Source organism: Ovis canadensis, chromosome 12, assembly GCF_042477335.2.
Source record: "Ovis canadensis isolate MfBH-ARS-UI-01 breed Bighorn chromosome 12, ARS-UI_OviCan_v2, whole genome shotgun sequence".
Taxonomy (NCBI): Eukaryota; Metazoa; Chordata; class Mammalia; order Artiodactyla; family Bovidae; genus Ovis; species Ovis canadensis.
In genome coordinates, this window is record NC_091256.1 from 49,527,264 (window position 1) to 49,671,442 (window position 144,179).

The 144,179-nt window shown below is 39.7% G+C and overlaps 2 protein-coding genes, 1 long non-coding RNA gene and 1 other non-coding gene across 20 annotated transcripts; 2 read left to right on the forward strand and 2 right to left on the reverse strand.

The window, feature by feature from the left end:
* Positions 1-1,995: 1,995 nt before the first annotated feature.
* PRRC2C (proline rich coiled-coil 2C) lies at positions 1,996-96,871 on the forward strand. Of its 17 annotated transcripts, none has more exons than XM_069545626.1 (36): positions 2,023-2,274; positions 29,848-30,013; positions 30,909-31,086; positions 32,638-32,747; positions 33,832-33,957; positions 35,520-35,740; positions 38,531-38,613; positions 39,283-39,416; positions 39,497-39,584; positions 41,028-41,172; positions 42,681-42,734; positions 45,659-46,292; positions 51,968-52,137; positions 52,570-52,819; positions 54,075-54,285; positions 55,489-57,756; positions 61,319-61,527; positions 65,611-65,765; positions 66,821-67,634; positions 68,043-68,128; positions 69,168-69,356; positions 69,481-69,732; positions 71,360-71,452; positions 74,312-74,413; positions 78,448-78,649; positions 80,807-81,010; positions 85,921-86,033; positions 86,268-86,404; positions 89,233-89,464; positions 89,692-89,814; positions 91,081-91,299; positions 91,623-91,726; positions 92,120-92,246; positions 93,092-93,328; positions 94,870-94,922; positions 95,381-96,871. In XM_069545626.1, exons 2-36 carry the CDS (start codon positions 29,902-29,904, stop codon positions 95,451-95,453), a joined length of 8,508 nt encoding a protein of 2,835 aa, XP_069401727.1. In that variant the 5' UTR covers positions 2,023-2,274; positions 29,848-29,901; the 3' UTR covers positions 95,454-96,871. The 17 variants fall into 17 exon arrangements, with proteins under 17 accessions (XP_069401720.1, XP_069401724.1, XP_069401731.1 ...); XM_069545627.1 differs by having other exon boundaries at positions 89,692-89,799; XM_069545619.1 differs by lacking the exon at positions 94,870-94,922 and having other exon boundaries at positions 1,996-2,274; positions 30,915-31,086.
* On the reverse strand, positions 26,939-27,010 carry TRNAS-AGA (transfer RNA serine (anticodon AGA)). The gene has a single exon. It is a non-coding gene; the product is annotated as a tRNA-Ser (tRNA).
* Positions 96,872-103,827: 6,956 nt separating the features above from the next.
* On the forward strand, positions 103,828-114,471 carry LOC138416037 (uncharacterized). The gene is made up of 2 exons (XR_011247484.1): positions 103,828-103,896; positions 106,518-114,471. It is a non-coding gene; the product is annotated as an uncharacterized lncRNA (long non-coding RNA).
* MYOC (myocilin) lies at positions 113,091-127,771 on the reverse strand. The gene is made up of 3 exons (XM_069544698.1): positions 126,500-127,771; positions 116,823-116,948; positions 113,091-114,470 (listed from the first exon to the last, which is right to left on the reverse strand). Exons 1-3 carry the CDS (start codon positions 127,059-127,061, stop codon positions 113,686-113,688), a joined length of 1,473 nt encoding a protein of 490 aa, XP_069400799.1. The 5' UTR covers positions 127,062-127,771; the 3' UTR covers positions 113,091-113,685.
* Positions 127,772-144,179: the final 16,408 nt, after the last annotated feature.

Here is a 144,179-nt window from a genome sequence, read left to right on the forward strand (position 1 = left end):
CACCAAAAGGGTGTTAGGGGAGATTTGCAAATAATCCAAAACAAAATAAAACTTTAAAGAGTACTATTTGGCTTTGGACATTGTACCAAAATCTAGTGATGGCAGTCAGATTTTTTCCAAGATATTTGAAATAGGGTTGGTAAGACCACTTCCTGAAAGTTAAACTTTAAGATTATACACAATGGACACGAGCAGAAGTAGGCAAAGTCACCTTTAAAATGCAAACTTGGCTGACTTGATTGTGACTTGATTTTTATCGAAGAATATTGCTAAAAGGTTTGGGTAGCCATGGAAACAGAGAAAAAAGCATACAGAGGCACTTGAGGGCTAGTGTCCATCCAAATGCTGTCAGGAGAGAAGAAGCCCAAATCAACAGACTAGCAAGATGTCCCTACTGTACTGGAGATCAATATATAAAGCTGCAACTATTGGAAACTGAGTATTTCTATCTTTGGGATGAAACTGTCCTGTCATGGAGATAGATGAATCAAGAACAGTCTATACACACAACTCAGCTTGTTCTGAATTTGTGCTCATCGAGCAACCTTCTGATAATGTCTTTGGTTTCCCGAATAAGTTTGTCTACATAGAAAATGCATTGGCTTTCCATCGTGAGTATTCAGGTATACAAATTACAGCTCTTGGAAATTAATAACTATTCTGGTTGCACGTGCCAGTCTTGTGACCTTGGTTAAGGTAAGTTCATCTGATTGCTGGAGCTGTTCCATGCTGCTAATGAAAAATATTTTTGTTCTAACAAACTCCAGACAACATTCTAGAGTATTCTGGAAAATTCACCAAAGTAATGCTTCCTGTCTCCTTGAGGGCAGCCAGCAGGCCTTTCCCTGGCTATACCAGCCAAGCACTTCCATTTCGAAAGATCATTGACATCAACGGTGTGGGGACTGAATGCCTGTGATTTACCTCTCTTTATTTCATTTGTTCCAACACTTCTACAGTGACAATTTCATAATCATAATGGTGTAGAAGACAACTAACCTGTTTGAGCTTCATTTAAAACCTAAAAAAATGCCATCTGTTAAAATCTGAAACACAATGCTCTATAGTTGCACATGCATGCACACTACATATACATATACTGTATATATGTACATACACATTTATCACTTGTTTCTCATAACAATTTTATGAGTCATGAATTTTTTTCATTACACATTAAAACTCTTCCTGGGACTTCTGTGGTTCAGAGGTTAAGACTATGCCTTCCAACGTTGGGGTAAGGGTTCAATCCCTGGTGTGGAAACTGCACGCCCGTGGGTGCAGCCAAAAATTTTTAAAAAAAAACAAAAACCATTTTTCTGACTGTAAAATCTGGGTATTATAGAAAGGTGAACATAACATTTTTTAAAAAAAATCTGATGGCTCTAAACACTATTAATGTGTTTGCCATTACAAATAGTTCAAAATACATTTTAAAGTTTTTTTCCTATAAACATGCATATATGTGTGTTTTTAATGTGTGTTTTTATAGCATATTTATGGCATAAGCATATTATGGCTTAAGCATTTCCCTTATCTTTAGACATTACTCAAAATTTAATGGCTTCCAAATATTCCATAATATAAATATATCACAATGCATTTATCTCTATATCTTTATCAACACACAAGTATTGGTGTTATGAGTACTGAGTGTTGTGTTTGCACCTTTCTAGAAAATACCAACATATTGCCAAATATCAAGGTTAAATTTTATGCACAGCTTAATTTTAATTAAACTGTCAAACTGCTGTTTGAACCAAGTCACACAACTATCCAGCACCTACCAAGAGCGCTCACTTGTCTGAAGCATAACAACCTGTAACTGAGGTCTCTCCAAGTTTCTGGAAAGACCTCAGACAAAATCTTTACCCTGCAGCGCGAGCTCTAATCTTAGGAACTCCCCCCGTCCAGCAAGAGGCGCCGTAGCCTTCCGCCGGGGTTGGGCCGCCACGGAGTCCTCACGTGAGCCGGCCGTCTCCGCGCCGTAGGGGCGGTCTTGCGGGGATTCGCCTTACGCACGCCGCCGCATGACGTCGTACGTAGGGGCTGGCTAGCCGCCATCTTGTTTCTTTTTCTCGCTCGCTATCTCCCTCTCGGGCGGCAGCGAAAGTGCTTTGGCGGTTTGTCCACCCTGTAGCTTAGGCTTTCCGGGTCCTGTGGTCCTTCCAGCCGCCCCCTACCCCTGTTTCCCCCTTCCCTTTCCCCGTATCAGAACTCGGCGGAACCCCTCGAAGTGCGCAAACACACTCAGCTTGACACTCACCCTGGCGGGTAAGGAAAGCGAGGGCGTAGGAGCTGCGATCAAAGCGGTCCCCATCGGGGAGGGCTGGCGTGGGGCGGCCCGGGGCATGGGAGCGCAGCCCGACCCTGGTGCCCAGCGTCGGGGGAGCCGCGTGCAGTGGGGCCTTCGGGTCGGGCATCCCCTTTTTTCCTCGTTTACTACCGTCATCTCTGCTCCTGGGGGAGCCTCGGCCTCCTGCTCGGGGAGCGGGAAACCGGAGTCGGATCCGCCCCATGTGGTCTGCAGCGGGAGTTCCGGACCCGTCGGTCTCCTCCCACCCAGGCCTTAGCTCAGGCCCTGCAGGGGGATTACGCGTGTTGCAGGTTGAGGGAAGGGAGTTTTCCTTCCCGCAGGATAGACGGGTGCGCGTTTCCCAGACTGAAGGGCTCATGTAGGCCTTTTAATGCCTGCCTCTTCTTCGCGTTCAGTGGAGGGTGAAATTTGCAATGAGTCGTGTGCGGGAGAGACCGGGTTAAAGATCGGCTCGGTCAGGGGCTCTTGAGGGAATCAGCCTACTTCCGCTAGGGACGTGCTGCCCCCACTCCAGAGGCGGGTTCAGATAGCCTTTTCTCCCCTTAGGCCTCCATCCCCTAACCTGCAGGGTGAATCCCACCCTGCAGCTTCCTGGCTTTGAGAGAGAGCGTTAGTATTGGTTTTACGGTAAAGGCCCCACTTCAGGACTTGAAGAAAAAGGCATGGTGGGTGGGAGCGGGCAATAGGAATCCTGTTAAATTCTTCCTTTCCTCGAGGGGAATGTGTCTAATTCCTTTAAAGGGATGTATATTTGTTTTGACCCGATCTGAGATTCTTCTGAGGTTTCTGACATGCCTGATGTTTGCTGGCTTCTAAGGCTACCCGGATTTCCGCATTGACCGATCTTCAACCTAGGTCCATAGATTCATACCTCGCCAGGGTACTTTGAATTGTACAGTAGGCGGCTGTGCGGTAGGATTTTCATTTGTAATGCCCTCAGAAGAATCAGGATTCTTGATTTGAAGGCTTGATAGCTTACTGCTGCAGATAGAAATGATAGGATGATAACTTAAGCGCCCACCAAGTCCAACTCCAGCATTTGTTAAAAGTAGATTTAACCGCCCCTGTTGGTAATTAAGATGCTGCTCTGACTGGAGCCATTTTTAGGTGTGTGCCATCAGATGCACTGCAGCATCTTTTCTGGCCCCCCTCAGATGCATTGATCTCCTAAAAAGAGGAGGAATAGATTGAATTTGAGTTTCTACCATATAGTCAACTAATAATTCTCTCCTTTTCCGTAGTGGAATTTTCAGAATATAGACTTTTAATTTTACGTTTATATTTTGGTCGAGTGAGTTCTATATATGGTGGTTTTCCCACCTCCACTAGTTGACCTTTACTGAGCACAGAAATATGCTCTTTACAGACATTCTCTTTGTTAATCTTACAACAAGCCTTTGAGGAAGGTACTGTCATCATCCCCATTTTACAGATGAGGAAATGAAATTTGAGAAATTAAAGTGGTTTGACCAAGGTCACAGGGCAGTATTTGATGGTGCTGCATAGATTCAAACCCAGATTGTCTAAACAGAAAGGGGATGCTCTGAGCTATCAGGCTGTCTCCCTGTTCTTTGTAATTTTGTAAACTATAGTAACTAAATTAAGATACAGTATTATTAGCCTATTTTTTGTTTTGCTTGAGTCAGTATAGAAACATTGTTGCATGTTAAGGTTAAAGTGTTGCAAGATGTAGAAAATAGATTACAGCTATTCTGGGGATGGGGTAGAAGCTAATTTTTGTACTTTTTATGATTTAAAGGCCAATTGAGTAAAACTCTATGGTACAACATGAGTTTTAAATTCTGCTATATGGCCTGTATTGATAAAATATTTTCTCATCTGTAAACTGGAGATGATTATAATAACTCCTTCAAAGTCTTGTTATAGGATTATCATAGATAATGTATGGAAAGGGCTTATTGCTGTGCTCATACAAAGACATCAACTAGCAGTGGAAGGAAAATGGCAGGATAATGGTAGAAGAAAACACTCTCAGCAGAAGGTAACCTGTATATTTTCAGAATAGGGTATACCTTCTTTGAGAACTTAATAAATAGTCCCCCCCTTTTTTTAAAGATATTTTTAGACCTAAATATCTTTTTTACAAAACACTTGTGTGTTAGGTTTTGTTTCTTAAAGATTTCTTCATGTTCTGGAGTCAGTACACCTGGTATCAATATATTGGGCATGACTGAAAATACAGAAGTTCTGGTTCATCCCAATTCCTGTCTCTCCTCTACACTTACCCCTCTGTCTTTACTGGTAATATATCTTTGAAGACTAAATTATGTCCTCCAAGACTATATTAAGCCTCCAAGTGGTTTCCTCCCTCTGTCATCCCCCAAACACCACTTTAGTACGTAAGTCACTTGAGTAACTTGTGTTTCAGATTCTATTTATGCCGTATTTGTGTAAGGCAAGGATTGATCACTGATAAAATGTTAACATAAATTGGTATAGAACCCTATTCTTACTATGAAGGAGAGCCAAAAGTTGTGTCTGCTTGAATTATGACTGATATACCTTCAGTAGAGCAAAACTTGTCACTTTATGAACTGGCTAACCCCATGAAAACTTCTCAGTCTGTGTTAACTGTTGTTTAGAAGTCTTGAGAATTGATATGTTAGTTTTGAGTCATAACATTTAAAAATTCTCAGTAATGCCCTTGTTGCATCAGTCAGTACATCTTTTGGGGTAAAAGTGTTCTCTGGGGAGGCTAACTTACAGTAAACTTTTTATTGTGTATCTATCCACCACACCACCCTCCCCCCAGGCTAAATATAGTCTGACCTTTTTGCCAGTTATATTTCTAGTCATTATTTTGCTCTTGATTGACAGAATGCCTATCACATTTTGGGGCCTGTGTGTGAACATATTTGCTGGTAAATCAGAAGAAAGGCTGTTACTGAGTTTCAACAGTTGTCTGGTTGGCAGACACAAACGTTTATGTGGTTAGTCTGTACCTAGAGTTGAACACAAGATAGCAATGAAATTATTTCTGTCAGTGTAATATACTGATCCATATGTGGTAGTGCCAGGTGTTCTACATTAAAGAAGAGTAGGACATCATCAGCATTTGTGGAGCACTTCAAAACATTATTGGGTATTATTTACATAACATTATCTAGTAGTAGTCTGTTTACTTGTCTGTTCTGATACTAGTCTGTTTTCCCTTACTAGACAGTTTCTGTGTTCTTATCACTTTGTACAATAGTTGGCATATGCCTAGAGTTTATTATATGCTAATGAATGAGATTAGGAAACATAAAGATTAGACCCACAACTAAGGTTCAGCTGACAAATAGTGGGGCAAAAGAATACCCCATCATCCCCCCCCCCACCTTTATTTACCTATTGGAATCAAATGCTCTCAGGTAGTTTGTGTTTCTGTACTGTACATTGTGAGATTTACTTGCATCAGATTATCCTTCCTAATTTTTAGATTTATTCAACAAACATTACAGATTCTTTTAATTTTGTAAGGCACAGTGCATCAGAGGAAAATGGCTTTTGGTTCCTACCTCCAAGATGCTCACAGTCTTTAATATTAAAAGTTACTGCGTGATCTTTGGATTCATACTGGAAAATTAAAAATATACAGGCAGACAATGAAAATTTGGGCAGGAAATTCATATATGGAAAACTATCTCTAGTACAGGTCATGTCCAGCTGATGACAGGTAAAGGCGTGATGGCCGGAAGAGACGAACTGTAGTTATTACTATTCGGTGAACACTCACCATGCCAGGTACTGAACCAAGAGCACTTTGAGGTTTCTCTCAGTCCATACAGTAAGCCTACAATGTGGACTACTTTATTAACATGACCCAAGTAGAAAACTGGGATTTAAAGAGATCTAGTAATTTGTTCAAAGTTACTTAGCTAGTAAGTGAGGTTTGAATCATTGACCCAGGGCCTCAGTACTTAACTTGTATACTACATGAATTTCCCAATGGCCATTGTTTCCCAAACTTTGGTCATTTACAGTTTTTGCTTTATCTTCAAACCATCTGTCAACATTTTTCTTTAATTTGGCTCACTGTCTTTTAATCAAATGATTTTGGAAGAAAAATTTACATGATTATTTGGTGTTAGAGTTTTCCCTCAACATTAATTGAAGTAAACATGTAATTTTAAATATCCCTCTATGGACCACTTAAAACCATATAACATACCATCAGTAGTCATTTGTATTCCACCCTTTGGAACAGAACTGCTGTAAGAAATGAATACTGCATAGAATGAGGCAGCAGTTAGAATTAATGAAAGCCAGAAGTGATGAAAGTCTAGGAATAGATTCATCAAACAGGAAATAGTAGCACTGCAGGAGTAGAGATATAAATTAGAACCTTAACTACATACTTGGGTCAGCCATGACCAGGATAAACTGCAAGGTAGAATGGGTTTATTTAGACAGAGAAATGTAATAAGATGTCTAAGACAATCTATGGCAAGAGAAGGAGAACACTGATGAGTAACTTGTCACTACAGAAATCAGAGTGGAAGAGAAAAGTCTGAAAATTAGGTTTTGTTAGAGCCAAATGTAGCCAAGTTCAGAAAAATATGTGAAAACTGGCTCTTGACTTTGGCTTGAGTGATTGGTGGTGGACCCTAAGAGAATGTAGGTCAGGTAATGAGGTTGAAAGGTTAAGCATGGAGGAATTAGTAGTGAGACTTCTTAATTTTTAGGTAGGTTGAATATTCAAATAAGCTCTGGACTAGGAGTTTTAAAACCTAGGGTTAATCCTTTTGTCACTGTGTGCCAAAAGCTGTTAAACTTTTGGGGCAAGTGACTTGGCTTCTTCAAATTGTAGATACACTGTATTCATCTGGAAAATAAAGATAATACCTGTTTTCCCTATCATAGAGGATTGTTACAAAGATCACATTAAATGTGTTTCCTATGCTTTTTGAATGTAATCTTTGATATCACATGAGTCTTCCCTGATTGCTCAGACAGTAAAGAATCCACCTACAAGGTTGGAGACCCAGGTTTGATCCAGGTTGGAAAGATTCCCTGGAGAAGGGAACGGCTACCCACTCCAGTATTCTTGCCTGGAGAATTCCATGGACAGAAGAGCTTGGTGGGCTACAGTCCATGGGATCGCAGAGTCAGACACAACTGAGTGACTAACATGAGTCTTAATGACATTTAAAACAGAAAAACATGAAAAATAGAAATTGGAAGGCTTCCATTGAGGATATTCTCAATGAGACTGGAAGATCACCCCATAGGTGTATATGTAGTTAGAGAATGGGTGTTTACAGAAGTTAAAATTGATTTTCCTTCCTCATTCTTTCCTAATGTATAATCTGAAAGTGCAGGGCTGCTGGCTATGGTTGTACCATTTGTGTACTGCACAGAGATGCCAGGCTAAGGGAGGTAGCAAGGACTGAAATCCATCCATAATCTGCTTGCAGAGTCCTGTGCCCTGGGTAGGCCTCCTAGGGGAAGTTGTGCTTCCTCTTCTCCCTCCCAAGGCATCAACCCCCTCACCAAGAGGAGTACCTGTTTGTTCCCAGAGTTTTGTTTTCCTGTTTGCACAAAGGCCCTGTGAAGGCCAGTGCTCTGAAAGGCTCCTTAAGGAGAGATGTTAAAGATGCGTTTAGAACGTCAAAAACAATTGGGAGACTGGAGAAATGGTCTCTAGGAACAGAAAGCCTAGAACTTACTACCAAGATGGGTTAAATAGTTGCACAACAGCAAGTACAGAATTTCAGTTTATCTAGTATATTTTAAAGATGGGCACTGTCGCGTATTAAATATTTCTAGTAATTTGGGAACAGTATATTAAAATATACATAGATTATCACCTTTCAGAGAGGCAAGAGCATACGAGTAAAACTATACTTACTATTTAATCTTTTAAAAAAAACTAAATATTTTGGCTTTTCTTGACCTGTACTTTTAAGTAACTTAATGTTTGGTTCAAATTTTGTAGATCTTAACTGAAGAATATTACATGAAAAATTGCTTCTGAAATGGGACAGATAGAGGAATTTTGTTTCAAAAGCAGGGAAAGGATGTTATTGAAACAAAGCTTTTGACAGAGATATGGAAGGTTGGTTATACTGCTGTATAAGATTTAGATTAAGAAAAATTGGATTTTTCAGTGTACAGTTCTGTAAGCCTAGTGGGCTGCCATCTATGGGGTCGCACAGAGTCAGACACAACTGAAGCGACTTAGCAGCAGCAGCAGTTACATGTAGCTGCACAATACAGAATGTAGAAAGGTGAAATATCTCCCAGCTGTAGAATCAGAGTCTTCTGACATTTTGGAGACAAATTATCTCTCTTGAAGAAAGAACTGTTGACTATGGATTGAAAAGTCAAGAACAGCTTACATGTGCCGATTGCTTGAAATTCTGACCTCACCATAACCACCACCAACCCCGCCTCCACCCCCCCAATTTTTTTTCTTTGGTTGTGTTTGTCACAAACCTGAAAACAGTATAAAAATGGAAATAGAAAGAGCTGGGTAAGTTAACATGTCTCAAGACAGATCATTTTAATGGTGGAGGAATAGAGCCAGTGCTTGATGGGGAGGGATGCTAACCAATTTTCTAGACTTAAAAATTTAAACTTTAAATTCCAACCCATAAAGACAGCTTTTTAGTCATGAAAAGTTTTGAATGATTAATGATGTTGGATGACTATCTTATGAGAGTGGTTCTCTTTTTCTTCCATAATACCCAATATACTTATTCTTGCAAAAAAACAAAGTTGACTAAGAAATTATTTATGTTACTTTTTATTTATTACATGTGAGTTTGAAAGTGTTAAATTATCATTTATTAAACTCATTATTAAGTACTAGACACCATTTAACAGCTCTGTACACACTTAAGACTCACAACAGGCCAGAAGATGTAGCCCACAGATGGGGAAAGAAAAATTCAGAATTACATTTAATGACAGAAAATGCTTATGCCATAATATGTGTATGCCACAATTATGCTATAAAAATATCACCCAACTACTAAATGTTAGAGCTGAGATTTTAACTGAATCAGTTTTTAAGAGAAGTAATTGTGTAAATAGGAACAATTTTAAAATATTTCAGGTTGTCCAAAGAGTGCCCTGACAATCACCTTCCAGAGGAAGTGATAGGCACACACCTTCACTTTGCTGGTTTATAGTAGTTTATAGTACAGAAGATTTGATAGCTACATTTCTTTTCTGATTATTATTAGGGCTTTCTTGGCCCCAGAGTCTTAATTTTACGTTTCAGTTACTAAGAACAGCCTGAGTGCTTCTACCATTTTGATTAGAATGCCAACAGATATTTATATTACACTTTGTTTTTTAAAATGACAATTTTTAATGCTTTTGCTGTAGTGATATTGTAGTAGAGGCATTCAACATATGGCGATATTCTTAGCTTTACTATTATAGAAGCAGATGATCTTAAGAAATATTGGCTGTCACTCTTTGCTTTATTTTTTTAAATTTATTTTCTATCGAAATGTGGTTGGTTTACAATATTAATTTCAGGTGTACAGCACAGTGACTCAGTTATACATATATATTTTATGTATCTGTTAATCCCAAACTCCTAATTTTTGCCCCACCCCACCCCCAAACCCTTTTCTCATTGGGAATCCTGTTTGTTTTCTTTGTGAATCTACTTCTGTTGGGTAAGTCAGTTCATTTGTTATTTCCGTAGATTACACATATATGCAGTATCATATCCTTGTCTTTCTTGTCAGAGTTACTTAATATGATAATCTCTAGGCCCATCCATGTTGCTGCAAATAACGTTATGTCATTCTGACTTTAGAATTACTGGTTATGAGCCTCCCTGGTTGGCTCAGTGGTAAAGAATCTGTCCGCAGTTCAGGAGATGTGAGTTCTATCCCTGGGTCAGGAAGATCCCCTGGAGATGAAAATGGCAACCCACTCCAGTTTCTTGCCTGAGAAATCCTATGAACAGAAAGAGCCTGGTGGGCTACAGTTCATGGGGTCACAAAAGAGTTGGATACAATTTAGCGACTAAACAACAACAAAGTGATTATAACAATTAAAAATGAAAGTGACCATAGAACTTGACCAGTGCAGCTTCTCATTCAAAGCAGAAGTTACCTTTTAAAATATTTTTGATAAAGGCTTATGTTGCTTCTGCTTGAATGTATTTGGTGCCCAGGAAGATGCTGTAATTGACCTTTAACATTCATATTTTAAGATCTAAGTTTCCAAATCCCTGAACACCATAATAGTATTCAGACCTCTTCACTTTCTCTCAGCTTCCGTCATCTGCACCAGGATTTGGCTTTCCTTTCAGAGCTCTTCTTCCTCTCCCCGCCCGCGCCCCCCCCCCCCCACAGAAACAGTTATGTATCTCTTCACAAGAGTTACTGTTTCTCTAAAAACCAAAACAAGCCATGGGCATGGAACAACAGGAGAGAGAGAGAATATCTTAGGTTTATTTCCTAGAAGCACCCTTCTCTCACATACCTCATGGTATTGGACGCACATTTTGTGCCTCAGCAAAAATACGTATCACTTCATTTCACAGCTCTTTGGGTTGCTTGGCTAATGGTGAAAGTAGAGAATGAGTTTAAGATATAACTTGTTCCACCTGTGGATAAACTGAACAGAAAATTTTTCTTTTGTATCCAGTTTAGTTTGTTTTTATTGGTTATCTTAATGAAGACAAAAATTGAGCATAATACTCTATAAACAGTGTGATAAGCATAAGATTCAGTAGAACTGTCAAAGTTCCAGAGTTGTACATTAGATTTCTGTTAAAGTAGCAGTGTTTATAAAACAGTAGTATCACACTGCTCGCTGTTCACTAACTGTCCTTTTTGATATGAACAGACTAAATCTGTATTCTATATTTATGAAAGTCAGTTCTTGAAGTATGACTATATAGCTATTTATTAGATCCAGTTTAGTTCTACTCAACATTTGAAGATCTTTTTAAAATCTTGAGAGTCATTTTAATGCATTGTTACTTTTTCAGATGTATGTGTCGTATGTGGTGTCTACTTTCCAGGTCTTTATTGAGGTTTTTGACAAATAAGAAAGGACAGGGTCCAATATATTCATATTTCTGGTCCCATTAATTCATATTGACTGTTCAAATGTAAAATAATTTTCAGCCTCAAATATTCTGTGATTCTCATTTGTCTTGTATTTAAGGAGTACATAAAGATGAGTACTTTGATTAGTGTGTTTAAAGTCAAGCAACGAGGAGGGATTAATCAAAAGTAAGGTTTTTAGAAAGATAATATTTACAACATTGTAAATCAACTATATTCCAATGAAAGTTAATTTTAAAAAGAAAGGTAGAATTTTGTGATGGCTAGTTGACCTGGAACTCAAGAGTGGTGAATGTCTTGACTTCTTTACTTTAAATGGAAGATCAAGTTAAAATTTGAGTGATGAATGCTGTTTTCTGAAGTTATATATCAATCTTCTCTATCTTTGTTAGCTCCAGCTACCATGAGAAAAATACCATAAGCAAGGTGGCTTAAACAACAGAAATGTGTTTACCACAGTTCCGGAGGCTGGAGGTCCAAGACCAGGATGCCAGCATACCTAGGTTCTGGTGAAGTCTCCCTGGCTTGCACATGGCTGAATGCCTTCTAGCTGAGTCCTCACATGACTGAGAGAGAGCTCTAATAGTTCTTCCTCTTAGAAGAGTTCAGCTCAATCACTCAGTCATGTCTGACTCATTTTGACCCCATGGACTGCAGCATGCCAGGCTTCCCTGTCTGTCACCCACTCCTGGAGCTTGCTGAAAGTCATGTCCATCGAGTTGATGATGCCATCCAATCATCTCATCCTCTCTCATCCCTTTCTCCTCCTGCCTTCAATTTTTCCCAGCATCAGGGTCTTTTCCAGTGAATCAGTTCTTTGCATCAGGTGGCCAGAGTATTGGAGCTTCAGCTTCAATCCTTCCAATAAATATTCAGGGTTGATTTCCTTTAGGATTGACTGGTTTGATCTCCTTGCAGTCCAAGGACTCTCAAGAGTCTCCTCCAATACCAGAGCTCAAAAACATGAATTCTTCAGTGTTCAGCCTTGTTTGTGGTCCAACTCTCACATCCATACATGACTACTGGAAAAACCATAGCTTTGACTAGACAGACCTTTGTTGGTAAAGTAACATCTCTTTATTTATGTTGTGTAGGTTTGTCATAGCTTTTCTTCCAAGAAGCAAGCATCACTTAATTTCATGGCTGCAGTGATTTTTGGAGCCCAAGAAAATAAAGTCTATCACTCTTTCCTTTGTTTCCCCATCTATAGGCCATGAAGTGATGGGACTCAATGTCAGATCTTCGTTTTTTGAATGTTGAGTTTTAAGCCAGCTTTTTCACTCTCCTCTTTCACTTTCATCAAGAGGCTCTTTAGTTCCTCTTTGCTTTCTGTCATAAGGATGGTGTCATCTGCATCCCTGAGGTTATTGATATTTCTCCAGGCAATCTTGATTCCAGCTTGTACTTCATCCAGCCCGGCATTTCGCATGATGTACTCTGCATATAAGTTAAATAAGCAGGGTGACAATATACAGCCTTGATGTACTCCTTTCCCAGTTGGAAACCAGTCCATTGTTCCATGTCTGGTTCTGTCACTTCTCGACCTGCATACAGATTTCTCAGGAGGCAGGTAAGGTGGTCTGGGATTCCCTTCTCTTTAAGAATTTTCCAGTTTCTTGAGATCCACACAGTCAAAGGCTTTAGGGTAGTAGATGTTCTTCTGGAGTTCTTTTACTTTTTGTATGTTCCAACAGATGTTGGCAATTTGCTCTCTGGTTCCTCTATCTTTTCTAAATCCAGCTTGAACATCTGGAAGTTCTTGGTTCACATACTGTTGAAGCCTGGCTTGGAGAATTTTGAGCATTACTTTCTTAGCATGTGAGATGAGTGCAGTTGTGGGGTAGTTTGAACATTTGGCATTGCCTTTCTTTGGGATTGGAATGAAAACTGCCCTTTCCAGTCCTGTGGCCACTGCTGAGTTTTCCAAATTTGCTGGCATATTGAGTACAGCACTTACAGCACCATATTTCAGGATTTGAAATAGCTCTGCTGAAATTCCATCACCTTTACTAGTTTTGTTCGTAGTGATGCTTCCTAAGGTCCGCTTGACTTCACATTCCAGGATGTCTGGCTCAGGTGAGTGATCACACCTTTGTGATTATCTGGGTCATGAAGATCTTTCTTGTACAATTCTTCTGTGTATTCTTGCCACCTCTTAGTATCTTTTGCTTCTGTTAGGTCCATACCATTTCTGTCCTTAATTGTGCCCATCTTTGCATGAAATGTTCCCTTGGTATCTAATTTTCTTGAAGAGATCTCTAGTCTTTCCCATTCTACGTTTGTCCCATTCTAACCCACATATATGTATGTTCCCATTCTATAGTACTTACAAGAGTACTAATCCCATATGAGGCCCACTCTCATCACCTCAGTTAACCCTAGTTAACTCCCAAAGGTACCAGCTCCAAATACCTTATGTTAATTGGTGTTTAGGGCTTCACCATGTGAATTTTGGGGAGACAATTCAATTAGTCACCTCTCCTTTTACAGTCTATAGTGCATTGATTCTTATGCTTTTTGCGTTAATATACTTCAAAATGATGTTTCTGCAACAGTTGAAATACATTTGTTGATTGAGATATCACTGTCTTGTTGCTTTAACTTTTTATCCTTTATATTCAACTCTATTATAATACAGTGTTTTGATAATAAAAACTTGAATCTTTTAAAATCTCTTAACCTCAAATGATATTTATTATTACATGTTTGATGTTTATTTCTTCTGTAATGAAAATTGAGTTCTGATTTTCATATGGTGAGTTTCCCTTGGTTACTGGCTTTGACATCAAGTCATCACTTCCTACATTATGAGTTTTATTAAAGTTGTTTCTTTATTGATAAGTTTTGGTGACTTAGGCTTTGAGCTCTTATATCCAACCTGATATTTTTACATTCTCCATCTCTATAGCTCAGATTTAAGTAACAGCTTGGCTTCAAGAGACATTACCAAGTTAGAATGTATAGAACTTGGATCCCTCTTTATGTTGGAAATGGGAGACATAAATATCAAAGATTACTCAGGGTTTTAAACCAGAGGTTATCGGAAAAGGTTATGGTAAAATCAGGGAGAACATATTTTGGAAAGCAGATAAACATTTTTTGAAAACTTCTTTTAGGGGAGGGAGAATAATCTTAATCTCCCAAAAATGTTGTAAAAATAGTTCCAAGAGGGACTTGCCTGGCTAAGACTCCATATTCCCAATTCAGGAGATCTGGGTTTGATTCCTGGTCAGAGAACTGGATCCTCCATGCCTCAGTTAGGAGTCTACATGCGACCTAAAGATCCTCAGTGCCACAGTGAAAATCTCAAAGGTCCCACATGCTGCAGCTAGGACCTGGCGCAGTAAAATAAATATTTTTAAAAAACAGTACAAAGGATTTCCATATCTGTTCACCCCTAGTCCCTGTTAATGGTTTATTACTGGATCTGTTTTACCGTTTTCTGTGTTGCGCATGTGTATGCACTCAGTGCATATTACGTGTACTTAACTTCTAATGTCTTGATCTAAACCCTGTCATTACCTGTAAACTTAAATTCAAATGACAAGCTCCTATGCCTCCACTTTTCTCACGCAAATAGTACACTTTCTCCTGGGCTTTTGTTGTTGTTAAACGATCAAAGCAATCAGTAATAAACTTGATTCAGCAAGCATTAAATAATCACTATTGTTAAAGAGTTTTTAATTCAGTCTTGTTGAAATTTCCAGTCCCTTCTACCCTCCTTGTTTTTTCCCAACTTCTCTTCATTCTTGTGAAGTTTAGACTTTCTTGAAATGTTACTCTAATCATTCTGGCAGTATCCTTACCTCCCTTTTCTTTACACTTACCTGACACAACTCTAATTTCACATTCAGTCCAGCTGCTTACAAAGCCTCCCATTACTCCCCACTCCTAGACGTGCTGCTGAACGTTGTTGCTCAGTCGTGTCCAACTCATTGTGACCCTGTGGACTGCAGCAGCATGCCAGGCTTCCCTAGTCTTCACCATCTCCCAGAGTATGCTCAAACTCATGTCCATTGAGTTGGTGATGCCATCCAACTATCTCATTCTCTGTCGCGTCCCCTTCTCCTGCCTTCAATCTTTCCCAGTATCAGGGTCTTTTACAGCGAGTCAGCATCAGCTGGCCAAAGTATTGGAGCTTCAGCTTTAGAATCAGTCCTTCCAGTGAATATTCAAGGTTGATTTCCTTTAGGATTGACTAGTTTGATCTCCTTGTAGTCCAGGAGTCTCTCAGGACTCTTCACCGCCATTCCAAGGCATCAGTTCTTCAGCGCTCAGTCTTTTTTATTGTCCAGCTCTCACATCCATACGTGACTATTGAAAAAAACATACTTTGACTGTATGGTCCTTTATTGGCAAAGTAATGTCTCTGCTTTTAAATATGCTGTCTAGGTTTGTCATTGCTTTTCTTCCAAGGAGCAAGAGTCTTTAATTTCATGGCTGCAGTCAGTCCACAGTGATTTTGGAGCCCAAGAAAATACAGTCTCTCACTGTTTCCATTGTTTCTCCATCTGTTTGCCATGAAGTGATGCCATGATTGCAGTTTTTTGAATTTTGAGTTTTAAGCCAGGTTTTTTCATTGCTGCTAAGTCACTTCAGTCATGTCCGACTCTGTGCGACCCCATAGGTGGCAGCCCACCAGGCTCCCCCATCCCTGGGATTCTCTAAGCAAGAATACTGGAGTGGGTTGCCATTTTCTTCTCCATTTTTTCATTGTTAACAGTCTTCAAACCACAGTCTTGGGAATACTTGTGTCCCTGGTTTCCAGCTGCTTCTGCGTTTCAATGCCTCATTTTAATTGTTGATTTTCTTTCCTCCCAGTTCTTTGAACATCTTTTCCAGCCTTCTCAAACCTATACTCAGTTGGTGGAGATCAGCATGTCTCTTTCATTTGTTCCTAGTACTAATGGTAGATAATATAGTACACAAGTAAATGTTTTTGTGCTTGAGTGGGGAAATCAAACATTTTTAGTTTGTAATTCTGTCAATAAATTTAAGTGAGGATATTTTGTTTTATACACAATTAAAAAGCTTGATGGAAGGGTTTGGTTGGGAATTATACTTACTGAAGTAGTGAACAGTAGATAGATGGCCAAAGAGGAAAACACATAGAGAAGAGAAAGCTGACAAAACCAACTCTCCTGTATAGAGATAGGAAAAAAAATGATACAGGTGTCAGTTACAGGAACCAGTGAAAGTGGTTTACACATAAGGTCTTTATATTTGTATGTGATACATGACTATTATTAGTATATATTCTGCTTTTATTTGTTCAATAAAACATTTGTTAAATGCGTCCAGTGCGCTTCTCTGGAAATGTTTGCAGTTTCTTTTTAATGTTAAGCAAGTTAAATGAGTGGGACGTTGTGCTGTGTTTCCTAGAGAAACTAAACAATCACCATAAGAACAACGAGAGAAGAGAGGTAAACAGGTCTTGGATACCTAGACGCTCATGGAGGCCAGAAAGATTATAATTCCGTCCTTTAATTGAATTTTGCAGGTTGGTGATTTACAAAAGTATGGTGTTTGCCCCCCTAATATACTAGATTTTAAATATTACTTAATATTTTTGGTATGGAATACTTACAAATACTTTTGTAATTACAAATCAGTCACCTGAAGAAATTTTAGAAATGGTACCTAATCTCTTGATGTGTGGATATCCCTTAAGATTTTTTTCCCACAAATATTCAGCCTGCAATACCTATTCTTTCATGAAAACCATATTCGTGTTACTATTGTTTCATTCTTTTCATTTCAAAAGGTTGATCATTATATTATGGTAAACTGCTGCCTTTCAAATTTCCCTTAAGACCTTTTGAAAACAGACTGTTTGCTTTGAAAGCACTGACCTCCTTTTTTTTCCCGCTCTCCTCCATTTCTTCCTTTCATTTTAACTTTTTTTGGTTTTTGCTCAAAAAAGGTAACATATTCACTGTTCAAAATTTAGAAAATGTAGGTGCATGTTTTGCTACATCTAATTTCAGTGGGAAAAACAACTAGTTTCTTACCAGCTTTGCTCAGAGTCATAGAACTTTGAATTTAGATGTTCACTTTTTCTTTTGTTAAACAGAGAAAGAGGATATATTATTCACACAGCTTTGTTTTTGCAGACTGACCCTCAAATCATGATGATTTAGACTTTTAAGTACATAGTAGACAGGATAGTAACATTATATATATATAAATTTTTAAAATCAGTTTTATGTCCAGAAAATGCAAATATTTGTGGTTTATTATGTATAAGCCATATAAGATATGTATATATTTAATATAAATATGTATGTATATTTCTATTTTGGCCTCACTGTGCAGCTTATGGGAATCTTAGTTCCCTGACCAGGGATTGAACCCTGGCCACCACGGAACTAAAAACTATTCCTTATAGTATACAAATGATAAAAAGCTTTCAAAGGGATACAAAAGGGATACAAGTAGAGGATATAGTTCTTTGGTTTCTCATAACTGTCCATGTGTTTTTTTGAAATCTGAAGATAGCAAGTTTGAAGAGAGCATTCCTCTTGAGCAGACAGCTTCAAAAGTTTTTTTTTTCTTTAATTAGTAATTTATGTAAATTGTACCTTTTTGTTACTTAAGATGTGGATCTGCTGAATGCAGCCATGCATTTACTCAGAAATTGAGATTTTTTTTAAAATTATTATTTTCTCCTCGATTGGAGAAGGAAATGGCAACCCACTCCAGTATTTTTGCCTGGAGAATCCCCATGGACAGAGGAGCCTGGTGGGCTACAGTCCATAGGGTCGCAAAGAGTTGGACATGACTGAGCGACTTCATTTTCTTTCTTTCTTTTTTCTCCTCCATTGGCTCTTCATGGCATTTAGAACAAACACATGGGCGATATTCTTTATCTTAGCCTAAAATATTCTGCAAAATTTGACCTCTGTCTACCTGACTTCCTCTCCTGCCTTGTTTTCAAGATCAGAATTGCTTTGTTTTTCTGGTGGTGGTTCTCAACCATAGCTATCCTTTAGAGCCAAAGCCTTTGACTGTGTGGATCACAATAAACTGTGGAAAATTCTGAAAGAGATGGGAATACCAGACCACCTGACCTGCCTCTGGAGAAACCTATATGCAGGTCAGGAAGCAACAGTTAGAACTGGACATGAAACAACAGAGTGGTTTCAAATAGGAAAAGGAGTATGTCAAGGCTGTATATTGTCACCCTGCTTATGTAACTTCTATGCAGAGTACATCATGAGAAACGGTGGGCTGGAAGAAGCACAAGCTGGAATCAAGATTGCCGGGAGAAATATCAATAACCTCAGATATGCAGATGACACCACCCTTATGGCAGAAAGTGAAGAGGAACTAAAAAGCCTCTTGATGAAAGTGAAAGAGGAGAGGGAAAAAGTTGGCTTAAAGCTCAACATTCAGAAAACTTAAGATCATGGCATCTGGTCCCATCACTTCATGGGAAATAGGTGGGGAAACACTGTCAGGCTTTATTTTTTGGGGCTCCAAAATCACTGCAGATGGTGATTGCAGCCATGAAATTAAAAGACGCTTACTCGTTGGAAGGAAAGTTATGACCAACCTAGATAGCATATTCAAAAGCAGAGATAATACTTTGCCAACAAAGGTCCGTCCTGTCAAGTCTACGGTTTTTCCAGTGGTCATGAATGGATGTGAGAGTTGGACTGTGAAGAAGGCTGAGCGCCGAAGAATTGATGCTTTTGAACTGTGGTGTTTTGAACTTTTGGGAGTCCCTTGGACTGCAAGGAGATTCAACCAGTTCATTCTAAAGGAGAACCATCCTGGGTGTTCTTTGGAAAGAATGAAGCTAAAGCTGAAACTCCAGTACTTTGGCCACCTCATGCGAAGAATTGACTCATTGGAAAAGACTCTGATGCTGGGAGGGATTGGGGGCAGGAGGAGAAAGGGACGACAGAGGATGAGATGGCTGGATGGCATCACCGACTCGATGGACGTGAGTTTGAGTGAACTCTGGGAGTTGATAATGGACAGGGAAGCCTGGCGTGCTGGGATTCATGGGGGTCACAAAGAGTCAGACAAGACTGAGCGACTGAACTGAACTGAGAGACACTTGGGGAGCTTTTTGAAGAATGCCATTGTCAGACCTAGCCCCAGAAATCCTGATTTAACTGGTCTAGCACTGAGACCTGGACATATATTACCTTTCAAAATCTTCCCGAATAAGTCTGTGCAACCTACATTGAGAACCACAGATGGATTTTCTTAACTCATATCCCCTTGTGCATAGAGGTCTTTCAAACCTTCATCATCCTGTCTAAAGTCTCTTTCCTCTCTGCTGTCTCTTTACCCAGTTTTTTCACTTCCATGTTTTCATGTGCTTATTTATTACAAGTTCCATGAACACAGGGGCATCATGAGGAGTTGCTAATGGACGGGGAAACTTGGCATACTGCAGTCTGTGGGGTTGCAAATAGTTGGACACAACTGAGCAACTGAGCATTTAAAACATTTGGCAGTTTATTAGTTCTCAGCACATTTGTTATATAAGTGTTGAATGGATATTGTCACTGCAGCAATAGGGAGGTATTTCAGAAGACTTGTTTCTGTGTAACCTGTAGAGGGTTGCTTTGCTAAATTATATTTCAAGACTATACTAATTACTACATTAGGCTTTAAGAGAACGTAGGTTTCATTATTTTAGGTTTTAGTATCCAAGGGCAAGAGCACACAAGAGAGAAGATATGTTGTCCCTTGGATTCAGTGTTGTTGATGTGGGTTAGGTTCCCATGCCAGTGCTCAGAAGGAAGAGGCATTTCTCATTACCACACTTGCAAGCACCTTTTACGATATAGGGAGAAATAATGACAGTAGTGTTGTACCTAATGAACACAAAGTATTTTCATACATGTATTTGGATACTACTACTTTCTGAGTTTTATTTGTTGTGTAAACTACAAGGCAGATCAGAAGTCAAATGAACTCACCAGCTTCTTTTGCTTTCTTCCCCTGTGCATGCATGGTAAGTCGCTTCAGTCGTGTCCACCTCTCCACCAGAGTCCTTTGTCTATGATTTCTCCAGGCAGGAATACTGGAGTGGATTGCCATGTCCTCCTCCATGGGATCTTCCCAACCCAGGGATTGAACTCTCATCTCTTAGGCAGGTTCTTTACCATTAACATCACCTGGGAAGCTTCTTTCTTCCCCCATCTTCTCTAAATCTAGGCTTTCCACCTTACTTAATGTCTAGTTTTTCACGCTCATCTTTTTCCTTCTTGTTAGTGTTAACATAAAATTTGACTCCTTGATTCCTTGTCCTTCACTCCTCTTTCCTACACTCCTGTGTCCAGTCTCCATTTTTCAGCCATGGCCTACCTCTTGTCCTAGGTTGTGACAGTCTGGTATCCTCATATTCCACATATGAGCCCCTGCAATCCATTCTCCACGTTCTTGCCAGAATGATACATATATTTTTGGCCATGCCAAGAGGCTTGTGGGGATCTCAGTTCCCCCACCAGGGATTGAACCTGGGCCACAGCAGTGACAGTGCCGAATCCTAACCCCAGGACCACCAGGGAACTCCCAGAATATCTTTAAAACAAAAAGCCTCTACTCAGAGTTCATTTGCTTCAAAGATAAAATTTTAAATCCTAATGGTCATCCAGCCAATCCTCCCTTTCTTAATAGCTTCCACTTCACCACTTTTTTGTTTTTGAACATGATTAGCATATCAGTGTGGGAGGACCTTTGCATTTGTGTTTTCTTAAGCCTTGAAGCTGCCTGCTTCTCTGTTAGATTCAAGTCAGAAGCTCTCTCTCTAGAGAGGCTGATAATGATCCACTCATCTAAAGTACTTTCAGTTCAGTTCAGTTCAGTCACTCAGTCGACTCTTTGCGACCCCATGAATTGCAGCACGCCAGGCCTCCCTGTCCGTCACCTGCCCTTTTGTACTTTCTCCTGTTGTCCTGTTTGGTTTTATTTACAGTATTTGTCATCATGTGAAATGACTTTGATTACCTGTTATTTGAGTTATCAAACTGAAAAGATCTGTGAGAGCAGATTCTTAGCTCTTATATCTCCAGTTCAGTAATGTTTCAAAATATGGATCACTTAATGACTGACCTTACCACATACCATATCATAGTGAATATCCTTATGTGTATGTATTTTACACGTTAGACTTCAGTTTAGAACGCAGCAGCACAGCTTAAAACATTCTTAGTTCCCAAGCCTTGCAAAACAGGCCACAGACTGGATTTAGCCATAGGCCCTAGTTTGCCAAAGCCTGCATTTAGTTCACTGTAAATAGCATGTGAATTGTCTCTGTTTAATGTCAGAATTCTCTTGTGAAATCACCTGGGCCAGACACTGTTTGAGGATGGGCAGTTTTTGAACAAAGTTGTTTTTTTTTTTTTTCTCCTTTATTGTTTTTGCCTGTTTATCTTCAGCCAAATCTGGTAATTTCTATTTTCCTAGAAAATACTTATTTCAGAGCATTCTCTTCGTGTGTGTATTTTATTGTATTTATCTCATTCTTCTTAGTGTTTAACTTAAAATTAGAGTGATTCAGCTAATTTCTATATTATTTTTTCCAAAAGAGTCAGCTCTTGAATTTATCAGTTATTATTATTCTGTTTTTTAATTTGATTTTTCTTTTCTGCTCTTTTTGAGGTAACTTAAAATGATTTGTCTGGTAACGAAAGTACTTAAGAGCATTCCTTTCAGTTATATGATGTTTGACAAGAGATGTGTTTATTTTTCATTTCCAGTTGATTTTCTTGTATGTTTCTAGTTTTGTCCTTTGGTTAACTTTATAGCCACAAGAATCTTAAACTGCTTTCTTACCAATTCCAGGAACAAAAACAGTTTGTTGATTTCTTGTTTATTATGTTCTGACATTTTCTTTTGCTCCAGTATTAGCCCTATTTTTACATTGTTCTTCATTATTCCTTATCAGGCCTACCGATTCCAATTTCATATCTTGCCTCCCTGCTGTCCCCATCTTCTTCACTTGTACAAATTAAAAACTCTATTTTATGTCTCCTATACTTGTAATACTCTGCTTCTGACATTTCTGTTTGCCTTGTGGGGTGGGGGGAGGTTCCCCACACCAAGCAATTAGATTCTCCAGCCGTTTTCCAGGTGTCTTAAAATCTAACACATTTCTGACCTAGGTACCTGGAGATGGCATCACATCCCAAAGATTAGTATAGGCTCAGTCGCACAAGACTGTCCCTTATCCCAACACTTCAGATGCCCGTCGAAAGTCCAGATTGTTACCCATGCTTCTGACTGGCAGGCTGGCTATAAATCGGGTTTGATTAATTTGCTAGAGCAGTTCACAGAGTCCAGGAAAACAATTTACTTATTAGATCACCAGTTTATTACAAAGTATTAAAGACTCTTTGTGACCCCATGGACTGTAGCCCACCAGGCTCCTCTGTCTATGGAATGCTCCAGGCAAGAATACTGGAGTGGGTTGCCATGCCCTCCTCTAGCAGATCTCCCCAACCCAGGAATCAAACCCAGGTCTCCTACTTGCAGGTGGATTCTTTACTGTCCAAGGCACCAGGGAAGCCCTCTCTTTCTTAATTTGCCCTGGTAGATTTGCATGGTAATACTCTTGTTTGCTTTCAATCTAGAGGGCCTTGATCTTTTTAAAAATATTTTTATTGACAAGTAATAAACTGTACATACTTAAAGTGAAGTATTTGATATTTTGCATATACACATCATGAAACTTACCACAGTCAAGATAAGGAACATATCAATAAAAATTCCTTCTGTTCCTACCCATTTCCTGTACCATAGATATGTTTGCATTTTGTAGAGTCGACTACAATGTAAAAATTGAGAATTACATTTTATTTGGTGAACAAAACTGAAGACTTAAGTCTGGAAGTTAGCTTCTCAGGTGGCTCTTAGAAATCAAAGAGGTAAGGGAGGAACCAGGATAAATAGAAATTTTACAAAGAAACCCAGGTAGTTGGAACATCGAAAAATTACTTTTAATTAAAGGAAACCAGACATCTCAAGTTAATGAACTTAATGTTTTTCTATGTATGATTCAAGGGTCTGGGCCCATTGAAATCATTCCTTTTATATGCACCTTAACTCTCTTGGGCCAGTGTCCTCCTCTTCTTCATCCTGAATCCCCTCAGGGTGCACAGTTGGCGTTGGCAGCTGTAGCTGCTGGCTTGATGGCAGTAACATCCTTTGTTTACTGATAATGGAAGGCAATATTTTTCATCCAGAGTTGAATTCTGTATATAGTGCATATGTTGGAAATCTAGCTTCTCTCTGCATAATCACTTTGAGATTTATCCATGTAGTTACATTTACCAGTAATACATTCTTTTTTACTGCTTGAATATTCATTTCTTTTATGTATATACAACAATATGGTTTTCCAGTCACCTGTTGGTAAACAGTTGGGTTGTTTTCAGTGTTTGCCTGTTACAAATAAAACTATGAACCAGAGTCCAAGTCTGAGTCTTCATATGGACATATGGACAATCACATATGGAATTGTGATTGTGTGGTTGTTGGATGTTTTTTCTTCTCTAAGGACCTCCAAACTGTTTTCCCAAATGGTTATAACATTTTACACCCCCGTGAGCAGACTTTGCGAGTTCCATTTCTTCCACATCCTTATCAACAGTTGCTTTAATCTGTAGTTTTTGCCAATACAGTAGAAGTATAGAGGTATCTTACTGTGGTTTAAATTTGAATTTCCCAGATACTGAAATGCTGAGCATCTTTCCATGTGTTTATTTGCCACTTATGTATCTCTGGTGTCAAATCCTGTGCCCTTTAAAAAACAACTGGATTAGGTCTGAGAGTTCTGTACATGTTCTAGATAAAAGTCTTTCGTCAGATACATGATTTGCGGATGTTTTTTTCCCAGAGAGTAGCTTGCATTTTCATTCTCAACAGTGAGAACTTTCGAAAGGCAAAAGTCCAATTCAGAAATTCCTCCTTTTATGGATTGTGTTCCCCACCCACCATGTGGCTTGTTCCCAGACCATGGATGGAATGCATGCCCTCAGCAGTGAAAGTTTAGAGTCCTAACTACTGGACTGCCAGGGAATTCCCTATAGATTGTGCTTTTAGAGTACTAAGCAGTCTTTATATAATGTAATCCAGAGTCGCAAAGATTTTCTCCTATGTTTTTTCTAAAAGTTTTATAGTTTCAGGTTTTACATTTTGTCTGTGTCTGTAGTTCTTTTCTTTTTTAATAGTTATTCACATATGATACTGTGTAAGTTTAAGGTGAATGGTGATTATGGCTGTAGCATTAGCTAAACCCTCCACAAATCACATGCATAATTATCATTACTTTGAGTGTGGTGACAGCATTTAACATCTTAGCAGCTTTGCGATACATATACAGTATTGTTGACTGTAATCATAACGCTGTACATTAGCTCTCCAGAACTTAACCCATCTTTTTTTTTTTTTTTAAATTTTATTTGATTTTTTGCTACTCTGGGTCTTTGTTGCTGCCCATGGACTTTCTCTAGTTACGGTGAGCAGGTTCTTATTGTGATGCTTTCTCTTGTTGCGGAGCACAGGCTCTAGGGCACGAGGGCTTCAGTAGTTATGGCACGTGGTGCCCTATGGCATGTGGAATCTTCCTGGACCAGGGATCAAGCTCATGTCCCCTGCATTGACAGTTCGATTCTTGACCACTGGACCACCTGGGAAGTTCACAATTCTATATATAAGTGACATCATATAGTATATGTCTTTTTCTTTCTGACTTCACTTAGTATGACAGTCTCCAGGTCCACCCACCCATGTTTCTGCAAGTGGCATTGTTTCATTGCTTTTTATGCCTGAGTAGTGTTTCATTGTGTATATGTATATCTTATCCATTCATCTGTTGGTGGACATTTAGGTTGCTGCCGTTTCTTGGCTATTGTAAATAGGGCTGGTATGAAGTAGCGGGGGTTGGGGAGCATGTGTGTTTTCACACTAGACTTTTCTTGGCATATATGCCTAGGAATGGGATTGCTAAAAGTGCCCACACGTAACTGGCAAACCATGATGGTGCAGTTGGCTTTTCTCATGAATCCAGCATTGTTTATGGCTACAAATTCTTTGTCTTTAGAAATGCATACTCTCTTATAGAAATGGATACATTGTGATAGTTTCATCTTTGAATTATCTTTTGATAATTATCATTTGTACTAGCTTCAGTCATGCGTATTAATGATTTACTTTTTGGGAGAGTTAGTTGGTACTGTAAAGCTTTCTTGGGTTTTATATTAGAGAGACTCATATGCATATGAAAGAATAAATTCTCTGTTCTGTTGGCCCGAGAATTTGACTCTGTCCATCTTTCTTACCTCAGAATACATCCAGTATGTATTTGGTTTATCTGTTTGGTGAAAGAGCATGCACTGAAGGGAGTACCATAGAGGCAGTAGTTGGTTAATAGTGGAAGAAGAAACTCTGTACAGAAGTTTGATCTTTAAAAAAAGAACTACTTAGTATATTTTCTGGAATTTTTCTTTTTCTTTGTATTTGGAAATTCCTTATAATTTATAAGACATTTTTTATTTCATTTTACTTTTAAGTAGGAAAATTAAAGTTCATTTTGTGATTTTTTTTTTTTTCCCCAAGCTCTAAATGTTTTGTGATGACTGAATTGAATTAGATATTCTATTACCCTATGGTTAAATTGTGTTAATGTTACTTTGTTTTCCTTGTGTAAACATATGGACAGGCTGAACTGCCCTAACTTGTTAGTTTTGTTTATTTATAAAATTGAGCATTTCAATACATTTGCTTAGTGGTATTATTTCTCTAGTGAATTGTCTGTTAACATAGCATTAATAATTAAAATTGGGTTTCTTCAAGTTTTTTCTTCAGTTTGTGAGCTCTTGTATAACATTTGCATTTTGTCAAATGTTGAGATATTTTTCCTGTTGACTCAGCTTTGTGGGGGTTTAATTATGCTGGGTCTTCTATGTAGTACATGGGCAGTGAGTGGACTTAATTGTCCTTTGGCACGTGGGATCTTAGTTCTGCGACCAGAGATTGAACACTTGTCCCTTTCATTGGAAGGTGGATTCTTAACTACTGGACCATTAGGGAAGCCCCCCAACTTAATTTTTATTTATTTATTTATTTTTAATTGGAGGATAATTGCTTTACAATATTGTGGTTTCTGCCATGTGTTAACATGAATCAGCATATGAATCAACATACGAATAGGTATATGTTCCCTCCCTCTTAAACCTCTCCTCCACCTCCCACCCCACCCTATCCAACCCCTCTAGGTTGTCACAGAGCACCCATTTTGAGCTCCCTGCGAATTTGTGGTAATTGTACGTTTCAGTACTACTCTCTCAATTCATATCCTCTCCTCCCCGCCTCTCCAGTTCCTCACATGCTTTGTAAACATTTGGTTGGTCTGCATCTGAAACGCTTAATGTGAAGTAGATGCCTGTGTTCCAGGTAAAGTTGAAACACTGTTCAAAACGAAGTGAAGTGAAATCGCTCAGTCGTGTCCGACTCTTTGTGACCCCATAGACTGTAGCCTACCAGGCTCCTCTGTCCATGGGATTTTCCAGGCAATAGAACTGGAGTGGATTGCCATTTCCTTCTCCAGGGGATCTTCCCAGCCCAGGGCTCGAACCTGGGTCTCCTGCATTCTAGACAGACGCTTTACCGTCTGAGCCACCAGGGAAGTCAAAACAAAGGAGAAATGTAAACAGGCAGTGGGATTCTTTAGGAACACAGAATTCTGTGCTGGAGATACAAATTTGACATACACAGTTGGTAGTTGAAGCCTTAGAAGTGGGTGGGATTTCCTGCAGACAAATTTAGAAGGAGAAAGAAAGTGGTGAGAGGATGGGTAACACAGAAGGAAGGATTGGTCTTTGATGGAATGTAAGGAAAGGTACACTTCCTTTATTGCAGTGATTCTGAAGACTGCTTAAATGTTTAGAATTGCCTGAGGAGCATTTTCAAAATAAGAATGGATAATCAGACCCCACCTCACAACTCTAGAAACTGGTATGTTTTAAAATCCCCAAGTGATTTTAATTTGCAGCAAGGATTAAGGACCACTGCTTAGCATATATATGAAGATGAAAGTCGCTCAGTCATGTCACCTGAGCCACTAGGGAAGCCCAGGAATACTGGAGTGGGTAGCCTATCCCTTCTCAAGCGGATCTTTCCGGCCCAGGAATCAAACAGGGGTCTCCTGCCTTGAAGGCAGAATCTTTTACCAGCTGAGCTACCAGGGATGCCCTAGCATATATACATGGTTATAGTAAATCATTATATCTTGAACTTTTGTGGGTTTTTTTTTTTTTTTCACAATCACTGGGAGGGCTTTTTAAAGCACAGTGGTCTTATCCTCAGTTTGATTCAGTAGGTATGACTTTGATCCTGAGAATTTGCATATCTAACAAGTTTCTAGATGATCCTGAGAACCACTTTCAACAACAGGTGAAGGAAAGGCAACCCTTCGGAAAGATGGATGTAGATGCAGGTGGGCTTGTAGGTTTGCCCTAAGGAAATTTAAGTTTCTTAATGTTATTGCTTTTTTTATGATGTAGGCAGGTGAGGGTCTCCATTAGTAGTTGTGGTATTAAGAGAAGTTTGGAGATTGTTAGGTGTTAAATTGCCATCAAATGAGGGTGAAAGAAGTTGACAGTTTTTATTTTACACAAGTTACCTTATTTTCACCTGAAGAAAGATACCCTTGAATCTTAATTTTGTCATCTAGTGAATATGCAGTCTCCTTTTTTGTCACTGGAGAGGAATATTCTTCCTGTATATCTTTGTCCATGTTATTGGTAAAAATATGTCAACAAGAGAGATTCTCGTGAGTATAGCTGTCTTCACACTGTCATCATTAGCACCCTTGGGATAAAATTAATTATATACATGTTAAATCCCTGGTGGCTCAGATGGTAAAGCGTCCGTCTACAATGCGGGAGACCTGGGTTCGATCCCTGGGTCGGGAAGAATCCCTGGAGAAGGAAATGGCAACCCACTCCAGTACTCTTGCCTAGAAAACCCCACGGATGGAGGAGCCTGGTGTCCATGGGGTCGCAAAGAGTCAGACACGACTGAGCAACTTCACTTCACTTGCACCTATGATTGCAAGCGATCTGTATGTTAATGTAGTTCTTTTGGTTGCAGGTGAGTGGTTTACACAGTTTATTTCAAATTGTAAATGTATACTTGGAGAAGCTAAGTAATTAGTTATAGGAGACAGCATGGTATAAACCGACTGACCAGTAGCCTTGATTTCAAAGCCAGTCTCGTTTATCTATGAACATCAGTTTCGTCATCTGTAAAACCAGAATACTAACTGTATCATAACATTTTTAGTCTAAAATGAGATAATAGATGTGAAGATTACAGATAAACTTTATGGCACTACGTGAATACTGTATGTTAGTTGATATGAATGTAAAATCATCCCTCTGGATGTGATGCTTATTCTGTAATTGACAAATGTAAAACCAGTGCATGAAAGGATCTTTATGATGATAGGATCTACTCAGGCATTCCTTGACTTTGAATGCTTTTTGCATTATATCCTGTTCTGTAATCTTCAGCTCCCATGCTTATAGCTATTGTTGGTTTCTTGTTAGATTCACTACCTCCTGCCCTACTTCTACTCTCAAAACAAATAAAGCAAACATGCACAGAAAAAGAAACAATTCCTAAGATTGAAATGTATACCTTAATAAATTGAAGAGAAATAGTATGAGAACTAATCAGTATCTCCTCCCCTGTGTATTACTAGGCTAGTTTTTAATTAGGGTATATTAATTCCAAAGATGAACATTCTCTTTGTATATGAATGTTCATTAAAGTACTCTTTACTTCTCGTATACAGAGACTTTTGACAAGTGTACACTATTTCTTTTTCTTTTTTACACTATTTCTTGAACACTTACTCTAGTGAAATAGAATACTGTGTCTTAGATTTATGAGGGAGTGTTCTACCCTTTGCAGAATGCAGAGAAAATAGAATGTTCTTTCTATTCTAGACTGTTAAACAAATAAAAGATTCTTGTTAGACACATATTGCCTGAAAACACAGGCATGCAGTTTATAAGAAGAGGATGTTATCCTTCTGTCACATTTGGATTCCATATGTGTAAGCTGATCATGCCAGTCATCTCAGTCCTATTAGGTTGAATATTTGTTTATTAGATAGAAAGACATTCTCCATCGATTAACTGTAGTTCAACTGTTCATCTCAGTATGGCTTAAAACCCTTATTCTCTGTAGAATAGTTAAGTGGTTACAAACCATAAATAATATACTCACCAAGCACACGGCAGTTTATTTTGATTAACTTTGTCACATGTTGGTTGTTGGAATTTTACAGTATTAAACAGGCTCATGAAATTATTATTAATGTGAGTTATTAAAGAATGATTTAACATCTCGTTTTTATTTTTCAGAATTTCTGTGATCATTTGAATTTACTAAGTTTTTAGTAAACTAATTCTAAAATGTTCCTCCTTATTTCTCTTTCTTCTGTTAATCTTACAGACTGATTTTAAAGGGTGTGGCAGAAGGTTCTAGACTCGATGAGTTTCCACCGAAATGTCGGAGAAGTCAGGCCAGAGCACGAAAGCAAAGGATGGGAAAAAGTATGCGACACTCAGTTTATTTAATACTTACAAGGGTAAATCATTAGAAACTCAGAAAACCACAGGTGAGTAAAATCAAGTAGCTTTTATGTTTTTTGTAATTTTCATGGTTTCATTTTATTACTCTAAGTGATAAACTAGAGCTATTGCTGTTAGGATCTAGGCAAACCTGTGTTAAAGCAGCCCTGTTTGTATTGGGCTTTTTATGTACATACATATTTTTGAGGGGATATGAAGTTTTTAAAGTTAAAAGTTTATAAATGTTTTAAAATATGTTTGTTTTTTTCCAGTTTGTTGTCAGCAGAAAATAAGTTAAACTATATGGTTCCAAAGGGGAGACTTGGTTAATGAGATTAATAGGTATAAAGCTAAAATTATTTTAATCAAGTGTAGTTGATTTACAGTGTTTGTTAATTTGTGCTGTATAGCAAAGTGGTTCAGTTATACATATATATACATTTTTTATATTATTTTCCATTACAATTTATCACAGTATATTGAATACAGAAGGACTTTGTTTCTCCATTCTATATATACTAATTTGCATTTGCTGATCCCAAACTCCCATTTCACCCACTTCCCCTGGGCAACCACATGTCGGTCCTATATGTCTGTGAGATTGTTTTGTATCATATTTATTGTTTCACGTATGAAGTTTTGAGTTTAAAATCAGTTCCTTGGGGAAAAGTACAAAACAGCACTTTCAGTGTTTTCTTTTTTGTAGTTTATAGAGTTAGTTCATCTGTTAGAATTTTTCAAGCATCTGTTCAGTGACTTGATAGTTAAATTTGAATACAACTTCTATCTTGGGTTATGTTGCAGGTTTGTGGCTTAGTTTTACATTTTGTTTCTTAAAATAATAGAAAATAATAGCCCAAGATTCCCATTAATTCCTATTGTCTTTTGTGTTGTTTTAAGAATAAAATAGTTACTAAGAAAGTTGATGTTACTGATCTTTAGTTGCAGCTCGCCATGGATTACAGAGTCTTGGAAAAGTTGGTATTTCTCGGCGTATGCCTCCACCTGCTAACCTCCCAAGTCTCAAAGCAGAAAACAAAGGCAATGATCCTAATGTGAACATTGTACCTAAAGACGGCACAGGATGGGCATCAAAACAAGAGCAACACGAAGAAGAAAAGTAAGTCGAAGTCTACTAAAAAATGAAATCATTCCCCATTCTTTATGTTTGAGTCCCTTCTATGTGCTAGGTGTTATGCTATGTGTATTACATATATCATGCCCTTTAAAATGTTTTATATATGGTCAGCTCTTGTGTAATTTTTACTAGGAGTGGGTTTAGTGGCAGTATTTTCAGGTGTCAGAATAGGACAGATGACAGGAATACTGATCATAAGTTTCCTTTTATCGTACACTGTGTTAGGCTCCCTCCTATTCCTTACCAAATCAGGCATTCTCTTTCTATGATTTAAGAGCTGATTCTGTTAAATAATTTCCACAAAGCTTAGAGTTCCTGTCTGCCTCATTGAAACTACCTGATGTACATCATAGGTAATCAAGTAATACTATTTGAATGAATAAAGAATTAACAAGAAAACTGGCATGGAATTAGTAATGTCCCTCTTAATCATAATTCATTCAATAAGTATACAGTATTCTGTGTCAAGAATGATGCAGGGTTCTTGGTTTATTGAACGACCAAGCCAAGTAGTGGTAATTTTTAAAAATAAGACAAGAAAATGAGTACTTGATACTTTTTGTCTATAACTGTTACTAAAGCTCTGTATTCTGGAGAGCTTTATATGATAAATGCTACTACTTGGGTGAAGCTTATCAAAGGCTTATTGTTCTCTACTTCTTAGTTAATAGAATTATTTTGTAGTAGCAAGTCAGTTTTAGGTCTGAGTATACGAGAAATATATTGCATTTCTTAAGTCTGTTAACTGTTTTATTTTTAAGCCTTAACTCATTGCAAGGATTGAATGAAACTGTGAAAGTTAAGTCGCTTAGTCATGTCCAACTCTGAGACCCCATGGATTGTAGTCTACCACACTCCTCTGTCCATGGGATTTTCCAGGCAAGGGTACTAGAGTGGGTTACCATTTCCTTCTCCAGAGGATCTTCCCGACCCAGGGGTTGAACCCAGGTCTCCCACACTGTAGGCAGATGCTTTACCATCTGAGCCACCGGGGATGTCAGTTGAAACTGTAGACCCTTGTAAAACACGTTATACTCATGGGGACACATCAGTCAGGTTGCTATGACTTCTTTTGATTAACAGTAATATGTAGCGGTGAACCTATTGACTGCTGAATGGAGAGCTTGCTTATTAGCCTTAGCTCCTGGCTAATCCCACCAATCCAGACTGTATGTATGCCTGTAATGTTATTTCTAATTATAAATGTTTACTTCTTCAAAAGTAATTTTTGGTAGCTATGTTCAATAATGAGTGCTTCTATTTTTTTCTCTCTCTCTTCCTTCCTTCTTCCCTTCCTTTCCTTCCAAAATTAAAAACAAAGCTGTCATCTCCTTGGGTTATTCAAGGGTAGAAATAAAAGAGGACAAAAATAGCTGTACTTCTTTTAAAGGAATGTTGCAGAGAGAACGCATGGGGGGGTGCATCTGAGTAAATATGTAGCCAAAATCATTTGTATACAGAGTTAGCTTAAGTGAAATAATTATTTTGTTTAAACATACAATATCTGAAATAATGGATTCATATTTTTTTAAGAGCACCAGAAGTTCCACCAGCACAACCAAAACCTGGGGTTGCAGCTCCCCCAGAAGTAGCACCTGCTCCCAAATCATGGGCCAGTAACAAGCAAGGTGGGCAAGGAGATGGTAAGTAGACATTAGCTGGGGAAACTGGTTAGGCTTGATAGTTACTGAACAGCCATACAGAAGATAAGGGGCAAATTATACTGTTTTGGCAGGGGCAGAGAACACTGTCAAAAGAAATTATTAGACCCTTAAAAAAAAAGATCTTTTAAAAAAATCTTTTGGTCTAGTTAAGTTTCAGTATTAAGACCTATATATGAGCCAGTAATAGGAATCAAAGAAGTAGTCTTTAAGATACCCCAAGCCCCACATTACTCTGTCTTTACCCTCTGTAACCAGACAAAATCTTGTGCCTTCAGTTCTGAGACAGAAAATACCCAGACATTAATGTTGATTGCTGTAAACCATATTAATCTCCATGCGTGCCCTTCAGCCTTTCTTGTTTCAAGCATGCTACTCCCAGTTTCCACGGTAGAGAAGATCTAGGAGAATAGCCATCAAGGACAGTAGCTGTGATACTTCCCTCCCTGCTAGGAATGATGGACTCCCCAACAAAATATGATTTCCCCACTTGCAAATATGTCTGTAAAACATATAGAGAAACCCATCTAGGCCCTCAAGCTAATAAAGTCAGTTCTTTTAGTTTATGGAAGTGTAAAATAAATAGGCAGGCAGGTAGATAGGCAAATGAGTGAATAGTGAGGTGCCATCAGTATCTCAGCAGTTAAACAAAAACATCATAGCCTCACCATATTTATAGTGTTGACTCATAAATTCTGTTTTAGTAATGTTGTTTGAACTGGTTCTTAGTGTTATTTATTAGCAAAATAATTTAACTTGTGTTGAAAATGAAAGGAGTCATAATAAAAGAGAAACAGAAGTGAAACTCTACTTGTTTGCTGCACCAATTTTAATGAGTCTGCCAGAACGATGTCTGGCAGATGCCTTTCTCAGATTTTTTTTTTCTCCTCATGGCTGTTCATTAACTTTCCAAGGGATTCTAATTCTAGATAAATTGAAAATTTTATGGATATGAACAGTTACCATTGCAGTGTGGAATAAATTACCAAAAAAAGGAGAGAGCTCTGTCCTGGGAGAGTTTTTGTATTATCTTCAGTATTGTATGTATTTTTTTTTTAATGCGTAGGAATCCAGGTGAATAGTCATTTTCAACAAGAATTTCCTAGCCTACAGGCAGCTGGGGATCAGGAAAAAAAAGAAAAAGAAGCAAATGATGACAATTATGGACCTGGACCCAGTTTACGCCCACCAAGTAAGAATATTTTCTCTTAGTAAAAGTATAGAGTGAGATTATATTTGTGTTCTGTTTTGATATAACCTCCTGCCTGCTGCTGTTGTATGTAGTTTGAAAAGGCAGACAGTAACTATAGTTGATTGCCACTCAAGTTTGGTTTTTACATGAATAGCATCAGTTTAACTTGAGAATTTGTTGGAAGTATGTGTGTTGGGCCTCACACCCAACCTACTAAATCAAAAGTTAGCTTTTTAACAAAATGACTAGGGAACTTACATCAGTATTTGGTTATTTTTACAATAGTCAAAATTTTTATCAAACCTCCCCAATATGCAATGTTCATATATAAATTATGTCCATTCACTTGCTAATATTCAAGGATCCCTTGCTTTCTGAATTAAAACTGAGGAGCTAATTAATTTGAATAGTAAGAGATACTTGTATTATGTGCATTATAAAGCATAAACTAAAAATAGAAATGTAAAATCTTTGAGAGATTTTAAAATGTCTAATTAATTTTTTTTATTTTTTGTTATTGTTATGTGGTTGATGAGTTTATATTAGGAATAATAGTGTCAGCTCCACTATTTTCTTGTTTAATTTCTTTTCACCAGTTATCTGTTGCTGTGTAATGTATTTGGCAGCTTAAGATAACAAACTGAACTGGACATTTCAGTCTCTGACGGTTAGGAATCTGGCAGCCACTTAGCTGGGGGTTCTCTCTCTTCAAAATTACAGTGAAGCCCTCATCTGATGCTGGCCTGACTGGGGCTGCTGTGTCAAGCTCTCTCGTGGCTCGTTTGTGTGTGGGCAGCTTACAACATGACTTCCTCAGAAAAAATAAGGAGGGACAGACAGACATCTCTCACTCAAGATGGAAACCCCCAGGCTTTCATAGCCTGTTTTCAGAGAAGACCGCCAACACATCTATCTTACTGTACAGGTTGCACAGGCCAATCCTGGTACACAGTTGAGTGGACTACATCAGGTGTGAATAGAAGGAGTAGAGACCACTTGAACCAAACAGGGTTTCCTTGTAAAACCAATTATCTGTTTTATCTGGTTACGTGTAGTTGAATCGGGTTACACAGACACTGAATCTGTGCACTTGGGCACATGTAATAGGCAGTGATAGACGAAAAATGAATGAGAGCATGCATCACTATCAATCCTTTTGGGGTACAGAACTCCCTTCCCTCAGGACTGCTCTGGTATAACTGATTTTAATCTCTGTATCAAAAACTGGTGAAGCTTGATTGGGAATTCTTAATATTTTCTTCCCCAACCTCAGTGTTTGCTTCTGGAGGTAGCCTCTGAGGTATATCCTCTCTACTTTGGAAGTCACTGCTCTGACTCCCTAAACACCTTCAAAGCCTAGATATCTAGTACAAACTAGATTAGACTTTTACTGTTTCTTCACTATGCTTACTTGATTTCTAGTACAGAGTAGATTAGACTTTACTGTTCCTTCACTGTGCTTACTTGCTAAAATATTCTTGAAGTATGCCTCACTTGGTTGCACTCTGTTGCATTTTGAGATTTTCTTTGTCTTCTTATTTTCCTATCTCTTTTCACACCAGATGTTGCTTGTTGGAGAGATGGTGGTAAATCTGCTAGTTCATCTTTAACATCTGACCAAGATGAAAAGCCTGGCCAGGATGAAAGCACAGCTGGAGCATCAGAGCAAAGTGATATCCTCAAAGTGGTAGAAAAGAGGATAGCTTGTGGTCCTCCACAGGCTAAACTGAATGGACAGCAGCCTGCCCTTGCTTCGCAGTACAGAGCTATGATGCCTCCTTATGTGAGTATTGTTGAATCAGCAAGGGGCTAAATAAGAGGTTTTTGATCTGGATACCAAGGAAATATTTGGAATGGGGGAAAATTTAGGTCTTTATTTTCATTGACATCTAACTAAAAATTAACATTTCCTTCGATTATGAATTTAGGAATCAATCACAGCAGTACCTGAGTTTTACCCTTAATAGGCATCATAGGTATTTTCATATAACATTACATTAAGATACTGCAAATATTTTTTATACTCAGCATAATTCAAATTAGTGTTACTTATTGAAGCGTGCATGTTACCATATCACAAATTTTGTTTTTTAAATATCGTGACAGAATTTTAGTATAATTAATTTCTTAGTAATCCTGTGTTTTCAATTAGGCATTTAAAAACATTTTTATGAGATGAGGTCCATAGGATTTATCAGACTGCTAAAGGGGTTGTTCATGGCACAAAAAAGGTTAATACCTGCTCTAGTTCTAAAGTTTTTATTAATATACCTTTAAGTTTATTAATATACCTTTAAGTGTTTTTAAAATCTTTGTATAATGAAATATTTTTAACATTCAAAAATAGAAAGCATGAACTTTCTTCCACCCATATCTGCCATACATCTTCAACAGTTACCAATTTGTGGTACATCTTGCTTCACTTACATTTCTCACCATCTGGGATTACTAAGCAAATCCTAGTAGATCATCTCATCCATATATATTTTAGATTAGATTTTAAAAGAGGAAGACTAGGGGGAAATTCACAGTGCCGTTATCACACATATATTAAAAAAAATTCTTGAAATACTAAATCATTGTTCCAGTTTCCCTGATTATCTCTTAATTAGGATCCAGATACCATCTGTTCTTGAGATTGGTTGGTATTTTTCTTAGCAATTTTATTATCTATGATTATCTTTTCTTCCATCTCTTATTTTCTTTGGAGCATATCTATTACAGTTTGTTATCCCGTGGAGTTTCTCATAGTCTGGATTTTGCTGATTCTGTCCTTATAGTTTCATTTAATATATATTTCTGAGGGGACTTCCCTGGCAGTTCAGTGGTTCCACACTCCCAGTGCAGGGGGCACATGTTTGATCTCTAGTCAGAGAATTAGGTTCCACATGCCACACATTGCACCCCCACCTCAAAAAAAAAAGAACCTAAGAGTGGCAGGGGAAATTTAATTTTTGAAAGTATATATTACTATATATACTTCTGACCCCCGTATTTCCTATAAATTTGTTGCCCTCTTTTTGTTTGCTCTCAGTCTACTGTGAAATTATATGGTGAGTTACATGTATTCAAGTAAATAAATTTACGTTTTATTTAACCATTCTAAGAGAGAAGGAAATAAATTATTAGTACAATTGCTTGTTGAGTATTTTCTTTAATTGTTGGGGTGTATAATAAGGTCAGTCTTAGATGCTAACCTGACCTTGAGTAATGATTTGTATCCAAATACTTGTCTCCTGGTATTTTTCAAGTTGTGCTTCCAAGGACCCCTGAATTGCCAGATGTTGGGGTGGGATAAGGGAAGTTAAGAGGGAAGATCAAGTGAGCTCTGTTACCAGTTTCATCAATGAATTTATTCAAATAAAGTGTTTCACTAAACAAACATGTTTTAAAATATTATATATTGAGAAGTTGTTTCTACAATGTTTTTGAGGCAAATTCCTAAATTTTAAACATTTAACACCACATAAATTACTATCTATGCCTGAGTAATCAGAAGGATCTAATGCAACTTAACCTATGACCATTTGCCTCCAATCATCTATTTGCTAATTTCAGTGTGGAAGTGAGATGGAACCAAAAATTCTCTGGAGTATTCCCCAGACACAAAGCTTCCCCAGTTGAGTTTCAGCTGTTGCTTATCTTAATTAACTTTTGCTCCAACTCTGCTTAGAAATTTCTTCTTTACATAGCACAATCATATAAGCATAGCTTTTCTTCAATAATGAAGTAATTTCCTCATCTAATGGTTCTTTTGTTTTTAAAGAAAAACTAATCTATTTCAGGATATAAATTATGTATTTAAGGTAATACAATTTCATTTTTTTAAAACATAATTTAACCTGGATATGAGAAGAGTAAATAACCAAGCACTGCTTGACATTTCTTCCCTTAGAAACCATAGGATAATTCCCTTGGTATTACTAGTTGTCTTCATAAACTATCATACAAATTCTCCTAAAGTCAGATTCGCAGACCCAAGTTCCCATGGAGAGCATCATCTTTGGGCCTTTGTATGTAACTACTATCTGTGTAATAACTTGACTCAGAATCCACTTGTGCCCTACCCATAGAAAATCCCTCAATTAGCTGCCTCCCCACTTCCTCCCTCACCTTTCTCTGGTTATGGGCTATTCTTGTGTCTGAACTGAGTTCTTTACCAACAAATCTGCTCTCAGTTAATCTACCGAGACCGCATTAGGATGAGGTTTCACATTGTATCATTTCACATCTTTAAACTTGGTTAAGAAAATTGAAGTTTTCTGAGGTGCATGCATGTTGTGTTTGTTATATTTTCAGTTCTGTGCACAGTTATTTTTATGAAACTTTGTTAATGAGATAACAGAAGTTCTTAATATGATGTGTCCTAGTTCTTATCTCTTTGTAATGACTTGGTAGAGGCAGTAGTTTTATAAAAGGCTTGTTACTGACAGTGTTATCTATACCAGTAGATAAAATTCTATATTCACAGTGCTATTTAATCATTTCTATGTATTATAATTTCAGGCTTGGGTTAACTTTTTTTTTAATAACTTAGTAGCTAAATTTACCAATTTTTGTTTCCTTAATGCAGATGTTTCAGCAGTATCCTAGGATGGCCTATCCTCCTCTACATGGTCCCATGAGGTTTCCACCTTCTTTATCTGAAACAAACAAGTAAGACTATTAAATGATTAAAGTTTGCAGGGTATATGTATATATATATATGTGTATATATATATATATGCTTGTTAAAATTTTCAGGAGGTTGAGTAGATTGTGGGGATTTATTATTCTGTCTTCAAGGTACATTTGTCATCAACAAGTAATTGGTTGACTTTCATCAAGATAGAACAAAACTACTTTAATCTTCTAAAACATTAAATCATTTGACATAAAATACTGAAAACTGAAAATTGTGGCCCCCGAAATGGATGGCACTTGTTTACTCTTTCTTCCTTCCATGACGTTGATAACCCCCATTCTTTTTTTTAATTGTAAACCTTGAGCATCCTCCTGAATGATGATTTTCTTTCAAGTTCTTTATTTTCAGATGAGTAGTACTCTTAGCCATATAGACTTCTAATGTATATTTGTTGTATTTTAAATGCTTGAAAATTTTGCTGTTAAATATCTGCATAAGAAATATCATTATGTATTGTCTTAAATTTGTGTGTTAATCTTACAGTCTCTTCATACACATGTCAGTGCAGAATACTTTGTATATCATCATGTAGAAAGCATTAATGTTGAATTGAAATTAACTAAATTCCAATCTTTTACTATTTTCCTAATTTAGTATCATTAATTAGTATCCTTTTTCCCTCATAACCTGTCACTGCTTAGAGGCCTTCGAGGAAGAGGCCCACCTCCTTCATGGGCCTCTGAGCCTGAACGTCCCTCCATCCTTAGTGCGTCAGAGCTAAAGGAGCTTGATAAATTTGATAACCTAGATGCTGAAGCTGACGAAGGTTGGGCAGGTAGGAGACAAGATTAGTAAAGCATTTTTAGATTTTATACACTTTGAAACAGTCAGTCTGAATTCTCCTTAATTTAATAGGTGCTCAGATGGAAGTGGATTATACAGAACAGCTGAATTTCAGTGATGATGATGAGCAAGGAAGTAGTAGTCCTAAAGAAAACAGCAGGTAAGGTGTGATATCTGTTACTAATAACAGTGTGAATTTGTTAATGTAACGTGGGCCATTTATTTAATTTTATTTTTGTCTGCTCTGGGTCTTTGTTGCTCACAGGCTTTCTCTAGTTGTGGCGAGCAGGCGCTGTTCTCTAGTCGTGCACTGACTTCTCTTTGCAGTGGCAGCTTCTGTTACAGGGCACGGGCTCTGGAGAGTGCGGGCTTCAGTAGTTACGGCCTATGGGCTTAGTTGCCCCTTGGCATGTGAAATCTTCCTGGACCAGGGAGTCCAGGAAGTGAGTCCCTGTCCCCTGCAGTGGCAGTTGGATTCTTAAGGACTGGACCACCAGGGAAATCCCGTAAGAGCCATTTATGCAAAGAGTTTTCATTAATAGGTATTTCCTCCCTGCTTATAGAATTTCTACGTTCTACTCTGAGGATTTTTACTGAGTGGGAAGGTGATTGATGAGCCAAATTTTCAAAGTATGAATAATCAAGAAATTAACAGTCTGATGTTTCTAAAGAAAATATTTATTTTTTAAAAAGAAGCTGTTTATATGGTTGAGTCCCTAACCCGTTTGCCTAAAACTGTCACAACATTGTTTGTTAATTGGCTATACGCAATACAAAATAAAAAGTTAAAAACTACATAGATGCTCATCATCTAATGGAGATACTTTGAGAGACAGTATCGGATCATTTAAAACTTTTTACTTTCTTGACCTAATCCATATTTATAAAATTGGAGAAAACTTACTTGGGTTACAATAGCTGTTTCAAGTCTTTGATTTTTTTAAACTTAGCAAGGAGCAATAAGTTCTTGGGAAATGGGAGCTTTTCCTCTTTCTTTTTTTTTTTTTTTTAAACGTAAGGGTGAGGACAGGAATATATGGGTCATAAAGCATAAAAATTGGGCTCTTAAACAGGAGCTTGCATGTACATATCAGTATAGTTTTTCAGCCATAATGTTGCAATCATTGCTGTTTGATGATCAGCTGTGAGATGCCTGTGATTTGTCATTACTTTTAAATACTACAGCTTGATTGCTCTTTTTCATTAAATCAGAACAAATTAGAGTAAATGAGAATAATTAATTATCTGGAGTATTAGTTGCATTCAGATGAGAGTTTTGGGTGAGAATAATAGATTAATAGAAAATGATGGAATCATATTGTGTGTCAAGTGTGAGTGTCTGTATTTGACAAGTATTCTATTTCAGCTTGTATCTTGTGATAATCTGGCCAAGCCCAGGCCCCATCACATAGTAGATAATAGCGTATATTTCTCGAGTGAATAAATTTGCACTGCTCAATTAAAAAGCCATCTCATTCCTTAATGCATTTTCCCCCAAAACTATATGAAAGTAATGTCTTTTTTATGTTGAGAAAATGCATTTACTTAACATTTATATTTTGTCCATTCTACTTATTATTTCACTTGGGTTTTGATTCTTCAGTGAGGATCAAGGTTCAAAAGCCTCTGAAAACACTGAAAACCGAAAAGAACCAGATGAAGTTTCCAGCACCAAATCATCTTCTCAGATACCTACCCAGCCATCAGTAGCAAAAGGTCCCTATGGGAAAGGACCGCCGTTCAATCAGGTTTGTGGGAATCATGAGGTTCTTGTCACTGCAGATGAGGGACAAGGATGAATTAATCTTATAATCATAGAGTTGGAAAAAGACTTAGGAAATGGAAACTATATATTTTTTCTTAAAGAGACATAAACCATAGATTTATTGCATACCAACGGGAACTATCAGTACTATAGTAGCTAAAAATACTGAGTAGAAACTAAAGTTTCACTCCTTTCCTTCTTATAGCAGCTTGGTCAGGTCAGAGTGGAAGGATAAATTGTTTTTCCAAACAAACATACCTGAAGTGCTCCTCAGTTTATTGGATGCTTTGTAAATCCTAGTTAGTATTCATGTGTGAAATTATATATTATCCCAGTAGGGAAATCACACTAGGGCGTAAAGAAATCTATGAAGTCTGAGCTATTTTGAAAAACATTTTTTTTCAAGGAAGCATATGGACGGTAGATACACTTGATCTTGCTTCTAAAATGTAGTAAGAACTACATTACAATGTGAGAATTTAAAGGGACTGTCTTCCAAAAAGCCTACTTTAGTAATTCATGATATACTCAGCATGAATTTGTTGAATTCGTACAAAACAAATGGAGGAATGGTGCCTTCAGGGAGGTTAAAAATAAGGAGCTAACAGTGCAGTGACAGAGTGCACATAGTTCTTAGAAACTTCTGTGTAAAAGATTTCATAAAAAACATGCTACTTAAAGCAAGAAATAGCCAGTAAAAGGAAAGGAGCAATTCCAAAGGGAAGGGACCACTTCCTACCAGAGTGGAGAAGTATGAAAGCTTCATGGAGAAACAAGGCCCTGTGAAGAAGTCCCCAGCAGTGTGATATTGGAGAGGAGTAAGAGCTGTGTAAGAACTAGTAGTTGTTGAGTAGTAGATGCTGTACCAGAAGTTTGCATTTCATAAGCCATTGGTGAGTCATTGGAAAGTAAATTTGTGAATTCTGGAAAAGCAGGTTTTTTAAAGTAATTTTTAAGTAAAACCTGTATTTTGTGTGACTTTTAACTGACATAATAGGGGATGATGAATGAACGGAGAAATATAGACTATCTTTATGTGTGTGTGTGAGATACTGATATATAAAAACAAGTGACTAATCCATTCATATCTGGTTTCAGTGTTTTCGATGTTTCTTTTCTTTATATAAACTTAAAAAGTTTAGTCTGCCATTAGGAAAAAAATTCCATAAAAAGAATTGGACCTATATAAATAAAAATTTGAAATTAAAGGCATAATTCTCCACAGCCGGATTACTTGGGCTACAATTCTAGAATTTTTACACTAAGAATCTACTTTTAACAAAGTTATTTTGTGTTTGTAACCTTATTGAAATGCCTGAGTGACTCTATAGAACGTAGTTATATTATAGGGACTTTTCCTTTAAAAAGGAAAAGAGTAATGATGTTTTACGTTTTGCAGTCTTTTGGTCTCACTGAAAAACATTACAGTCAGAAATATTTGAAGTAGATATTTTTTATCTTATTTTGTAAAAATTCTTTTCTTTATAATAGGAACGTGGACCATCATCACACTTGCCACCACCTCCAAAGTTGCTTGCACAGCAGGTAAATCTTAACTAAATGCTTACTAATGGTCTGTTTTGCCCTATTTGTTATAGTGGAAAGGTTCTGTGTTTCTTATTGATAATTTTTATGAAATAGTTACCAACTTTACCTTGTAGCTGCACCTCTTTCTTTAGCCTGTCCCTCTTCCTTCTCAGCTGATTAGCATGCTCCTGATTTTTCTAAGAAAATAAGAAGCACCTGTTCTTCCTAATCAAGTACCTTTCCTGTACTGACTTTTTTTCTATTGTCCTTGTTCCTTAGGACCACCTTTCTACTTGTTCCCTGGATCCCATCTTTGTCGGTTACCAATAATATTGTCTCTCATCTTCAAGAAAAGTTTTAAACACCAACCCTTCTTCAACTTCCACTACAGTTCACACCTCCCCATCACCACCACCCGTTTCCTCCCTATATCTCTGTTCTCCATGGCAAAATTGTTTTAGTGAGTTCTTTACACTTCCTGCCATCACTTTCTCATTAACCCTCTCCAGTTATACTTTCGTCTCCCAGTATACCTTTGAAAAAATGTTATTATCAAGGTTAGTAATGACTGTTCCATCTTGCCACATCTTATATTCATTTACTTAATCTCAGCAGCAGTTAGCATAGGTAATCTCTTCGTCCCTCCATCCTTCTAAAATTTGCTTTTGAGATATCACAGATATTAACAGTTCACAGGCCTTCCTTCCCTGATCACTCTGTTGTGATAGGTGCACGTACCATCACCATCATCTGCACTAGTCATTTTTCTTTTAACTGTTGCATGCTCTTTGTAGCATTTCTATACACATACAAGCTAAAACTAAAACATTTAGCAGAAAATGTAGAAGAAAGTCTTTATGAACTTGGGCCAACAAAAATGTCTTGGATGAGACAAAAAAGACATGAATTAGAAAGAAGAGATTGATCAGTTTGATTTTTGAAAAACATCTCTAAGGCAAAGAAAAGATACCACAGGAAAAATATTAGTATTTCATCTGACAAGGAACTTATATTGGGCAGTGGGGGGGGTGCACGTACGTGTATTGAAAAACTCTTGCAACTCAACAATGAGACCAAAGAGTCCAACAGAATTGAACATTCATTTCATAAAGTAAGGTATACAGATGGCTAATAAGCACATGAAAAAATGTTCAATATTTTTAGTTCCCAGCAAAATGAAAACTAAAACCACATTGAAATTTTGTTACATGTCCAGAATTTTCAAGGCTGATGGCACCAGTGGCACCAGATGTTGGCAAGGTATAGAGCAGATGACACCCTCATACATTGCTGATGGAGCCATAAAACCTGTAATCACTTTGGAAAACAGTTTGGCAGTTTCTTATAGAGTGAAACACATAGTTGCCATATGACTTGGCAGTTCCATTCCTAGGTATTCATCTAAAGGAAATGAAAACATGCATTTACACAAATACTTAAGCAGGAATAGCTGTAGCTGTCTTATTCCTAGTTAAAAAACTAGAAGCAATCCAAAAGTATGTCTGTCCACAGACAAAACAGTATGCTTCTGATGCTGTAGTATCCAGCAATAGAATTGAGCAAACAGTTGTTGCACGCAGTGACCCCAAAACCACTACCCTGAGTACCAGAAGCCAGATACAAAACAACAAAACTTATTGTGTCCATTTTTGTGAAATTTTAGGAAAAGCAGAACTACTCTATACTACAGAAGTAAATTACTGGTTGCATGGGGTCAGGGATTCATAAAGAGGACTGATGAAAATGCTTTATATGTTGAATGGGGCAGTAGTTACATAAGTTTATCATTTGTCCAAAGTCATCAAACTATACAGTTAAAATATATACATCACATTTTATGTAAATTATACTTCAGTAAAGTTCCTTTTCAAAAAATGCTTACCCTGTGAGTTTACAGTGTAAATTAGGTGTGCTTATATAATTACTTTGTTTTTGCAGCTTGTCTTTGAGGTATAGATTAAGTAACAATACCAGAGAGATGGAGCAGTTTTTCTAAGATAGCACTGTTAGTAAATGGTAGAGTCTGGATTCATGGTTTGGTTGGTTGGTTGGTTGGTTGGTTGGTTGTAGTATTCAGTCCAGTGTTTTCATCATATCATTGTTTTCTCTTTTGTAGGAATTCTGTATAGTTACATGGCTTTTAAGGTTTCTTCACCCTAGTAGCTATTAAAAATCAGTATTTTAAAAGCACATTTTTAGTTCCTTGATGTTTCAGCTCTTCATGTGCTTTTTTTCATTCTGCTTGTCTTTGCATAGTTGTTGGCATTGATTTTAGACTTTGTAGTAATATGTTTCAGAGCGCATCAGTTGAAAATTAAATTAGTAAAACTCAGTCTCTAAGGTGATTCCCTCTCCACCATGGGCTCCAGATATGAATCTCTCTTTAAACACAGACTTCTCAAAAAAAAAGGATTCTCTACCCAGGCTGCTTTCTAGGAGTTTCTTCTCCTTTGGTGTGTCAGCAGCAGCGGTGTCTCTGTGCGCTTCACTTAGTGTCTTTGACTGTCCACTCTCTGCTTGTAACTGCACCCCGGTCTTGGCTCGTGTGGTGCCATGTTGTGTCTCTATGGGCTTCCTTTCCCCCTCTTTAGCATTCCATCCCTTGCAGTTACTGCTAAAGCACTCATATTCTAAATTTCCTTTGTCTCTAGATTTAGATTTTGAAATACTTGTTGTGGCAGCTTCTAATTTTACTCAGCAAATACTGAGTGAGCATTAATGTCTGGCACAATAGACAGGTACATGCTCAGTTAATATTAGATGGCTGGATTAACTATTCTAGAAACTTATCTAGATATACTATTTTCCCCACATTTTGCATTTAATGTGTATGTTTTTCAGGGAAATTTTCTGATATTCTATGGAGAATTTTGCTCCTGCTATTTGTCTGTGATATATCCTGTGTTGTCATACTCATCTGAGAATTTATTTTAAAATTTCAGCATCCTCCTCCAGACCGACAGGCAGTACCTGGAAGACCAGGCCCTTTTCCTCCCAAGCAGCAGGTCCCAGATGAAGATGAAATATGGAAGCAAAGAAGAAGGCAACAGTCAGAACTTTCTGCAGCAGTGGAACGTGCTCGTAAACGGCGTGAAGAGGAAGAGCGAAGAATGGAAGAACAAAGGAAAGCAGCATGTGCCGAGAAACTTAAACGACTGGATGAGAAGCTTGGCATAGTGGACAAACAACCCTCTCCAGAGGAAATCAGAGAAAGGGAGCGAGAAAAGGAACGAGAAAAGGAACGGGAACGTGAGAAAGAACTTGAAAAAGAGCAAGAGCGGGAGCGAGAGAAGGAGAGGGAAAAAGAAAGGGAAAGGCAACAGGAAAAGGAAAAAGAACTGGAGCGAGAACAGGAAAAACAGAGAGAAATGGAGAAGGAAAGGAAGCAAGAAAAAGAGAAGGAGCTAGAACGGCAGCAAGAAAAGGAAAAAGAACTGCAAAAGACGAAAGAACAGGAAAAGGAATGTGAGTTGGAGAAGAGAGAGAGAGACAAAGTGGACGAAAAAATTGAACACAAAGAACCTACTTCAGAACCTATGGTAGAAAAACCAGAAAGTGAAGACAGCTGTAGCAAAGGTATGATAGTCTTGTTTGTCCTTATGTAAGCTTTGCAAAAGGCTTCCTATTAACTTATATTGTGAATGTTGAATGTTTGTGTATTTTAAAATATGTAATCCAAATAAAAGTGATTGATGTTTTTTGGTTATAGGTTGAATTTTACTGGATACTTTTTTTTTTATTTGAATACTTGAAAATGTGGGTTTTGTTCTGTAATTTTTTTTATTATGATAAAATTCATGTAGCATAAAATTTAGCATCTTAACCATTTTTTATTAAAATGATATTAAAAGCACTCATAATGAACCATCACTGCCATCTATCTCCAGAACTCCTCTCATCTTGTGAAATCAAAATTCTATGTCTATTAAACAATAACTCCCCAGCCCCTGGGTGGTGATTCCTGTGGGTGTGATTGTAACGGTTGGCAGTGCCTCATGTGGGTGGAATCATATAGTATTTGTCTTTCTGTGACTGACACTTCTGTTTATCATAATGTCCTTAAGTTTCATCAGTTGTAGCATGAGTGAAAGAAAAAAAGAAAGGATAGAATTTCCTCCATTTTTAAGTCTACTAATCCATCACATAAATGCACACACACACCATATTTTGCTTACCCAATCTGTTGATGGACGCTTGGGTCGATTCCATGTTTTACCTATTTTGAATAATATTGATGTGACTGTGAGTGTACAGAGATATCTCTTTGAGACCCTACTTTCATTTCTTTTGAGTCAGGCATACCTCAGAGATGTTGTAGGTTTGTTCCAGATCACAGCAATAAAGCAAGTCATGTGAATTTTTTGATTTCCCAGTGCATATAAAAGTTATGTTTATACTATTCTGTAGACTATTAAGTGTACAGTAGCATTTTCTTTAGATATATATATATATGTATATATATAGTATGTGCATACCTTAATAATACTTAATTGCTAAAAATGCTAACCATCACTAACCCTTCAGTGAGTCATGATCTTTTTGCTGGTGTGGGAGAGTCTTGCATCAGTGTTAATGCTGCTGATGATCCAAGTGGTGGTTGCTGAAGGTTGGAGTGGTTGCTATGGCAAATGTCTGTAAGATAGCAATGAAGTTTGCTGCGTCAATTGGCTCTTATTTTACAAATGATTTCTCTATAACATCAATGCTGTTTCATAACTTTATCCACAAAAAATCTTTCAAAATTGGAGTCAGTCCTCTCAAACCCTGCTGATGCTTTACCAAGTAAGTTTATGTAATAATAATCTAAATCTTGTGTTGTCTTTTTAACAGTCTTCATAGTCATCCCCAGGAGTAGATTCCATCTCATAAAACCACTTTCTTTGTTCATCCATTAGAAAGCAGCTTACTGTCTATTCAAGTTTTGTCATAAGGTTGCAGCAATTCAGTTGTACCTTGGCTCCACTTCAGATTTCTAGCTCTCTTGCTGTTTCTGCCACATCTGCAGTTACTTCCTACACTGCAGTCTTGAACCCCTCAAAATTGTCCAGTACTAAGTTGAATACAAGTAGCAAAAGGAGGCACCCTTGTCGTCTTCCTGATCTTGCAGAAAAACTTCTCAGCCTGTCAGCATTGAGTGTGGTGTTAGCTGTGGGTTTCTGATAAGTGGATTTTATTATATTGAAGTAGTTTCCTTTTATTCCTAGTTTGAGTATTTTTATCATAAAAATGTGTTGAATTTTGTCAAAAATCCTTTTCTGCATTAATTTTGATGATCATGTTATTTTCCTTTCATTCTGTCAGTGTGTAGTATATTGATCAGTTTGTATATATTGAACCATCCTTGCATCCCAGGGATATATCCCACTTGGTAATGGTAATTAGTATACTTTCAGTATGTTGCTAAATTCTATTTTCTAGTATTTTATTGAGAATTTTTGCATCAGTGTTCATAAGAGATATTTGTATTTATCTGCAGTTTTCTTGTGTCCTTGTTTGGCTTTGGTATCATGGTGATGCTGGTCTTGTAGATTAATTAGAAAGTGTTCCCTCTTCAGTTTTTGGAAGTTTGAGAAGAATTGATGTTAGTTTTTTAAATGTTTGGTGGAATTCATCGGTGAAGCCATCAGGTCCAGGACTTGACTTTGCTGCAAGATTTTTGATTGCCAAGTCAATCTCCTAACTAGTTAAAAAAGTCTGTTCATATTTTATGTTTCTTCTTGATTTTTAGTGTTGGTAGATATTTTCGTTTTGGAGACTGTACATTTCATCTAGGTTATCCAGTTCATTGGTGTACAGTTGTTCATAGTTCTCTCATAATCCTTTTTATTTCTGTATAATTGGTAGTAATTTCCCATTTTCATTTCTAATTTTAGTAATTTGAGTCTTTTTTTCCCTTAGTTTACTGTCCCAGCTAAATATTAGTCAATTTTGTAGAGCTTGTCAAAGAACCAACTTTTGTTTTCATTGATTTTTCTCTATTTTTCTGTTCTCTATTTTCTTGATCTCTGCTGTGAATTTTATCTCCTTCTGGTACCTTGGGTTTGGTTCTTATTCTCATTCCTTAAGTCATAACTCTAGGTTATTGATTTTGAGAGCTTTCCTGGTCTTTAATGTAACCATTTATAGTTATAAATTCCCCCCTTTACTTTTCCTGTATCCTGTAAGTTTTTGTATGTTGTGTTTTTGTTTACATTCATCTCTTAGGTATTTTCTAACTTCCCTTGCACTTTCTTTTTTAATCTTTTGGTTGTTTAAGAGTGTTATTTAATTTCTTGGAGAAGGAAATTATTTAATTTCCACAAATTTATGAATATTCCTTACTTCTCTAGTGGTTTTGAACTTCTTTCCATCTTGGTTAGAGAAAAAACTTTCTATATCTGTCTTTTGAGCTCTTTTGAGAGTTAATTTGGGTCCTAACATCGTCTGTTCTGAAAATGTCCTTGAAAAGAATGTGCTGTTTTTGAGTAGAGTGTTCTGTATGTGTCTGTGAATCTAGTTGGTTTGGTGGTGGTTTAGTCACTAAGTCGTGTCTGACTCTTTTGACTCCATGAACTGTAGCCTCTCAGGCTCCTCTGTCCATGGGATTCTCCAGGCAAGAATACTGGAGTGGGTTGCCATTTTCTTCTCCAGGGGATCTTCCCGACCTGGGAATCAAACCTGGGTCTCCTGCATTGTAGGCAGATTCTTTACCAACTGAGCTACGAGGGTAGTCCAGAGTTGGTCTAGTTGGTTTATTAAGTCCTTTTTCCTTACTTCTGTGTGGCTGTTCTGTTCATCATTGAGATGGGGTTGTTGAAGCCTCTGAATGTACAAGTATGTATCCCCCAGGATGTACAAGTATTTTGCATCATAGTTTTTTTTAATGGTCCTGTTACTAGGTGTGTAAATGTTTATAAATGTTGTGTCTTGCTGTATTGAACCTTTTATTAGTATTTAATGACCTTCTTTGTCTCTTGTAAAACTTTGATTTAAAGTTAGTTTTATCTCAATGTAGCCACCCTGCTCTCTTTTGGTTACTATTTCCATGGAATATGTTTTCATTTTCAGTTTATTTGTATCTTTGGATCTAAAGTGAGTTTATTGTAGATATCATATAGTTAGATGACCTTCAATTCTATTTTGTCAGCAAAATAGTATTGGCTTCATACTTAGATGCTGATTCTTTTACTCTTTTATGATTCCACAGCGTTTAACTATATGAAATCTCCTTTGTTTATACACGGGTTAATACCTCTAAAATTTAAGTTGAATAGAGCTTAATGGGAATTTTGGATTGTCATAATTAAATGACTGCTCTGTTCATCATTTCATATTTGTTTTTCTACCAGCTTGGATATATAAAAGCTTTCATAGGTTATCTATATGCTTACCAGAATGCTTCCCCCCCCCCCCCCCAAAAAAAAAAAAAAAACAACTTTGCTGGACTTCCCTGGTGATCCAGTGGTTAATACTCTGCTTCCATCACAGGAGGCATGGGTTCATACCTGTTGATGTGTGGCACCACACCCCCCACACCCCCCAAAAAGCTATTTCTTTGCTAGCTATAATCAGCTGATGTATTCTTCCCAAAATTGGATCAAAAACTCTAATTAATAGAACTGTGCTCCAAATTTAACGTTTGGTCTTAGTAGAGTTAACAGTGATTTAAAATAGAAAGAGTTTTATTTCAGTACATTTTTGTTAACAGAAATACTGAAATTTTTTTTTACCGTAAAACCCATGCTGTTTCCATAAGACAATGCTGCTTGAAGTTATAAAGCTATTTAAAGTTTTCCTTTAAGTTTTTAATCTGTATTCTAAGTTGCCTTCAAATTTGGTCCTTAATGTCACTATAAAGAGAAGTAAGAGTGTTTTATCTCAACTTTTTCTTATCTCAACTTTAAAAAAAAATAAGATATAGTCCGTGCAGATTGTTGAGTTACCAAATTGCACAGATTTCTTACATTAAGCAGTCTAGAGATAATTTGATATTGGTTATAGGCTTCTATTATGTATCCTAAGCACTTAGCTCAAAACACTTAAAAAAGGTAAAGCAAAATTTCTCACCACAGAAATGAAAAATATTCTTATACTTTGATGAATTCTGAAAGAACAATCTTAGAGAATTTTATTCGCAGTTAATGAGAAAAAACCATGAATTAGAAATAAGGAAATTCATTTTAGTCATAGTTTTGCAAGCAAATACGTGTATTGACCCTGATTAATTTACCGTCAACAGCGACTATATATTGTACATGAACTAATTTTGGTTTTGTTTTTAGTAATCATTATTTGGTGGCACTTATATTTTCATTCACATTTTCTATGTCCTCTGATGGCAATTTAACTTTAGCTGGGTTTACCAGTAACGTGTACCCATTGCATTTTTAAATGTTGCACCTTCTTGGCTGTCTTTTCCCTCTAATATTTTATCATTTTTAAAACATTTTTAATATTGAATTTAATACAAAGTGTGACTTTTGATTCTTTACTGCATGGTTTTACATTGGCTTTACATGAGCTTTCCCCTTAAAATTCACCTCTGATTCTCTGAGAAAAGAATTTATAACATAACATGGCTTTGTAGTTGTAACAAATGTCATTTTCTAGAATGAATATAACTGGTTTTCTTTGGGATGAGAACTTTTCTTGGTTGAGAGATGTGTATGGCTCTCCTTTTTGTGTATCATAATCCATACCCTTACATAGAACAATGGTTTATATATTTGAAGACACCGGTGGTCATTTGGTTGTCATGACCATTCGTTTTATGACCATTAAAACGAATGATCATAGTTTAGATTCATTAGTTTTCTCTGTAGATAATCCCCTAATCAAAAAAATGTTATAAACCTACATGTTCTATTTTAAGTATTTATAGGCCATTCTTGTTTTCATCTAAATGCTAGTGAACCACAAGTAAATGTTGACAGCAGTGTTAACATTTATTGAAACAGTGAAAAATAAGAGTTTGAAATGGTTTATTATCGCAAAATATCAAATACAGACTTTTGCATGATAAAGCATCTGGGCATGTGAGTTCTATCTTAAGAATCCATCTTTGAGAAAATCTGAGGTTTTGTTAAACTAAGGTTACCTCATTGCATTGATGGTTACCAATATTAAAGTACAAAATGGTGTTTTGGAGTAAGGATACTTTCTTCCTCTAACTTTTAAAATATGTCTGATTATTTCACTCCAGTATGAACAGCATGTATTAATGTTAAGTGTCAGAGATGAGTATAATTATCTTTCACCTTTTCTTTGGACAGAGGATGACCCAGTTTTCACTAGACAAGATAGCAGTCGCGGTGAAAAGGAGACCACGCAGGCAGCACATGAAACAGAACCAGAGTCAGGGTCTCAGCCTCGGCCTGCTGTATTATCTGGCTATTTTAAACAGTTTCAGAAGTCTTTACCACCACGGTTCCAGCGGCAGCAGGTAACAGTAAAAACATTTTATCTTGTATGTGTGATTTGAAAGGTTTATTGTTCAGTAGTATGAGAAATAATTTAACATAAAATTCAAAATACCAAAACATACAAATTTCCTCTGAAAAGTTTGCCACTTTTAAATTAGTAAAAGTTTGCTGATGGGGGCTTTATACGTTCCTTTTTTTCTTAATGCCTCATCTTCCTTTCTAGGAAATGGTTTCTTGCAGTGTAATTGATGAGTGATTAGTTGCTGAAGTATAAGGCAGAATGTCATAACTGAACCTTTGTTCTCTTGTCTTGCCGTCTCTCACTGTCAAATGTGTTTTGAGTTCTTTTCCCTCAGGGTTTCAAAAAAGCCTGTTTTCCAATATGATTGGTTGTATTGATTTATCACATGGAACTAAAGGCTCAAAATGTGCGATCCTGCCTATTTTTTCAGGAACAGATGAAGCAGCAGCAGTGGCAGCAGCAGCAACAGCAAGGTGTGCTTCCACAAACGGTTCCTTCTCAGCCATCCAGCAGTGCTGTCCCTCCACCACCACATAGACCTCTGTACCAGCCCATGCAACCTCACCCCCAGCATTTGGCTTCCATGGGTTTTGATCCAAGGTGGCTCATGATGCAGTCATACATGGATCCTCGGATGATATCAGGTAGACCTGCTATGGATATTCCACCCATTCATCCTGGTAAGTTGAAATTGGCATTGTCTCCTGGCTTACTTGCAGTTGTGCAAGTTTAGAGTTTTTCATTTTCCCCACAATTTTAATCTTACTTCCTTTGAGAGTTAAAATCTAGTAAGAACTTATATAGGACTTCTTAGTCATAAAATGATGTATCTTCTTTGAGCACAGAGTAGTTAAATTCCAATTACTGTACCTACAGTGTGGTAAGACCAAAATACTGTACTTTCTGTTTTGTGAATATTATTTCAAAAATTTCAGATGGAAAATTACTGTCTTAGTTATAACATCTATTGTTTGCTGCATTGTTTTCATTCTTTTAGGTGTTTCAGCATTTAATTTTATCCATATGTTATATATTACAGCTATTTTTTCTGTCATTCAGCCTACCACCTGAATTTCCTAATAGGTTAGCTAAAAACAAATAGCTGTGTTTATCAGAATAAACTCAGATAATCCAGTACTAAGATGGTATAGAGGAAAATTTAGAGGTGATAAAAATACGATCAAGAATTACATCTTGATTTTAAAATTTATACTGAAAAATTTTTTAATTTATTTATTTTAGTTGGAAGCTAATTACTTAACAATATTGTAGTGGTTTTTGCCATACGTTGATATGAATCAGCCATGGGTTTACATGTGTTTCCCATCCTGAACCCTTCTCCCACCTCCTTTCCCATCCTATCCCTCTGGGTCATCCCAGTACACCAGCCCTGAGCACCCTGTCTGTGCATTGAACCTGGACTGGCGATCTGTTTCATATAGAATAGCATTGAAACGTGCATATTATCATATATGAAAACTTCAAATTTAAGAGACATAATGTATGGCATACTGATCAACTAATTAAATTAATGGAATTTTCTATGGAAAATGTTTTTCTGAAAATTCATCACTTGGTGTAATTCTCAAAATGTTTAACATGCACAGAGTCATGGTACTTGTTATCTGATTTTTATAGGCATTACCTTTTCTTTCGTTTAAAGTAAAATAGACTGTTCTTATGGTTTTGCTTGTGTTGCTTCCTGGATTTTTAAATCTATTTATTTAACAGCAACAATAAAAATCTCATTCACAGAAAAATTCAGTTTTCACTGATGATTTTTTGAGTTAATCAGTTTTGCTTGCCAAAAGTATATCTTTAAATATAGAGATGTCCAAATAGTAATTAAGTATTAACCTGGATACTGTGTCTATAATGATTCTGTTTCCTTTGTTTTCTCCCCACACCCCCATCTTTTTCTGATCTTTTGTGTAGGAATGATTCCTCCTAAGCCATTAATGAGACGAGATCAGATGGAAGGGTCACCAAACAATTCTGAGTCATTTGAGCATTTGGCTCGCTCTGCAAGAGATCATGCGATTTCGCTCTCTGAGCCTCGAATGATGTGGGGGTCAGATCCTTATCCTCATACTGAGCCTCAGCAGGCCACCACTCCCAAAGCAACAGAAGAACCTGAGGATGTAAGGTAATTATTAAAGTCATTAGCAAGCCAATAGAATGTTGTGGGGAAATGAAAACTGTGTAGTCTCCCTGGAGATCATTCTGACTTAGGACTGAGCCACAGATCTGATTTTCTCCCATTTAATATGCCTTATTTCATTCTAGGATGTATTTTCCTTTTCCCAGCATTTAGTATTGATTGATTAGGGCATTTTGTAATGTAGTTCTTTCTGTACGTTTATTTAAATACTAAAATTTAGTGGTAGCTGTCAAAATTGTCAAGGTTCTCCTGTACTTGACATATAGTCTGGCTAACGTGTTGATATAATTCTTCCACTTATTTAGAGATGTTAGACATTTAATTATCAATATCTTATGGGAATTTTCTGAGGTCAAGTTAAGGATAAACACTAATTTACAGTTGCTTTGAAGTATCAGACAATTGGTGATCTTCATTAATTTATAATGATAAGTTAGAGCTTTTGCCTTTTCAAGGAATTTGTTTTATGATGTTTTAAAATTCTGATTCATTGGGAAAGATGGACCTACTCTAGTGTATTCTGGTTATAAGTGAAAATTACCAGTTTTGATAGATATAACTTTCACATAAGCATGGTCTAAACTTCTTTTTCTTAAAGACTGAGTTTCATTTCTTTTTAATTGAGGAGAGTAGAAACATAACACACTATCTACCCTCCTGTCAAATTTTTAAGTATATAGTACAGTGTTGATAACTGTAAGCATAACATCATATAACGGATCTCTAACTTTTTCATCTTGCACAACCAAAATTTTTTACCCGTTTAATCACAACTCATTTCCTCCTAGTCCCTGGTAATTACTTCTTTATGGACTAGTTTTATTATATTAATAGTTTATATAAGTGGGATCATACAGTATTTGTTCTGTGACTGGTTTATTTCACTTAGTGTAATCTTCTCATCTATGATGTAGCATATAGCAGGATTTTCTTTCTTTAAACAACATGCTGTTTGTATGCATATGCATGTTCTTAACCCATTCATCTGCAGTAGACATTTAGGTTGTTTCGATCTCTTGGCTCTTATGAATAATGTTGCACTGAACTTTTTGTAGAGACATAAGGTTCTTTATGATTAGGACCCATTTTTTGTTTTTAAATTCAAGGGATTATTTTGCTGTACATGTACATGTGGAAAAGATTTTTTGCTGTGATGGCTATTATTTCTTTGAATTCTCATTATCGTAGGCCTGAAGCTCCATTGGATCAGGAACAGATAACTGCTGCTTATCCTGTAGAACATGGTCAGTTAGAGGCTCATCCAAAACCAGACTTTGTCAGAGAATCAAGTGAGACAGACGTACAAAAGTTTTTAAGTAGATCAGTGGAAGACATTAGACCTCGTCATACTGACACAAATAGTCAGTCTACTTGTTTTGATGTACCTGATCAAAAGACTATAGCCACTCCTCAAGAAGAGCGAATTTCAGCTGGAGAAAGTCAGCCTGCCCGGAAAAGAAGTGTTTGCCATGGATCTAACCATACTCAGAAATCAGAGGAGCTGAGGAATGAGCCATCTGCAAGCATTCCTAAAGTAACTAGCAGAGGTATTGATTCAAAAGAACCAGCAGAAAGGCCAGAGGAAAAAACAAAAAAAGAGGGCTTTATCCGATCTTCTGATGGACCAAAACCTGAGAAATTGTATAAATCTAAATCGGAAACTCGTTGGGGCCCAAGGCCTAGTTCCAACAGAAGAGAAGAAGGTAATGACAGGCCTGTGAGAAGATCAGGTCCTATTAAAAAACCTATACTTAGAGATATGAAAGAAGAACGGGAGCAAAGAAAGGAGAAAGAAGGAGAAAAGGGAGAAAAAGGAGAAAAGGTCACTGAAAAAGTGGTGAAACCTGAAAAGACAGAAAAGAAAGAAGCTCTTCCTCCACCACCCGCACCACCTGCAGCACCAGTTCAGACGCAGTCGGTTCCACCACAACCTCAACCAGAACCAGAGAAACTTCCTTCAGTAGAAACTTCGCCTTCAACTTTGGTACAAAAGCCACCTCAAGATACTGAGAAGCCTTTGGAATCTGTAAGTAGTGTTGAGGTAGAGCCTGCAGTCAAAACCGTAAACCAACAAACTGTCACAGCACCAACAGTCAAGGAAGAAAAGCAGCCTGAGAAAGTCATCAGCAAAGACCTTGTTACAGAGAGAACTCGACCAGATTCAAGACCAGCAGCTAAAAAAGAATCCACTGTACCCCCTAGGACCTACTGGAAAGAAGCTAGAGATAGAGATTGGTTTCCAGATCAGGGATACAGAGGTCGAGGCCGAGGTGAATATTACTCCAGAGGGCGAAGCTACAGAGGCTCTTACGGAGGACGCGGCAGGGGTGGCAGAGGGCACACTCGAGATTATCCTCAGTACAGAGACAGCAAGCCACGAGCAGAGCACGTGGCCCCAGGGCCCCTCAGGCAGCGAGAAGAAAGTGAAACACGAAGTGAGAGCTCGGACTTTGAAGTTGTTCCCAAAAGAAGACGGCAGCGAGGTTCAGAGACTGACACAGACAGTGAAATTCATGAGAGCGCGAGTGACAGGGATAGCTTGAGCAAGAGTAAGCTCCCCAAAAGAGAGGAGCGGCCTGAGAGCAGAAAGCCGGGAAAGCCACAGTCTTCTTTCAAGCCCGAAAATCATGTCCGAATAGATGGTAGACCTCTAGAAAAACCTTTTGTAAGGGATGATGATAAACCTAAACCAGGCTTCCTTCCTAAAGGAGAGCCTACAAGGCGAGGCAGAGGGGGAACATTCAGACGTGGTGGAAGAGATCCTGGAGGTCGCCCATCACGCCCTTCTACCTTACGAAGACCTGCTTATCGGGATAATCAGTGGAACCCAAGGCAGACAGAAGCTCCTAAACCAGACAGTGGGGAGCCACCAAGGAGACATGAGCAGTTTATCCCTATCCCAGCAGATAAACGGCCTCCAAAATTTGAACGAAAATTTGACCCAGCTAGAGAGAGGCCCCGAAGGCAGCGTCCTACGCGACCACCAAGGCAAGATAAACCTCCCCGATTTAGACGACTAAGGGAGAGGGAGGCTGCTTCAAAAACCAATGAGGTGGCAGTGCCCACAAATGGCACAGTTAATAACGTGGTTCAGGAACCAGTTAATGCTACTGGAGATATTTCTGGGAATAAGACACCAGACTTATCTAACCAGAACTCTTCAGATCAGGCAAATGAAGAATGGGAAACAGCCTCTGAAAGCAGTGATTTCAATGAGAGGCGTGAGAGGGACGAAAAAAAAAATGCTGATTTGAATGCGCAAGTGGTGGTAAAGACGGGAGAGAATGTTGTACCTCCAAAGAGGGAAATAGCAAAGAGAAGTTTTTCTAGTCAGCGACCTGGCATAGATCGCCAGAATCGGCGTGGTAACAATGGTCCACCCAAATCCGGAAGGAATTTCTCAGGTCCTAGGAATGAAAGGAGAAGTGGCCCACCATCAAAAAGTGGAAAGCGAGGGTGAGTATTTTATGTTACATATAATTACTTTTGCATCTTTTGACGGGGGAGGATGTGGGGCGTGCTACTCAGCTTGTGGGATCTTAATTCCCCAGCCAGGAATTGAATCTAGGCACTTGGCAGTGGAAGCGCAGGGTCCACGAATGGCTACTTTTGCACCTTTAGAGAAACTTAAACTATACTTCTTGGTTGAACTGTGCAAAGGCACCACTCTATAGAGGATCAAGACATTCTTGTCCTATAGGGTTTTTTTTTTCCTATTCTAAAAGTGTAAGAGTGCTTGAGAAAGAGGTTAGTGGATCACAAAAGTTCTTGCCTGTTGTTATGTTCAGTTCAGTCGCTCAGTCATGTCCGACTCTTTGCGACCCCATGAATCACAGCACGCCAGGCCTCCCTGTCCATCACCAACTCCTGGAGTTCACTCAAAGTCATGTCCATCGAGTCAGTGATGCCATCTAGCCATCTCATCCTCTGTCGTCCCGTTTTCTTCCTTCCCCCAATCCCTCCCAGCATCAGAGTCTTTTCCAATGAGTCTACTCTTTGCACGAGGTGGCCAAAGTACTGGAGTTTCAGCTTTAGCATCATTCCTTCCAAAGAACACCCAGGACTGATCGCCTTTAGAATGCACTGGTTGGATCTCCCTGCAGTCCAAGGGACTCTCAAGAGTCTTCTCCAGCACCGCAGTTCAAAAGCATCAATTCTTTGGTGTTCAGCTTTCTTCACAGTCCAACTCTCACATCCATACATGACCACTGGAAAAACCATAGCCTTGACTAGACGGACCTTTGTTGGCAAAGTAATGTCTCTGCTTTTGAATATGCTGTCTATGTTGGTCATAACTTTCCTTCCAAGGAGTAAGCATCTTTTAATTTCATGGCTGCAGTCACCATCTGCAGTGATTTTGGAGCCCCAAAAAATAAATTCTGACACTGTTTCCACTGTTTCCCCATCTTATTTCCCATGAAGTGATGGGACCAGATGCTATGATCTTTGTTTTCTGATTGTTGAGCTTTAAGCCAACTTTTTCACTCTTCTCTTTCACTTTCATCAAGAGGCTTTTTAGTTTCTCTTCACTTTCTGCCATAAGGGTGGTGTCATCTGCATATCTGAGGTTATTGATATTTCTCCCGGCAGTCTTGATTCCAGCTTGTGCTTCTTCCAGTCCAGTGTTTCTTGTGATGTACTCTGCATAGAAGTTAAACAAACAGGGTGACAATATACAGCCTTGACGCACTCCTTTTCCTATTTGGAACCAGTCTGTTGTTCCATGTCTAGTTCTAACTGTTGCTTCCTGACTTGTATATAGGTTTCTCAAGAGGCAGGTCAGGTGGTCTGGTATTCCCATCTCTTTCAGAATTTTCCACAGTTTATTGTGATCCACACAGTCAAAGACTTTGGCATAGTCAGTAAAGCAGAAATAGATGTTTTTCTGGAACTCTCTTGTTTTTTTGATGATCCACTGGATGTTGGCAATTTGATCTCTGGTTCCTCTGCCTTTTCTAAAACCAGCTTGAACATCTTTAAGTGCATGTACATCTCCTAAAAGAGTCCTGTTAAAAATTTGTAGCTTTGGGAAAATCGACACACCTGAGGACAGGACGTATGCAATGTCTTCCATTTGGTAGATTATCTTACTGATGATGAGTAGCCTGCCTTTCTTGATTTCTCTCTGGAAAACTGTGGGGCTCACAGGTGTCCTCTGGAACTTAATCATATTCAGTACCTCTGTACTGGTTTCTAGAGAGTGAATGTTGAAACTGAAGGATACATTATATTCCCCTCTCAAGTTGCAAACCTACAGTAAACCATCTAGCTTACAGAGAGGCCTAGAAAGCAAAGTCCTGCCCCACCACCAGTAACAAATAGCATGACATTGGTGTTTTTAAAAGAATTTTTCTCAACTGTTCTAAATTTGGTCTGTTCTTTTTAAATATTAAAATGTTGTTTATAGTAAATTATTTTTTAGTACTAAAAAAATTATAAAGTAGCACTATTTCTAGTTTTAAATCTAGGCTCTGGTACTTCTGTTTGTATAAATTCTCTGCTTTCTCACCTGTAAAATGAGGAGAAAGCAGTAGAACTTTAAAAATGTGTGGAGATTCAGTGACATGATATTTACGAAACAGTGTAACACCTGGTATATAGTCAGCAACTATTATTATGGTGTGCCCGTTTTTAAAAAAAAAAAAACCCAGATTTGCTGCCTGAGCTGATAAGGAATTTATTCAGACAAAATATTATCTTAATCTGTACTGGTTAGATACACTTAGTATGTCAGGTTACTATATCAGTCAGTAAAAAATATTTTCACTTCCTGATAATTTAGAAAAAGTTCCAGGAAAGTAATACTACCAGTTGTGTTTACTGAGTACCAGTTTATCACAGAATTTAAACCTCTCTTTAAAAGTCGAAAGAATAGGATAATATATATAGTTACATTAACAATGTAGTTGTTGACTATAACCAAGCTGTTCGAATTTCAAGTAGTAATACTCAAGGTTTCAGCTACCTTAGCAAGTCTTTTGTACCATATAGATGGTAGCAACCTGGACCTGCAGACATAGCAGTTACAGGCTATAGATTAATGTTTTCTAAGTGTCACATTTAGAAGAAATGAATTCATAGCTCACATGTTTGAGATCATGGTTTTTTTCAGGCTCTTGATAAGCTTTTATCTTGAGTAATACTATAGATTGAGCTGAAAGTGAATTGATAAGCCCATTTTTCATGGTGTATGTTCTTGAAGTTTTTATAAAATGAACCCAAGAAAAGAATTTTTTAACAGGAAGAAACCCTATAGAAATACTTTTGGTTTGTGAAGTGGATTGGTTTCCATATTAAAACTGGTTTTTAAAATGTTTATATATATATGTATGTATATGTATAAATCTGATTGAACTTTTAAAACAAAGACTTGTAAGCATAGAATTCTTTACACTGTTTTTTTTCATATACCGCCCTTTTGTGGAGAAGATCCACCATTGAATACTTTGGACTAGCTTAGATCACAGAAATTTTCTGCTATGAACAATGTCGATTAGCTCATTTATAAACATAATGAACACAATAAGAATAGACACAGTAAGAACCTTCAGGGAATAATTAGAATTCTAGAATTTAATTTCTGGAAAGAACTCTGAGGAGCTAGTCTTATTTCCTTTATTGGGAAACTCCATCTTAGAAAAGTTGTACCCAACAAAAATCACTGAGGCATTTCTATCCCACTGTTATTTCTTCTTAGACTGAACTTTAGAAACTGCCACTAAGGGCATTTTTCTTTTGATCAAGGATATGGTGACAGTGGGCTTCCCAGGTTGTTCAGTGGTAAAGAATTCACCTGCCAATGCAGGAGATGCAAGAGACACAGGTTTGATCCCTGGTTTGGGAAGTAGAAAATGGCAACCCACTCCAGTATTCTTGCCTGGAAAATTCCATGGACAGGTGAGCCTGGCGGGCTACGGTCTGTGGAGTCAAAAAAGTGTCGGTTATGACTGAGCAGCTAAGCCACACGCCACACACACATGTGGAGCTAGTAATAAAATCTCAGATGATTATTTTGTAGGCCATTTGATGACCAGTCGGCAGGCACCAGTGGTGCTGATCCTGTCAATGGCAGCTCTGCACACCATCAAGAAGGAGCACCTAATGGTACAGGACAAAAGAACTCCAAAGATTCTACTGGGAAAAAAAGAGAAGACCCCAAACCAGGCCCTAAAAAACCCAAAGAGAAAGTGGATGCGCTGTCACAGTTTGATCTCAACAACTATGCAAGTGCGTTTCAGATCACCTTTGTCTGTCTGTCGTCTGTCTGTCCATCTGTTACATTTAAGTAGATACTATAAGTAAATAAGGCATCAAGAAAAGAAAGTTGGACTTCAAGGTAGAGGTAGAGACTGATGATGATGATGATGATGATGATGATGATGATGATGATAGAGCTTTAACTGAAATAACAGCAACTTTTACCGTACCTATGCGTGCTTGATAAAATTCTTGTTAAAGATAATCCACAGTTTCAGTTTTCTTAGGAAAGTAAATTAACCACTCTTCCTTGCTAAACAGATGTGGGGGGACGCACAGAAAATCAAATGAAGATGCTTTGTATATATGCTGTCTTTGAAAAGAGAGAAGTGTTGTTAACCTCAATGAATTATGACCTTGAGAAAATTGGTATCTAGGATATGGTAAACAGAGAATAAACAACAGGATGGGAGGTAGTGTTGCTGTGGATAATATACTTTCAGAAAGCCACGGAGTGATAGGATGTCAAACGTGAAGGATGAACACAGCCAGAAGGAAATATATGATGAAGACGTTAACAAGGAATCTTTAAGAGTAGACACTTACACAGACAAATATTGGTATTTCCCATTCATTCAGATGAGCCTTAAGCTCGAAATACTGAATAAGATTGAGAGATTTACTAAGTTGAGACTAGATAGTAGTATGGGAAACTGTTTAGGTACTGTTGTCATTGCATATTAGAGATGTTGATAAGAGTTTTCTTTCATCTAGTTAATGGTGGCTCATATTTCCTGGTGGCTCAGATGGTAAAGCGTCTGCCTACAATGCAGGAGACCTGGGTTTGATCCCTGGGTCAGGAAGATTCCTTCTATTCCCTGGAGAAGGAAATGGCAACCCTCTCCAGTACTCTTGCCTGGAAAATCCCATGGACAGAGGAGATTGTTGCAGGCTACTGTCCATGGGGTCATAAAGAGTCGGGTACAACTGAGAGACTTCACTTTCACTTTCTATACATATTAAATTTGATTTGGGCCCAGGACCTTGACATTATTATTTATAGACCAGCTATTTTCAAAACAGGGTCTTCAGACCATCAACATCACCTGGAAGTTTGTGAGAAAAACAAAATCTTGGGCCCTACCCCAGGTCTACTGAATCAGAAACTCCTGGCATGTAAAGCAATCTGTGTTTTAACAAGTTCTCCAGGGGATTCTAATTCCATTGCACGCAAACTTGAGAGCTAATTCTGGACTATCATTTTAGGATTCATGTGGAAAAGAAAGAATCTTAACTGTATGTTTTAAGAATCTTTAGATTGTTTAGAACTGTGGTTCTTAATAGGGATGATTCTGTACCCCAGGGGCATGTGACAATTTCTAGAGACATTTTTGGTGTTGCAGCTGGTGGCTAGATGTTAATGACATTTATATATATATATATGTCAGCCTCAGGCCTTAGCTGCAGCACGTGGGCTTCTCTCAGGTTGTGGTGCACAGTCTCTAGAGCTCGAGGTCTCAGTAGTTGGTGCACAGGCTTAGTTGCTCCTTGACATGTGGGATATTAGTTCTGTGACCAGGGATTGAACCATGTCCCCTGCACTGGAAGGTGGATTCTTAACCACTGGGCCTCCAGAAAAGTCACCTACTGACATATTCGTGGGTTTAGGCCCATAAATGCTGCTAAATGTTTTATAGTGCACAGAACAGCTAACTCACAATGTTAGTAGTGCTGAAGTTAGAAAGCTTTGATTTAAAGTGATTAAAGTAAATCCATAGGAAATTTGGATGATTGTGTGGTCCATGAGAAGAGAGACTAGCATCCATCTAGACTTCACATTTGGAAAATGACAAGTCCACAGAACATGGCAGATTTGTCTTCTCAAATATTTGTTTACTAGTTTTTCCAAACAACTTCTGGAGTATGTTTGCATAGTATTATTAAGACAGTATAAAAAGGTAAGTATTGTTTCTGAATTGATAATGAAAATTGAGCCGTTAGTTTTAACATGTTGAAGTTTTGTGTTTTTTTTTTTTTTTTTTTTACAACATTAAAAAAAATATTTTTGGCTCTGCTATATCTTCATTGCTGCAAACACCAGCTTCTCATTGTGAAGGCTTCTCTTATTGTGGAGCACAGCCTCTAGGCACACAGGCTTCAGTAGCTGTGAGGCACTAGTCTAGTTGCCCTACAACATGTGGAATCTTCCTGGACCAAGGATCAAACACATGTGCCCTGCCTTGGCAGGTGACCTCTCAGCCACTGGACCACCAGGGAAGTCCTTTAATTAATTTTGAGTCATCTTTAGGTTCTTTAAAATAATCTGAATTTCCTAAAATTAGTTCCAAATCTTATATAGCACCAGACAAAAACAGAGCATTGATCACAAAGTATTGTTCTCATGTCCATAAAGCTTTATGCACTTGAGTGAACTATTCAAAAGGTTTCTAAAGGAGCTTTTTGGCAAGAAAATGAAAATAATTAGTGATGGTATGACTATGAAGACAAGCTTTACACATACTTTCTAGTTTAAGTGAAAAACCAAGACAAATTCAGAATTATGAAGGGGGATCTCTTGGAGTGCATAACACCCTTTGAAATATTGAACTAAAACCTTGCATTGAGATAAGCATATGCTTTGTTTTACAGTTAATTTCTTAAAGGATTTAAAACATAAATAGAAGTGCTATAGGTAAATCAGAATCAGTGTTTTTCCTTTTAAATCAGGTTTTTACTGAACAGACTAACAGTAATAGGTTTGTAAAGAGTGAAAGCCAAACTTAGTATTTTTTTTCCCTGTCAGTATTTCTATGAATGTGAATTTTTAGCTATTTAAAAAGAACTGTTTGCAGGTAGATTCCCTTTGATCTACTCTGGGTCATATTCTCTTGGCAACCCCCAAAAGTTATCACCGTTCTGAATTGTGTGTATATCATTGCCAAGCAGTTTTTAATTATGTGTTCCCCAATCACAACATAGTATAGGACTTTATGGTACAGTGGATAGGAATCTGCCTGCCAATGCAGAGAACATGGGTTCGGTCCCTGGTCTGGAAAAATCCGACATGCCCTGGAGCAACTAAGCCCGTGTACAACTACTGAAGCCCTCATAGGGCCTGTGCTCCACAAGCAAAGAATAGCCCCTGTTCTCCATAGCTAGAGAAAGCCCACACACAGCAACAAAAGACCTAGTGCAACCAAAATATCACAATAAATTAATTATATTAAAAAAGAGTCCACCTGCTTAAAAAAACCCATATATTTCTATTGTTTGCAAAATTAATTTGAATTGCCTCACCCTTTTCTTACATTCATTGTGTAAGCTTTATACCTGCAACCCAAAATCACATCACCTGAACTGTTTTTATTTTTCTTTTAAGTGTTAATGGGTCTAAATTTCTTATACTCACTAGAATGTATAGGATAATTTAACAAAGTAGAATAATTGTTAGACAATGCATTGAAAGTGTATCTTGAATTATTCTTTTGCTGGGTTATTATGATATATGTACATCTATATCACTTTATATTCCCATGGAACTTTGTAACATATATTTCATGTTTTTAAATATATGATACAGCTCACATTGTAGACAATAGTCTACATAAACTAAAGTCATAAGAATCAAAAGAGCAGCTTAGCTTGTCAGCACCATGTTGTTAGCAAATCAGCCTCTTAGAGCTTACTGCGTCCTTTGAGAAGGGGAAACTAATAATGCCCACCTCTTAGAATGGTTAGATGCAAATAAGATAAAAGTGCTAACATAGGTCTCCATAGCACGATACACGTCTTGAGACTGGGAGAGGTAAAGTGATTTGACTATAAGATAAAAGACTTTTTTGATTTTTCTTTAAAAAAAAAAAGGCATTGCCACTTCATTGCTTAAGGAAAAAAAAGATGTGTATCATTCACAGGTAGTTTTAGGGCTTGGTTTATCTATGAAATTTTCAAATTTTAGTAATAGCTATTTTATGTTGTGGAAAATGGGTTATTTTATGAATTATAAGTATTGGATTTTTGCCTTTTTTATTTTTAAGCACTATTGGAGTAAACAGTTGTTTTTATCTTTTCAGTTGAAAAAATTTCACTTTAAATCTTATTCTATTCCTATAGGTGTTGTTATAATTGATGACCATCCTGAAGTAACAGTAGTTGAAGACCCCCAGTCAAATTTGAATGATGATGGTTTTACTGAAGTGGTATCCAAAAAACAGCAAAAGCGTTTACAGGATGAAGAACGCCGGAAGAAGGAAGAACAAATCATACAGGTTTAGTGTTTCAATTTGTTGCTGCTTTTTTGGATTATTGCTCAAAATATACTAGGAAACGGTTGAGGTTTCTTCCCACCTATAAGGTCAGGGCCTTATTTATTACTCAAGTGCTGAGAATGACCTGATTTTTCACAACTTTAAACTGTTTTTAACTGCAGTGAGATCGGTTTTAAATAAAATGTAATTACTGTATCTTACTATCTGCCTTAGAGAAGATCATCTTTATTTCAGAGCAACTTATTTGCCCCATCTTACTTCATTGCAGTGTTAAATCTTGTTAAATCAGTGTTAAATCTTGGAAATCTAGCTAACACAACTCCCATGATCTCTAATAACTTGCAGATTCTTGACCTAAGCCAGTTTCTCTTAAAATCTAAATTAGTTTATTTAAATGCATAGTATGAATCACAGTAAGTTTAATTTTTCTTTTTACCGACCCAAACACCCATTTTGCTAAATGCTGGACCAGTATAAACATAAATAGAGCACGTGGGTCACAGTGATAAAGAGCCCTAATAGATTAGAAGGTTCTAAAACAGGAAGCACTGTAAAAATCCTATGTGTGTAATAATATTGAGTTTAACTGAGCGTAGTCCTTGAACTAGATATTTTCAGAAGTCATTTATTGTTACTGTGTTTTAAGAAGGTAAATCAGTGCATACATTCTATATAGCATAACACCCACCAACACTCCCAGAATTAATGTTTTTGTGGCAAACATCAGTTGAGTGGAACCAATAATTTTTTGTCAGGTAGAATCTGATTTTGCTGCCAAATGAAATTAGTGCAAATTTACTTAATTTCTTTGATTTCAGAATTGTGGAAAAGAGCTTGTGGACCTGTGTATCAAGAATATATGTTTTTTCCCCTATAGCATATTGGCTTCTCATAATTTAAAATCTCATTAGCAATCTTGATGTTTTTATTTTATTGAGTAGGTATTTTGTAAAAGAACTAAATTAGTAGTAGGTGACTTTGTTGGAAGATCTGTTCATGAACTGTTACATTTCAGCTATGTTATTGACACAAACGATTCCTGCAAATTTTTTAAGGTCTGGAATAAAAAGAATGCAAATGAAAAGGGAAGAAATCAGACTTCTAAGCTCCCACCAAGATTTGCCAAAAAACAGGCTACAGGAACCCAGCAAGTACAGCCTCCAGCTTCAGCTCTAACCTCAGCTCCGGGTCCAGGGTCAACTTCAGCTCCAGTTCCAGCCACAATCCCAGCTCCAGTTCCAGCCTCAACCCCAGCTCCCCTTCTAGCATCACCCGCAGCTTCTGTTCCAGCCCCCGCTACAGTCCCAGTCTTAACCTCCACCTCAGCTCCACTCCCAGCCTTAGCCTCAGCCTCAGCTCCAGTTCCAGCCTCCACCCCAGCTACAGCCACAGCCTCTTCTCCAGCTCCGGCTCCAACCCCAATCCTTGCCTCAGCTTCCTCTCCAGCATCTGTCCCCATCCTTACCTCAGCCTCAATTCCCATCCTTGCTTCAGCCCTAGCACCAGCTTCAGCTCCACCTCCAGCCATCTCAGCCCCAACTGTCCCTGCCTCAGCCCCGACAGCCCCAACCCCAGCCCCAGCCCCAACCCCCACCCTAGTCCAAGTCCCAGTCCCAGCTCCCACTGCCCCAGGTCAGACGCAGGGACAGACTCACAAACCAGTCCAGAGTCCACTACAGACTACAACACAATCTTCGAAACAGCCACCTCCTTCAATTAGACTACCTTCAGCTCAGACACCTAATGGCACAGATTATGTAGCCACAGGAAAACCCATCCAGACCTCTCAGTCACATGGCACTCTTACAGCTGAATTATGGGAGAACAAGGTGGCCCCACCAGCTGTGCTGAATGACATTTCTAAGAAATGTAAGTGTGCAACAGAGAAGTGAGGGGTGGGGAATGGTGTGGGAATTGAGAGTTTGTTTTCAATTTTATTTATAAACTCACGGTTTTTTTCTAGCCATCTCTTTTTTTCTTGATAGAAAGCAGTAATAGTAATCTGTAATGTTAGCTTCCTTTCTTAAAACCTTTATTTCTAAGACAAGTGTGTTACACTTTTAACAGCCGTATTTTATGGACACAACTTTTTGTTGATAAAACAATGTAGTTTTTTGGGGGAATCATTTATTTTGGTGTGCAAGAATCTCTTTAAATAGCATGTGAAAATTCATTCTTTTATTGTCTAGCTACCATTAAAAGAAAGGGTTAAATGGATTATGAATTATTAACCTCTAAATTTTAATGGTCGTATTTCCCGTGACTTATTCTTTTCAGTAGGTCCCATCAGTCCACCACAGCCACCTTCTGTCAGTGCGTGGAATAAGCCCCTAACGTCATTTGGATCAGCTACTTCATCAGAGGTAGGAGCAGATTTAGTAATGGCTTTTGTGGGGTTTTGTGGCAGTTTCCTTAAAACAGTTACTCAAACTTTGGCCTGTATCAGAATCACCTGGAGAGCTTAATTCCTGATCCTTAGTCTGTAAAAAACACCTTCCACTAATCTTGTATTTTAGATTCAGTTACAGTGTGACCTCTTAAGGACCTTTTTCTAAGTGATTTAACCATATTTTAATTGTTGCACCTCTTTTATCTAAACTTGTTACTTATTTTCTTTATCCATTATAATGCAGATTCTGCAAGTTAGATTGGTAGTGTCTGCCTGAATCAGTGCCTAGCACAAACAAGGTGTTACATAAATTAGAAGTTTAATTGATAAATTCCTCGGGTATTTGCACTCCATTACCAATCACGAAGTGCTTTCATGTATATTAATTTTTATTTTCAGAGCAGAAGTGGATAACACTGGGATTCCTATCTTTTTTCTGCTCCTCCATTAATTTATTCATCTATTTGTTGTTTTACATTTGTTTTAAATGATTTTTTACATTTGAGGGTGTGATTTGCCCTACAGTTCAGGGCAATTAAAGCCAGAACGTTAAAACTTAAGTCTTGCCCTACTTTTTATTTTATCAGTTGTTTTCTAATACAGATCAGTAGTGGTTAAAGGAATACTTTCTTAAAATACGACCAATGTCAGTTATGGGACTTCTCAGGTGGTGCTATAGTAAAGAACTTGCCTGCCAGTGCAGGAGATGTAAGAGACATGAGCTCAGTCTCTGAGTTGGAAGGATCCCCTGGAGAAGGCCATGGCAACCTACTCCAGTATTCTTGCTTGGAGAATCCCATGGGCAGAGGAGCCTGGTGGGCTACAGTCCATGGGGTCACAAAGAGTCGGACATGACTGAAGCGACTAGCATGCATGCGTTATCAATTAATCTGAATTAGATGAAGACTGCTTTAAACCTCCTATTGTACTTTTAAAATTTGTAGTATTACATAAATCATTCAGTCAAATTTGAACTCTACTTTGAAGCAAGTTTTTAAATGTTCTTTTACTAGGGAACAAAGAATAGTCAAGAAAGTGGAGTTGAAATTGGAATTGACACAATTCAGTTTGGTGCTCCAGCTTCAAATGGGAATGAAAATGAAATTGTTCCTGTGCTTTCGGAAAAAACTACCGACAAAATATCTGAACCTAAAGAACAACGGCAGAAGCAACCACGGGCAGGCCCTATCAAAGCCCAGAAGGTAAATACCGTTCGTGTTCCAGCCACTAACATATAAGGAGAATAAATAAGTTTTTAAATTGGATTTAGTTTTCAATGAATTGTCTTTGATCATGATGTGTTTTTGTCATAAACGTTGAATTTAGCTTCCAGATTTGAGTCCAGTTGAAAACAAAGAACATAAACCTGGTCCTATTGGAAAGGAACGTTCATTAAAAAATAGAAAAGTAAAAGATGCCCAACAGGTGGAGCCAGAAGGACAAGAGAAACCAAGTCCTGCTACAGTCAGAAGTACAGATCCTGTGACAACAAAGGAAACCAAAGCAGTTTCAGAAATGTCTACTGAAATAGGAACAATGATCTCAGTTTCATCCACAGAATATGGCACTAATGTGAAGGTAAGCAACAGGCAGTGATTACCAAGTCAGCTGATGGAAGCCAGGTCTAACATGAATGGGGAAAACAGCAGCAATATACTTTTTGTGTGTTTTTTTGCTTGAGGCATATAATTCTATAGCTTATATGGGTTATTATTTCTACAGAGATTTTATTTCATGGTGTGCATATGTGATCTAAAATTCCTTACAGTAAATTATTTCTTTCTTTGGAAACTAACTCTTAATTCTGAACTACTGAGTAGTTTAAAGTGAAAAAATATTTATACAAGATTAGAATGCTTTTCGGAGAAGGCAATGGCACCCCACTCCAGTACTCTTGCCTGGAAAATTCTATGGACAGAGGAGCCTGGTAGGCTTCAGTCCATGGGGTCGCTAAGAGTCGGACACGACTGAGCAACTTCGCTTTCATCTTTCACTTTCATGCACTGGAGAAGGAAATGGCAACCCACTCCAGTGTTCTTGCCTGGAGAATCCCAGGGACGGGGGAGCCTGTTGGGCTGCCATCTATGGGGTCGCACAGAGTCGGACACGACTGAAGTGACGCAGCAGCAGCAGCAGCAGCAGCAGAATGCTTTTCAGTGAGTTTATAGACTTTGAAAGAATTGCTGCATATTTCTTTTTATTTTGTTCATGGAGTTATAATGGACCCCCTCCTTACCTTGCACACTAATGAGATTCTGAGGTCAGGAAATAACATAAACTTAGTAACTCCAGGTATTGAGAGAAGGAAAAAGAAATGGCAACCCCCTCCAGTTCTCTTGTCTGGAAAATCCCGTGGACGGAGGAGCCTGGTAGGCTACAGTCTGTGGGGTCGCAAAGAGTTGGACACAACTGAGCGACTTCACAAGCCAGAGTAACTCCAGTATAGCCAGCTTTCTTCTAGAGTTGGAACAAGTCTTGTTTCATTGGTTGAGCACCAGAGGAATGACTGACTTGCATTTAGGGTCTACATTGAATGGAAAAATGTGTGTCTTTAAAAATACTCATTAAGGCAAGATAACACTGAGTGACTGATGGGGACTGACACTTGTGGGAGTAGCAGATTTCTGTCTGCCATTTGGTGTTCACTCTGGAACATATGCTCACTGGAAAGAAAGGTGGATGGAACCTTTCGTGTTACTTGAATATTTTTCTCTTTTTAATTGCCATGCAACTTAGTTCATGGAGGTGAAAAGCTCGTGTGATCTAACTCTACCATGTTTAAAGGAGAGATTCATGATGATAAACACGGAGTTTATCCTAAAATCTAATTGTGGCAACTAAGATCTTGACATTCATTATCCATGTTTTATTTTGAAGAAAACAAAAAATCAATAGTTGAAAGTAAGCTATAGATTTGAGTATAAGAACCACACAGTTATTTTAGAAATCCACAGAAATAAATATTTGGTACTGTTGACAGCCTCCTATATTGCAGTATATATTTTAAATGTATAGGACTCTAGCAATGGTTGAAATGTGGTAGGTCCATGTTTGTTTTATCCCACTGTTGGTCTCTAAGATTTGAGTGTTAAGGTTTGGTATCCTCTCCTGCTTTCTTCCAAAATAGCTTCACAACTGTTAGGCTGTCGTTAGAAAGTGACTAACTCCATTTAAAACTTCTTTTTTTTCTCTTACAACTCCACAGGAGTCTGTAACAGACTATACTACACCTTCTTCCTCTCTGCCTAACACTGTGGCTACTAATAATGCAAAGATGGAGGATACTTTGGTTAATAATGTAAGTAACCAACTGGAGATATTGCAGGTTTGGATAGGAACCTGGCTATTGTTACCTAAGAGTTGGTAGTAAGTTTGTATTTAGGAGCACTGTAAGGTAATTAGAGGAAATAGTCAAAGCTGAGTTGTTGTTTTTCCCCTGAAAATCATCACTTTAATACCCAGGCTTGTGATGCTTAGGCTTGGTTTCATATGTACTAATCCTGTTAACCTGATTTTGGTAAAAAAATTTTATTCTTAGTTTTCACATTCTACTGATTCAGCATTTAATTTTGTTGGTAATTTTGTTCTTAAATGACACCTTTTTATAATGCTGTGAAAGGTCGTTCACTTAAAAAGACAATTAGATTATTACTAAAGATTTATGTGTTTCTTTTTTAATTTGAAAAATGATACTGGACATTAACGACTTCATTCCTCTTCTGAAGACTGAAGGGTTTATCTTCATAAACCCTTGAATACTCTCTTAAAAGATGACAGTCAGTTATATAAACCTGGCTCTCACCTCCCAAAGCAACCATATTATAATTTAAGGATCTGTTAAATATTGGTACAGTCCAGTACTTGGCATAGTTCACAGACTGACGGGTGAAAAATGGGTAAGCGGAAAAAAGAAAAGAAAAGCATTTAGAAGTTACATGTGTGACTCTTGTTTTGTAGAGCAGATATGGTGGAAATTTGGTCATCTGCTTTCTTTTTTAAATATAGTCCTTGATAAATAAAGGCTTTTCTTTAAAAAATAATAATAATAACCTTTACAAATATGTTTAGAGAGCTCTTAAAAGGCTTCAGTTCTATAACTTTGAGAATAAAAATTCTCAATTGTGTTTTATTACAATGTCTTTGCTGTGTTTTCTGTTTTTGTCTTTAGTGTCAGGTATAGAGTCTTTTAGGTGAAATGCATTAGGGATCATTTAATCCAGCTTTTGTAGTCTGGCTGAAGGAAAAGGTATAGAAAGGAAGAAGTCACACATTTTGTCTTTGTGATAGGAGAGCACTTTTGGAGCTGATGAATGTAATTTGTCCAATTTCTTCTTCCCCTGACCTTTTGAGGAAAGGTTTATTTAACTTTCTGTAGGAAGCAATGGAATACTAGGGAAGGCAAAAAGGCTTGGTCAGTTTAATTCCTAGTGTCACTATGTAGATGGTCATTTGAATTGTGGTGTCTTTTCTCATTTTAGAAAAATAGAGAATAGAATATGTTACCTTTTCCAGAGTATTATGATGCCTTCTGCCAAACTACCCTTTTCTAAAAATTTAATGTATAAAATATGAATATGGAAGGAAAGATCATTAATCTTAAAACTCATTAAATATCTGCATGAACGTTTTAATGGTTTCCGTCTGATCTGCATAGTGACTTGTATACAGAGGACTACTGAAGGGAAGATGCCCCATCTTGAGTATAAGTAAATAGTCTGTGTTTGACTTTTAGCAATGTATTCAGAATGTATTTGAAAACAAGCTCAGTTTGGGTCAGGGAGCGTTTATAAAAAGTCATGAGTGTGAAATGATTTCACAGTGTTGCTTATTTGTGCCAAGTTTGGTGGTGATTCTGAGCTTAATATAGTGTTAGAAACAAACAAATTTCCTATATGGGGAAATTTTTAGGACTTTTTGAAATGTCCTTTGTTTATTCATTAGGCTAGGGGTTCCATTTTATGCATAGAACTGTGGTCTTTTTAAAAATTAAACTGGGGAATTCCTTGGTAGTCCAGTGGTTGGGACTCTGCACTTCTAGAGTGCATGAGTTTAATCTCTGGTCAGGGAGCTAGGATTCCCACAAGCCACTTGGCGTGTCTAAAAAATAAAAACTAAACTGAAAGATGGCTTATTTCCCTTGTTGAGGCTTAACACACTTTTTTTTAAGGATCTTAACGGATTTATGGGTTGTAGTACCTAATATTACAGTTGTTTTGAATCTTCAATGATTCAAATCAATTTAAATCTTGAAGATTTAAATGCAGGTGGTCTTTTTGATCATTAAAGCGCAGCTATTTTAAAGATTTATAAAATAGTCTCCATTAGATTGCCCATAGTATCACAAAGTGATTATCTTAAACCCTTCCCCAGCATTTCATTTTATTTAAACAACTGACTGAACCATCAAAATCAGTCATGTAGTAGTACATAATAAAATCTTAAGATCCAGAGAATTAGAAAAAAAGAGATAAAGGTAGCAAGTTTCCAATATCTTCAAGTTTCTATTAAATAACAGTACTTATCACAATTATGTATTGCTACCACAGTTTCTTTAGTGTAACAAGGTGGAGGTGAGGTGATAATTATAGCCTTTCCTCCCAACATTACTTTTGTTCTTGAATCTAGTTATAAGTTGACTAGGTTGCTATAGAGAGACTTTCTTATATTTACTCTATCATGTTAAATGCTTCATATAGAACCTGTGGGTTCTGTAAATGGTAAAAATTATATTCCCTAGAGCTTTGCTTTACAATGTATGGTCCAGGGACCAGCAGTATCAGCATTACCTGGGAGCTTGTTGAAAGGCAGGATTTTGTGACTTACCCAGACTAAGCGAATTTGAATCTGCGTTTCAACAAAAACCCCAAGTGTTTTGTATATACATTAAAATATAGGAGCATGGCCTTTAAGTTTATACTTTATATCTGTGACAGATTCTTTTTCTGTCAGTGATGTATAGATAAGCAGATAGTATTTCTTTTCAGACATTTGATCTAAGATGTCCAGAGTTATCAATTAGTGTAAATGCAGTGTAACTTCAGTCAAATATTCCTGTTGGTTCTAGTGAAAATAACCTTAGAATATATTAGTGTTATATTTGATGGGGCTTTTGCAGCAGACTTAGTTAGATTGTGATATGTGTTGCCTACCTTTTCAGGTGCCCCTGCCCAACACCCTCCCCCTCCCTAAGAGGGAGACTGTACAACAGAGCTCCAGCCTAACTTCAGTTCCTCCCACTACTTTCAGCCTCACCTTCAAGGTATGTACAACATCCATCTCTAAAGGTCCTTGATTGTTGCATGCAAGGGGACATAAGTTAATACTCTCGGCATTCTTACTAGTTTAGTGCAATAATCAGCAATACTAAGCTGAAGAAATGGAGTGATGTCAAATTACACCTTAAAATTTTATTAGTTTTTAACACCACATAGTAGTAGGTTGATATCTTCATATTTAAAATGAGGCCTATGCTTGTAAATTTTGTCTTAAAAATACAAGAGAGCGTTTTATGTTTGGTTTGTGTTGGGTTCCTCTTAGAGACTATAATAGTTACTGGAAACCAAGTAACCTGGTGTTGCATGTTTGTTTGTTTTTTATCGTAAGTACCAATAATGGTTAAGAATGCTAGTTTTCTGTCTTTCCTGTAAGTCATGTGTGAATTGAATGGATGCAAAGTGGTAGTTCTAAAGATGTAATTAAAACAAGTAATTTTTTATTTAATTTTTGTTGGATAATTATTGAATAAGAGTCCAAAAGAGATTTTACACAGCACATGCTTTTTGTTGTCAAGAAGTTTCGGCTTTTTTTTTTTTTTTAATCTCCTATTACACTTAAAATTTTGAACTGTGCTACGTGTTACTAATACTCTTGTACAATTGAGTTATTTGAGACTATTTTATATCAGTTGTTCACCTCAAGAGTAGTCAGTGGTTAAAAAGAACATATGTACAGATATGGAATTAAGTGAGGGTTATTTTTAGCTGCAATTTATTTATCTCTTCGGTGCTATGTATTTATAGTTTTATAACCTGGACCAGTATTTATCCTCTAATATAGCAGGACTTTCTCATGCTGCACTGGTTGCCAGTGAATCTTTTTGATGGTCAAGAGAGGAAGTAACTAAGTTGTTTTATAATGTGGTCAATGTTTGTTTCTAGACTCTTGGTGTTTGATTCTCCAGCCTCTTGACCACTTGTCCCCTTGACCCCCACCAACATCTTTTTTTTTTTTTTTAATATCCCCAACTTCTTTTTAAGAAGCTGCTTAAATACAAGTTTGAGATGATAAAATTTTTACAAGACAACCACTTCTGCTTTGTGTCATCTCCATCTTTACCCAGTCCTTACTATTTACTGCCAGTTCCTCCTACTCAAAGTCAAAGCTGTGGTTTTTCCAGTAGTCGTGTATGGATGTGAAAGCCGGACTATAAAGAAAGCTGAGCACCGAAGAACTGATGCTTTTGAACTGTGGTGTTGGAGAAGACTCTTGAGAGTCCCTTGGACTGCAAGGAGATCCAACCAGTCCATCCTAAAGGAAATGAGTCCTGAATATTCATTGGAAGGACTGATGATGAAGCTGAAACTCCAATACTTTGGCCAACTGATGTGAAGAACCGACTCACTGGAAAAGACCCTGATGCTGGGAAAGATTTGAAGGCAGGAGGAGTAGGGGACAATACAGGAGAGATGGTTGGATGGCATCACTGACGTGATGGACATGAATTTGAGTAGGCTCTGGGAGTTGGTGATGGATAGGGAGGCCTGGCATGCTGCAGTCCATGGAGTCGCAAAAAGCAGGACAACGACTGAGCCACTGAACTGAACTGAACCTCATACTCAGCCTTTTTTGTTTTTTTTCCCCTTGAATGACTCTCAACCTGTATTTCATACTTATATCTTACATTTGATTCCTCGAATAAGCAAATATAATATCATTAGTTATTCTTTAGGCTGGGTGTTGATTCTTCACATTGCCTTTCACTGGATGTTTTTAATACCCCCAAAAATACAGTTGAATTAAACTAAATTTAAATTGTATTAGCTTAAGACTTTTTCTAGTTTATTTTTATTTTTTTAGTGTACTTTTATTTTATACTGGAATATAGTTGATTTACAATGTTCTGTTAGTTTCAGATGTATAGTGAAATGATTCAGTTCTACATATGCATATATACATTATTTTTCAGGTATTTTTCCCTTATAGGTTATTACAGAATAGTGAGTAAAGTTCTCTGTGCTATACAGTAGGTCCTTGTTGATTATCTGTGTTTACTTTTTTTTTTAATGCCTCTCTTTATTTGAGAGATTTATAAAGTATAGAAATCTCTATTAATATTATATGGGTATTACTGACAGTATATCTGTCAAAAGGAAAAATGAATATAGTTAAGTAATTATACTTTTTAGGTTCTTTGAATTTCTAAAATTAGAATCTAAATTTTCTTGCTGCCTAAGAAATGAAACCATGTGTATGGCTTAAATATTATGTAGAATTAGTAAGCTATAATTTATTTCCAGTACAACAAAACTGGTTTTCAGTCATTGTAGTCTTTAAAACTGCTCTAAGTCATAAAATCTCAATTCTAGCAAATTGCATTTTGTTGGACTTCTTAAGTGGTAGTGTGGGATTTTTTTTGCTTTTGTTTCTTACCTTCTTAAGACTTTCGTTTTAAAATAAAACACATTAGAAATCAGCAAGGTGACTGTGAAGAAAAGGAAAGAAGCAAACCTAAAAGTGTCTTATATTTTGAATTTGTAGTAATGATATTAGCCATCAAGGTTAAATTGTATATAGTGTGTGTTTTAAGAGGAAAGTAGGGAGATATATAATATTTCTAAAATTATTAAAATCAGGTTGAAATTTTTATAAAGTTGGTACTTCAGGGACCTACAAACTTCCCAGCAGTGATATTTTAAAATCTTATTTGTGAAAAGTATTCTCATGGGGCTTACCTGGTGGCTCAGATGGTAAAGAATCTGCCTGCAATATGGGAGACCCAGGTTCGATCCCTGGTTGAGAACGATCCCCTGGAGTAGGAAATGGCAACCCACTCCAGTATTCTTGCCTGGAAAATCCCATGGACAAAGGAGCCTGGTGGGCTGCAGTCTTATTTGGTTGCAAAGAGTCAGATACAACTAACACATAGTATACATATACCCACGTAAGTCATTGCTGCTGAATTTTGTAGATTATCTTAGAGTTTTCCTTTCCACTCAATATTTTGACTAGTAGAACAAGAAACTTCAAAATTTCTGTATCTGTTCCTTTCCTGTTCATTGAGCCTCAGGATAGTTGAGGATCTGCATCTTTGCTCTCCAATCCAGTATCTACATACCACATGTAGTTACTGAGCACTTGAATGTGGCTAATCCAAGTTGAGGTGTGTGCTGTAAGTGTAAAAGGAAATAGATACTGGATTTGAAATGTTACTTTTTAAATTAAAACATCTCAATTTTTATATTGATTATAGCTTTTAATTATTATTGTAGATATATTGGGTTGAATGAAATATGTTACCAGAATTAGTTTTACCTCTTTATTTTTTAGAGTGTGGCTAGTAGAAAATATAAAATTACATGTGGCTTGCATTTATGTCTGTTGAACAGCTCTAAATAGATTAAATAAAACCCATTTCTACTTTTTAAGAAACCAAGACTACAGGTAAAATCAGCACCCACAAATACAAATGGTGGCAGTCAGACCTGAAATGCTTAATGGGGTCTGGACATGAAACAAGAAATAATAATTCTACTGAACCCGAGCCTAAAGCCTGTCTGGTTACATTGCCTTTAAAACACTGTGAACATAAAATAGCCAAACAGAAGATACATCTCACATGCCATTCAAGTGAGATTTATCTCACTTGAAGGCTTAAAGGCTTAAAAAGAAAGATTGGAGAGAATGGATTTTAATGAAGGACCTTTAATGTCTTGCTTACTAGAATCAGAGCCTTAAATCAGTCCGAAAGGACATGGTATTTCTGTTTCCTTATTCACTGGTAGGAATAGGGACTCATATTTAGATGATTAAAGCTGTCACTATATTTCATTGACCTGCTTGCCAGAGCATTCAACAAACCCTGTAGAGACAAAATTAAAACCCATTGCAATTTGAGTAAAGGAGCGGAGATAAAGAAGAAAATGAAAGGTTTAAAAGCCTTATGGTCCTAATCTGAAAGATTGTATTTGGAATACATTTATGTATATATATTTGTTTATATATGTGTATTAGTTCTGTGTTATGATAGTGATTTTTTTTGTTTTTTTGCTTTAAAAAATGTTCTTTTTGTTCCAGATGGAGTCTGCTCGCAAGGCGTGGGAGAATTCTCCAAATGTAAGGGAAAAGGGATCCCCAGTAACTTCCACAGCACCTCCAATTGCAAGTGGGGTCAGCAGTAGTGCCAGTGGACCAAGCACTGCTAATTACAATTCGTTCTCAAGTGCATCGATGCCTCAGATTCCTGTTGCTTCAGTCACTCCCACAACTTCACTATCAGGTAGAAATCCTCGTGTACCTTTTCTGTAATGATCTTAAATTATGTAAAATTTCTTTAAGATCTTTTCCTATTTACTCGTCCCAAAAGTATATTTATAAAAGACGTAAAATTGTACATGAGATAATTATCAGCTCTTTTATAAACTTCTTACCAGTTTGCATTTTAATTTTCATTATTTAACTCATACAGCTAATTAGCCCTATTCAGAAATAACACAGATGGGACTTCCCTGCTGGTCCAGTGGTTAAGACTTCACCTTCCGATGCAAGGGGTGCAGGTTCAGTCCCTGGCCAGGGAGCTAGGATCCCATATGCCTTGCGGCCGGAAAACTAAAACATAAACAGAAACAATATAGTAACAAATTCAATAAAGACTTTAAAACTGGTCCACATCAAAAAAATACTAAAAAAGAAAAGAAAGAAAGAAAGAACACAGAATCACAAAGCTTTTAAGTTTTCTGTGATCTGTATCTAATTTGAAGGAGCTCTTGGCCTAAGTCTATTGATTTAACATATTTTCTGGGGAAGAGTTACAGGGTAGAAACTTTCCAGTCTGTTACTTGAATAAATGATATCCATTGGCTTTGGTGTTTTGGGTTTTATGTTGTTTTTAAGGAGAGTCCGTCAACACCCCAAATTAGAAGATGTTTTTCTTAAATGTTTCACTAGTGTGTAATCCTTTTTCTCATATGGGGCTTTATCATTCTTAAAGAACCAGAGATGGTTCTGAAGTATTTGACTCTGTGAAGGTACATCCTTTTACAATATGCATAACCATGTTTCTTCTGAAAAGAGAAGTTCATTTTAAGCTTTCCTAATACTGTCTATATTTCCAAAACAGTAAGAAACTCCTTTTCCAATACCTGTAAAATGTATACAGCACAGAATTTACTTTCTCTGGCTAGTTTTCATTTAATGATTGCAGTAATGATTCTCAGTATTCCAGCTTTCTGTGCTAGTTTTAAGCACCAAAAGGACTAGACTTTGGGTTGTACTATAGTTATTTGATATTATCTGGAATCAGACATGTGTATTAAGACAAACCCAGAGGTTCACATCAAAGACAGTATTCCAGCTGTACTTCTTCCACCACCCGTTTGCAAGACATCTTCATTATATAAATATTAACAGCTTAGGCCCCAGACTGCTTGGGGATAGGGAGTGAGGCTGTAAAGGAACCAGGAGGAGAGTATGGTAGGAAGATTAGGAAATAAAGAGATTGAGAAGTTTCCTGCCTTTTTCTTTGGAACCCAACTACTTCCTTTCCTTGGAGTCTAGTTTCCCTACCCTTCCCTCAACTAGGATAAGTTTTTAACAAGGACCTTCTTGCCTGGTCATCCAAATGGAAGAATAGAGATACCTCAGTGTTGGTCCTCTCTTAGAACATCATTTGATGTCTGAAAATAATAATAACTACTACATCTGACTTTTGAATCAAATACCTGTATTGTTATTTACTGTAGTATTACTAATTGTTTGTCTTGTTTTTAAAGTATTACTAAATACAAGGAGAGAAAAGAATAGTCTTAAGTTTGTGTCTCTTTCTAGGAGCAGTTTACATTAAATTTTTGTATTACATTAATAATAATTACTCTTAAGGTACAGCACTTTTTCATTTGTTTATGTTTATGCCTAGCCTTTAATAGATGTTCAAATATTCATTTGACATTCTAAAGCTCCTTAAGGTATTTTGCCACAAAGAGGAAAAAAATCTAATCTTAAGTTTCTGTGACATTTGGGGGCAGTTGTGGTCTGTCAGGGCCCATTTATGTGCTTGTATTTATGTCTCACCATAAATGAATAAAGTTGTTGATTATCCTTAGTGATGATTGAAAATTATGTATTAGTTTGACATTAAGCTATGACAGTGTTGTGGGCTCTCAGTCTCCTTGTTTTGTGAGTTTATATTTAAATTTTCGATTTATATTTCTTCAGATTTTGTAGTCCTATTTGCATCTGATAATTATTTCTTCCTATTATAAGCCCCTTCATATCCACTTTTTGTCTGAGATGCAGTATATAAGAACATAATAAGTACTTACTTGGCGTACATATTAATTTTCCAGTTTCCAGTCGGTGCTTGAATTTACTTGAATTTGGTTGAATTTACTTAAATATACACTACACTTCTCTCATTTTATTCCTCTCCCCAATGTAGGAGCTGGTACATACACTACCTCTTCTTTGAGTACAAAATCTACAACCACGTCAGACCCTCCTAATATCTGTAAAGTGAAACCCCAACAATTACAAACGAGCAGCCTGCCTTCTGCAAGTCATTTTTCACAGTTAAGCTGTATGCCTTCCCTTATTGCTCAGCAACAACAGAGTCCACAAGTCTATGTGTCTCAGTCTGCAGCAGGTAAGATTTTTAAGATCTGGATAGAAGGAATTTAGAAAATGAAGATGTTTTAATGCTTCTGTTTTTTTTTCCTCTTTCCCTTACCTTTTCAAGTTTTTTTTTTTTTATTTGCATTGCAAATTTGTTTCCTCAGAGAATTGAATGCTGTCTCTCTTTGGTAAGTATTCAGGGGCTCGTGACAGTTGTTTCTTACACATATGTTACATAGATAGTAGACAGATTAGTGTACTTATGGATTCCAAGTCTGCAGATAATCACCTGTGGATTTAAAGTGTTCAAAAAAATTTTCACAAAGTTCCAAAAAACTAAGGTTCTATTGTCTGTGTAGGGATAACTATTTATGTAGTATTTACATATTAGGTATTATAAGTAATCTAGAGATTTAAAGTATATGAAAGGATATGCTTAGGTTATATGCAAATAATGTACCCAATTTTACATAGGAGACTTGAGCATTTACAGATTTTGATATCTGGGCCGGGGACAGTGAGGGTGGTATCCTGGAACCAAGCTTCTACGGAGAGCCAAAGTTTGTTATCTGAAACCTGACAAATTGATGATAAAGTACATGAGGGAAGGATAAAACATAAGAACGACAAAGAAAGAAATTTATATATTGGGAGGGGTAACATCCTACTAAATTCCACAACATTCAGTTCAGGCGCTCACTTGTGTCCAACTCTCTGACCCTGTGGACCGCAGCGCGCCAGGCCTCCCTGTCCATCACTAACTCCCAGACTTCACTCAGACTCATGTCCATTGAGTCAGTGATGCCATCCAACCATCTCATACTCTATTGTCCCCTTTTCCTCCTGCCCTCAATCTTTCCCAGTATCAGGGTCTTTTCCAGTGAGTCAGCTCTTCGCATCAGGTGGCCAAAGTATTGGAGTTTTGGCTTCAACATCAGTCCTTCCAATGAACACCCAGAACTGATCTCCTTTAGGATGGACTGGTTGGATATCCTTACAGTCCAAGGGACTCTCAAGAGTCTTCTCTAATACCACAGTTCAAAAGCATCAATTCTTCGGCGCTCAACTTTCTTAATAGTCTAGCTCTCACATCCATACCTGACTACTGGAGAAACCATAGCCTTGACTAGACGGACCTTTGTTGACAAAGTAATGTCTCTGCTTTTGAATATGCTGTTTAGATTGGTCATAAATTTTCTTCCAAGGAGCAAGCACCTTTTAATTTCATGGCTGCAGTCACCATCTGCAGTGATTTTGGAGCCCCCAAAAATAAACTCAGCCACTGTTTCCTGTTTCCCCATCTATTTGCCATGAAGTGATGGGACCAGATGCCATGATCTTAGTTTTCTGAATGTTGAGCTTTAAGCCAACTTTTTCACTCTCTTTCACTTTCATCGAGAAGCTCTTTACTTCCTCTTCACTTTCTGCCATATGGGTGGTGTCATCTGCATATTGAGGTTATTGATATTTCTCCTGGCAGTCTTGATAGCTTGTGCTTGTAGCTTGTGCTTGTAGCTTGTGCTTCATCCAGCCCAGCATTTCTCATGAGGAACTCTCCATATAAGTTAAATAAGCTGGGTGACAATATACAGCCTTGACGTACTCCTTTTCCTGTTTGGAACCAGTCTGTTGTTCCATGTCCAGTTCTAACTGTTGCTTCCTGACCTGCATACAGATTTCTCAAGGGGCAGGTCAGATGGTCTGGTATTCCCATCTCTTTCAGAATTTTCCACAGTTTATTGTGATCCACACAGTCAAGGGCTTTGGCATAGTCAGTAAAGCAGAAATAGATGTCTTTCTGGAACTCTCTTGCTTTTTCGATGATCCAGCAGATGTTGGCAATTTGATCTTTGGTTCTTCTGCCTTTTCTAAATCCAGCTTGAACATCTGGAAGTTCATGGGTCACGTATTGCTGAAGCCTGGCTTGGAGAATTTTGAGCATTGCTTTACTAGCGTGTGAGATGAGTTCAATTGTGCAATTGTTTGAGCATTCTTTGGCATTGCCTTTCTTTGAAATTGGAATGGAAACTGACCTTTTCCAGTCCTGTGGCTGCTGCTGAGATTTCCAAATTTGCTGGTATATTGAGTGCAGCACTTCCACAGCATCATCTTTTAGAATTTGAAATAGCTCAGCTGGAATTCCATCACCTCCACTAGCTTTGTTCGTAGTGATGCTTTCTAAAGCCCACTTGACTTCACATTCCAGGTTGTCTGCCTCTAGGTGAGTGATCACAACATCATGGTTATCTGGGTCATGAAGATCTTTTTTGTACAGTTCTTCTGTGTATTCTTGCCACTTCTTAATATCTTCTGCTTCTGTTAGGTCTGTACCATTTCTGTCCTTTATTGAGCCCATCTTTGCATGAAATGTTCCCTTGGTATCTCTAATTTTCTTGAAGAGATCTCTAGTCTTTCCCATTCTGTTGTTTTCCTCTATTTCTGTGCCCTGATCGCGAGGAAGGCTTTCTTATCTCTCCATGCTGTTCTTTGGAACTCTGCATTCAAATGGGTATATCTTTCCTTTTCTCCTTTGCATTTCACGTATCTTCTTTTCACAGCTATTTGTAAGGCCTCCTCAGATAGCCATTTTGCTTTTTTGCATTTTTTTTTCTTGGGGATGGTCTTGATCCCTGTCTCCTGTAGAACTGTCCATAATTCATCAGATAGTTCTGTCCATAGTTCTATCAGTTCTATTCCCTTAAATCTATTTGTCACTTCCACTGTATAATCATAAGGGATTTGATTTAGGTCATACCTGAATGGTCTAGTGCTTTTCCCTACTTTCTTCAGTTTAAGTCTGAATTTGGCAACAAGGAGTTCATGATCTGAGCCACAGTTAGCTCCTGATCTTGTTTTTGCTGACTGTATAGAACTTCTCCATCTTTGGCTGCAAAGAATATAATCAACCTGATTTCGGTGTTGGCCATCTGGTGATGCCCATGTGTGGAGTCTTCTCTTGTGTTGTTGGAAGAGGGTGTTTGCTATGACCAGTGCATTCTTTTGGCAAAACTCTATTAGCCTTTGCCTTGCTTCTTTCTGTACTCCAAGGCCAAATTTGCCTGTTACTCCAGATGTTTCTTGACTTCCTGCTTTTTCATTCCAGTCCCCTATAATGAAAAGGATATCTTTTGTTTGAGTGTTAGTTCTAGAAAGTCTTATAGGCCTTCATAGAACTAACTGTTCAACTTCAGCTTCTTCAGCCTTACTGGTTGGGGCATAAACTTGCATTACCATGATGTTGAATGATTTGCCTTGAAAACTGAACACGTTAATCAGAGTTAAATTGTAAATAAACGATTGAAAAATATTCAGGCTCACTCATGATTTAAATTCAACATAAAAGGACAGTAAAGCGATTTGGAAAATATTAGGACGATTGATAATACTTAGCATATTTAATACCCAGTATCTGTAAGGATCCATAGGTATTATTACTAGGCTCTTAAAGCACATTGCTAGTGAGCGTATAAGTTGGCATAATTCTTTTAGAAAAGTGTCTCAGAATGTTCCATGTGTTCATCATCACTGTCTGTGGTTTGAGGGCTTCTCACTGCAGTGGCTGCTTTTGTTGCATAGCGCAGGCTCTGGGCACTTGGGCTCAGTAGCTGTGGCACACAGGCTTAGCTGCTCTGCAGCATGTGCGATCTTCCCAGACCAGGGATCAGACCGGTTTCTCCTGCATTGGCAGGTGGTTTCTTTACCACTGAGCCACCAGGGGAGCCAGTTTGGAGTCTTATCATATAGATAAACCTACTTGTTAATCAGAGATATATGTATGGGCGTATTCATTCATTGCCATACTGTTTATAATGATAATAAAAGCAATATGGAAAGTTCTCCCAAACATACTGTTACATAAAAACAACATAACACAAAGTAGTGAATATAAACATGGAGAAGAAATCTGATAAGAATCTATACCAAATTCTTTCAGTTATTATGCTCTTAAAGAACACTGCTAGTGAGCATCTAAATTGGCATAATTCTTTTGAAATATTTTGCCAAATTCTAGTTGGTTCAGTTTAGTTCAGTTGCTCAGTCATGTCCTACTCTATGCAACCCCATGGACTGCAGCATGCCAGGCTTCCCTGTCCATCACCAACTCCCAGAGCTTGCTCAAACTCATGTCCTTTGAGTCAGTGATGCCATCCAAACATCTCATCCTCTGTCGTCCCCTTCTCCTGCCTTCAGTCTTTCCAGCATCAGGGTCTTTTCCAGTGAGTAGGTTCTTTGCATCAGGTGGCCCAAGTGTTGGAGTTTCAGCTTCAGCATGAGTCCTTCCAATGAATATTCAGGATTGACTTCCTTGAGTTGAGGATTGACTGGTTCCATCTCCTTGCAGTCCAAGAGACTCTCAAGAGTCTTCTCCAACACCACAGTTCAAAAGCATCAATGCTTCAGTGCTCAGCTTTCTTTATAGTCCAACTCTCACATCCATACATGACTACTGAAAAAAACATAGCTTTGACTAGACGGACCTTTGTCAGCAAAGTAATGTCTCTGCTTTTTAATATGCATCTAGGTGGATCATGGCTTTTCTTCCAAGGAGCGTATAAATTGGCATAATTCTTTTGAAATATTTTGCTAATTTCTAATTGGTAGATTTAAAATTAGGGTGGATTTGCTGGTTCGTTTTCAATTTTTGTGGATTATATAAAATTTTGCTAGTTTATACCCCAGTGGCAGTATATGAAAGTGTTTTTTTCTTCCTTCCACAAGTACAAGAGTGTCATTGTTTTAACTTGCATAACCTGTCAGGTAGAAGTGTTACATATTTTTCCTTTTGCATCTTTTCACATTTCTAGTTTTTCCTTAGCTATTTGAATTTTCAGAAGGCTCACTTAATATGAAGTCTGCTTTAAAGTTTGGTTTGAGGTTATTGTTTGGAAGATTCTGAAGGTGAGACACTCATTGCTTCTTGTTTTTGCTGCTAATCTGTAGCTCAGATCCCGGCTTTCTACATGGACACAAGTCATCTATTCAATACCCAACATGCACGACTGGCTCCACCATCCTTGGCTCAGCAACAAGGCTTCCAGCCAGGTCTCTCTCAGGTAAATATCATAGGCTTCTTTCACCCTATCATGTTTATGGTGTAATAGTATTTCGGGGTTCAGTTTAGGACTAGTAATGGATTGAAAAGGAATTTTAGGTGTTTGCATTTTGTTTTGTTTTCTAAAGGAACTGATACATAGCATTAATGTTTTGTTTCATGTCTCACATTTTTATTTTCCAAGTGTGTCACTGTGTATATGGTGTTCACATACTGTTTTTACATTGCATTGCAGCCAACTTCAGTGCAGCAGATCCCAATCCCTATTTATGCCCCACTGCAAGGACAGCATCAGGCCCAGCTGAGTTTGGGTGCTGGGCCTGCTGTTTCCCAGGCTCAGGAACTATTCAGTTCTTCACTTCAGCCATACAGGTAAATGCTTTATAATTATGTTTGTGATGATGTTGAAAACAATGTAATTGCTGAACCTTCTGCCATATCCTGTCTATTCCCTCCTTCCCCCCAAAAGCAAGATGACCTTCTTATAAACTGCATTATATAATTGTGTTGCATGTATGTCATGAACTTCAGCCTCTGGTAATTTCTATCAGACTTTATTGAACAAAGTGAAGCTTCAGAACTTCTTGAAGAAGAGGCTAACGGCAGTCCCATAAAAATTAGAAATCACAGAGGAAAACTGCTTAAGGACCTAAAGGTGTAAGTGCCACCTCACTGCTAACAGCTGTAAATCAGACTTGCTCTGTGTAAGAGCTAACATACGACAGATGATAGCAGTATGTAAGGAGGCAGAGGCCAGGATGGAATGTAATAAAAGCGAGAGAAGTGGAGTGTCTAAAACAGAGAACAGAAGTAGTAGTGATGAGTATGTTGTAGTATATGAGTATAATATAGAAGAAACCATTCTTTTGAAAGATTCATCCTGTTATCTTTGCAATTAAGCAAGTAATAAAAACTGATCTTTATCTAACTTTATATATATTACTCAGCCCTTGACATACACTAACTTATTTGGTTTTCCCAAAACCAGATAAAGTAGATTAAGTCATCCCTATTTGACATTTGAAGAGGTTGTGGGTTTTGTTTTTAGCCTAATGTTACAGTACAAATAAATGGCAGATCCTGGACTTAACCCAGGTGTCTCTCATCTCCAACTTAATGGGACTGGCAGGGTGTGGTAAGAGTTGAATGATAGCAGTGATCATGGCATAACTCAGTCGTCATCATGGTACATCCGTCATCAGTACTTATGGTAATGGCTATGAACCATCAAAAAGAAAAAGAAATTCCGTTCAGGACATTCAATGTAAATAAGCTTGCAAAATTAGGCATTTCCTTTTAGAAACTTGCTTTTAAGTGATTCAGGTAGAATTTCCATACTTTATAGATTAAAATTGGCATCAGTTGATATAGCTCATTTCTACAGATCATGTTTCATTCCTAAAGCAGGTGTTTTCAGCTAGTCATACTTTCTCAAAGGAGCAGAATTATGGGTAACTTAATAAATGTGGCTCTCACTTTTGTTTTTTATTAAAGATTATTCAGTAGCATTGAGTACATCTGTATAATTAATACTAATTATATAATTCTGATATTACTCTTGTCATTTACTTTGGTTATTCCAAAAAATTCTCAGTACAAGTAAAATTATTTACCCTAAATAAAATTATAGGCAGTCTCTTTCATGTTGTTAAATTTGAGATTATATTGAAATTTGTAGTAAAACTTAAAAGTTGAGTAGAGGGACTTCCAGTGGTTAAGACTCTGCACTTAAAACAACAGCAACCAAAAAACCAAACTCCACAAATGTAAAGATCCAGAAAATGTATATTCATTAAAAACTTCAGTAGATTTAGAAATAGCAAGTAGGTTTAATCTCAAAACCAATCTCCTTTTAATTGGCTATTTGAAACACTGTTGAAATGTTTGCTACCTTTGAGCTGTGTTAAACAGAGTTCAGTAATTAGTAATGTCTTCAGTAGTCATGGGGGATGGATTTGCAATGCACCGACACTCTGTATTTGTAACCCCCATTTTAACAATTGCCTTGGAAGATGAACTTTTTAAGTATATATATGTGATAAGTAATATGTGTGTGTGTGTATGTAAATATCTATGTAATTGTGACAAATTGCTACCTGGAAGGCACCAGTTTTGACTTGAAAGTAGTTGTTTGTATCCCTTCCACATCATTCTGCTGTTTCATGTTCTGAACCTAATTAGCGTAGTATTTATTAACAGGGAATCGTTGGAATTAATTTCTGCCGGGATGGGGTAGTTTTAACTGTACCCTGATGTTTTCTCATTTTATGTTTGAAGCATTATAAGTAGATGTTGTAAAAGTTAGTTGTGTCCCTAGAAAGGTGTTCCTGCTTAATGGGTTTTGTCCCTGCCTCCATCCCAGAAATAATAGGGCAGTCTAGGGTTAGATTTCAGCGTTGTGTGTTTTTAAAAACCCTTCAAATATGCAATACAGTATTATTAACTATAGTCACTATGTTGTGCATTACATCCCCTTTATAAGGGAGTTATATACCCTTTGACCATAATACTGTTTTGCATATTTGAACATTGCCAAGAGAATAGATCTTAAAAAGTTTCTCATCACAAGGAAAAAAAAAGTGTAACTATGTGTAGTGACTGATGTTAACTAGACTCATTGTGGTGGTTATTTTGCATATGTATGAATACCAAATCATTACATTGTACACCTGAAACTAGCGTAATGTTATGAGTCCGTTATGCTTCAATTAATGAAACAGAATTTTGTGGGTGCTTCTGTTGTTAACTACTATCTGCTTTATTCCATAGAGGTCTTGAAATATATGTACTACATGTTTATATATGTATACTATGTATATATTACTGTAATGAAATACAGATATTAAAAATCAGAACTGTTGGTGCTATAAATTCGAATAGACTGGTAATACCAAAGAGAAAAACAACAGATTTGGTTCTGAGCTTGCTAATGAACACAGGAAAATAGAATTATTCTCATTGTTAAAGAGAAGAAAATCTTTAGCATTTTCTCAGCAAGAGTAATAATAAGCCTTTTCCCGGAAGTTTAACGTGCAGAGCTTTGCTGTATATAGGGCTCAATGAATCTTGAAACAAGTGCTTTAGACACTGTCTGTATTCTCTACCTCTTTAGTTATGCTAAGTAGAGTATTTGGTCATTTGAGATAGTCATTCTTAAGAGTCCAGATTAAAACATGCCTTTCTCTGTAACATTTCTGTAGATCTCAGCCAGCCTTTATGCAAAGCAGTCTGTCCCAGCCATCTATGGTCCTTTCTGGTACTGCCATCCACAACTTTCCAGCTGTCCAACACCAGGAACTCGCCAAAGCACAGTCAGGTCTTGCCTTCCAACAAACTTCAAATACTCAACCTATTCCCATATTGTATGAACATCAGCTGGGTCAGGCATCAGGACTAGGAGGTTCTCAACTGATCGATACGCATCTTCTCCAGGTAAGGCAAGAGCTAGAATCACGCACTGTATTTGTATTCCTATTCAGCACATTATTTAAGAAATAATTTTGAAAGGAAAAAAAATGTTAAAAACACACAATGAAAAAATAAGATCTTCCTTTCTGTCTAATGCTAATAAGATTCATTGAGATTACTTTGAAGTCATAACCTTTTGATATCTGAATTGGAAAGTATTTCAGTCTTACTTCTTACAAAATATTTTCTAGGCTAGAGCGAATCTTACCCAGGCTTCAAATCTTTATTCTGGACAAGTACAACAGCCTGGACAGACAAATTTTTATAACACTGCCCAATCACCAAGTGCTCTCCAGCAGGTAAACTATGGCATGGTAAATTTCCTCAATTTTCTTTATTATTGTTGTCGCTATTGCTTTTGTTGTTGTTGGGGGATTAAAATAGAACCAAGATGGGGAGATGGTCCAGTGGCCTCAGGCTTTTTTTCTGAGGAATTTAGGAATTCTCTCGGGTCCACTGGTAGTGGGACATGTTTCAGTCTTACACCACCCCTCTTCTCACCCCCATTCCCCATAAAATCAGTGATGCTCTTTACCTCTTTTTAAAGGGGACTTCTTTTTATTTATTTATTAATATTTATTTTGTATCAGTTGCAGCACACAAGGTCTTTTTTGTGGCATACACGATCTGTAGTTTGGCATGTAAGATCTAGTTCCCTGACCAGGTGTCAAACCTAGGCCCCCTGCATTGGGGATGTGGAGTCTTAGCCACTGGTTCACCAGAGAAGTCCCTAAAATGGATTTTTCTATAATCAATTATTTTAACAAAAGATTCCACAAGTCTAAAGATTTGAAAACCATTGTCCAGGACATGCAGTTACATGTAAGTGTGATAAATGTGTTACCCATCCATGCTAGAGGTGAAAGAAGACCCTGAAGACCACCCACACCAGTTAATATAATACATAGGACTGTGTAGCAGAGTATGATAGAGTAAAAATAACAAAGACATTTCTTAAGTATATGAATGTAATAATAATTTTCAGTGAAATGTGTATGTTTATGAAACTGTCTTCTGACAGTCTCATAAATCATCTTACTCTTTAAAAAGCTGGTGGAGGGCTGGAGGAGAGAGGCAGACCACTAGTCATTTTCTCAGAGCTATTTTTGGTGGTATTTTAGGGGGGAAGTTGAGAAAATAATACCGTATTGACATTCAAATTCAATACTATTTGTATGACACCAGAAGGATTTTTTTTTGGTCAAAGCTCATTTGACCACACCTTAAAATAATATAAAAAATGTCTATTGTAAAAATGAAAGTTCTAACTACTTTCTTAAAGTGTATGTTCATGATTTTATTGTATTCTGGGGTTATTAAGATGTATTGTGGATTCAAAGACAGTCATAATTATTTCATACAGAGTTTCTCTACTGCTAATCTGTTTTATTGTTGCACATTTAATAAAAGAATGGAGGTGGTCACTAATCAAGATATTTGCATGTGAAATATATTAATAGATTGAAGTATTCTGTTTAAAATCTTACTCAAAAGTATTTGAAGAGTCATGTATATAGTTAAAGGGATATACATACAACAGATAAGCAAATTGCTGCAGTTTCTGTTTGCTTATTTTCTAGGTTACAGTACCTTTACCAGCATCCCAGCTTTCTTTGCCTAATTTTGGATCTACGGGGCAGCCTTTAATTGCTCTGCCTCAGACTCTTCAGCCCCCATTACAGCATACTGCCCCACAAGCACAGGCCCAGAGCATGAGTCGTACTGCACAAGTAAGCCAGCCTTTCAGGGGATTGATCCCTGCTGGAACACAGCATAGCATGATCGCAACCACAGGAAAAGTAAGTGAAGAGAAATGTATGCAGTTTCTTTGAGAATTTAAGGCCATGAGTTTAGATTTATGTATCTGTATAGTCTATAAGAATCAAGTCCATCAGCTTCTTCCACTCCTCAAAAAATGTCAGGCTCAGTATACTTAATTTTTAATCCACTCACTATTAATGTGTTTAGGCCCTGTGATTTTACCTTATAACAAAGAAATCATAAAATCTTGTTCTAAGGTTCTTTGCTCTGTGCCAGATGAAATTATAGATAAAATACTAAACACAGCACTTTAATTTATGGAATTGCAAAAATGTTAAGTTTACTTTATGCTCTTCCTCAGATGTCTGAAATGGAACTAAAGGCCTTTGGAAGTGGCATTGATATAAAGCCAGGCACTCCTCCAATCAGTGGCAGAAGCACCACACCAACATCTAGTCCTTTCCGGTAAAATGGGCATTTAAATTTGCTTATAGAATTTCCAAATAACTGAGTACCATGTTTCTGTTAGATACTTAATATGTCACTTTTCCTATAATAAGCATAAGACATTCTCATAGTTTTACCCACAGTGTTAAGCTATTATTTAAGCTTAATTATAATAAGGAATGTATTTGTTATACTCTGTTTTAAGGGGGAAAAAAATTTAACCCTGGGAAAATCAAGCTAGTATGCTTTCTCACATCTGCACTCCCATTCCCAGCATAATGTTTGATAACTCCAGTAAATTTTCATCAACTACCAAGTATGATGAATCTGCCAAAAGCAATGTCTCTAAAAATCTAACAGCATTACTTACGTGGCACTACTGTTACTGACCAGTGATGGCTTCTTTCCAAGGGCTACTTCCACAAGTCCGAACAGCCAGTCCAGCAAAATGAACAGCATTGTCTATCAGAAGCAGTTCCAGTCAGCCCCTGCCACTGTGAGAATGACACAGCCATTTCCTACACAGTTTGCACCCCAGGTGGGCAGATATAAATGAGAAATGAATATTTCTTACTTGCAAGTGATTGCTAATCTGGCTAATTCTCTGACTTTATAATCCTGCCATATTATAACCAGTTTAGAAACAGTTTTTAGTAAATTTATGACATTCAAATATATTCTGTACAGTTGTTAGCTAGACACAAGTAGTAACCATATAGTTCTAAAGCAGACAATTGAAATATAGTTAGAAGATTCCCCACACAGCTCTAAAAATTTGTTTCCGTCCCAAACCTTTTATCTTTTGAAGAAGCTGACTTTTCAGAGAAGGGTCCCAGTGCTTAACATTTTCTAGTTTTAAAGTTGGGGAGGGGGGTTTGGTTTTTGTTTTCTATAGGCAACTATATGCAATTGATACAGAAATTCTAAAAGACATTCTAATATATGTGTAAACATGTTGGCTTCTCTTCCCTTCGCTAATCATTTGGAAGGACTAACTAAAGTTGATAAGAACTCTCATATATTTGTTGATCAGTACTATTTTCATTTATCTTCAGATTATATTTGGTATATGTGCCTTTTCTGCAGTTGTATCTTTTTTAAAAGATATCCTATTTAATAGCTTTTCTATTTCCCCTTCAGAATTTGTAGCTGAAATGCTAGAACCAGCTGAAGTGCCATAGCATGCTTTGCCTAATTTTTGTCAGATTCTCCAAGCATGGAGAATGTTTCTTCTTGGTCCTGTAATAGAATGGCACAAACCCCTACACTTCCTTTCGCTGGCAGAATGGGCACAGATTTACTCTGGGATAAGCCAACCTAGTCTAGTTGGCAATTTTTTTTTTGTAACAGTTCAATGTTGTATGTTTTGTTTTTTTCACTCAGATTCTCTCTCAACCTAACCTGGTCCCTCCATTGGTAAGAGCCCCACATACTAACACCTTCCCAGCGCCTGTTCAGAGGCCACCAATGGCACTGGCCAGTCAGATGCCTCCTCCGCTGACCACAGGCCTCATGAGCCATGCTCGTTTGCCACATGTAGCCAGGGGTCCTTGTGGATCACTATCTGGAGTCAGAGGTAATCAGGCCCAGGCTGCGTTGAAGGCTGAACAAGACATGAAGGTTAGTACAGTGTTAACAGCCAACAGAGCGCAAATCTGTCTCTGAACCATGTCTTAAGATGCCTCTGGACCCATAACTGCATATCCAGGCATTCATTGTCTTAGCAGACTTAACCAGACTAACTACTTTTGTTCATCCCCACCTCCTTTTTTTAATTTAATTTTTTTTCTTCCTACTCCCCCCACCCCACACACACATACACACACACACACTTTTCTTTTTATGTTTTTGTTTTTTGGTTTGTTTCTTGTTTTTTGCAACTATAGTCAGCAAGCAAGTTAACATTTTAAACTCTGTGGCCAAATGAATTGTTTATAGAATAAATGTTTGAGATCTGAGTTTAGCTGCTTTATTTTTTGGGAAGAGCAAATAATTAATATGAATTATTACAGGCGTCCCCATTTTCTTTCTTTTTGTTTATTCTTCCCTTCCCACCCCCACCCCCATCCCAAGATACAAATCATTGTTATGTGAAAACTCTGGAATGGGTAAGGCATGTTATCTTGATTTTTCTTCCTTCATGAGTCATCCAAGCATTCAAGTATAGTTTTCTTCTCAAACTGGTTTCATATCTTTTTTTTTTTTGCCTGCCGTCTGAGGCATCTGTATTCCACAACTGATTGTGTAGTTGTAGATGAAGAATTCAAAAAGCACTTTGGGATCCTTCATGATAAAAGGCACTGATAAACATGAGGTTTGCTAAACGCAGCAGGGTGCCTTGAGGAGTCTGTGTGGGGACAGTCCTTGCAGCTTAAACTTAACCTGTCTGCCAGGACAGCTAGCTGAATAATTTGTTTCTGTTTCTATATTTACTTCGACTTGACTTTTGAAGTCTTAGTACTCCTGCCAATTTTGTCACTATATGTATCAGGCTAGATGAGAACAAAAAAAAAAGCTTACTGCTTTCAAATGGGAAATGTCCATAGTCACACTTTATTCTGAATTAGAAATATGTTTAGGACAATCCTGTTAGAAAATTCAGTTGATTCAGTAAAGTTTCTTCCTGGGTTGATGTCCCTTGTTTTGTGATCCTGAATTTAAAGATTGCCCTGCAGTGAAACACTTGTTGAATGTTATCTACTTTTATTAATGGTGCATACCTAGAATCTCCATCCATTTGTAACTATTAAAAATACTATATGTGTAGAAATCTGTGGAAACCATTTGGCCTTGGTTTCCAGTTCTGTTGCCTCCTTGCCACTTGATTTTCCTACATCCGCATGTTGGAAATTACATTAGAGCTTAATAATGGGGTGGAAAAGGATACAGATGTCATAAAATTGCTTCAGATCTTTGAATAGTACAGGCTACCTGTAGAACATGAAGAGCTTTTGTTATATGCAAGAAGTGTAGAAACTTTAGTCTTAATTGTGTATATTATGGTGGTATAATTTACAGATTGACGTAAGTATATTCTTTGGGGGCACAGCGTCAATAAAACTAGGAAATTATTTTACCAGCTCAGAATGTGGTAGGAGCTATCAGAACTTAGTGATCAAGTGAAGTTGTAGTTACTAATTTCTGATGCTCTTCCCCTGCAGAAGAGAGCTGTGGGAAGAGGACTCAGCCACAAGACATTTGGTCCTAGGTGTTGGTAATGCCACAATATAAGTGCTTCCTTTTCATTTTATTGTAGACCACATATTGATAAATAGAAGTTTTAAGTATTACATTTATATGTTTTCAAATTTGCAAGCAGACTCCCTAAATAAAATTTGATATCAATAAGTTTTTTACAGAAAAGATACAAACCAACAGAAATTTATATTTTATTATTTTTTTACAAGGGCAAACTTTGGAAAGATGGTGGGAGGTGGTCCTATTCTTTTCAGTTTTGTTTTGTTTTGTTTTGTTTTGTTTTGAATCACATGGAATGTTTTCAAAAATAGGAAGAAATCTATCCATTAAAAGCTGACAGATCAATGAGGTACTTTGGGGCCAAACCAACGTGGGGAAAACTGATTTGTGATTGGTGAAAACTTTGAACTGAGATTGATTGACAGGCTTTGGTTATACTGCAGCATTTTCAGTTGTTGTTTCTCATTTTTTAAGGCAAAGCAGAGAGCAGAGGTTCTTCAGTCCACGCAACGGTTCTTCTCTGAACAGCAACAGAACAAACAGATAGGAGGCAAAGCCCAGAAAGTGGACAGTGACTCAAGTAAACCTCCTGAAACCCTGACCGACCCTCCTGGTGTCTGTCAGGAAAAAGTAGAAGAAAAGCCACCCCCTGCACCCACCATAGCCACCAAACCTATTAGAACTGGACCAATCAAACCTCAGGCGATCAAAACCGAAGAAACAAAATCTTAAAGTCTGTGGGTTATTGCAGAGGGTAGGGGAAGGGAGAGGGGAAAGAGGGAGAATGAAGTTAGACAATGCCGTCAGCCAAAGGGGTAACGTGGCCTCTGACATTATCCTGTCCAGAGCTTGGAGGTGCACAAGGGACATAGGAGCAATTTACACTGACACAGAGCTGCTGCACCAGTAAAATGAGGCTTTGCCAGCTTGCACCTACTGTATAACATGCACTCTGTTGACAGCCATGCATCTTCAGCCAGAATTTGTACATGAATACGTGCACACATTCCTTGAGTGCATATAATGTAGAACTAAAACCCTTATGGTTAGATGACACACCAGAAATAGGAGGGAAATAACACCGCAGAGGGATAACTCGGCCTGAACAATGTGATGGTCCCAGCTAAGACATCAGATGTGGTTTCCCTCATGTTCTTGGAATATGGTTATAGCATTTATGGGCTTGGTGGTGAAGAACAGAAGACAACTGGTGCTGGATAGAGGAGCCTTATTTTTTATTATGGCAGCTTGCTATTTTTGTAACATGGTGATTGAGTTGAACACAATCAAAGTACAGTAACTGATCTCCCCTTCTTCCTGGATGAGTGAGCAGATGATGAAATACTGATGTCACATCCTTGAACATATCCAAGTGGGCAGTGTTTGGCTACTGCTTCTGTTTGAAATGATGCTGTGTTTTGGTTGTGGCCCAAAGCTTTGAAGTGCTACTTGGCATCTCCTTTCTTCCATGAAGCTCTTAACCATTCAGACATGATGGAGTTGGTTAAATGCTACTTAGGTTGAGTCCTGCTTGCCTCTCTTCAGTCATCTTTGTATGAATCCAATGGTTGGTTTTTGTTTATTTTTTTAAACGGTTTTTAGCTGATGTTCATGAAGAGCAGTACCTAGAACTATGCCAATAAAGAAAGGAAATCCTATCTAAGAAGGTACATTTCTGTACCAGAGCTGTGTCATAACCATCCTTTGGGCCCTCTGCTGGAAAAGTAGAATCAAGTCTCAAATAATGCCTTTTTAATTATATCCTCTAGCATTCTAGATGTAGGACAGTACTGTATCATACCTCTGTGAATGTAAAATATCTTGTACCTGCTCTATGATATGTAGTAGTGACCGTGCTTTATCAGATCTGTTTTTAATGACGTTATTCTAGAATGTTTTCTTTCCAGATGATGATTGAGAAATGTAATTAAAAAAAAAATGGTGCCAGGTACCACAACAGTAACAGAACTTTGCTGTTTTCTGAGGTTTTGTTTTTTTACTTTTTTTTTTTTAATGGAGTGTGCTGGATGTCTCTATAATTTTGTTCAGATGACTGCAGAACTTGGAAAAGCTGTTGCTGCTATTGATGCATAACATACTGCTATTGGTCTTTTTATATAAATAAATAAATCTATATATATATATACATATATATATATAATTTGAATTTTTGGAAACTTTAGCTGTGCTGTCAACTTTGGAAAAAGTATCCCAGTTGTACCGTGTTGGGTTGGCATTGTACAGAAATTAACAGCCATATTGGTCTAGAAACGTTAAACATAATTTTTTCCATTTGTACAGGGGTAACACACTGTATTAAATATGTAAGGTCTTACCTACATGGGTTTGATTACAGAAACTAATAAAGTATTCTCTAAATAATGAGTCTTAGAGCTTCCTATCAATTCCTAAAATCTGAAGTAAGAGTACATAATGCTCTAGGGGGAAAAAATACCACCCCAAAACTCGATTTCTGACTTTGAAGAACTATAAAGCTTACTCAGTCCAAATAAGACTGTCTTTTGAGGATAGTATTTATGGCCCCTGTTCTCAAGGTAGCCATGTTCATTTGAAAACAGTCTGTCAAGGAAGAGGAGAGTTGTCTTTCTTGGTGTTGTAAACCACTGAATGTAGACAATAGAATCACCATTCTTCTGGCTAGAAATGGAAGGACCCAAAATAAATCTTAGTAAAGCTTGGGTAAGGCTCACTAATTTACTCCATGTTCCAACATAGAATTACTCCAAAGAATTATTGTCAAAAGCACACACATTTTCCTGGACAGAGAAATATCAAAGGAGAAGGATATTTTACCTGAACTAGAGTTTAAGCAAGAGATGAGGCTTTGATATAATTTAGTCAATTGAACAAGTACATATATGTGTCAGGTGCTGGGAATGAAGAAGACAGCTCTTACCTGAGTATAATACAGTGGTGGCTCGAAGTCTTGCAGGTTGCCATCACTGATACCTGACCTCTATTTCCTGGGACCATTTTCCGTCACTCTGTCTTCCCCCTGCCTAAATATGACCCTACTGCTTAACTTGATTGTATGATTAAAACCTAAAATTATTTGGGTAATACTAATTGATTTATTGACATGCTAGCTAATAAGTAGATTTATATGTAAATTTTGGTCTTAACTGGTTGCTGAGCAAAAAAAGCAAAGTCAACAATTTATTCATCTGAAATGAAAAGGGAGCTCCCAAATGCATTAGTATTCAGTGGAGAATTAAAGGAAGGAAGTTTCATTAATCAGGCTTGAGATTCCAGATGAGAAAGTCCTAGGTTCAAGGAAGATGTAGAGGGACAGAAAAAGGATGGATCAATGTATTCTTTCTCTTTTTTGTCAAGAGATGTGCTCAGTTGTGTCCAACCTCATGGGAACTGTAGCCTACTAGGATCCCCTGTCCAGGGGATTCTCAGGGCAAGAATACTGGAGTGAGTTGCCGTTTCCTACTCCAGGGGATTTTCACAGCCCAGGAATCAAAACCACTTTCCAAGTCTCCTGCATTGGCAAGCGTGTTCTTTATACCACTTAAACCACCTGGGAAGCCCTTGCCAATAGGGGGTGTTCAATTTCAAATCTCGGGGGGAAAACAACTATTCATAGATACTACCAACTTTTCTTCCTCAGCAGCCCAGAATAACGTGGTTCAGGTGATGCTTTTTTTTTTTTTTTTTTTTTAACCTTCCTGCCAAAGGTACATTGAGGTAAAATTAGGGAGAATAGAATGGCTAAGTAGGCCTCCCACACAAAGCCATCACTTTCTTAACCATAGGGAAAGGCACATGGGTACTCCTGTGTATTCCAGGAATATCCCAAAAAAGCACCCAAGGCAGAAGTCACGATCTTTTTATAACTTAGTCTTGGTAGTGTTGTTCAGTCAGTCAGTCATGTCCAACTCTGTGACCATATGCACCACAGCATGCTAGACTTCACTGTCCTTGGAGTTGCTCAAACTCCTATTCATTGAGTTGATGATGCCATCCAACCGTCTCATCCTCTTGTCTCCCACATCTGTCTTCAATCTTTGTCAGCTCAGGAACTTTCCCAGTGAGTTAGCTCTTCCCATCAGGTGGTGAAAGTTATTGGAGCGTCATCATCAATCCTTTCAATGAATATTCAGGACTGATCTCCTCTAGTATTGACTAGTTTGATGTCCTTGCTGTCCAAGGGACTCAAGCACCACAGTTAGAAAGCATCAATTCGGTGCTCAGCCTTCTTTATGGTCCAACTCAAGTCCATACAAGACTGCTGGAAAAACCATAGCTTTGACTATAGGATCTTTGTTGGCAAAGTGATGTCTCTGCTTTTTAATACACTATCTAGGTTTATCATAGCTTTGCTTCCAAGAAGCAAGCGTCTTTTAATTTCATGGCTGCAGTCACCATCTGCAGTGATTTTGTGAGCCCAGGAAAATAAAGTCTGCCACTGTTGCCATTTTTCCCCCATTTATTTGCCATGAAGTGATGGGACCAGATGCCATGACCTTCGTTTTTTGAATGTTGAGTTTTAAGCCAGCTTTTTCACTCTTCCTTTTTCACCTTCATCCAGAGGGTCTTGAATTCCTCTTCACTTTCTGCCATTAGGATAGTATCTGCAATATTTTGGCCACCTGACGTGAAGAACTGATTAATTGGAAAAGACCCTAATGCTGGGAAAGATTAAAGGCAGTAGGAGAAGGGGACGATAGAGGATGAGATGGTTGGATGGCATCACCGACTGGATGGACATGAGTTTGAGCAAGTTCCAAGAGTTGGTGATGGACAGGGAAGACTGGTGTGCTGCAGTCCATGGGGTCGCAAAGAGAGCCATGACTGAACTGATCTGCATATCTGAGGTTGTTGATATTTCTCCCAGCAGTCTTGATTCCAGTTTGCACTTCAGCCAGCCAGACATTTTGCATGGTGACTTCCCCGGTGGCTCAGATGGTAAAGCGTCTGTCTACAATGCAGGAGACCTGGGTTCGATCCCTGGATGGGGAAGATCCGCTGGAGAAGGAAATGGCAATCCACTCCAGTACTATTGCCTGGGAAATTCCATGGACAGAGGAGCCTGGTAGGCTACAGTCCATGGGGTCGCAAAGAGTCGGACACGACTGAGCAACTTCACTTTCACTTTCTCTGCATTTAAGTTAAATAAGCAGGGTGACAATATACAGCCTTGAAGTACTCCTTTCCCAAATTTGAACCAGTCTGTTCCATGCTCAGTTCTAACTGTTGCTTCTTGACCTGCATACAATTTTCTCAGGAGGTAAGTAACGTGATCTGATATTCCCATCTCTTTAAGAACTTTCCAGTTTGTTGTGATTCACACAAAGGCTTTAGGGTAGTCAATGAAGCAGATGTTTTTCTGGAATTTTCTTGCTTTTTGTGTGATCCAACAGATGTTGGCAATTTGATCTCTAGTTTCTCTGCCTTTTCTAAATCCAGCGTGAACATCTGGAAGGTCTCAGTTCACATACTGTTGAAGCCTAGCTTGGAGAATTTTGAGCATTACTTTGCTAGTGTGTGAGATGAGTGCGATTGTGGGGTAGTTTGAACATTCTTTCGCATTGCCTTTCTTTGGCACTGGAATGAAAACTGACCTCAGTCTTGTGGCCATTGCTGAGTTTTCCAAATTTGCTGGCATATTGAGTGAAGAACTTTAACAACATCATCTTTTAGAATTTGAAATAGCTCAGCTGGATTTTCATCACCTCTACTAGCTTTGGTCATAGTAATGTTTCCTAAGGCCTGCTTGCCTTCACACTCCAGGAAGTGTGTGTGTGGACTTCACACTCCACACGCTCTAGGTGAGTGATCACACCATCATGCTTATCCAGGTCATTAAGACCTTTTTTGTACAATTCTGTATATTCTTTCCATCTCTTCTTACTCTCTTCTGTTAGGTCCTTGCCATTTCTGTGATTTATTGCGCCCATCTTTGCAAGAAATGTTCCCTCGGTATCTAATTTTCTTGAAAAGCTCTGTAGTCTTTCCCATTCCATTGTTTTCCTCTATTTCTCTGCATTGTTCACTTGAGGCTTTCTTATTTCTCCTTACTATTCTTTGGAACTCTGCATTCCCCTTCTTTTTCACTTCTCAGCTATTTGCAAGGCTGAGAGATACCCTTGGTCTATGTTCCACACAACTAAGGGAGCCTAAGAGAAGTTTCAGTGCCCTTGTTGTAAAGTTAGTAATAATATTGATAGTTGTACATTTTTCTATTATGTTACAGAGAATACATATTCTCGTGTTCTATTTTGTGAGTGGGAAACTGTAGCCATTAAATTTATGAGGAATTTGTGAGGGTTTGTGAGAAAAAGCTTACATTCATGGTAGTACATGAGAGGCAGTATGCATATATGTTCATATTCATCCTGGGTTTTATATATATATACACACACATACACATATATACAAATATGTTTATATAGACATGCATTTAAATACTTAAGACCAAAACAGGGTTAAATTAGGGATTTTTACAAATATTTTCTCAATCCTCACAACTCCCCTGGAAGAGAGTATTGCTTCTTTATTGTAACTTGGTTTATAGTGTTAATTTCTGCAATACAGCGAAGTGATTCAATTATACACATATATATTCTTTTCCATTATGTTTTATCAGAGGATATTGAATATAGTTTCATATGCTATACAATAGGACTTCATTGTTTATCCATTCTTTATATTATACAGTGGTTTGTGTCTGCTAACCCCAAATTCCAGACCCCTCGATCTCCATCCTCCTCACCCTTGGCAACCACAGTCTGTTCCTTATGTCTGTGAGTCTGTTTTGTAGACGGGTTCATTCGTGTCATATCTGAGATTAGAGTGATATCATATGGTATTTATCTTTGTCTTTCTGACTTAGTGTGGCCATCTCTATGTCCATCCAGGTTGCTGCAAATGGCATTATTTCATTCTCTGTGGCTAAGTAGTATTCCATTGTGTGTGTGTGCGCGCCCATCTTTATCCGTCCCCTGTCGGTGGGCCTTTAGGTTGCTTCCATGTCTTGGATATTATGAATAGCGCTGCTATGAATATTACTCCCCTCTTTTACAGGTAGAAAAACCTAGCCTCATAAAAGCTAAAATTACTTGCTCAATATCATTTGGCTCAAAATTGAGAGTCATGAAATCAATCAACCCCTTTTATTTGAAAGCCAAAGCACCTACCACCTCAAAGTGCTGAGTCGTCAGGAAGGAGGGGAAATCAATCATGATGCTGCTGGGAGGAGGGGAGGACATGAATTAGTTTTTTAAATGTCAATAGGTAACAGGTCGAGATGTAATGCTTGCTGGCCTCTGTGCTTCCTCACTGCACATGTGGCTGAAGTCCCTTCCCCTGTTCTGCATTCAAAACCTGTCTCCTCCCTGCAACATCTTTGGGGATTTCTCATCAAGGTCACAGGGAACACCTGTCAGCTGTTACCTTCAAAGGGCGCGAATCAATCGACTAACACAAGCTGCCGAGAAAGATTGACTACAAGAGGTTAAAAAGGTCCAGGAGGCAGTTGGCAGCAGTGAGCTGGTTTGGGCCTTTTCCTTCACAGAGGCAGTGGAGTAACTGATGTGTGGGAACAGAGTCTGTGCAGAATAAGGGTGTTTCTTTAAAGACCATGAGCTGATGTATGGAAGGGGTCATATCCTGAGCTGATCTGACATCAAAGGTGAGTCTGTTGGGCTTCCTCCTAAGAACAGACTTTTGCAGATGGAATGTCAGGCTGGTGAGTTCAGGCCTTTGCAACTCCTCTTCTGAGAACAGCCATGTCACCTCAAGAGTGTGACCGGGTGTCCAGGAATGGAGATTCACTTCTCATTCCTTTGGAAATGGCTTGGCACCGAGGCAGATCTGGAGAGTCGCCTGGCTCTGCAGTGGTGTCTTTGAAGCCAGACTGACCTCAGGTTCAGACTGTAGCTCTGTGCCCCGGGAAGGCTGCCTTACTTCTCTGTTGCTGTTTCCCCATCAATTGCTTCAGTAGGGATCACAATAACTTATATTGCAGTTACTGTGGTTATCAAATGAGGTACTGTAAAAGGATATCCCACAGTGTCTGACTTAAGAGCTCCCGCTGCTGCTGTTTCCCTTCTCAATATCAAGCCTCCAGTGCCTTTGAACAAGTAGCCTTGTCCACCCCATGTCCCTTTTTTTCTGGCTGTGCTAGGCCTTCGTTGCTGGGTGGGCTGCTCTCTAGCTGGGTGTGGGCTTCTCGTTGCAGCGGCTTCTCTTGTTGCGGAGCACCGCCTCTAGGGGTCGACTGCTTCAGTATTTGTGCACAAACTTCGTTGCACCGCAGTATGTGGAATGTTCCCAGATCAGGGATCAAACCCATGTCTCCTGCATTGGCAGGCAGATTCTTTGCCACTGAGTCACCAGAGAAGCCCCCTCTTCCTGTTCTTTAGAAGTGTTCCAGGAAGAGGGCTCTGTGTGCCTCAGTGATGCCAAACAGCCCTGTGAGGGAAAGGCTGTTGAGGGAGTGGTGCTCGCGACAGGGGAAGCAGCCAGGACAGGGCCCAGCTGTGCAACCCCGGGAAAGACAGTTTACCTCTCTGGGACTCTGTTTCCTCAGCTGTGCCCTGGGGGGGAGCCATAGCTGCCCTCGGTTTCCATATCACCAGACTGGGGTAATAATACTGGCTGTATCTAATTGTGGGGAGACCTGGCTCTTCCCCAGGGCAGGCATTGGAATGGGAAGACATCTGCCTCAGGATAGGGGTGGGGCAGGGAGTGGAAGAGGGGTGGGCTGTGGGAGAACCCACTGAGAAAACAGGCAGGGAGAGTCCTCTGCAAACCCTGCCATGCTGGACCCAGACTGAGCTATTTCGACCCCTGAAGCAGCTTTGCTGGTGCTTTCATTTTAGATTCTCAGGTGCTGGTGAATCTCAACCCTCTGAGTGCAAAGCCATGGCTGGGAAAGGCTCAACAGGCTACAGCATTAACCTCCCCTACAAAGACCTGGCCTCCGAGGTGATGAGGCGCAGGATCACCATGACCAGGAGGTACTCCTGGGATCTGTGGTGGGGGCTGGGATGGAACACACATGCCGATGCCCACCAAGGGCCAAGGACTGCCTCTAGATTCAGGTTTATGTAAAGGCATCCATCCATTGCAGCAGGGCAGACTTTATGGATGAGAAAACACTTTGTCACCATTGGTGGGAAGCAGACCTTTGTCACGTGGTCCTTCAGTAGACAATGATAAGGGTACTGGGATGGACTTCAGATCGGTGGCTCTTGACTGAGGGGTGAGGATCACTTTGACAACAACTTTGAAGTTTTGATGTGCCCTCCCAGTATAAAAATGTATGTTGCTGCAAGATTTGGGGACAGCTTGGATTCCCGGAAGCTCTTTCTCTCTCCCAAGTAGATGGTCAGCTCCCTGTAAGGCAAGAACTATTTGTCTCCTTCACCACTCTATGCCTGATGCTCAGGACTCGGCTAGCACACCTTCAGATAGGGGAGACCTCAGCAGGTTGTCTGGCCCGCAGAAGAGAGTTGGTCTGCCTTGAAGTAGCTAGCTGCCTGAGCTGCATGTTGGAATTCTCAAAAAGTCCACCATCTGATGTCTTCCCCGGATGGTATGGTCAGTGGATAAAATACAGGATGCCTAGTTAAATTTGAATTTTAGGTGAACAAGAGAAGGAGTTTTTTTGGGCTAAGTTAATCTGTGTGATTTGTGATATACTTACAGTAAAAGAGGGGAACTCTCAGGTGACTCAGTGGTAAGAATCCTCCTGCCAATGGAGGAGACACAGATTCAATTCCTGGGTTAGAAAGATCCCCTGGAGGAGGAAATGGCAACCCACTCCAGTATTCTTGCCTGGGAAATCTCGTAGACAGAGGAGCCTGCTGGGCTATATAGTCCATGGGGTCACAAAGAGTTGGATTCAACTGAGCACACACATCAAATATAGTAAAAAATATTAGTTGTTTATCTGAAATTTACCTGGTCATCCTATGTTTTACTTTGCTAAATCTGGCAAGCCTACAATGTCCACAGTAGGCTGTTCTGTCTTCTCTCTGGTCCGAAATCCCCAGATCCAGTAGGATGCCCAAGACATCTCATATATAAAGATTTATAACAAAAACATTACGACTCCAATTTCTATGAAAACTGAGCTCTTTTGAAATTGATGTTTGACTTGACTTGATGCTGTACCTTCACTGTGTGTCAGGAGACTATCTCGATGGGAGATAAAAGCTGGAGGAAGTCCAGCTCTATTGCCCTGCTTCATGCACTGGCAGCACATGCTAACAAGCTGCAGTTTGTCTGGGTGGTTTCTGTGATTTTAAAGTTATAGCATCTAGTCTCAACGAATGTAACCCTCAGTAGAGACAAGTGGCCTAACATAAATTTCTGCCAAGAAACGTGGGTTGAAATAATTCTAATAATTCAAACATGAGTAAACAACAATCAGCAGAGCTGACACTTTTGAGTTCTATGGATATAGTATGAGCTTTAAAATGATGATTTTATAAAACCTGAAAAATTTGGCCAAAAATAAAAAATTTGAAATAAGGACCTCCATCCAGTTTGTTCACAGTGCTTCTTGACTTCAGTGTTTATTGGAATGTAAGATTTTAGTGAATTGATTTTAAAAATCATGTGCAATTTCTTAGTTATCATAGATATGGAAGTGTTAAGGGCTTCCCAGGAGACTCAGTGGTAAAGAATCCACCTGCCAAGCAGGAGATGCAGGTTCAATCTCTGGGTTGGGAAGATCCCCTGAAGAAGGAAATGGCAACCCACTCTAGTATCCTTGCTTGGGAAATCCCACGGACAGAGGAGCCTGGTGGGCTATGGTCCCTGGGGTCACAAAGAGTCAGACACAACTTAGCAATACGCCCTATCATGGAGGTGTTACATTTTACTGATGGGGTTACATGGCAAATCAGACGTGACTAATTAGACCATGAGAGTGGGCATTGTCTCCAGGGGGTTGTGGTCACTATGCTTTAACATCCACTCACGAAGAAAGAGGTTTCACAGTTCTGCAGCCTCTCCTGGCTTCCTTCCCTGTTACCCCCTCCCCCATTACCCCACACCCCCCTCAGCAACATTAGGGATCAGCTCTGACTGGGAGATGCAGCACTGAGCTTGTGGTCAAGAGAGATCTGAGTTTGGATTCCAGTCCTTTCTTTTACTGGCCACATGACCTGGGTGAATCACCTGTCTCAGCGTCCTCAACAAAAAAAGCTAGTAGGGGTGAGCTGCCACTGAGAATCTGAATGTAGTTAGTTTCTAGTTAATTTCCAAGTCCTAGACCATAGCAGGTACTCCCGGAAATGTTAAATCTGAATCTTGAATCACTTGACTGGCTAGTCCTAAACCCCTATTCAGGGTTTGCCCAGCCCTGAGTAGAATGGATTTGTATGGTACATTCCAGCAAAAGGGGAGGAGAACCCAGCAGACTGGGTGTGGGGCAGGGAAGGGGTATATACAAGGTGGGATGGGATCTAGGCAGAAAGAAGAGCTGAAGTGAGCTAGGCTGAACTGGCCAGAGAATGCAAGTGGAAGTCATTCAGTCATGTCCGACTCTTTGAGACCTCATGGACTGTAGCCTGCCAGGCTCCTCCGTCCATGGAATTCTCCAGGAGTTGGTTGACATTTCCTCCTCCAGGGGATCTTCCCAACCCAGGGACCGAACTCAGGTGGCCAGATGCAAATAAAATCTTGAGAGAGAGAGCCTACTACCCTAGAGAAACTACAGAGAGCTGGCTGGTAGGGGTGAACCCCAGCTACGTTGGTTCCGTGGGACCAGAGGAGATGGTTCAATTCTCTCTGAGAAGAAATGACACGCAAAGTGTAAATAGAGAGTATGTCATTTTAGGTAAGGCAAGATGTCATCTAAAATGCTGAATGTTCTCTTTAAGGGCTGAGATCTGGGTGTTCTTTTTTCCTTCATTTTAAAAATCCCGGTTTTATGTAAATGACATTCAGTGTGCCTTTCCTCCCAGAGAAGAAAGATTTACCAAGCAAAGTGATGACGCTGGGGAAATACCTTCAGATGCGGAATCCAGACAAGCCCTTCCGAGTGCAGCTAGCCCCAAAGTACCCCCAGCCCCACCTCCCTCTCCAGCTGAAGACTTCCTAAGCACCTAAAACATCGGTCATTTTGAACTGCACTTTGACAGAAAACAGCTTCTGCGAAATCATTGGGGTTGGCTTTGAAGAATGTCTTGGCAAATCTTGATTCTTTCCTAGTTTTCTTCAACCACCACTGAACACTGTTTACCCTTCCTCGTGTGCTTTATCTTTGGTCTCAAGCCAAGTCTCTGATGTTCATATTCACTAGTCAATTTTTGTTGTGCTAGAGAACAGTTATGGTAGTCAGTTGTGTTTGAATTTTTTAAAAAGCGATATCAGGTCTCCAATGTTTGTTAATAAATTTGGATGAGTGAAAAGTCCAGGCCTCTGTGAATTTAAAGATCTGAGTTCCAGAGAACTCTGAGGGGTTTGGGTTTTCAAAGCTCAGCCTGGGGCACAATAGTTTTATGTTCTTTTGTAGCTGTGTCCTGTCTTCTGGGCTGGGACTGGACTATATTTCATATTTATGGACAACATTTTCTAAATTTGCTTCTCAGAGGTTTAAGTGAACTTCAAACTCTAACAGAAGACACTTACCTGGAAAAGCAGCCAAGTGCAAAGTGACCTTGTTAGGGAGGAGAAGAATACTGCTCAGATCCCATGCTCAAGACACCCCAAATCACCTCTAAGGACTCCCAAGGGCTCTTGTGAAGAGTCTGAAAGCATCAAAGAGGTGATCATCCAAGTCCACATCTGAGAAATGTCCTCAGGTGCTGTTGGGGAGGAGGAAATTTCCTCCTCTATCCCTCTTGAGTTTTGGTGACTGGATTAATAATAAAATTGATGCCAGACAGATGAACTGGAAAAAGAAAAACAAATTTTGATTCATGTGCGTGAAGGTGTCATGGAAATGGGACCAAAGCAGGAAGTTTTATAGTTTTTAGACCAAGAAACAATACATTTGTGAGGAGTGGACAGGACAAATAAATTTAGGCTTTGGGTGCTCAATTAAAGAATCTAAACAGAGTTTGGGCTCCGAGTAGTAAATTTAAAAAAAAAAAACACACCAAGATTTGTTTATATAGGCTCCTCAGCTTGAATTCTGTCTCTGACCATAAGGATGTCCTTTTATACGAGAGGTTTATTTCCTGCTTTTAGGGTCAGACAGAAAGGAGGGTCAGAGTATTCCTCTTGCACTGGCCCCTTAGATAACTTTAATTCGAGATAATCCATATGCTATTGAGGCACATTTTGGGGGAAACTGCCCTGGGTCCCAACAAGGCCATCTTTTATTGCATTTACTTCTTTATAGAGCCCCTGTGGGTGTTCTGTCTCCAAGTCCACCCTTGTAAGTGTGCCCATGTCCCCCTCCCCACCTAGTCAGAGGGCTCTGCTATTGACGTGGAAGTCAGCTTCCTCCCCTTGTGTCTGCTGCTGCTGCAGCAGCATGGGGTGGGGGGAGCGTGCCTGGAGCACTCGTCCTTGCCAGCTGGGGACTCAACACACATCACCTCATCCTCAGTAAACATGAGAGAACACACGTAGACACTCCAATAGGGTAGCCTCTAGCCACACGTGGCCACTTAAACATAAATTCATCAAAATTACATAAAATAAAAAATTCAGTTCCTTGCACTAGTCATATTTTAGGCGTTCAATAGCTTCATGTGACTGGTGGCTACCATATTGGGTGTTAAGATAGCATGACTATCATTACAGAAATTTCTATCAGCTCTGGAACAAGGATTAAGTGACTTGCCTAAGGTCACACAGCCAGTTAAGAGTAGAATCAGGGAGGGGAAAGGGTGGGAAGGGATACCCTTTGTGGTAGCTTTATTTCCAGTTTATTCTGAGTAAGTTCCAGGATATTTTTTTCTGTTTATTTCTTTGTTCAAAAAATATCAAGTACCTACTATGTGAGCTGATCCCTGCTCTCAGTTCAGTCCAGTCACTCAGTCGTGTCCAACTCTTTGTAGCCCCATGAATTGCAGCACGCCAGGCCTCCCTGTCCATCACCATCTCCCGGAGTTCACTCAGACTCACGTCCATCGAATCGATGATGCCATCCAGCCATCCCATCCTCTGTCGTCCCCTTCTCCTCCTGCCCCCAATCCTCCCAGCATCAGAGTATTTTCCAATGAGTCAACTCTTTGCATCAGGTGGCCAAAGTACTGGAGTTTCACCTTTAGCATCATTCCTTCCAAAGAACACCCAGGACTGATCTCCTTTAGAATGCACTGGTTGGATCTCCTTGCAGTCCAAGGGACTCTCAAGAGTCTTCTCCAACACCACAGTTCAAAAGCATCAATTCTTTAGCACTCAGCCTTCTTCACAGTCCAACTCTCACATCCATACATGACCACTGGAAAAACCATAGCCTTGACTAGATGGACCTTTGTTGGCAAAGTAATGTCTCTGCTTTTGAATATGCTACCTAGGTTGGTCATAACTTTCCTTCCAAGGAGTAAGCATCTTTTAATTTCATGGCTGCAGTCACCATCTGCAGTGATTTTGGAGCCCCCAAAAATAAAGTCTGGCACTGTTTCCCCATCTATTTTCCATGAAGTGGATGCCATGATCTTCGTTTTCTGAATGTTGAGCTTTAAGCCAACTTTTCCACTCTCCTCTTTCACTTTCATCAAGAGGCTCTTTAGTTCTTCTTCACTTTCTGCCATAAAGGTAGTGTCATCTGCATATCTGAGGTTATTGATATTTCTCCTGGAAATCTTGATTCCAGCTTGTGCTTCTTCCAGCCCAGCGTTTCTCATGATGTACTCTGCATAGAAGTTACACAAGCAGGGTGACAATATACAGCCTTGACAGACTCCTTTTCCTATTTGGAACCAGTCTGTTGTTCCATGTGCAGTTCTAACTGTTGCTTCCTGACCTGCATATAGGTTTCTCCAGAGGCAGTTCAGGTGGTCTGGTATTCCCATCTCTGTCAGAATTTTCCACAGTTTATTGTGATCCACACAGTCAAAGGCTTTGGCATAGTCAATAAAGCAGAAATAGATGTTTTTCTGGAACTCTCTTGCTTTTTCCATGATCCAGCAGATGTTGGCAATTTGATCTCTGGTTCCTCTGCCTTTTCTAAAACCAGCTTGAACATCTGGAAGTTCACGGTTCAAGTATTGCTGAAGCCTGGCTTGGAGAATTTTGAGCATTACTTTACTAGCATGTGAGATGAGTGCAATTGTGCGGTAGTTTGAGCATTCTCCCTCTAGAGACATATTATTGAACAAAATAATACCTGCCTCCATGGAATTTATGTTCCAGTTGGAGAAGACAGAAAAAAGTATTTAAAAATAAATGGAATTATATGTTAGGAGATGATAAATATAATAGAAGAGACATTTAAAAATAATAAGGGCAATTACTACTGGGCATATACTCTGAGACACTCATAATTCAAAAAGATGCATGTATCCCAGTGTTGATTGCAGGACTATTTACAATCACCAGAACCTGGAAGCATTTTCGATGTTCACTGATGGATGAATGGATAACAAAGTTGTGGTACATATACTCAATGGAATGTTCCTCAGCCATAAAAAGGAAAAAATTTGAGTCGGTTCAAATGAGGTGGATGAACCAGAGCCTGTTATATAGAGTGAAGTAAGTCAGCAAGAGAAAAGCAAACATCATATATTAAAGCATATATATGGAATCTAAAAAAATAGTACTGATGAACCTTTTTGCAGGGTAGGAATAGACATGCAGACGTAGAAAACAGACTTGTGGACACAGTGGAGGAAGGAGAGGGTGGGATGAATTGAGAGAGTAGGATTGAAACATAAACACTACCATGTGTAAAACAGATAGCTAGTGGGAAGCTGCTGTATAACACAGGAAGCTAAACCCAGTTCCCTGGGACAGCCTAGAGGGGTGGGATGGGGTGGGGATGGAAGGAAGGCTCCTGGATATATGTATGCCTATGGCTGATTCACATTGTTGTATGGCAGAAACCAACACAACATTGTAAAGCAATATTTCTCCAATTATAAATTTAAAAATAATAAGAGTAATAATAGAAGTGGCAGGGGAATCACCAGGTGAGTTGCAATTTTAAATATGGTGGTTTGAGTGTGTGTTAATCACTCAGTCATGTCCTACTCTTTGTGATTCCATGTACTGTAGCCCACTAGGCTCCTCTGTCCATGGAATTTCCAGGCAAGAATACTGGAGTGAGTTGCTATTCCCTTCCCCTGGGGATCTTCCCAACCCAGGGTTCAAACCTGGGTCTCCTGCATTGCAGGTAGATACTTCAAATTTATATCCTCAGCCCAGACTGCTCCTTTTCATAGAGGTGGCATTTAAAACCATGATGCTGGGTAAGATCACCAGAGGAATGAGTAGATAAACCCTAAAGAAAGCCCTGGGGAGGTTGTGACTTTATGATGGTCAATTTCATGTAACTTGACTGGACCAGGGGGTGGCCAGATTAAACCTTTCCGAGTATGTTTGTGAGTGGGTGTTTCTGGATGAGATTAGCATTTGAATTGGTGGATTCACTAAAGTAAATCTCTTTTCCCAGGGAGGGTGAGCATCATACAATCCATTTAGGGCCTGAAAAGGACAAAAAGGTGGAGGAAGGAGGAATTCACCGGTTTTGCTCCCTGCTGGCCTCCCATCAGTCTTCTGCTCTGGGACTTATCCCATTAGTTCCCCTAATTTCCAGGTTTTTGAAAGTGAAAGTGAAGTCGCTCAGTCGTGTCCGACTCTTTGCGACCTCATGGACTGTAGCCCACCAGGCTCCTCCCTCCATGGGATTCTCCAGGCAAGAATACTGGAGTGGGTTGCCATTTCCTTCTCCAGGGGATCTTCCTGACCCAGGGATCGAACCCGGGTCTCCCACATTCCAGGCAGACGCTTTAGCCTCTGAGCCACCAGGGAAGCCCTTGGACTGAATTACACCACCAACTTTCCTGGGCAGACCAGGGGACTTCTCTACAATTGCATGAGCCAGTTCCTCATAATAAATCTCTTTTTTTATATATTTATGAGTGAGTGAGTGAGTGAAGTCGCTCAGTCATGTCCGACTCTTTGCGACCCCATGGACTGTAGCCCACCAGACTCCTCTGTCCATGGGATTCTGCAGGCAAGAATACTGGAGTGGGTTGCTATTTCCTTCTCCAGGGGATCTTCCCAACCTAGAGATCTAACCTAGGTCTCCCACATTGCAGGCAGATGCTTTGACCTCTGAGCCACCAGGAAAGACCTGGCATTACATTTATACTTATATATCTCCTATTGGTTGTATGTCTTTGGAGAACCCTGACTAATACAGACTAAAAAGAGGAACCAGCAAAATAAGCAAAACCCCAGAAGGAACAGTCCACAGCGGAGGAGTATCTAACGCCCTGGAAGCTAAGCCAAGAGTTTCCTTCTCCTTTCTGTTTCTCCTTTCTTCACTCTCCTCTTCCATCCCAAAGCTGGAAGCAGTAGCTGGTGGAAGGAAAGAAACGTGGGCAGGGCTGTGCTAGCAGGGTTTGCCTCACCTGTGTGTGTGCTGTGACCACTTACCACCCAAAGGTGTCTCCTCACCTTCCACTTTTTATTCAACACCTGGCAGCTAAAGCGGCTTAGAAGTGAATGGGTTCATGCACTGACTTCTGGATTTTCTAGTCTTCAAGAGTTTGCTACCAGTGGAGTAGAGTGGTAATACACAGTTGATATGGGTTCAATTGTCTTTCCCATCTATTCATATGTTAAAGTCTTAGCCCCCAGTACCTCATATTGTGATGTCTGTGAAGACAGACCTTTAAAGAGAGAATTAAATTTAGGTAAAGAGGTCATTGAATTCCTTAGGTCTGCTCACCTGATGTCTTGGCTTTTGAAAGTTATACCCATGACAGCAAATAAAAACCAAAATACAGCTAGGGTGAAGGAGGGTAAGTTGGAGAAAAGATGGAAAGATTGTTTGAGAAGGACCAAAAGCAAAAGGAGATGGTGGTGGGAAGGAGTGAACTCCGCAGTTTGCCTGGTGTCATCATGGGCAAGACTTCAAAACCAGGCACAAATCTTTCAGTTACACACACACACACGTACACACACATACTACATAACTTTAGCATCCTGCAGTCACCGCTCCCAACCCAAAGGAATTATCTGATGATTAGAATCTGTACTCTTCTCTTCCACAAACTATCACACAAAGTTCAAGGAGAACATTGTGTAAGATTATTTTATTTCATGGGGCAAAGATTCTGTCATACACAACTGGACCCGCCTGAAGCATTAGAAGCCGACTACAGTAAACACATCTGATGCATGTTCCTGCTGCCATAAGAACCGTCCCTTTCCTTTAGAAGCGCTGCTTGTTATTGTAGCTCATGGTAACCAGGCAACATGAAAGGGCAGGCGCTGGCTCTGAGCTCCCTGTGGGGCAACCTGTTTTTCCCACCCTCCTCTCCAAACATATTCTTTAGCTAGTGAGGCCCATTTATCAAAAGTCTTGTGGTTTTCATGAAGAAACCCCCTACACATTATAGCTTTTGCCTCAAATCACCAGAAAACTTACACTATTTTGGTTAATATCCATTTAAGAGCAGACAGAGGAAAAGAATATCTATGATAACATGGAATCGTCTCAATCCCCAGACGGCTCTTCCCGCCCAGTTGGACCTGGTGACTATGCACATTCTTCTGGGTTAATGCAAGCTTGGAGAGCAGAGGAAAGCTGTGTGGGCCTTGGCTGCCTGGCTCTCCCTTCAAGAGCCCTGAACATCATCTCCTGCCTTTTCTGACAGCTTGGCAGCTTTTCACATCCGGGAGAGCTTGGTGTCATAGGAGACCATGTTGAAGTTGTCCCAGGCGAAGAGCTTCCTCTCCAGGGGGTTGTAGTCGATCATGCTGCTGTACTTGTAGCGGTTCTTGAACGGGACAGTCAGGGCCTTGCTGCTCCCGGTGCCCGTGTCATAGGCGAAGTTGACAGTGGCGTCGGGCGAGGAGTAGCTGCTGACCGTGTACAAGGTGCCGCAGATGATGAAGGCGTTGGCGACGGACTGCTTACGGATGTTGGTCTCCCAGGTCTGTTCGAGCTCCAGTGTCTCGGGGTTCAGCTTGGAGAGGACGATGGCGCCTTTGGCCGCCTCGGTGCTGTAGATGACCCAGAGGCCTATCTCGTCCACGGCCAGGTCGATGTCGGTGTAGCCGCCCCAGGAATAGGGGAACTGCCCGTGGTAGCCAGCTCCGGGGATCTCCTTCTCCGCCTTCAGCGTTTCGGTGCGCAGGTCATACCGGAGCACTGTCCTGGACTCGGCTGCCTGGAAGTAGAGGCTGCCCCGGTAGACCACGGCGCCCGTGCTCTCCAGCGGCCTGGGCAGCACGTGCACCTTGGACGGGTAGCCCTGCGTGAACTGCCTGATGAGGTCGTACTCAAATACCTGGCGGATGTCCGTGCCCACGGTGTCGATTCTCCAGGTGGTCTCCTGGGTATAGGGGAAGGCGGCCTGGGGGTCTCTCATCCACACGCCGTACTTGCCGGTGATTGTTTCAGCTGTTCTCAGAGTGATGGGTTCTCCTACCCAAACGAGTTCTCCGCATCCTGGTGAATGAAAACAAAACAAAACCTGTATTCACCATCGCTCCAGGATGTGGAGCATGGCAGAGCTCGCAGAAGTGAGAGCCCCAGAGGCAAAAGGTCCAGGTTTAAACCTACGCTTTTTTTTTTTTCTTTTCCTTTGTGTTTGTGTGTGTGTCAGTGGTTCTGCTGCTGCTGCTAAGTCACTTCAGTCGTGTCCGACTCTGTGCGACCCCATAGATGGCAGCCTACCAGGCTCTTCCGTCCCTGGGATTCTCCAGGCAAGAATACTGGAGTGGGTTGCCATTTCCTTCTCCAATGAATGAAAGTGAAAAGGGAAATGAAGTCACTCAGTTGTGCTCCACTCTCAGCGACCCCCTGGACTGCAGCCCGCCAGGCTCCTCCGTCCATGGGATTTTCCAGGCAAGAGTACTGGAGTGGGGTGCCTTGCCTTTGTCAGTGGTTCAGTGGTGTCCAAATCTGTGACCCCATGGACTGTAGCCTGCCACACTCCTCTGTCCAAGGGATTCTCGAGGCAAGAGTACTGGAGAGGGTTGCCATTTCCTTCTCCAGGGGATCTTCCTGGGGATCCCCAGGGATCGAACCCACATCTGCATTGCAGATGCATTCTTTACTGTCTGAGCCACCAGGGAAGCCCCCTCAATTTTCAGATATTATAAAAATTCAGTTGTTGTTGGGGAGGAAACTAAGGCACACGACCCCCTACCCCAGGCCTCTATTTGCCAGTCCAGAGAAGCACAAATGGGTGGTTTCAGATTATGAAAAATCATTTTCCACAATACTCCAAACTGTCCTCAAAAGTTCTCCTCAAACTTTATCCTGGCTAATGAATGACATTAAAAGCTAACACTAGTAAAGTGTTAGTGAAAGTGTTAGTCGCTCAGTCTTGTCTGACTCTCTGCAACCCCATGGGCTGTAGCCCTTCAGGTTCCTCTGTCCATGGAATTCTTCAGGCAAGAATACTGGAGTGGGTTGCCATTCCCTCCTCCAGGGGATCTTCCTGACCCAGGGATCAAACCTAGGTCTCCTGCACTGCAGGCAGATTCTTTACCATCTGAGCCACTAGGGAAGCCCCAATCCTAGTAAATGCCAAAAAACAAAACAACGAAAAAAAAAAAAAAACCCTGGACTTTGCCACCTGCCACTTGTGTGACTTTCAATAAGTTACTTTACTCTCTAAGATTCAGTATTCTCATTTGTAAAGGGAGATAAGAGTAATGTTTTGGGTAGTAAGGTTGTAAGTTTTCCATGTAATTATACATGTTAAGTGCTTGGTATGGAGTAAAAATGCCCAGGAAATATTATTTGATCACCATGTAATATGAATCCAAGTACATCTGACCTTTGAACAACACAGGTTTGAATTATATGAGTCCATTTATACGTGGATTGTTTTCAATAAATACTTCAACTTGGTATTGGTTGTAAAGATAAAGGCTGCACAGAGCACTTCACACTATATTTGTATATTTTTCTAAACCTGGCCAAGTTCTCTTTATGATTTTTATGTCTGGTTTATTTCATTATTTTAAACAGTGAGATTAAAATCAAGTCATTACAATAATCTCAATAAAAAAAGTTCTTCAAGCCCTTTCCCAATGGACCACATACTTCAACCATTATTTAATACAATAAAATCTGAATATGATTTTTAAAATGAAAAGATAGTTGAGAACTATTTGAATCACAACACATCTCTGTATTATAATGGATATCTCAATCTCCTTAGAGAAAGTGGAAGCTCTTTGTTGCCCATATCTCAAGGAATCTTATTTTGAATATTTTAAAACTCCCCATCTTCCTGCATGCCTTTCTGTGCTAGCAATAACTGTCAATATTACAAATAGTCCCTGTTTCTAAAAGACACGGTCTTCATCATCTTAAAGTCAGGCTTTCAGGGAACGCCTTGGAGAGGGGCAGTGCTACTTTTCCTTAGCACCCAAAATTAAAGAAAGATACCTTTAGTTAACAATATGCTGGGATGGTACATGGTATCTGTCTGGCCCAAGATAAAGATATGAAGGATCTACTTGAAAACTGTCATTTTTCAGATGCAATCCATTCTATATGACAACCAAGTGGGAAAAACGGATACGTCTCTCATCTTCCCCTGGGGCAGTGCAGTCTCCACGATAAGTGTAAGTGACAAAATACAGAGCTTTGCCAGGAAAGACCGACTCCCTGCCAGTGTACCCTGGAAAGGGAGCAGAAAAGGGCTTCTGCTCTTTTCCCCCTTTCCTGCCTCTGCTCCCAGGGAGGTGACTTGTCCACCTGCCTCCCTCATAGTGAACTGACCAACTCTGAGCACAGAACTAGACCATGTGGGTACAGAAGAGGAGAAACTTCACTCCATACCAGTGCCTCCCTCTTCATTCCTGGGATGACCGGACGGGCTCTCCTTCAAGATTTGGGAAGCAGGAACCTCTGTTAACTCTGACTTCAGTTCCTGGAAGTCCACGTTCTCCAAATTCCATTTAGCAACTATATTAAAAGAAAGAGGCAAGATTGTACCATGAGGAAGAAGGTCTAAGGCTAGACTATATTGAGGATGGGATTTAAATAGGGTTTCAAAGATATGACCGTGTTTGAGATTTGTTTTAAGATAATAAATGGGATTGGGGAGGAGGAAGGACAATGAAACAAGACTGGGCTGTGTTGACAGCTGTCACAGCCTAGTGATGGGTATGTAGGGTTTGTGTTACTCTACTTTTGTGAATGCTTGGAAAATTCCATAATAAAATACTTGTGCATGTGTACTCAGCCACTAAGTCATGTCCAACTTCTTGTGACCCCATGGACTGTAGCCCGCCAGGTTCTTCTGTCCATGGGATTTTCCAAAGAGAAATACTGAAGTGGGTTGCTATTTCCTTCTCCAGGGAATCTTCCTGACTCGAGATTGAACCCTCATTCCCTGCACCTCCTGGGAAGCCCATAATAAAAAGCTCACCTATAATAAATTGGATAGCAACATGCCTAGCACAGAGTATAGTATTCAAAATAAAGTAAGCTTGTACACAGTTAAAATGGTTCCCACTAGAAGGTCTGACTTATGAGTAGGTGAGGTCTGATGCTGGGATGTTGGGAAGATCCTTAGCTTCTTCTGGGATGCCTGAAATTCAACAATGAACAAATTCCCTACATGACTTATTTTTTTCCCTTGTCACAATACAGATGTGTCTGTAAGAAGTAACATGTTAAGCTTTACATGCTCAGCTGCAATATTCTGTCAGATCCCTTTCCAAAGCTAGTTGTGGACAAGGAAGGATTCCTATAGGAATTTGGTGGAGGGTTTGAACCATGGAGAAGGGGAGAGGTGTGGATGACATTGGTTAGATATTAAGTTACTGCTATTACTACTTTGATTAGCATTACGGCATAGAGCAGCCCTTGAATATAACAGGAGCAGCTGTTTTAAAATGTAAGATGGATTGCAGTTCAGGTATAGTGAGGCCACCAGGCTTCCCAGGGGGCTCAGTGGTAAAGAATCCACCTGCAATACAGGAGTTGAGAGTTCGATGCTTGGGTTGGGAAGATTTCCTGGAGGAGGAAATGGCAACCCACTCCAGTATTCTTGCCTGGGAAATCCCATGGACAGAGGAGCGTGGCAAATTACAGTCCATGGGGTCAGTTACAGTCCATGACTCAGACTAAACAATAGCAGTGGTGAGGCCAACAGATCAGGAGACATTGCCATTGAAAAGATAGTTGTTATACTCACTGATCTCTAGAGGAGGGGGTACGCCACTCCACAGGGGACCACCCAGGGTAGCACCAGGATGGTCAGGAGGGAGGGGGAACATGGGCGAGCGCTTTACTGTGATTTCCAGGGGAAGGAATGAATGAGGCAGGATAAGCAGGTTTAGAATTGGTTACTTTGGATAATTTCTGCAAGGTTTTGAAGTGTAGGAGCTGTCCCTAGGTGTCTGGTACCTGGCCCCCATTGATCAGGGTGGAGGAATAGTGGCCCTGAGTGTGAGTTTGAAGGAAGAGTAGGTAGGTTGTGGACTCTGGATTGGTTGGTTTGAATATGAAAGATGTGCTTACAGTTGAGTCATTTACTATCTTTAGGAATACTACCCTGTGAGGGGCAGTCCCTTCTGTAGCAGCAAGTCTGAGATGTCAAAGTATTGGAATAAAAAAGATGCTTAAATCATCGGCCTTTTCTCTTGCTGACCATCTCAGGCAGTCTGACCTGGCTCCCAGCCCAGCGTTCCCAGGTATGCAGGACAGTGGAGGAGGGTGGTCAGTGCAATGCCTGAGGCTACAGCCCAGAAAGTCAGGAAGACATTCTCTGTCCTTCATCACTTGTAGCTTAACCCTTCTAAATTGACCTCTCAGGTAATGGAACTCAACCCTCCTGGATGTGCCCACATTTTAGTCATCTTAAGCCACACATTCTTTCACATTTTCTCATGTCTGGAATCAAGGCTCCTTCTCATGGTTGCTGGTATTTAGCTTCAATGAAGCTCTTCCCTGGTGGCTCAGATGGTAAAGAATCTGCCCACAATGCAGGAGACCCAAGTTTGATAACTGGGTTGGAAAGATCTCCTGGAAAATGAAATGGAAATCTACTCTAGTGTTCTTGCCTGGAGAATTCCATGGAGAGAAGAGCCCGGTGGGCTATAGTCCATGGAGTTTAGCTTCAGTGAACTACAGTACTCGAAATGTTTCTCCCTGGAAGGAGGCAGGGAAACCACCCAGCTAAGAAGCCATGAGGCTTGGGCTGGGCCAGGGCGCTGGGGGTGGTATTTTTGTGTGGCCCCGCAGCACAGTCAGCCCTGACCCATCCTGATCCCCGATCCCAGATCCCAACGCAGTCTCCACCCTGCCTTTAGTGCAGCTGTTCAGCTGGCCTCCTGGAGACTGTGACTGCCCTGGGGGTGGGGGTGGGGGGGCACCATCCTCACACCTGGGGATGTTCCTAGACTGGGCTGCCTGAGGGGTTAAAAGCTCTCAGTCAAAATGTGTAACCAACTGAGGTCATCCTGGTTATGCACCCAAACTCCAGGGGTGACTGGGAGTAGCCCTAGGAGTGTGGAAGGTCTTCATCATCTGCAGCCTTGGCCAGCTGTTGATCTGTCCCGTCAGCCAGCCCCTCTGGAGCACCTATGAGGAGGAAGGCTGCTGCCTCTGCCGCTGCGTCGCTTCAGTCGTGTCCGGCTCTGTGCAACCCCATAGACAGCAGCTCACCAGGCTCTGCCATCCCTGGGATTCTCCAGGCAAGAATAGTGGAGTGGGTTGCCATTTCCTTCTCCAGACGTGCAAGGCTAGATATGGAGAAAAAGGGTGAAGAAGATACAATTGGTTCCCTGGTTCCCTTCAGAATTCCCAGAATTCCCACAGTCTGGCAAGTCCTCTTGGCCAAGAAGTAACATGGGTTCATTTTGGGAATCAGAAACATTCAATCCAAATGGTTCCTTGGGAGTCTTGGGACATTAATTCGGTTCCCTGAATCGCCTCCCTGTCTACAGAGCTGTGGAGGTGAGGTTTCAGGTGAGCAAGAAATATCATCGCAGTGGCATCTGTGCAAAGCTAGAGAGTTCCCTCACCCCTCCCTAGCTCCCCGTTTGTCTGCTCCATGACCCACAGTTGCCATCCATTGAGGGTCACTGTGAGCCTGCCCTCCCCTGCACCCAGTTCCTTCCTCTGTGCATCTGACACAAATTATTTCACTCTCTGAATGTAACTAGGATGGTCATATAATTCAGTGAGAGATTTTACTGAAAAAAAGATGTATAGTGAGAAAAGTAGAGGCATATACCTGCCAGTCTGTGAGAAGAAAGTTAAGAAAAATGGGGGGCTTTGCTGGTGGTCCAGTGGTTAAGACTCTTTCAATGCAGGGGGACCCAGGTTCAATCCCTGGTTGAGGAACCAAGATCTTGCAAGCTGTGTAGTTCAGCCAAAAAAGAGAGAGATAAATAAAAAAGAAAAACCCCATCTTTAGCCACAGGGAATAAAGAAATGTGAAGGGGGAGGAACCCAAAGTTACATGCATTTCCTCAGGTAACTTCCTTGAAGACAGCTAAAGTACTGGCACCGAAATACTGAAAAACAGTTTATTTGTGAAAAGAGATGATTAAGAGGTATTTATAGCTCCTTCCACATTTCAAAGCAGTTTTATATACATTATTTATGTGATCTGTTGCCTTCACAAGTTTTAGAGAAATAGAATAAGGCTTTAGAACTGCAGTCTGCACCTAATGTAACTATGGCCACTTACTCAGTGCCTCCTATGAGCCAGGTACCATGCTAGGCTCTTCTATTCCACATAGCAGTCCTAAAAGGGAATATTATGATCCTCACATTGCAGAAGAGGAAACAGGCTCAGAGAGGTTAAGTTACTTGCCCAAGGTCACACAGCTGGTAAGTGGTAGGACTGGGACTTGAACCCACATCTCTCATGGCCATGGCAGCTGTGAACCTTTCCACCCTACGCTGGGGTTGTGTGTCAGTTACACATGTGTTGCCTGTCAGTGCTGAATGCATAGATGACGTACCCTTTCATAGATGCTCTCTAAAACACAAGGCATCTCTCTTCTAAAGTGAGCTCAATGCCAAGCTTTCTCAGTAGAGGGTGCTGGAGGGACACTGCAGGGGAAGTGGGTGGGTCTCCTGCAGGGGCTGGGCTGGAGGACACCTGGTGGAGCCCTGCCCAGGCAGGAGTCCAGGACCTGGTTCCTCTGTGACCTTGCCACCTCAGATTGGCCATAACCTTTCCACAGCCCTCGCTACACGGCACCCCGAGTCCCTGCACAGACACCCCCCTACTCTCTGGACCTCTGCAAGCCCCCACGCTGGTTCTGCAGGGTTCCTGCAGCCTGGCTTAGACTCAAGAGGTGGCCAGTCCAGCTGCAGCTCAGGCTAACCAGCCAGCCTCTCTGCTGTCTCATGGGTTGAAACCTGCCTTCCTCCATGAAGCCAGGACCATTCCAAGTCTGTGCTCCCTCTGGTTCCCTTCACTCAGACCTCGGGTGCCATGCAGAGTTTACTTTATCTCATAGTTACTCCTCTTTCATCAGTTGTTCTTTATGTGACACATCCCTGACCTAGTCTGCTGTGTGGTTTCTAACTCCAGTATGAACCCAGACTTCTACCAGAAGCTCTACAACAGCCTGGAAGATGCTGCTTAGCTCTTTGGGGTGGGGGGTGACCCACGCCTGGAGCTGACTCAGATTCCAGCGGGTGACTCACACACACACAGCTCCCAGGCGGTACACCCAAAGAGCTATCTTGCCATCAACTCTTCTCCCCCTACACATGCCTGACTGGTTCCCAGTTCCTTTCCTGGTCCCACCAAGGCCCTCAAGGCTCTGACAAGGGGCCATTCTCCCTGCCTCCCCCACCCCCCATCCAACCCCTTTAATCACTTTTTGCAGGAACCACGCCTCATGGCTTTCTTTGGAGTAAAGAAGAATCACAATAAAATATAATGTCAGAGGATAGCTTCCAGAATGACTGCAAGGCCAGTTCTCACTTGGCAGGTGGGATGGCTGGCTGGCAAGCCTGCTGGCTGCTGCGCAGCTGTCAGCCAGCAGCACCTGGCAACGGTCCAATTCCCAGAGCAGAGCCGGGCATGAGAACTGGAGCCTGTGGGAGGGGATACAGAGCCCAAAAGGCAGGGGAGCTGCTGTGTGAAGGGGCCTGGCAAGGCCAGAAGTCATACTTTCCTAATTCAGTCCAGCCATGTACCAGCTGTGTGACTTTGGACAAGTTTGAGGAACTCTCTGACCCTCAGAAGTCTTAGCTCAAACTGAAAATGAAATGGTCTTCAATAAAAAATGTAACAAAAAGCTAAAGTTTCTCTGGAATGTTTCAGAATCACTCAAATTTCATTCTGAATGTGTGGGGGGAAACAAAAAGAGGTTATGAAAAGATTAAGAACTATATTGTATCAGCCAGCTAAAAAGTTTTAGGGGGTTGTTTCTGTGAAAATCCAGTCTTTGTATGGTTGTAAAGTTCATATCAGTTACAAAATTTTGGAAATGTTTTCTTCATGGTCTCTCCTGACTCCCTCACCACTGCTTTATAGACACATGCTAGAGAGCTTAACCTGAGCTGATTAACTTGCTTGCATACCATGCACACACACACACACTCACACACACACACACACACACAGGCAACATATATATAAGGTACATAAGGTTTCATAACATATATATCTATATGCAAATGACATTATAATCATTAGTGTAGCTATTTTCTATCTGCCTAAAAAGTTAGGTCAGTATTATATACATGAAGAAGATGAGGAAAAAGAAGGGTGCTGACGAAGTCACAGGTTGCCATGAATACTCTAGGAAACTGAAGATTTGCTAGCAGACTACTATCTTGAGTGCTGCTCCAACACCTATTGTCTCTGGAATCAATGCGTGTTACAGAAACGATACATATGTGTTGACGTTTTGATCTATAAATGACATTTTTAAACCACAGTGGAACTCAAGCAAAAGAAGCCCTTCGTAGTTAGAGTCCATCCCCTGGCTGGTCACTGTGTGCCAAACACCTCAGTGCATGCTTTCCACTTTACCTCCAGTTGGTGGTCATTCTCTGCATCCTGCAGTGCAGGAGATCGGGGTTCGATCCCTGGATCGGGAAGATCCCCTGGAGGAGGGCATGGCAACCCACTCCAGTGTTCTTGCCTGGAGAATTCCATGGACAGAGGAGCCTGGAGGGCTCTGCAAGAGCCAGCCTGGTGCCCCCATCTGCGGATCAGGGAAATGTGATACATCCCATGGGATGGTCCTTGGCCGACAGAGCACGGGGGCCAGGGAGGAGTGCTCCCCTCCTCTGCTGCATTCTGCTCCTCAGAAGTCTTGTGGCGTCGAGCCATTGCTGCCCACCATGGGGACCCGCTGGAGAGTGCCCCTCACCGCCATCCCTTGTTGGTTCTCTTTCCTTCCCTGTCACATTCCCCCATCCCTGAATCTCCTCCCTGGGATGTGGTCATACAGACACTGCCCACATGCTGGATTCTGTTCTCTGAGATAACCAGTCGAAAGCAGAGGAGAAATAAAGGGGGAAGTGGGGCTTCTCTTGTGACTCTACAAGCAACTCTAATTTTTCTCTGGTAATCTGTGTTTTCTACTTAGGGGTTATTTAAAAGATCTCCAGACATTTTTTTTTTTAACTTCTGGGCTGGGCTGTGAGGCATGTGGGATCTAATTTCCCCACCAGGGATCGAACCCATGCCCCCTGAAGTAGGAAGCAGGGAGTTTCAACTACTGGACCACTTGGGAAGTCCCTCAAGACATCTCACTACAAAACTATTACTACAACATTTTATACGTGTATTTTATTTCAACTCACACACACACACACACACACACACACACATGCAAAAGCAAGTGTCTTCCATAATTCTATGGAGACTTTTTCCCTATGTAACAATTACCCAATAAAGTGGTGGTGACTATTTGAATTACAGGTGGAGTAAGAAAAAGTCCCCCTTCTTAGTCCCCCCTTCTTTCCTCTGCTCACTCAGTAAGCTCTCACCCCCAGCCTCCATTCCCCAGGTATTGCCTCCCCTGCATATGTACACCCACACCTGAGGCCCAGCACCCAAGCTCTTTACCCTCAAACCTAGGACCATGAAGCACATCTTTTGTTCCAAGCATTCCTTTCCCTGTCACTTCAATGTAACCCTTTTGTCTTTCATCTTTAGGTTCTACAAACCAGAGGTCTCATCAGGGTCCTAGGAGCCACTGAACCTCTAGGTAGGGCTGAATTCTAGTCCCAGCTCTGCCACCAGTGGGCTGGCAGCTGGGGACCACTGAGTGACCTCTGTGGGCCTCAGTTTCCACGTCTGCCCAAATGAGCCAGAGATGCCAGATGCTCTCGAGGCCCCCTTTCCAGCTCTACATTCTTGTACTAATGTAATATCCTGCTCAGGAAAATCCCACTGCTAGAAAAGAGCTTCCAAGTCTGGACTTCACTCTAATAGGCTGTTGTCTTTATTTCAAAAGTAGAGCGGCTGGAAGGACAAAAAGAAATATAAAATCAGAAAACACGTAGAATAAATTTCCAAAGATTTGTTAAATGACCACAAGACAATAAAAAAAAGTTGCCTCTATTTTCATAAACACACACTGCTTTTGTTCATTCAATAAACAGTCTGAAATACATAATGCCTCATTAACACTCATAATCATTAATAATGATTCTTTCATCAGTGCTTGAAGACTTAAGTTCAATAAATCTTAGCTCTATCACTGATCAGCTCTTCAACCTGGGGTCCCTTGGCATCTTACTTTCCTTCACTGTAAAATTTAGGGGACTTCCTTGATGGTCCAGTGGCTAAGACTCCATGCTCCCAGTGCAGGGTGTCTGGGTTCGATCCCTGGTCAGGGAACTAGATCCCATATGCCACAACTAAAGATCCCGTGCACTGCAAACAAGACCCAAGGAAGCAAAATAAATATACATTTTTAAAAAGAAAATTTAGAACTGAGTCTCTCCCAACTCTAGCAATATAAAATTTTTAAAAGTCCTTTATACCTTAGAGTCATTTCACTTGAACCCCACAAAAGTCATTATTCATCATAGGAATTTTCATTGCCATGTTATAGGTGAGAAACCAAGATGCAGAGACTAGATGACTTGCCCAAGGTCATACCCAAGCATCAGCTCTTGGGTTTTCTGATCTCACACCTGCCTCTCTTTAGAAAAGTTTCCCATCATCTTATTTTGAAGATTTTCAAACCTTTAGAAAAGTTGAAAGAATAGTATTGATACAATAAATCCCCATGTGCTGTTCACTTAGATTTACCAATTGTTCAGACTTTGTCAATTGGTATTCTTTTTCTTTCTCTCTTTATATATTCATAATCTTTGTCAGACTATTTTAAACTAAACTGTAGACATTCTGACACCTCACCCCTAAGTACTTGAGTAAGTATCTCCTCAGAATAGGGCTATTCTTCATAACCACACTACCATCTCTCATCCAAGAAACTGAACATTAACCCAGTAACGTAATCTGACAAGCAGTCTATATTCAAATTTCTTCAAGGATCCCAAACCTGTTCTCTGCAGCTTTGTGCCCCTGATGCAGGAGCCATTCCAGGGTCACGCACTGCACTTGGTCACTTCATCTCTACGGTCCCCTTTAATCGAAAACAAGGTCCCCCCCACCTCCCTTTTTTCCTTTCTCGATGTCAACATCTTTGAAGACTCTGGGGTAGTTGTCCCATAACTGGATTTGCTTGTTTATTTCCTCAGGCTGGAAAACTTATTAAACAGCAAATATTTGGGAGCACAATTTCACAAAAAGTGACAACAATACTGTCTTCCCAGCTACTGGGAAGAGTGCCCCCGCCCCCAGCCCAGACACTCAGGGACTCACCTTCTGGCATGGGCAGGATGAACAAAACAGCATCTGAGGTAGCAAAAGCCACCTCAAAGTGACTGAAAAGTAGAGGTTCTCAGACTGAATCAAGAGCAGGAAAACTTCCAGCATCAATCCTGTTAAAATGGCAATACTACCCAAAGCAATCTACAGATTTAAGTCAATCCCTATCAGATTACCCAAAGGGCAGGAAAACTTCCAAAACAACATAGTGAGGGAACACACAAAAGGGTTGCTGCCTCTTTATTTTGCTAAGGAAGGACACAAAAAAAAACCCTATCACCTATAATCATTTCATAAATAGAGGGCATTTTAACAACAAAAGGCAAGAATCAATAACCTCTGAACAAAGATTCACAAAAGGATACTTTTCTAAAAGGAGAGTTGGCAACTTTCTACTGATCGTATATATAGGCATCTCATCTGGTCCTTCTATTTCTTATTTTGCTGTGAATGGTGAAAACCGTCATGGGTGAGCACAAGATCCCAGAACCACTAACCTCAACAGAATTTTCAGGAGCTAATGTACTAGGAATGTGTGCAAGTGGTTGCTTTGCCCGCCTTCATTTGTCTGCCTCATGCTACATGAGTGGTCCCTGGGAGAAAGGACAAGGCAGGAAGGATAGGCCTGGGCCACCTATAACAGGCCACCATGAATCCTGTCACCTTCACCCCACATCTTTACCTTCCCTGGAGCCTGATGGCACGTCCTGAGAGCTGCTGTGGGCCTGGGGACACTGGCCCCTCCTCAGGCTTGCTACCTCCTGGCTGCTGCTTTCCAGCCTCCGGGCCAGATCCTCGTTCTCCGCCTGCAGCTGCCTTTTCTCCTCCTCCAGAGCCGACTTGTCACGGACGAGGTTGCTGTAGGCTGACTCCAGCTCCCGGGTTTGGGTTTCCAGTTGTTCTCGCTCTCTCCTCAGGGCTTCCAGCTCGCTCTGCAGCCCCTGCTGGGTCTCCAAGGGCCCAGCAGGCTGGCCTGAGGTCAGGCGGTGGAGGAGGGCCTCCAGGGAGCTGAGGCGGGCCTTGGTGGACTCCAGGGTCGCACGCTGTTTGCTGCTCTCTCTCTGCAGCTCCTGGATGGCCGACATGGCCTGGCCCTGCTCAGGGCAGCTGGACTCACTGGGGCTGGCCACGCTGAAGGTGTACTGGCATCGGCCACTCCGGTCGTTGGCCTTCTGGAACTGGGCTGTCCTAGCCCCCACACCCCCTACCAGGCAGGCCAGCAGTAGCAGCTGGACTGCTGGCATCTTGGGACTGTGGTGGCAGCGATGTGTTCGGAGGCCTTCAGTGCAGAGCCTGGGCGAGGCTCCTCAGACACTCTCCCCTCGCCGAGAGGTGTCTGGATGGGTGGCCTTGCTGGTTCCTGTCCCAGCTCCACAGAGACTCATATATGCCGGGAGCCAGCCCTGCGTGGGGGGAGAACGAGGCGGCCACGTGAGGCCGGGTGGGGCCATGCACAGGCCGGCGGGGGGGTGTGTTTTCACACTGCCAGCAAAATTCTTAAAAAATGACCTTCCAGAAGTCTGTTTTGAATTTCTTTTAAAAAAGAATGCCGCACTTTCCATAGCCCACACCCCCAACACAGTCCCTGTATCCCCGGCCTGTTTTCTCACACACCCTCACACGTGCCCACCTCATCTAGCACCACTACTTGTGAATCCGTTTCAACAAGGGTTTACTTCTAGTTCATATTTCCATGTACTCTGCAAACTTTCTCGAGAACCCGCTCTGTGTCAGGCCGTGTCCTAGAAAATGAGGATACATCCATAGCTAAGACAAGCCCCTCTGTCCCTGTAGCAGTCACAGAGATGAAAGCAGCTGGTACAAGAGCAGAATGCCACCAGGTTTCGGGGAGTAGCCATCCTCTAAAAGCAGTTAGAAGCAGAATTCTTCCCCCGTCCCTCACTATAAAACAAGAGTGGGTGTGTCTCCGGAAGGACTTTCTGACTTCAGTCTTGCATCTCAGGCACCAAAGTCGATGATCACCTCTACACTAGTTCTCTTACTATGAGTGTGCACTCGTGCGTGTGCAAGTGCCATCAGTCTCACTGATGACATCTGTGGACCCCTTTTCAGGAAGATGTTTTTAAATGCATATAGGATAAAAAAAAATAAATAAATAAATAAATGCATATAGGATTGTAAAGAAAACATATGATATTGAAATACTACTACTGAAAGATTTAAAAAATTGAAATATTCATGTCCTTTTCATTAACATTTAAGACAAGATCTGGGGGGTGTGTCTAATTTCAAACTAGTTTTGAGTGTAAAATGCTATTGTATGCTATCGGCAACAACTGTAATTTGAAATATAAAATGTCTGTGATCTCTACTGGTGGTGACAAAGTCACAGATACTGCTGATACAATTTTGGATTTATGGAAGGAAACGTTAAAGTCTAATTTTAGTTTAAAAGTGGTAAAAAGAAAAGATGTAATTTTTTTCCATTTAAATTCACAGGCTTTCTGGACCCTAGGTTAATAATCCTTGCTTTATATTAATAAACCTAAAGAGAAAAATCCCCCCCCCAATAAAACAAACAAAATCCATCAAATATACAAATCAGAACATATGTAACAGCCTCATCAGTAACTTTTAAAATAATGTTTGCATTGAAGCAATTGATGTTGTTTGATACTGATAACATCTCCAGTATTCGTGAAATAAATATTTCAGATGTGCCCTGGGGCAGACTCACCTCAAGATTGAAAAAATACATTTTGCTCTAAAAAGTCTATTCTTATTTAATTGGTTCTAAAGTTAGTCTTGAACTTGAGATACTTACAAGTAGGTGTCTGTTTACTGCTGACTAAAGGCTACTATTCTCAGCTCCTGAATCAGAAAATAAACATTACCAAAATGACTTTTTTTTAAATACCTTTTAGTCAGCAAGAACCAATTCAAATCTGTTTGGCTTTACTCTTATGTTCGTTTTCTTTCTGTTGGAAGGACTAAGATCATTCTTGGGCTGCCAGCTTCATGGAGAATAAAGAGAAATGTAAGTAATTTTACTGCCTTCAGCTTGCTCAGTATCACTGCTTGTAAACGAAGAACACAGGACTATTGTTGATGTTCAGTTGCTAAGTCGTATCCAACTTTTTGTGACCCCATGGACCGCAGCACACCAGGCTTCCCTGTCCTTCAAACATAGGACTAGAAATCAGGTTTTCTGAACTTCCCTTATATTGATTTCCTTTTTGCAATACAGCTTTGCCTTGGATAATTCAGAAACACACAATCTGTATTTCTCAGGGCTTTACCAGTTGGTTCCCACTGCCCTTTAGTGAATTTTTGTATTTTTCTACCCACACTTCATCTATCTTTATCTCCCCTAAGCTGCAGGCCAGTCACTGTTGTGCTGTGTGGGTGCCAGTCAGGGGTGAAGAGTTTAACAATCCCTGGCATTTTCACTTGGACCAACCCAGTTTTTGAATGCCAGGCGAAAGCAATCATTCTCAATATTCTTCATGGTTCCTGGCAAAAGTCACTGTGCTTAAGGAAAGAAATGTGACTGTTGGGTTGTTGACCTTTTTTCGCTCTCTGTGGTTCACTGTCCTGTCTTCCCCTGGAGCCTGATGTGGTAAGAACTGACCAGGCCCCCACATCTTGCCTCCCCTGACCTGCTACCACCACCTCCACTGGAGCGCTGCTCGCTGCTTGCTTCCAGCATCTCCCTCTCAAAGCCTTCAGGGAACACTAGAGTCACAAGGGTACTTCCAGATGAGAAATTAAGGCCCAGAGAAGGAGAGGAACTTGCCCAAGGTCACACAGCCAGTGAGTAGCAGAATCAGAATGAAAACTGAGGTCTCCAGATTCCAAGGTTTTCCATCTTCTCACATAAGCCAAGTCCACTCAAGAGCACACTAATTGCCCAGAATACAGGAAAGACTCCAGACACTTCTTCCAGGAATCAATGCTCTAGGAAAATGAGCTACCTTGCTATGTGTACTAAGTCACTTCTGTCATGTCTGATACTGAGACCCTATAGACTGTAACCTGCCAGACTCCTCTGTTCATGGATTTTTCCAGAATACTGGAGTGGGTTGCCATTTCCTCCTCTAGGAGATCTTCCCAACCCAGGGATTGAATCCGTGTCTCCTATTTCTCCTGCATTGCAGGCAGATTATTTAGCAGTTGAGCCATAGAGGAATTAGCTTCCTATAATCCCATTAAACAAAGGCCTTCAGTGAAGGCCTCATGCATACCTTGAGTTTTCACAGCTGATTTTAGAAAACTACATCCTTTCATGAAATATTTTCCTAAAAGCAGAGAAGAGGACTCACTAGAAGGCACAGCAGATGTTTGCTGCTGTTCCAGCCCCTCGAACAACAGCAAACATCTGATCGGCTGCCTCCTTCTGCCCTTTTCACCACTCTGCCTTTCACTACCCTCTGCGAACAGCACCCTGACTCCCCGAGTCCCCATCTCCGAGAACTCTGGACGTGCAGACCCCTTTCTGTCAGGAAACCCGGTCCACTCCAGATTCACTGTTAAACTGTGTGCTCCAGCTCCTAGAACCTGGAGCCAGGGTGTCTCCAGCTCAGACTCTTGTAGCCAGGAAGGTGTGTGTCCGGCAGCCAATCACAGAGCTAAGCTTGTGTCTGGAGCAGGCACGGAAGGTGCTGGCCTGGGGCCTCTCGTGCAAGATGGGGCTAGCAGGGGGCGCTAGGGAGCAGCATTCTTAAGGCGTATCCATTAATGCAATTCGATTCAAGTTTGTGTTTATTTCTGTCCTTGTAGCCTGGAGTCGGGGCTTCCCTGGTGGTTCAGATGGTAAAGAATCTGCCTGCAATGCAGGAGACCTGGGTTCTGTCCCTGGATTGGAAAGATCCCCTGGAGGATGGCATGGCAACTAACTTCAGTATTCCTGCCGGGAGAATACCATGAACAGAGGAGCCTGGTGGGCTACAGTCTGTGGGGTCGCAAAGAGCGGACACGACTGAGTGACTAAGCACAACCTGGGTTTAAGCTGACTGCCTACTGGTTTTCTTCTGCGGTTCTTCCAGGATAAACTGGAACCTTCATGAGGGTAGGGCAGCGACTGTTTGGCTCAACATTTTGTCCCCAGGGTCTGGCAAATTGTTGTTGTTCAATTGCTAAGTTCTGTCAGACTCTTTGTGACTCCATGGACTGAAGCACGCCAGGCTTCCCTGTCCTTCACTATCTCACAGAGTTTGCTCAGATTCATGTCCACTGAGTTTGTAATGCGAACTATCTCGTCCTCTGTTGTCCCCTTCTCCTCCTGCCCTCAATCTTTCCCAGCATCAGGGTCTTTTCCAATGAGTCAGCACTTTGAATCAGGTGAAGTATTGGAGCTTCAGCTTCAGCATCAGTCCTTTTAGTGAATATTCAGGACTGATTCCCTTTAGGATTGACTGGTTTGATCTTGCAGTCCAAGGGACTCTCAAGAGTCTTCTCTAGCACCAAAGTGTGAAAGCATCAATTCTTTGGAGCTCAGCTTTCTTTACAGTCCAACTTTTCATCCCTACATGACTACTGGAAAAACCATAGCTTTGACTAGACAGACCTTTGTTGGCAAAGTGACATCTCTGATTTTAATACAGTGTCTAGGTTTGTCATAGCTTTTCTTCCAAGGAGCAAGAATCTTTTAATTTCATGGCTACAGTCATCATCCACAGTGATTTTGGAGCCCAAGAAAATAAAATCTGTCACTGCTTCCACTTTTTCCCCATCTGTTCACCGTGAAGTGATGGGACCAGATGCCAAGATCTTTGGTTTTTGAATGTTGAGTTTTAAGCCACCTTTTTCACTCTCCTCTTTCACACTCATCAAGAGGCTCTTTAGTTCTTCCTCACTTTCTGCCATAAGGGTAGTATCAAGTACTCAATAAAATTTCAATGGATTCATGGATGGGTACATCATTCAAGCAGAAATAGAAAACAAGAGAGCCCTCAGAGCAAACCCACAGGTGGTGCCATCTTCTGGGCTGCTCAGGATCCTCTGGGCACAACACTGGAGTCTGCATGCAGGGCTCTCCCAGCTGGAGAAGAAGTGTTTGCTGGGGGCACACTCCTCTCCCCTTAAACGGACACACATAGCTTTAATTGAGACTATTTTTTGTATGCCTTTATTTCGCTACAGTTAAGGAGGCTTACTACAGAACACAGTGAACTAAAACTATAACTTACTAGCATGAGAAGGAGGCCCATGGAAGGGACTGAAGAGAAGCAGTCTTGACTGGCCAGCTCAAGGCACCTTTCTCCACCCAACACTTTTCTCTGTTTCCCCGGGGGTTCATCATTCAAGTGACTCATTGTTAAGCACCTATTATGTATTAAAGGCTGTGTCGCACACAGAACTGTATAAGAAACAGCGCTCACCCTCAAGGATCTCTTAGGCTGTAACACTGTATGGCTAGTGGAGTAACCTAAGTGCTGGAGAAGCCTAGGGGCCGCTCATGTCCCTCATGAATGGAAGGGCTTCACAGGGGAGATGCATTTGTAATGGGACTTAATTAGATGACATGTAAACAATCGCTCAGGCACTTGTGGCTTGGTTACAGGTCAGCCTTGAGTTCTTCACGTGTACATTGTGTCTAACGATGAGGCAGGCAGAATCACTTTCAGATTAAGCATGTCTATTTTCTTTGGCACTGCCTCCCACCATCCTTTGGCCCAAAGTACAAAAGAAGGGGAGGTCTTAAGCCAGTGAACCTTGCACATTCTCTTTCATCCAGTGCTTGTCCAGGGGGAGTCTAGTGCTGTCCAGTCGGGCTGGTCCTGGGCACTGGGGATGCTCTTCCTTTTAGGGGAGAGAGAGAGACTTTCAAAGGCAGGACCCAGTAGTTGCAGCCACAAAATATAGCCCAGGAGTTTGTCCCTCGCTGCAGAGGAAGGCTTTTATGTGGGCTGAATGTGTGTGGAGACAGCCCTATTAGCAGTTCTGAGAGCTCCAGATGTCATGCCAGCATCTAATACTGTCAAATCACAGTTAAATGATTGCAATACACTGTTGGCAATTTTCAGCCTATAGATTCTAAACCATTAGTGCCATGAACATCCCATAAAGTCTTATTATATGGCCTGTTATGCTGATTTTCTTCCAGCAATTAATGGGTAGGATTTCTACAGGGTATTGGGTATTGAAGTGGGGGTGGAATATGGATATTTGAAAGCAAGTACAGAAAGAGAAAAATGAGACCCTTTCAAAAGACCAAACAACAGCCCAGTTTGAAAAAAGCATCCGGCTTGTGTTACAAAGGCCGTGATAGATCAGGGTGGGAGAACTAGGCTTGGGAGGACAGTGATTTCTAACCAGTCAGTAGTTGGGATACACCATTCGTGTATGCCTGACTTTACAAAACTGTTAGCCTTGTATAAATTGATTAAGTGTCACATATTTATATTTAAAATTACTAAAATTAGTTCTCTTTCAAGAGTTTCTTGAGATTCTTTAAGAAAACTGGACTTTTAAAAGGACTTAGGGTCCCTGCCAGCAGACCCTCGCTGATTTGAATACATCCAGCGTTGTAGGTACTTTTGAACAGTCTATGTTTTATCCTATGCTGTTTCATCTTTCCCTTCAAACCCAGTCAATTGTTTGTGTCTCCGGATACAAGGAGATATTATGAACATATTTAACCATGTTCTGCTATTAAAATCTCCTGATCCCTATTTGCTTCCTGCATTTGGAGAATGTTGGTGTTGCTTTGATGTTTACGTCCTTCACTTGCCTTACACTCCTGAGCATGCCTCCGCACTGTGACACTGTCTGTTTTTGTTTTGTTTTTTAAATAAGAATCCACTTTGGGATCTGATCAGATCATGTTTTTTATGTTTTTCTCATTTTCCTTTAAGTTTCCATGGAAGTCCCTTCCTAAGGAACAGGTACTTAATTATCAATTTGGAAATGTCTTTTTCTGAGCTGTTTTCCTTATTCACCAACCTTTGGTTCTCATCATTTTTTCCTGAAATTAAAAACAAGGGAAAAGTTTATTTTCCATTATTATTTGCTCTCCTGGAATTTTCACATGGACAAGTGCCATAAGGCAGTCATGTTTGGTTTCTTAGCTCCTCCCTGATGGGCTTACCTTATGGGTCCTCATGCTTCCTGAAGGTCAGCTTTCGTCAGGAGGAGCATCAGACACTAAAAAACAGGAGCAGACACAGCCCAAGCACTTCCCTGGGGTGGACACTCCTTGTTCAATTCTTTATCATTAAGCCAAAGACATATATCTGAATAAGGGCCAAAGAGTTCGTGGGACACTTTCACATCCTCATTTTATCCAACTTCTTAAAATAACCCTGAAGAAAGTTGGGCAAAAGCCATTATTCCTCTTTTACAAATGAAGAAACTGTAGATCGGAGTTAAACTGTGCATTAACTGATTCATTCAAGATCATAGAGCTGGCAGATGAGACTAGGACCTGGATACCAGCCTTCCTACTCCAATCCAATCTTTTACATTTAATGGTGTTGCAGGGAAGCCCTCAAGAATGAACTCAACAAATGTGCTTCAGGTATTTTCCCCTCCACCCATTCTATCGAATGGCAACTTGAAGACTAGATTTGCCCAAATGTATATGGGGATGGCTGCTCTGGGCTCGCTCCGTAGAGTGGGCTCATGTGTCCTACACCGTGTGGGCCGAAGCAGAAACATGAGCAGTTGTTCTGTGGCTTGTGATGTTCCTGGGGAGTCCTGGACTAACCCTGAGGGCAATCCAAGTTTCCTCCTGAGACTGTGTGGAAGCTGCAGATGTAACTCATCCTTTGGTTGAGCACAGAAATTCTCCTATTTTAGTTTCAAGGTGCAGATTCCCATTCAAGTTCCCTCGGGGGGTGGGGGTGGGGGGGTTGAAAGAAGGAAAAGGATGTGTGCACAACCAAATTCTGTAAAGCAATTATCCTTCAATTAAAAAATAAAAGTAAAAAAGAAGAATCTGAGAAAAAGAAAGGATGTGTGCGACGGGAGCAGTGGGTAGGGAAGCGGAATAGAGTGTGTTCTAAACTGAAACTGATCTTTTGAAACGTGATCAGGTGCACTGTTCTCCCTGCTTCTCCGGACCTGCAAGATCTCATTCATGGCAGCTTTGCTTCTCTTTGCGTCAGCTCTGTTCACTGCTTCACCAGCATCTTCCTGCTGACTTCAGCTTTCATCCGGGCCCCCATGGTCAGCCCAGGCCTGAGCCCACCTCCTAACATAGGGCCTTTCAGCTCTGCTTTCTGACTCAGCCTCTGCTTCCCAGACCATGTTCTTGAGAGATTTGACTGGTTGATCTGTTTCTCTCAAGCCAGCCATAGTCAGAGGTTGTCCAGTAGCCTACTGAAGTTCTGTCCTTGAGACAGAAACTCAAATTTAATCCATTTAATTATGTTTTGTAGAGGGGAATGAGGGGACTATTTAGAATAGAAAAGCCTATTGGCAAAAAAGATTTCCTTAGAAGGAGATGCAAGTTAGCAAGAGATAGCTAGCAGTTCTTGTTTGGTAATACCTTTCTCACTGTGTTTAGGCGATATTTATTACCATGGAAGTAATCTTGGAGAGACGTGGGGTATGTCCCCACTTAGTATGGAGGTTTTGACCCCCAAGGAGCCTCCCTGCACATGTGCAGACAGGGAAGTTTTTCTTGACCTCGGGAGTGGTTATCTTATCTCTACTGCAGCAGAGCTTGGCTTCTGCCTCTACATTTGTCCTTAGAATGTCTGGTTGAGAACAGAGCTGCAATTTTACTCAACTTGACAAACACCAGCTGGGGCCTATCTCCCTCCTACTTCAGAAGGAAAAATGGTGGGACATTCATCTAATAAATATTCTAGGGCCTTCTGTGTGCCCAGCACTGTATTAGACATGGGACAGATATTTCAAATTTAGGAGTTAAGGGGAAGACAGAGACAACTTCCTGATGATTTTGACTTTCCTTCTCACCCACAAAGAGGGGAAAAAAATCGGGTACCCAATAGCCAATAGAAAGAGCCTTGGTAAAATAGACTTTTATGAGTTTCGGGGGACTCTACTTATTATTTACATTTAATAAGGAATAGTAGGAAAATGCTGAATTCTCCTGGCTCACATCAAAGAGAAAAACATGCTTCTTTTTTGTTTTACTTTTATTTTTTATTTTATTGAAGTATAGTTGATTTACAATGTCGTCTTAGTTTTAGGTGTATAACAGTGATTCAGTTATATATGCTAAAAGTTTATAAACTACTAATGGTGCATAATCCACTTGTGATCTTTGGGGTAGAGTGAAGGTGGTTCTTGAGTCTATTATTAATGAAATAAATGGTCAGTACTCAGTGGAGGGGGGATGAGAGTCTCAGAGAGCCCCATGCCGCAAGAGCAACACATCAGACTGAGCTTGGTGTGTAAAAATACATGAACCAAATCTGTGGGCTTTTGAGAATATTTACAAATAAATAAAATGTTGCCTTTTCTCTCTAAATAGTACCTTTGTACATAAACATATTTTCACATGTACCAGCTCATTTTTGTCATGAACCTTATGATCATCCTGATAAGTGCCGTTAACCCCATCTTACAAAGGAGGAAACTGGAAATTGACTAGTCAATCCATGAATAGGTTACAGAGTCTAGCACCACCACCCACCACCCGACTAGGGCATCTTCCGTGCTCTCCTATGTTACTGCTCACCCCCTGTTCCACTTCATCAAAATCATATAAAAATTAAACAACTTTAGCCCTGATCTATATTAAGTTTATACTGATTTTTCCTGACAGGTAATTAATAAATATAAACTTTGTTTTCACAGAAAAGCAGAATATTTTCAATAGACAATGATAAAATGTTATTAAAATATTCCTATTGTATTACTTTTAGTCTCATAGTGGAAGACTAATCATCAACCTGAACTGGTTTTAAGTGATTATTAAGTAACTTAACATTTAGCTTCTTTCAATCTTTTTATTATTCCTTATATTTCTGCTCTTCAGGAGTCAGTGCATGCATGCTCAGTCGTGTCTGACTCTTTGTGACCCCATGGATTGTACTCCTCCAGGCTCTTCTGTTCATGGAATTTCCCAGGCAATAATACTGGAGTGGGTTGCCATTTCCCTCCCCAGGGAATCTTCCTGACCCAGAGGTCAAATCTGCATTTCCTGCATCTCTGTCATTGGCAGGGAGATTCTTTACCACTGCACCACCAGGGAAGCCTTAGGAGTCAGTATATTATAGCAAAAGGAGGATGGGACCTAGATATCTCCACACTGTCTGTTCACTCCTGTGTGCCTGGGGCCCTGGTGAACTGACATGCCTCAGTTTCTCTGGATTTAAAACGCTTCAGAAGTTCTTGTGAAGATCATATGCCAGATTAGACTGAAAGCCTTTAAAGCATATTATTAGGATCTTTAATGCTGGCTATTACTCAGTTGTACCTCTAGTGGAGCAGGGAGACCCCATAAGGATGGAAGTTTCTCTTGAATTCTTTTCATGAGACATTGCTGGATGATACAGGAGAAAAGAATCATTTCCTACTAAAATGGCCCTGATCACACACTAAGTACAATCATCTTTCAACCACCCTATTAGATGCTTAACTTCCCCACATAACTTTTGAATAAATTCAGTTTCTGAGTTTCAAAGAAAAACACATTTGGTGCTAAAGGGAGCTGGTGTGTGCACCCAGCTCTTCCTCAGGGTCTGGGCTTCCTGAGTGGCTGGTTTATTCCTTATTTGAGTGAAGTTAAGTAAATTTACCAGTCGATAATTCGTCAGTGTACTAAATGTACTAAAGAGGGGGATTTCATTACTGGAACATTTTCAGCCATTCGTTTCCTTTCTGAATTCTTTTAGTCCACAGAGAACAGAAAATCTCTTTCCTGCCAATCAGTTAAATCCACGGAACAGATTTCAGTAATGATTCAAAGGGTTTTTAATTAAGAAATTGTTGCAATCTATTTTGTTTTTAAAGAGGGAACTATGATCTCCCACCAGCAAAACTGAGAGATGAGAGAATGCCACAGAGGCAGGCACCACATTCAGTTACAGTAGGCAGTCTGGGTTTAAGTGAGAACAGTTTGTCCTTTAAAATCTCAGTGCTGGTAGGGTATATCCAAAGTTTGAGCAGAGGGGGAGGGAGCTTGAAAGAGCTATCTTCTTTGTGGCTTTTTGTCCTCTGTGAAAGTGAACAAGCATCCAGTATGGAAAATTAGGAAATGACCTTATGTTAGTGACCCCTGAACATCCTTCTGGGAATGCTGTGCCTTGCAGATTATCTGTGGATGTATTTCATATCCAGCGAGCTTCCTAAACAAACTCCCATTCTCTCAGGAGTCTTTTCCACAAAATCGAGCTAGCCCATGGTCAGGGAACTCAGAATGATTTTATTGTTAGTAGCAGCAAGACTGAATAAAAAGGTAAATCTGCTAAAACAAAACTAAACAATAAAACCAAGAACATAGTACCATCCAAGTTAAATGTAACTTTGCTTTCTTTCTTTTTTTTTAAAGAGTTTATAATCTTTTCTATCATTGTAGCATTGATTCTGCAATCTTTCTGAAATATTGCTTCACTCTTGTTGCACTAACACTGACTTTCCCTTGGTCTCTTATGACCTTCTGATTGTTCCTCCTCTGCCTTAGCTGAGTTCTTTCCTTCCTTTTGCTCCATATCTGTGGGTATAGACTGCAAGTTATAATGCACTTTACATTGTAGGTAGTAACTATATCTCACCTGCATTGAGTTTCTGCAATGTTCCAGACATTGTGCTGTGTCCCTTATGCGCATTGTCTGTTTTAACCTGATGCTGGGAGGAACTGGGGCGAGAGAAGAAGGGGATGGCAGAGGATGAGATGGCTGGATGGAATCACCAACTTGATGGACGTGAGTTTGGGTGAACTCCGGGAGTTGGTGATGGACAGGGAGGACTGGCGTGCTGCAATTCATGGGGTTGCAAAGAGTCGGACACAACTGAGCACTGAAATGAACTGAACTGAACTGATGCTATCCAGCGAGGCAGCTCTTCTCACCCCCAGCTTATTGATGAGGAAGCTGAGGTTCAGAGATGACAAGAAATTTGCCCACGGTAAACAAAGGATTTGAAGCTGTGGAGCCAGGATTTGAAAAGATGACCCCCTGGCTCTTAACCTCCTGCTCATCCCCTGTGTCATACGCTTGCCCTGCCCCTGGGCTGTGGTCCGGTGGGTGGGATTGACTCCATAGGCCATTGACCTAGGCTCTGTGTATGCAGCTATGGGCTTCCCAGGTGGTGTAGTGGTAAAGAATCTGCCTACCAATGCAGGAGACACAGGAGACATAGGTTCAATCCCTGAGATGGGAAGAGCCCCTGGAAGAGGAAATGGCAACCCATTCCAGTATTCTTGCCTGGAGAATCCCAGGGACAGAGGAGCCTGGTGGGCTAACGTCTGTGGGGTTGCAAAGAGACTACTGGGCAACTGAGCACTGCACCCTGTGTGTGTGGCTAGGGGCAAGGTAGAGGGCATGAGCACAGACTTAACTGAACAGGCGAAAAAATTAAGAGGCAATATCTAAGGTCTATTACTTTTTTTAAGATGGAAAAAAACTTGATGTGTTTATATGCTAACGGGAAAGCGCCAACAGAGCAGAAGGGCAAGTACTGACGATAACAACAGCTGGCACTTATTAAGCACAGCCGTGTGCCAGGGCCCAGGTTAAGCGCTTTAGCAGGATTACATCTCTAATCTTTCATAACATACTTATAAAGTAGGTACTGTTATTATGATATTTTACAGATGAGAAGAGTGAGACTTTGTCCAAGATCACCCAATGAGGGTGATTTAAACAGAGGGGATCTGATCCACGAGGCTCATGAATGCAGAGGTAGATACCTTCCCTGGTACCGGAGCCAAGCTTCTGTTTAAGAAGCGCACAGTAAATGCGTTATTTACATTACTTTGACACTTAATGATATCCCTCACGGTAGGTAGATAAATACCTCCATCCCAATCCTCATATTAAAGTGAGAAAATTGAACCTCTGTGGCCAGTGACTTTTTCCAAGTCTTCATCTCTTCTCTTTAAACACAGTGTCATGAATGATGATAAATGTAGGGCTCTACATCCTCACTTCATTATCAGTATTTGTTTCCAACAGTTCTCATCCAGGGAAAGGGAATGAGAATTCCTAGCTCAGGAACTGATGTTCTTGGAGCAATAGTTTAGGATAGTTTGGCTGCACTACCCTCTTAAGAAATTTTGACTCAACTGTTGGAATAGAGATGCTCCTGGCAATTATATCTTTGCTTTTGACAGTGGAATTCTTTATTTGAAATTTATTTTATTGAGATAACAATGTTGTGTTAATTTTTCCTATACAGCAAAGTGATTCAGTTATATATATATATATATATATATATATATATATATATATATTCTTTTACTATTCTTTCTATGTGGTTTATCATAGGGTGTTGAATCTGGTTCGCTGTGCTATACAGTAGGACCTTGTTGTTTATCCATTCTGTACATAACAGTTTGCTTCTGCTAATCCCAAACTCCCACTCTACCCCTCCTCCTCCCACCTCTGGCAATCAGTCTGTTCTCTATGCATTTAACTCTGTTTCTGTTTCACAGACAAGTTCGTGTCATACTTTAGATTCCACATATAAGTGATTCTAAGACATTTGTCTTTCTCTTTCTGACTTACTTCACTTACTATGATAATCTCTACATCCATCCATCTAGGTTGCTGCAAATGACATTATTTCATTCTCTTCTATGGCTGAGTAATATTCCACTGTTTATATATACCATATCTTCTTTATCTATTCATCTGTAGATGCAATTCATAATCTACATTTAACAATACAGGTATGGTACTGTTTATAGCACTCATTTCACTCGAGGAGGCAACTGATTTTATTTATTTTCTAAAAATTGCAATACACAGTATATTTCAGTTTAATCATAAAAAGTTTCTGGGAACAATCAATAAGTACTAAATAACTGAAAAAATGTTGAAAGAGTATAAGAAATGTAATATAAACTTTTGATGAATGAGAAGCTTGGAGAAAGAAAAAGGATCCCGAATAAGACAGCCTGCATGCTATTAACTTTATATTTAGTTGACCAGCAACTAATATCTGAAATGTTTATATTGGTTCCCATTTTCCAAAGCACAATCCCATATATACCTCATTTGGCCTTCACGACAACTGACCTATCAGTTAGGAATACTTTCATCTACAAATAATAGGGAACAGGGAATAGATGGAGCTTGTTTTTTTTAACAAGGATCTGGGAAGTGCGTTCTGGAACTGGTGTGGAGCCCAACAGTGTCATCAAGGATCCATGTTTCTTTTACTCCCACTTTACCAGCCTGAAAAAAATGTTGGCCTCTCACCTCACAATGTGACAGTTGTTCCAGGCATCATATAGTAGTTCAAGGCTGGAAGAAGGAGGAAGGGAAGGAGCAGGTACCAAGGGAATCTTTGCTTTCATTCAGTTCAGTTCAGTTCAGTCACTCAGTCCTGTCCGACTCTTTGCGACCCCATGAATCACACAGCACGCCAGGCTTCCCTGTTCGTCACCAACTCCCGGAGTTCACTCATACTCACGTCCATTGAGTCAGTGATGCCATCCAGCCATCTCATCCTCTGTCGTCCCCTTCTCCTCCTGCCCCCCAATCCCTCCCAGCATCAGAGTCTTTTCCAATGAGTCAACTCTTCACATCAGGTGGCCAAAGTACTGGAGTTTCAGCTTTAGCATCATTCCTTCCAAAGAAATCCCAGGGCTGATCTCCTTCAGAATGGCCTGGTTGGATCTCCTTGCAGTCCAAGGGACTCTCAAGAGTCTTCTCCAACACCACACTTCAAAAGCATCAATTCTTTGGCGCTCAGCTTTCCTCACAGTCCAATTCTCACAACCATACTTGACCCCTGGAAAAACCATAGCCTTGACTAGATGGACCTTTGTTGACAAAGTAATGTCTCTGCTTTTGAATATGCTATCTAGGTTGGTCATAACTTTCCTTCCAAGGAGTAAGCGTCTTTTAATTTCATGGCTGCAATCACCATCTGCAGTGATTTTGGAGCCCCCCAAAACAAAGTCTGACACTTTCCACTGTTTCCCCATCCATTTCCCATGAAGTGATGGGACCAGATGCCATGATCTTCGTTTTCTGAATGTTGAGCTTTAAGCCAACTTTTTCACTCTCCTCTTTCACTTTCATCAAGAGGCTTTTGAGTTCCTCTTCACTTTCTGCCATAAGGGTGGTGTCATCTGCATATCTGAGGTTATTGATATTTCTCCTGGCAATCTTGATTCCAGCTTGTGCTTCTTCCAGCCCACTGTTTCTCATGATGTACACTGCATAGAAGTTAAATAAGCAGGGTGACAATATACAGCCTTGACGTACTCCTTTTCCTATTTGGAAAGAAAAGCATAAAACTTTCCCACTGGCCTTTATCGGCCAGAACTCTGTCACTCAGCCGTCCCAGCTGCAAAGTGAAAGTGAAAGTCGCTCAGTTGTGTCTGACTCACTGCAACCCTAGTCCATGGAATTCTTCAGGCCAGAATACTGGAGTGGGTAGCTTATCCCTTCTCCACGGGATCTTCCCGACCCAGGAATTAAACCAGGGTGTCCAGCATTGCAGGTGGATTCTTTACCAACTGAGCTACTAGGGAAGACCTAGCTGCAAAGGAGAGTGGGAAATCAATTATTTAGCTTTTTCAGCTCATCTCCAGTGAAGGTGAGCAAGAGTGAAGAATTTTGACAAGAAAGTCTCTTTAGCCAACCAATAGTGTGGGCCACATAGTATTCTGTACAGATGGGAAAGCTTAGCATGCATGCTTATCACTCAAGCTGGGGCACAAACTTAGATGACCTGGTCTCAGCACCTAAAATCCACTGTTCTCCTCAGTCTCTTTAAATTTCTCTTAGGAAGAAGACAATAGTTAAAAGTGTAGAGCAACAGGGATATATTCTAAACAGATCAAATTCAAACCAGTAACTTTATATCAATATACTATGATACATTTATCATTGTTGCTTAATGAAGTAAAGTGAAGTGAAGCGGAGTGAAGTCACTTAGTCGTGTCCGACTCTTTGTGACCCCATGGACTGTAACCTACCAGGCTCCTCTGTCCATGGGATTTTCCAGGCAATAGTCCTGGAGTGGATTGCATTTCCTTTCCCAGGGGGTCTTCCCAATCCAGGGATCGAACCCAAGTCTCCCACATTGTAGACAGACGCTTTACTGTCTGAGCCACCAGGGAAGTCCATCATTATTATTCTCTTTTTATAAATGTGTGTAATAACTAAGGTTTAAAGATATTGATTGAAGGATTGTTTATAATGGCAAAACACTAGGGGGAATTCCTTAATTTTCTTTTTAAAATTTTTTATTTAATTATTTTTAAAAATTTTTAATTGGAGGATAATTACTTTACAATGTTGTGTTGATTTCTGCTGTACAACAATGCAAATGAGCCATAAGTATATACAGCCCTTCCTTCTTGAGCCTCCTTCCCACTTCCCCCATCACCCCTCTAGGCTGTCACAGAGTGCCAGGCTGAGCTCCCCATGTTATACAGCAGCTTCCCACTAGCTATCCACTTTACACTTGGTAGTGTATATATCGTCAATGCTGTCCTTTCAATTTGTTGCACCTTCTCCTTCCCTCACAGTGTTCACAAGTCCATTCTCTATGTCTGCATCTTAATTTTCAACAAGGAGGTTGATTGAAAAAACCATATACCAGAAAGTAGAACAGTCAGGAATAAAGTTTCAAAAGAATATTAATATTAAACAATATTTTATTATATGAAAATTGAATTATAACGTTGTATATATAATGTGATGCTAAGTTTATAAACCTATGTTTTATATATAAAAGCTAGACATATACCAAAATGTTCATGGTGATTATATTTAGGTGATGAGATTATATGATACTTTGGTTTTCACTTTTGTATTATTTTGCAATATAATTTAATTTTTAAAAGCCAGGCTATTTAATGTGAATCACCATGTTGTACACCTGAAACTTATATAATATTGTAAATCAAGTATTCCTCAATTCTAAAAATATTCTAGACTTAAAAAAATAAAAGCCAGCCTATTGAAGTATAATTTACACACAGAAAAATTTACCCTTTTTATGTGTGTGAGTTTTAACAAGTCAACTGGCATGAATGCTTTTGAGATCATCCATGTTGCTTCATGTATCAGAAGTTCATTCCTTTTTATTAATGAGTAATATTCCACAGTACAGATGCATTATCCTTTTACCACCTGGTAGACACTTGGGTCGGAGAAGGCAATGGCACCCAGCTCCAGTACTCTTGCCTGGAAAATCCCATGGACGGAGGAGCCTGGTAGGCTGTAGGCCATGGGATTGCTAAGAGTCAGACACGACTGAGAGACTTCACTTTCAATTTTCACTTTTCACTTTCAGGCATTGGA

Excerpts from the sequence above, each read along its gene's own strand:
- MYOC (XM_069544698.1), bottom strand. The coding sequence starts at position 127,061 with ATGCCAGCAGTCCAGCTGCTACTGCTGGCCTGCCTGGTAGGGGGTGTG. Across the intron at positions 116,949-126,499 it reads GCCATCAGGCTCCAGGGAAG|TTGCTAAATGGAATTTGGAG; the intron begins GTAAAGATGTGG and ends CTTTTAATATAG. Across the intron at positions 114,471-116,822 it reads GAATGAAGAGGGAGGCACTG|GATGCGGAGAACTCGTTTGG; the intron begins GTATGGAGTGAA and ends TTCATTCACCAG.
- PRRC2C (XM_069545616.1), top strand. The coding sequence starts at position 29,902 with ATGTCGGAGAAGTCAGGCCAGAGCACGAAAGCAAAGGATGGGAAAAAG. Across the intron at positions 52,138-52,569 it reads CACGGTTCCAGCGGCAGCAG|GAACAGATGAAGCAGCAGCA; the intron begins GTAACAGTAAAA and ends CTATTTTTTCAG. Across the intron at positions 92,247-93,091 it reads CTACACAGTTTGCACCCCAG|ATTCTCTCTCAACCTAACCT; the intron begins GTGGGCAGATAT and ends TTTTTCACTCAG.